Consider the following 144179-nt stretch of genomic DNA (forward strand, 5'->3'; position numbering starts at 1 on the left):
AAAAAGTGGTGAACAAGGATTCATCAAGAGGGAGCTAAAGACACGGTGTGTTTAAAATTAAACCCTGTTACAGTAAGACCAGGTGAAGGCTGAGAGGGACCCCTAGACACCTTTCTCACCTGATTGTAACAAGAGGCATAGAGTACAAGAGCAAGGAAGTTATGTTAAACTTGTATAAGACACTAGTTCGGCCTCAGCTTGAGTATTGCGTCCAGTTCTGTGCGCCACGCTTCAGGAAAGACATGAGGGGATTGGAGAGAGTACAGTAAAGATTCATGAGAATGGTGCCAGGGATGTGGAATTTCAGTTATGAAGATAGATTGGAGAAGTTAGGACAGTTTTCCTTGGAGAAGATAAGACTGAGAAGTGATTTGGTAGAGGTATTCAAAATCATGTGTGCGCTGGACAGAGTAGATAGAGAGAAACTGTTCCCACTCATGAAAGGATTGCGAACGAGAGGGCACAGACTTAAAGTATTTGGTAAAAGAAGCAAAAGTGACATGAGGAAAAACTTTTTCGGGCAGCGAGTGGTTAAGATCTGGAACGCGCTGCCTGAGAACGTGGTAGAGACAGGTTCAACTGAAGCTTTCAGAAAGGAATTAGACAGTTATATGAAAAGGAAGAATGTGCATGGTTATGGGGAGAAGGCAGGGGAATGGAACTGAGGGAATTGCTCTTTCAGAGAGCCGGTGCAGACATGATGGGCCGAATGGCCTCCTTCTGCACTGTAACGATTCTGTGATGATCGCATGTTTTATGCTTGACTGCCATACACAAAAACTGTAAGTCATGGGACCCTGATTTGCATTTAATCGTTGTCAAATCCAGCATAGTTAAAATTATAAATTGGCAAGCAAATGTTAACTGTTGTTTCTTTCTAGCTAATCAGGCAATTTAAATTTCCTACTTCGCTTCCTTTTTAATCTTCTAATTTTTCAAATTTGTCATGAAATCTTTGTATTTTGGACACTTTATATACCTTTAATAAAGGTATCCCACCAAAGCAAACTAACTACAAGTGATCAACCACAATGATCAATTCCAAGACATTGACCTTTTCAAGGACCCTTTCAAAGGATGGGTTTCCAATTAAGTGTTACACATATTTTTACTTAATTGTAAGCATCTGGTAATGTGAAGATGTAGGAGTACTTTGACAAGAATTTTTTCTGAATGAAAGAATTAACCCTTTTACATTTCCCAAAATCCCTATCCAGTTTTCTTAATAACATTACAGACTATTTAATGAGATGTAATTTTGTGATGATCAACTGCTCTCATACCCACCTGAGCTTAAAATATCCAATTTCAGACAATGAATATTTTAGAATATGTTCTTTGCCTATGTTATAGTTCATTTTAGTTGATTCTATTTTGTAATTTTGAGATCAGGAAATCAGTCTATCAAGGAATCTGTATTCTCAGTTGCTTATTCTTCTGCTGCAAACAATGGGAGTGCAAGTGCACATATGAATGTCAGACATGAAGCCTGTGGTGAGATGTGTTTGTCATGCACTCATTAACAATCAGAAAGTGCCCGAGGGCATTTAGTATAAATTGCAATACTTCCTCTCTCAGGCAGATACTAATTCATTTCTCCCTCAGCTACAAGAGGTTACTGCTTTGGAGCTATCTCTCAGAATGTTAGAGGAACCCCTAGGGCTTATCCATCGAGAAACCCAGGACAACCACAAACCTGCCTTGCTAACTATAAACCAGATTTCTCATCCCTTTGTGCCCAGTGAGTGACTGTGCTACCTGCACACAGGAACAGAATTTCAGGCCTAGGTTTTTTTTTATTCTGAGTCTCAAAGACATAATCACAGAGATGTTTCAATTTCAATTCAGAGAATGAATTTTTGAGATGGCCACTGTCAATTCTGATCCTCTATGTATTATGGCTAGATCTTATTGTTTTTCATACTCTAATTTAACTCTTAACCTTTGTTCAAATTCTTCCTTTTTATAAATATTAGGGCAGATTTTCCTGATTCGTCCATGCAGCACTGGACAGGAGCAGTGCAATAAAATGCATTTCTCCTGTCCATACATCGGGCTTCAGACATTCAAGCCTTCCCTGGGTCTCCTGTCGAACTCCAGTCGATGATTGTCAGCGAGCCATGTTTTCTGGGTGCCAAGCAAGCAATTGAGAAATAAGGCAAGAGATTTGGAAATGTTCCCACCCATCTCATTAATATACCTCTGATGGTCTGCTCCTACTTTAAGTATAGACCATGCTCTTTCCCCGTTACACCAAGGAAAGCACCAGAAATCCCAGGATAAATTGGCAATCCAGCTTCTTTCACCTCTAGCTGTCCTTTGCACCCATGGAACTGGACATTCTCCAAGAATCAGAATTTCTGCCTTAAATTGCCATAACAAACAAATAGTCAGGAAGCCAGTAGAATACCTGAACGATCGTAAGGGTGATGTGATGTCAAGTGATTAAGCAAAGGCAGATACCATAAACCAATTATTTATGTCATCTTTATAGAAATAACCACTGTATACCATTACAGTACAGATGTGGAATTTCCAAGAAGGGGTGAGAGAACTTTAGTAACATCAGAGGTTGCAAATAAAGAAATAATAGATGGGGCCGAGACCACAGAAGGAGCACAAGGCAGCCATGCTGAATGGACGGCACAATTGGATTTTAAAGCTAATGCCTGATTATGTTTATATATTGGAATGTGTTTTAGGGATTCATTCGGAATAAGAGCAGAGTCTGAGGACTGGAGAAGGGCATGTAATGCCAAGATATATAAAGTAGCATAACTGTAACACTGTGAACTAATGCCCATTGAACCTGGCATCTATAGAAGATCAATGGAGGACATTCAAAAGGATGAAATAATGAAGCACATGAAAACATGGACTTACAAAAGTAAACCTGAGTGGCCTTGTAGAAGGGTTGTCATATCTTTAAAATCTATTGGACTTGTTCAAGATGACAGACTTAATGGTTAAAGAGAACTCAGTGGCCTTTATGAGAGCAAGAAGCCATGGGGCTGGCATAGGCTGGCATATGGTATAAATGCTGGGATGTACCTGATTGAACTTTTCATCTTGACCCTGCCAAAGTACCCAGATCAGTGGGAGACTCCTCTGTTACACATATTTGGCAGGCATCCACACCATGATGGGTGCATCTTGGAATACCCAATAGTGAGATGTGGGGGGGGTAGGGGAATGGAATGTGGCACAAACATCGACTGCTGAAAGGCAAAGCTGCAGCACCACTCTCACAGGCTTTTATTTTGGGGCCAAGATGAATGTTCTCTCTAATTTCCCTTCTTTCTGCACATACGAACATACGAATTAGGAGCAGGAGTAGGCCCCTTGAGCCTGCTCTGCCATTCAACAAGATCATGGCTGATATGATTGTAACCTCAACTCTACATTCCCGCCTATCCCGATAACCTTTCACCCTCTTGCTTATCAAGAATCTATCTACCTCTGCCTTAAAAATATTCAAAGACTCTGCTTTCCCTGCCTTTTGAGGAAGAGAGTTCCAAAGACTCATGACCCTCCGATACAAAAAATTACTCCTCATCTCTGACTTAAATAGGCGACCCCTTATTTTTAAACTGTGATGCCCTACTTCTAGATTCTCCCACAAGAGGAAATATCCTTTCACATCCACCCTGTCAGGACCCCTCAGGATCTTATATGCTTCAACCAAGTCACCTCTTACTCTTCTAAACCCCACTGGATACAGGCCTAGCCTGTCCAATCTTTCCTCATAAGACAACCCACCCATTCCAGGTATTAGTCTAGTAAACCTTCTCTGGACTGCTTCCAATACATTTACATCCTTCCTTAAATAAGGAGAGCAATATTGTACACGGTACGCTAGGTGTGGTCTCGCCAATGCCCTGCAGAACTGTAGCATAACCTCCCTATTTTTGTATACAATTCCCCTCACGATAAACAATAACATTCTATTGGCTTTGCTAATTACTTACTTTACCTACACACTAACCTTTTGTGATTCGTGCACCAGGAAACCAAGACTCCTCTGCATCTCAGAGCTCTGCAATCTCTCGCCATTTAGATATACGCTTCTTTTTTATTCTTCCTGCCAAAATGGACAATTTCGCATTTTCCCACCTTCGACTCCATTTGCCAGATCTTTGCCCACTCAGCCCGTTTGTTGAATTGCACGGTCCCTTTAAAATTGCCAGGCAGCCACACCTGCACACATCTTAAAGGGACCACATCTTGTGCATATCCTGTGCACATACCCACGAGGTTTAGGGGAATTTTGGCCAAGACCAAGGCTTGGACTCTTAAGTGAGGTCCACTTCCGCCAGCTGAAAGATCAGTATGGTTGCTCTCAGCCAGTCTACTGGCCACATGGTGAAAGGAATGAAGATTTTCTCAGGCTGTGTCTTCTTTAATGTGGCTGCTAAAAGGCCATCAGTGTTCAGGAAGGGAACATCAGAAAGCTGAGGTTTCTACAGCCTGGACCTCAGTTGGGTCTCGATATAGCTCATCTCACTGGGTGTATTTCCCCAACCCCTGGTGAATATAGGGCTTACTTGGCCATGACCAATCCTTGAACAACTTAAAAGAATGACCTTTATTTAAATATTTAAAAGTAGCCTTCTTACAAAGGGAACCTTCTGATGGAATAATATAGTTGTATTGTGTAAGAGGTTCCATTCCCGTACCCCCTTACTACAGTTCTTGGACTTTGGGAATTACAAGAACAAAATTGCACACAACACAGGGTTAGGCTGAACCACAAATTTGTTTATTTAATAAAACACAAAAACCCTCCTAACACCCTGTTACAAAGACCTCTAAACTAATCTAAAGGACACCACACGAAACCTTGATTGGTTAGTCCGATTTAAATCCCTCCACGATTTAACCTCGGCGCTCACCCAAACACAAGTCACCACGACTTATAAAATAAATCTTTTCGAAAAAAAACACAGGCAAAACCCCACGTTTCTGCCCCAAATTCACTCAATTCAAAACCCAAAACCCTCCCAGGATTTGGTGGCTACACTTAAAATTGTTTTAAAACTCTCAGCCTCAGATACCCCTTGGATTTGGCTGATAACTTACAATCCTCCATGTGGTTGGTTCTTCCGGTGAGAATTTGTAGGTCCACGAGCCAGGTTGACCGTTCCTGACCCTCCTTCTCGACTGCAGCCCCCACAGTACAAACCCCTTCAAGATTTGACTGAAAAACTTACAATCACCCACATGATTGGTCATTACCAATGTTGATTGTAGGCCTGAACCTGAGATGGCCAGTCCCTGTCTTTCTTCACATGACTGCAGCACCAAACCCTTCGATCTTTTTACAATGATCCTTATCGAAATATCATGAACACATCTCCTGAAGCCATCCTGCTGGATGGTCAGCATTTAGCACCTTTCCTCTGTTATCTGCCTGGTCCAGACAGTTCCATTTAGTGCTGATGTCATTTCCCTGACTGAGAACAATTAACTCTACCCAAGGTGAGGTAATCCAGGCTCCGAAGAGGTTTCTCTCCTGTCTTGACAGGATTGAATGCTGTGCTCTGGGGACCAGTTAGTTGTAACAACGGCCTCCCCAATCACTTAACATGATGGCAGTCATGCTGTGTCACTGTTATGATAATGTCCCAAATTCCAGTCCTTTAACAATATCAGTTCTGTTGTGATGTTGGGATGTTTGAAAATTGACTCATCGGAATGCAGCCTGCTTCTGTGTGCTTTGTGTTGAGGTTTGGCTCTTATTCACAGTACTAGTGTCCGTGAGGGTTGGGGTTCCTTCCCCATACTCTTCAAAGTCCAGTTTCAAAGTCCAGGTGGGGGGGGGAGGGGGATGGAGGAATTCCGATGCCATAATTGGGGTGTTGATATTCTCATCACCAGCCCCCACTCTCCGAGCTGGCCACATGCACTGCTTTATGTGGCCTCTTCTGTTGTGGTACCCCTCAGATGTTCTCCCTCAACCCCAAGGCTTCAAAGGCCTGATTTTCCTAGCCCTACCCCTTAACTTCACCTGGTAAGCTGCAGGCAAAGGAATCCGGGCAAATACATTGTAAGTGCCCCAACATGTATTTTGGGGTCATAAGCTACAAAGAGAATCTCAGGAAGCTGAGAATGTTTACACTAGGAAAAAATAACTCAAGTGACACTTTATTGAAGTTTCCAAGGGGTATAAATAAATGGTACCCTAATAAATCATTGGACATTACCACAATTTTGAAACGAGGGGAGAGGTCTCAAGCTCAAGAAGATGAAAATACAGTTCTGTTTTATTTAACTACTGTGAAAACATATAGCCGGCAAGAAGATGAAAAAATGTTAATGCCCCAATGGGGTTTGTTGTGTAGGCTTAAAAACAGCCTGCTCCAAAATCTCAACACAAATTCACTGTATATCATCTGCGGGGTAAGATTTGTCATGCAGCAAATGTTATATGTGACTGCTGTATCTGCTCCAGTGTAATTTCACCCATTTAATTTTCAGCTTGCATCAGTTATTCTGAATCAGAGCTGATTAACTGGTGTAGGTCAAGTTGGCAATTTTTTAATATTTCAATTTTTTCATTAATTTTCTATAATTAAACTTGCTGAGCAAGCCAGTCCACGTGAGCCTCTTGGATGATTCCATCACGAGCTTTCCGCTTCCTGCATTTCGTGTTCCAGATTCACTCTTCTCAAAAATTCAGTCTCTAAAATCAGTACCATCACCTGTTTTTTTCCCATACTGCTTTCTTTCTCAAGACATCCCGTTGCCATCAGGTAAGCGTGCTAAATGTAATGCTAAACTTGATTATTTAATTGGCACATACATGCTGTGCTTAGGAGACCCACTTAGAAAAATAATTAAAATTCACATAAAAATAGATGAGCTGATAAACCATCCAATATAAATCCAGCAAAACATAATTAAATATCAGCATTCTGATATATACTGTTCCACAAATGTGGCATTCTCCTGAAATTAATTGCAAGAACTTTGTAAAGTTTTTATATCACTATATTGCTTGAAAGCAATGAACTGTAGACCAAATACAATTCAGCAGTGTGTAAACAATGAGCAACATTTGGATTTTGCTGATAGAATTGTACAAGTTCTTTTAATTTTCAATTTAAGTAGTCACATTAGTTAACACATTTGCTGTTATAGACTCAAATATGCCTATTTGTTATCCTCTCTGCTATCTTAGCCTGTTCCTTTGTTAATCTGTTTTTTATTAATTGTGTTTTCATATGTCAAACTATTAAATCTTTTCGCTTTTCCTCATCTTAATATTAAAGTATTTACTATACTACTATTTAGAATTTTCTTTTTGTTTTGTCCCTGGAAGGAAATGGCAGTCAAGTACTGCGATTTGTAACATGCATTTGTCGCAATGTTAGAGGGCCCAGGGAGCATGTGGCAGTTTACAACTGATATGTTATTGATGTCGACATGTCTGAAAAGGTGGAAGGATGGTAATAGAAAAAGCTAATACATTGGGCTTTGGAGAGACCTTAGGTCTCACCTCTTTGTTGTTCTATCTTTACAAAGAAAGACTTGCATTTATATAGCACCTTTCACAATTGCAGGACATTCCGAAACCAACAAAGTACTCTTGAAGTGTAGTCTCTGTGATAATGTCGGAAACTTTGTGACGGAACTGTGGAGATGACTGAATGGGATTTGATTATTTCCCCCCTAGCATCAGTTGATAAAAAGGGAAAAATAGAATATGAAAGTAAACCAGCCAGGAATGCAAAAGCAGATTGCAAGAGCCTACAGGAATATATAAAATGAAGGAGATTAGCTCAAGTAAATGTTGGTCCCTTAAAGGCAGAGACAGGATAAATGAACATGTAGAATGAGGAAATGGCAGAATACGTTGAACAAATATTTTGTGACTGTCTTCACAGTAGAAGACACAAATTACATACCAGAAATAGAGGGTAGCCAAGGGGCTAATAAGAGTGAGGAACTTAAACTAATTACTTTCAGCAAAGAAATAACATTGGAGAAACTTAAGGGATTAAAGGCCAAGAAATCATCAGGACCTGGTGGCCTACATCCTAGGGTTCTAAAAGAGGTAGCTGCAGAGATAGTGGATGCACTGAGTTATATATTGTTATACTATCTGTAAAGTGTTAGAAACTAATTAGCTGGGAACTAGTTGTTAAGTGTAAGTATTCCGTTGGGGTCCACATTTACGGCTGCACTGGGGATTCATGTTATATGTAACACAAGAACCAGTTGAACCAGGTTCCACAGCACAAAGCATTGTGCTGAATTAAACAAGACTGACTCCAGCCTTTTCCAAGTTTAACGTGTGATTCTTTCCAACATTTGGGAACCAGCAACAACATAAAGATGAAACATGATAGCAGCGAGTGTCTGTGAGTAAACCTACAACATTTTTAAAAGCATCAGATTGAGCAAAGTGATACAAATTAGTGCCAGAGAGAGAGAAAGAAAAACTGAGTGACTCATGTGAAAACTCTAAAAAAAGAGATCAAAATGTCAGCCGGGACAGGAAGGAATGCATTGCTACAGCCCACCATGAATTGGGGAGCTAATGATGTCGTAGAGGCATTTGAGAAGTATAAACAAAAGTGCAATTTGGCATTCAGTAGTTTCCTAAAAGGCATTAGTGAAGAGGAGAGGGTCAGCTATATCCTTCTGTGGGCTGGAGATAAAGGATAACATTTATATAACAGCTGGGACCTCAGCGAAGAGGACAGCAGAAACCCAGACAAAATATTTGAAAGATTCAGCACCCATCTCCAGCCAAAATCAAATCATTGGATATACTGATATGAACTTCAAGGCCTCAGACAGGAACTAGGTGAAACTATTGGCAATTTTGTAGCAAGATTGAAAAATGCAGCCATAAAATGTAAATTTGAGGACACAGATGAACGGCTGATAGAGCAGCACATCCTGAAGTACAGAAAGCTCTAATCGGACAGGACAAACTCACAATATCACAGGCTATAAACACTGTCAGAGCACACGAAGCCACGAGTAGACAGATGAAGAATCTGACCTCCGAAATGGCTGGCCTTCCGTTAAGCCAAGAGACAGACGGCAGGGTTGATGCAGTGAAACAACAACAAAAGAATGTACACGAAACAGAGAGAAAGATGTGGAGGAGCTGTGGATGATCACATGTATAGCCAGATAGAAGGAAATGTCCTATCTTTGGATCAATCTGCAGAGCTTGTGGAAAGACCAATCACTGGGAAAAGATGTGCAGAACAAGGTAAGAAGGTGGTAGATGAGACATCAGAGCCAGAGTAACAGGGCGAAGGAATAGTGAAAGAAACCAAAACATCCATACCCTGGAAGATGGCGATAGGTTTGAGAACATAATAGACATAGGAACCATAGAATTGCATGGATATGACAATTCCTAGAGAAAATAAATTCTCACAACCATTCAGATCAGGAAGCGGCTGAGAAATAAGCCCACAATGATAAATCTGCACAATTAGAAAGGTATATGGCATGTTGGCCTTTATTGCAAGGGGATTGGAGTACAAGAATAAGGAAGTCTTGCTTCACTTGTATAGGGAATTGGAGTATGTGAGCAGTTTTGGTCTCCATATCTAAGAAAGGATATACCTGCATTGCAGGCAGTACAGCAGATGTTCACGAGATTGGTTCCTGGGATGAGATGGCTGTCCTATGATGAGAGGCTGAATAAATTGGATCTACACTCTCTGGAGTTTAGAAGAATGAGAGGTAATCTCATTGAAACATACAAGATTCTGAAGGGGCTTGCTAAGAATGAACAAGAGGTTGTTTCCCTGGCTGCGAAATCTAGAACAAAGGGACACAGTCTCAGGATAAGATCATTTCAGTCTGAGATGAGGAGAAATTTCTTCACTCAGAGGGTTGTGAATCTTTGGAATTCTCTACCCCTGAGGGTTGTGGGTGCTGAGGGAGATAGATTTAAGGCTGAGCTAGATAGATTTTTGATCTCTCAGGGAATCAAGGGATATGGGGAGTGGTTGAGAAAGTCGAGTTGAAGCAGAAGATCAGCCGTGATCATATTGCATGGTGAAGCAGGCTGAAGTGGCCGCATAGTCTATTCCTGCTCCTTTTCTAATGGTCTTATGACTGATTTAATGGGCTAAATTTTCCCCACGGAGGTGGGAGACAGGAGTCGGGGCTGTTTTCCAGTTGCGAACCCGTCTCCTTTGGGAAACTGATTAAGGTCAAGATTTTCACTTGATTGAGCCTTTAATTGGCATGGAGACAGGTTTCTTGTCTAATTAAGGGCAGTGAGTGGGCTCTCAAAGCTGGAGGGCCAATCAGCCGCCATTCAGCTTCCGAGAAGCACCTGATTGCAGGACAAGGTAAGTAAGTGGGAGGGTGCTTCACCAAGAAGGTGCTGTCTCGGACACTTCTTAAAAACTTTTTAAAAAACGCAAAAAGCAGCCAAGCCACCACTGTTGGGGGAAGCCCCTCTACAAGGTGGCCTTGGGCTCTATCCACGGCAGGAAGGGAGAGCCTTCAGACCTGTTGCTAGCACAGTAGCCAGCTTCCTAATGTTTGGGCCTCATCTGTCTCCGTTCCCAACATCCGTGGGGCCCGAAAATTTAGCCCAATGCGTTTGCTGTTGGAACATCCAATTATAAAGGAAAGTGTTTTTTCCCCCTTCTCCAAGATTACATGCTTTCACAGTAGAAGTACGTAATCAAACAAATACCTAGGATGTGAGCCTATACTGAACCAATCAGGAAGTTCAGAGATGAGCCTATGGTGAGACAGTCACTGCAAACACAAAACAAAGTTTAGTAGATAAGTAAATCTTTCTAGTGATGTGCATCCACTGTATTTCATTTCCAAATTGTACACTTTTTAAAATTCATTTTTGAGATGTGGGTGTCACTGGCAAGGCCAACATTTATTGCCCATCTTTAATTTCCCTTGAGAAGGCTGTGTTGAGCTGCCTTCTTGAACCACTGCAGTCCATTTGGTGCAAGTACATTCTTTCTCTTGTCTTCAATGTTATTGAAGGTTTACTTTAAAATCCAAGGGAATGGCCTTGTACAAAGCAATTTCACTAACAAGCACTGCAGCACTTTTAGTGCTGGGACTCTGCATTGTCTGATATGAAGGTCTGTGAATTATTTGAGCGTGCTGCAATGTGAGCAGGAAGCCAACAGCTTACAAGGCTCATATTAAAGATAGAAGATTTTTTTTAAATTAGGGGCCCTCCTTATAATGAAACTGGATCACTTCAGCAGTGTTCTAAATGCTCAGTGTCGAAGGGGACATTATTTACAAACATTTTAACTCTTCTCCTTGGTAGTCTTCCCCTTGCAGAAGCTTCACCAAGTCTTCTTGTGTTTGAATTTCTTTAGCCTTCTGTGACAGATTCTTCAAATGAGTCTTTTTTAAAAAACTTTCATGGGATGTAAGGCCAACATTTGTTACCCATCCCCAATTGCCCTTGAGGAGGTGGTGGTGAACCGCCTTCTTGAACCACTGCAGTCCAAGTGATGTAGGCACACCCAGAGTGCTGTTCGGCAGGGATGTCCAGATTTTTGACCCAGCGATAGTGAAGGATTGCAAATATAGGTCCAAATCAGGATGGTGTGTGGCTTGGAGGGGAACTTCCATGTGTCTGCTGTCCTTGTCCTTTTAATTGGTCAAGGTCACAGGTTTGAAAGGTGCTGTCGAAGGAGGCTTGACGAGTTGTTGCAGTGCATTTTGTAGATGGTACACACTGCTGACATGTGCACCGGTGGTGAATGTTTAAAGTGTTAGATGGGGTGCCGATCAAGTAGGCTGCTTTGTCCTGGATGGTGTCGAGCTTCTTGAGTGTTGTTAGCTGCACTCATCCTGGCAAGTGGAGGGAACACTTCTAGCGATGCCCTGGGGATTAGATGCTTGGCCTCCAACCACCGCAACCATGTTCCTTTGTGTTAGGTATGACTCTAACCAGTGGAGAATTTTCTCCTTGCTTGCCATTGACTTCAATCTGGCTAGGGCTCCTTGATGCCACACTCAGTCAAATGTTGCCTTGATGACAAATGCAGTCACTCTCTCACCTCACCTCTTGAAATCAGTACTTTTGTCCATGTTTGGACCAAGGCTGTAATGAGGCTGGAGCCAAGTGGCCCTGATGGATCTCAAACTGAGCATCGGTGAACAGGTTTTGCTGTGTAACTGCCAATAATAGCACTGTCAACAACACCTTCCTTCACTTTGCTGATGACTGAGAGTAGACTGATTGGGTGGTAATTGGCCAGATTGGATTTGTCCTGTTTTATATGGATAGGACATACTCGGGCAATTTTCTACATTGTCGGGTAGATACCTGTATTGTAGCTATACTGGAACAGCTTGGCTAACGGCACAAGTCTTCAGTACTACTGCCGGGATGTTATCAAGGAACATAGCCTTGCAGTATCCACTGTCTTCAACCATTTCATGATATCACGTGGAGTGAATCGAATTGGCTGAAGACTGGCATCTGTGATGCTGGAGACCTCAGGAGGAGGCCCAGATGGATCATCGACTCAGCACTTCTGGCTGAAGATGGTTGCAAATGCTTCAGCCCTATCTGTTGCACTGATTGGATAGGCTAGGCTTGTTTTCCTTAGAACAGAGGAGGCTGAAGTATTTGAGGTAATTGAGGTATACAAAATTATGAGGGGCCTAGATAGAGTAGACGGGAAGGACCTGTTTCCCCTAGCAGAGAGGCCAATTACCAGGGGGCACAGATTTAAGGTGATTGGTAGAAGAATTAGAGGGGACATGAGGAAAAGCTTTTTCACCCAGAGGGTAGTGGGCGTCTGGAATTCACTGCCAGGAATGGTGGTGGAGGCAGAAGCCCTCAACTCATTTAAAAGGTACCTGGACATGCACCTGAAGTGCTGTAACCTGCAAGGCTCTGGACCAGGTGCTAGTAGGTGGGATTAGATTGGGCGGCTAGTTTTTTCAGCTTGCGCAGACATGATCGGCGAGGGTTGTTTTCCTTAGAACAGAGAAATGGTCTCTTTCTGTGCTGTAACTTTTCTATGATTCTATGTGCTGGTCTCCTCCATCATTGAGGATGGGGATATCTGTGGAGCCTTCTCCTCCTATTAGTTGTTCAATTGTCCATTGCCATTCACGACTGGAAGTGGCAGAACTACAGAGCTTTGATATAAAAGTATCTTTGATATAAAAATATTGTCTTTAACTTTTGATTTTTCATTATCATCCTCCCCGTTAAGTGCAGCTCCTTGTTTTGTTTCCTTAGATTCATCTGTTACCATGGATTCACTGGCCTCAGATGTGTTTTGTTTTTATATAGTTTTGATATAGAAATACTCAGCAGGTCTGGCAGTATCTGTGGATAGAGAAGCAGAGTTAACGTTTCAGGTCAGTGACCTTTTATCAGAACTGGCAAAAGTTAGAAATGTATCAGGTTTTAAGCAAATAAAGTGGGGATGGGGGAAAAGAGAACAATAGGGAAGGTGTTGATAGGACAGAGGGTCAGAGAGGTTAACTGACAAGGAGGTCATGGGGCAAAGGCAAAGAGTGTGCTAATGGTGTGGTGAAAGACAAAGCATGAGTGCAGAGAGGGTGCTAAATGACAGTATAATGAACAGCCCTACCCAATCTACAATCGTGAAAAAAACATTTCTAACCTTTGCCCGTTCTGATGAAAGGTCACTGACCTGAAATGTTAACTCTGCTTCTCTCTCCACAGATGCTGCCAGACCTGCTGAGTATTTCCAGCAGTTTTTGTTTTTATTTCAGATTTCCAGCATCTGCAGTATTTTGCTTTTATTACAGAGCTTTGATCTGATCTGTTGGTTGCGGGATCGTTTAGCTCTGTCTGTTGCCTGCTGTTTCTGCTTCTTAGCATATATGTAGTCCTGTGTTGTAGCTTTACCAGGTTGGCAACACATTTTTAGGTATGCAAATGAGTTAACCCTCTGTTGCTGTATGAGATTAACTCATTTGGATGCAGGAAATAGGATTACATGATCAGACCCAGCACTGTGATGTAGATTTTCATTTTCACTGAAATCATTGGAATTAAAATCAGATAGGTTTATTAAAGGACAAGCTATTGTTCTACAAGATTACTGGCCAGGTAGTGAAGACAAAAATCTAACTGTTGTGTGTCTAATATACAGACATAAACAAACTTACTTGTGCAGTAAAGTAATATGCTTTTGTGCATGTTATTTCTATTGGGTGAAGAGTGAAAGCAAATCTTGAGAGTATTGTTTCTGATAAACCTTACAGTTTTTAAAGGATTGGTTACTATGGAAACTGGAGCCTAAGCTAGGTTCCTATTCCTTTGGTTTAGAGGAGAAATTAATAGTGGGTTAGTGCTCCAATTGTTCACAATGGTTAGACCTCAAGTGAGTGTTAGGAGAGAGACCTAAAGGGCACAAAGTAGAAGTCAGCTGTAAAGGGAATTGAAGCTAGAATCAGAGAATGACACAATTACTTGTAATTTGGAAAAAGCAATCCAGAATGAGATGAAGCTGTTTTTAGCTGTTGAACTGTTGACATCTATCTGGTATGTAGTATTGATTCTACTGCAATATTTTTCCTGGAATAGACTTGCTTATATGCATGAACTTGAAAAGCCAAATAGCCTCCTTTTGTGCCATAATGACTCTATTTCTGTACATACATAAAGTATTGTAGGAGATAAATAGATTAATATAGGATTCTGCTTGAAGTACATGAACAACATTTTAAATAAGGCTTTTTAACACATAGGATATTTGAAAAATCTAATACCAGAAACAGAAAAAATGTTTTGGATAAATAAAGTAACAACATGGATACGGAATTGGCTGAGTGACAGGAAATAAAGAACAGTGGTTAATGGATGTTTTTCGGGCTGGAGGAAGGTTTGTAGAGGAGTTCCCTACAGGAGTCAGTGTTGGGACCGTTGCTTTTGCTGATATATATAATGACCGAGACCTTGGTGTACAGGGCACAATTTCAAAGTTTGCAGATGATAAGAAACTTGGAAGCATTGTGAACTGTGAGGAGGATAGTGTAGAACTTCAAAAGCACATAGCAAAGCTGGTGGAATGGGTAGACAGGTGGCAGATGATGTTCAATGCAGAGAAATGTGAAGTGATTCATTTTGGTAGGAGGAATATGGAGAGACAGTATAAAATAAAGGGGAAAGCCTTTTGCAGTTATAGGGAAGTACTGACACCTAAGTCACAGGATAAAGGTAGCTGGGTGACCGTCAGGGGAGGGAAAGGGAATAGGCGCACAGTGCAGGGATCCCCTGTGGCCGTTCCCCTCAATAATACGTATACCATTTTGGATACGGTTGGGGGGGGGGGGGGACCTACCAAAGGAAAGCCACAGTGGCCAGGTCTCTGGCACTGAGCCTGACTCAGTGGCTCAGAAGGGAAGGGGGGAGAATAGGAGAGCGATAGTGATAGGAGATTCAATGATTAGAGGAACAGACAGGAGATTCTGTGGTCGCCAACGAGACTCCCGGATGGTATGTTGCCTCCCGGGTGCCAGGGTCAGGGATGTCTCGGATTGAGTCTATAGGATTCTTAAGGGGGAGGGGGAGTAGCCAGAGGTCGTGGTACATATCGGTACCAACGACATAGCTAGGAAAAGGGATGAGGACCTGAAAAGCGAATATAGGGAGTTAGGTTGGAAGCTGAAAGGCAGGACGAGCAGAGTAGTAATCTCAGGATTGTTAGCGGTGCCACGTGCTAGTGAGGCTAGAAACAGGGAGCGAGTGCAGCTGAACACGTGGCTAAAGAACTGATGTAGGAGGGAGGGATTCAATGTGGATCATTGAGATACCTTCTGGGGAAGGTGGGACCTGTACAAGAAGGACGGGTTGCATCTGAACTGGAGGGGCACCAATATCCTGGGCGGGAGGTTTGCTAGAGCTCTTCGGGAGGGTTTAAACTAGTTTGGCAGGGGGATGGGAACCGGAGCCACGGATCAGTGGATGGGGTAGCTGTTTAACAGGCAATACAGAGTGCAGAGAGTCTGTGAGGAAGGTTAGACAGTTGACAGGGCAAAGTTGCAGCCAGTATGATGGGTTGAAGTGTGTCTATTTTAACACAACGTGTTCTAATGTGTCAGGAATAAGGGTGATGAACTTAGAGCATGGATCAGTACTTGGAGCTACAATGTTGTGGCCATTATGGAGACGTGGATATCTTAGGGGCAGGAATGGATGTTGGATGTTCCGGGGTTTAGATGTTTCAAAAGGAATAGGGAGGGAGGTAAAAGAGGTGGGGGAGTGGCACTGTTAATCAGGAATAGTATCACAGCTGCAGAAAGGGAGGTCGTTGAGGAGGGTTTGTCTACTGAGTTATTATGGGTGGAAGTCAGAAACAGGAAAGGAGCAGTCACTTTGTTGGGAGTATTCTATAGACCCCCCAATAGCAACAGAGACATGGAGGAACAGATTGGGAGGCAGATTTTGGAAAGGTGCAGAAGTAACAGAGTTGTTGTCATGGATGACTTCAACTTCCCTAATATTGATTGGAACCTCCTTAGTGCAAATAGTTTGGATGGAGCAGTTTATGTCAGGTGTGTCCAGGAAGGTTTCCTGACTCAATATGTAGATAGACCGACTAGAGGGGAGACTATGTTGGACTTGGTGCTTGGCAACGAACCAGGCCAGGTGGCAGATCTCTCGGTGGGAGAGCATTTCGGTGATAGTGATCACAACTCCCTGACCTTTACTATAGTCATGGAGAGGGACAAGAGCAGACGGGATGGGAAAATATTTAATTGGGGGAGGGGGAATTACAATGCTATTAGGCAGGAACTGGGGAGCATAAATTGGGAACAGATGTTCTCAGGGAAATGCACGACAGAAATGTGGAGGTTGTTTAGGGAGCACTTGTTGCAACTGCTGGATAGGTTTGTCCCGATGAGGCAGGGAAGGGATGGTAGGGTGAAGGAACCTTGGATGACAAGAGATGTGGAACAGCTAGTCAAGAGGAAGAAGGAAGCTTACTTAAGGTTGAGGAAGCAAGGATCAGACAGGGCTCTCGAGGGTTACAAGGTTGCCAGGAAGGAACTGAAGAATGGACTTAGGAGAGCTAGAAGGGGACATAAAAAAGTCTTGGCGGGTAGTTTATTTTAGTGATACAGCACTGAAACAGGCCCATCGGCCCACCGAGTCTGTGCCGACCATCAACCACCCATTTATACTAATCCTACACTAATCCCATATTCCTACCAAACATCCCCACCTGTCCCTATATTTCCCTACCACCTACCTATACTAGTGGCAATTTATAATGGCCAATTTACATACCAACCTGCAAGTCTTTTGGCTTGTGAGAGGAAACCGGAGCACCCGGAGAAAACCCACGCAGACACAGGGAGAACTTGCAAACTCCACACAGGCAGTACCCAGAATTGAACCTGGGTCGCTGGAGCTGTGAGGTTGCAGTGCTAACCACTGCGTCACTGATTAAGGAAAATCCCAAGGCGTTCTACACTTATGTGAGGAACAAGAGGATGGCCAGAGTGAGGGTAGGGCCGATCAAGGATAGTGGAGGGAACTTGTGCCTGGAGTCGGAGGAGGTAGGGGAGGTCCTAAATGAATACTTTGCTTCAGTATTCACTATTCAGAGGGTCATGGTCGTTTGTGAGGACAGCGTGGAACAGGCTGATATGCTCAAACAGGTTGAGGTTAAGAGGGAGGATGTGCTGGAAATTTTGAATGATATGAGGACAGATAAGTCCCCGGGGCCAGACGGGATATATCCAAGGATATTAAGGGAAGCGAGGGAAGAGATTGTTGCGCCTTTGGCGATGATCTTTGCGTCTTCACTGTCCACTGGAGTAGTATCAGATGATTGGAGGATGGCAAATGTTGTTCCCTTGTTCAAGAAAGGGAATAGGGATAACCCTGGGAATTATAGACCTGTCAGTCTTACGTCGGTAGTGGGCAAATTATTGGAGAGGATTCTAAGAGACAGGATTTATGATTATTTGGAAAAGCATAGTTTGATTAGAGACAGTCAGCATGGCTTTGTGAGGGGCAGGTCATGCCTCACAAGCCTTATTGAATTCTTTGAAGATGTGACAAAACACATTGATGAAGGAAGAGCAGTGGATGTGGTGTATATGGATTTTTGCAAGGCGTTTGATAAGGTTCCCCATGGTAGGCTCATTCAGAAAGTAAGGAGGCATGGGATTCAGGGAAAGCTGGCTGTCTGGATACAAAATTGGCTGGCCCATAGAAGTCAGAGGGTGGTAGTAGATGGAAAGTATTCAGCATGGAGCTTGGTGACCAGTGGTGTTCCACAAGGATCTGTTCTGGGACCTCTGCTCTTTGTGATTTTTATAAATGACTTGGATGAGGATGTGGAAGGCTGGGTTAGCAAGTTTGCCGATGACACGAAGGTTGCTGGAGTTGTGGATAGTGTGGAGGGCTGTTGTAGGTTGCAACGGGACATTGACAGGATGCAGAGCTGGGCTGAGAAGTGGCAGATGGAGTTCAACCTGGAAAAGTGTGAAGTGATTCATTTTGGAAGGTTGAATTTGAATGCAGAATACAGGCTTAAAGACAGGATTCTTGGTAGTGTGGAGGAACAGAGGGATCTTGGGGTCCATGTCCATAGATCGCTCAAAGTTGCCACCCAAGTTGATAGGGTTGTTAAGAAGGCGTATGGGGTGTTGGCTTTCATTAACAGGGGGATTGAGTTTAAGAGCCGCGAGGTTATGCTGCAGCTCGATAAAGCCCTGGTTAGACCACACTTGGAATATTGTGTTCAGTTCTGGTCGCCTCATTATAGGAAGGATGTGGAAGCTTTCGAGAGGGTGCAGAGGAGATTTACCAGGATGCTGCCTGGACTGGAGGGCATGTCCTACGAAGAAAGATTGAGGGAGCTAGGGCTTTTCTCATTGGAGCGAAGAAGGATGAGAGGTGACTTGATAGAGGGGTAGAAGATGATGAGAGGCATAGTTAGAGTGGATAGCCAGAGACTTTTTCCCAGGGTGGAAAGGGCTATCACCAGGGGGCATAATTTTAAGGTGATTGGAGGAAAGTTTCGGGGAGATGTCAGAGGTAGGTTCTTTACACAGAAAGTGGTGGGTGCGTGGAATGCGCTGCCAGCGGTGGTAGTAGAAGCAGATACATTAGGGGCATTTAAGCGACTCTTGGATAGGTACATGGATGATAGTAGAAGGGTAGGTAGTTAGCTTGATATTAGAGTAGGTTAAATGTTCGGCACAACATCGTGGGCCGAAGGGCCTGTACTGTGCTGTACTGTTCTATGTTCTATGGAAAATCCTAAACAGGGTGCAGGAGCAGAGGGACCTAGGTGTATCTGTGCATGTCATTGAAGGTGGCAGGACAGGTTGAGAGAGCGGTTAATAAAGCATACAGTATCCAATCCTGGGCTTGATTAATAGGGGCATAGAGTACAAGAGCAAGGAGGTTATGTTGAACTTGTATAAGACACTAGTTTGGCCTCAGCTGGAGTATTGTGTCCAGTTCTGGGTGCTGCACCTCAGGAGGGATGTGAAGGCTTTAAAGAGTGTGCAGGAAAGATTCACAAAAATTGTTCCAGGGATTAGGAACTTCAGTTATGAAGATAGATTGGAGATGTTGGGACTGCTTTCCATGGAGAAGAGAAGGTTGGGAGGAGATTTGATAGAGGTATTCAAAATCAGGAGGGTTCTGGACAGAGTAGATAGGGAGAAACTGTTCCCACTCATGAAAGTATTGGGAAGGAGAGCTTACAGATTTAAAATAATCATTGAAAGAAGCAAAAGTGACATGAGGAAAAACATTTTCAGGCAGCGAGTGGTTGAGGTCTGGAATATGCTGCCTGAGGGTGTGGTGGAGGCAGGTTCAATTAAGCATTCAAAAGGGAATTAAACTGTTAAATGAAAAGGAAGAATGTGCAGGGTTAAAGGGAGAAGGCGAGGGAGTGGCTCTAGGTGAATTGCTCATTTGGAGAGCCGTTACAGACATGATGGACCAAATGGCCTCCTCCTGTGCTGCACGAATTCTGTGATTCCGTGATTAAGCACAATACTAAAATAGCAAACAGATCTAAAGCTGAAACAAGTCATGCGTAGATCTGTAGTAGGAGACAGAAATTACCTCAGAGCTGAACAGTTCCACAGACGTTGAGCCTCTTCTTTCAATCGTGGTTTTCAAAAGAGAATTTGACAATTATCTGAGGCGAAAAAATTTTCAGGGCTACAGGGAAAAGACTGGGGTGGGACTAGGTGAGTTGGTCTTGCAGAGACCCAGCATAGACACAATGGGCCAAATGGCCTTCTTCTGTCCTATAACCATTCTATGATTCTATCTACTATATTAGTGTTGTCCAATAGAAAATAGTCATGGCTATGCAGACACCGTTTTTGACGCATGGACTAATTTCCAGGATTTTAATGTACAGACATGCTGGGGGAGCAAGTATCCGATGGTGTATGGGAAACTAGAAATATCTTAAATGCATCTACCAGTGGCTTTTTAATGCAGCCACTTCATTAGCATTTTATTTCTGAGATTCCCATCTAATTAGTGGCCACAGGCGTGATGACGACCCGCATCATGCAATCACAACTCTGTTATTTGAAGAGACAGTCCAAGGCTACAAGTTGAAAGAGTTGGAGTTGGGATAGCTGACATAGTCTTACTCATGGAATCATACCTTACAGACAATGTCCGTGACACTACCATCACCATCTGGCAGGACAGCCTCACCAGAAGTGGCGGCGCAGTGGTATACAGTCGGGAGGGAGTTGCCCTGGGAGTCCTCAACGTTGAATCTGGACCCCATGATGTCTCATGACATTAGGTCAAATATGGGCAAGGAAACCTCCTTCTGAGTACCACCTACCGCTCTCCACCCCACCCCCACCCCTCCCCCCGACTGATGAATCAGTGCTTCTCCATGTTGAACATCAGTTGTTCTATCCTCCTATTTCTATGCACACTTGCATGTGAAACGAATCCACGATTACTACTTTTGAGACTTTGCTTGACAGTTTCCTTCAAAGCTCCCTAAAATCTGCCTACAGGACCTCATTCCATCTATGTTATAGGTATCAATATGAACCCACAACCTCTGGCTGTTTACTCTTCCTCCTCAGAGTGCTCTGCAGCCACTCAGTGACACCCTTGACCCTTGCACCAGGGAGGCAACATACTATCCTGGATTCACATCTGCAGGCACAGAAACACCTGCCTGTTCCTCTAGCTATAGAATCTTCTATCACTATTGCTTTCCCAATCTTCCTCCTCCCCCCAGTTCAATTGAGCCAGCCATGGTGCTATGGATTTGGTTTTGCTGCATTCCCCAGATGAACCATCACTCTCACCAGTATTCAGAACTGAACACCGGTTGGAGAGCAAGATGCACTCAAGGACTCCTGAACTACCTGCCTGATCCTCCTTGACTGCCTGATGGTCACCCATTCCCTCTCTACCCGCACACCCTTAAGTTGCGGGGTGACCACAGTCAGAAATGGGCTAGCCATGAAACTCTCAGCCTTGTAGATGCACTGTAGTGACACCAGCTGCCACGCAAGCTCCCAAACCTGGAACCAAGCTACTCCAGCTAATGACACTTCCTGCACATGTGGTTGTTCAGAATTCGAGAAGCATCCTAGAATTCCCACATGTTACAGGTTGTGCGTTCCATAGGACCGAGAATCCTTGCCATGCCTCTATCTATTAGAGTAACTAAACTTAAGATAACTAAATTAAAGATTTATGAAAGACTTAAAATAAACTCAACAGTCAGCACCCACCCTTGCTTTTAGTTTTTTTTTACCCTGCTCCGTGATGCTCACTTTCACCTGACTCTGTCCCCCGGTCCACCATTCAATAAGATCATGGCTGATCTTCCACCTCAACTCCACCTTCCCACACTTTTCCTATATCCCTTAGCATCCAAAAATTAATTGGCCTCTGCCTTGAATGTACTTGATGACTGAACATCTACAGTACTCTTTTTTTCGCCCAAAAATATACTTTATTCATAAAAATCTGTAAAAAAATGCATTACAAAACAGTACAAAACAGCACCAAGTTGACATTCCAAAAAGTGCAAAGGAAGTCAATTTTCTTCAATACAGGAGAGAGTTGCCTCACAACCCTTCCATTCCATTTTACATGCCATGTACATTTTACAGCAAACACATATTTGGTGTATACAGCCCAAGGGGTTTCCCATGGGTCCAGCCCCTCAGTTCACTTTGGCGGAAGGAGCTTACACAATTGTCTTTCCCCATTGAGCCTTTGCTGCGGCTGCCCAAAGCTTTAGTGTGTCCCTCAGCACGTAGTCCTGGACCTTGGAATGCGCCAGTCTGCAACACTCGGTCGTGGACAACTCTTAGCGTTGGAAGACCTGCATGTTTAGGGCAGACCAAAGAGTGTCTTTCATCAAATTAATGGTCCTCCAGCAGCAGTTGGTGTTTATCTCAGAGTGCGTCCCTGGGAACAGCCCAGAGAGCACAGACTCCTGTGTTACAGAGCTGCTAGGGATGAACCTTGACAAAAACCACTGCATCTCTTTCCCAGCTGCTTTGCAAAGACATATTCCAGAAGGAGATGGGCAACTGTCTCTTTCCCAACACAGCCACCTCAAGGGCAGCGAGTGGAGACGGTGAGACTCCAGGCGTGTGGGAAGGATCTAACTGGGAGGGCCCTTCTCACCACCAGCCAAGCTACATTTTGGTGCTTGTTTGAAAGTTCTGGTGATGAAGCATTCTGCCAAATGACAGGAGAAACATTTCTTGGCATATTGCCTGTCAAGCCCTTTTAAGAATTGTAGATATTTCAATTAGATCACCTCTTATTCTTCTAAATTCAAGGGAATATCAGCCTAGTCTGCTTTATCTCTCTTCAGAGGACAGTCCCCCTCATCCCAGGAACCAGTCCAGTGAGACTTCATTGCACTCCCTCCACAGTGTAAACCGTGGTGCGGAGTCAACACCCCCTTGGTCCCTTTATTCCCTTCACCCACTTGATCCTGGCCGTCACGTGGGACTAAGTCCTCTTAATTCAGCCTCAGGCTAGGTGTTTGGGATATCGGGGTTACAGGAGAGCCACCCTCCACCTAATCCACCAGCTACGGTTAATGGCTTAGTACAAAGAGGAGGAAACTCAGTCCTCTCTTTAACTATCAATTTACTTTATTCACGTTGTTGTACAATGTAAGAATAAGGCTTATACACTTGGTTAGACGAAAGCATGCAACTCAAACTGGGTTATACAGTTAATAACAAAGCTAGCTAGAATCGATAAACACACCCACTAGGTTCCTCTGACCTTTCCCTGACCTAGTTACAGAAAACAAAGGATAATACCCGAAAAAGGGGAGCGCTGCCGCTGTCCAGGTGTTCCGTTCTCTCTCTCTATTACGTCGACACCACGTTGCTCATGCAGGGTCTTCCACTTCCGTGATGGTTGGTCTCCGGAGTTTCTCGCTGGCTCTATGCCTGAGATTCTCCATACTTATTCTCTTTCTTATCTCTTCGAATTGTGCTGTCTCTTTCCTGTTGGTTTAGGCCTGCTCACCTCATTCGTATCTTCTCCTTATTGGCCCAGGCCCAAAGACCCCGGTATCACTCCATGTCCAAATAAGGCTCTATTTCTGTGATCTCTCCCTTGTCTTTCACATAAATTAATTAGTTCAAACTGGTTTTTACCAGCACAGGCCAGTGTCTGAGCTCAGGTTACTTCAGTTCATGAGCTATGCAACAGTTTGTAACAGACTCTGTACTTCTTGCAGCCCCTGGCCAACAACAGCAAGTATGTCCTTCCTTAGGTAAGGAGACAAAAACTGCACACTGGACTCTAGGTGTGGCCTCACCAATGCCCTGTACAAATATAGTAAGACTTCTTTACTCTTATATTCCAATCCCTTTGTAGCAAAAGCTAACAGACATTGTGCCTTCCTAATTGCTTGCTGTACCTGCATGTTAACTTTCTGTGATTCATGAACAAGGATACCCAGGTCCCTCTGAATTCACACATTTAAAAAATATTCTGCTTTTTTTCCTGTTAAAGTGGATAATTTCACACTTCGCCACATTGTGTTCCATCTGCCATGTTCTTGCCCATTCACCCAACCTGTCTACATCTCTCTGCAGCCTCTTGGTGTCCTCCTCACTGCTTACTTTCCCACCTAACTTTGTATCATCAGCTAACTTGGACAGATTACACTTGGTCCCCTCATCTAAGTCATTAATATAGATTGCAAATAAGCCAAGTACTGATCCTTGCAGTACCCTGCTAGTTACAGCTTGCCAACCCAAAAATGTCCCATTAATTCCTACTCTGTTTTCTGTTCATTGACCAATCCTCAATCCATGTTAATATATTAACCCAATCCCACTGGTCTTAATTTTGCATAGTAACCTCTTATGAAATGCTTTAAAAAAATCAAAATGCACTACATTCACGGATTTTCTGTTATCCATCCTATCAATTACATCCTCAAAAAACTCTAGCAAATTTGTCAAACACGATTTCCCTTTCATAAATCCCTGTTGACTCTGTTTAATCATATTATGCTTTTCTAAGTGACCTGTTACCATGTCGCTAATAATAGTTTCTAGCATTTTGCCAGTTACTGATGTTAGGCTAACTGGTCTATAGTTCCCTGTTTTCTCTCTTCCTCCTTTCTTAAGTAGCAGGGCTATGTTTGCTACCTTCCAATTGTTGGGACCTGTTCTAGAATCTAAGGAAATTAGGAAAATCAAAAGCAATTCATTTACTATCTGCAGCTACTTCTTTTAAAACCCTAAGGTGCTGGTCGTCAGGTCCAGGAGATTTCAGGTCAGTTAAAAAGCCATTACATCACCTTCTCCATGGTTTTATATTGACCTACTACATCAGATCAGCATTATACTAAGTGGATTTCAAAACAAAAGCTTTTTTTACAAATACAGAAAGCTAAACATGTAGTCATATCACCCACCCCAACTTTCCCTGCCTCTGTACTTGCTTAAAACTTGTTCCATCTCTACCTTTGCCAGTTCTGATGAAAGGTCATCAACTTGAAACATTAACTCTGTTTTTCTCTCTCCATATATACTGCCTGAACTGCTGAGTATTTCCAGCATTTTCTGTTTTAGTTCAGATTTCCAGCATCGGTATTATTTTGCGTTTGTTTCAGATACAGATATAACTACTGGAATGTCAAAGCTATCTAAAACTATCTTGCACAATGACAGTTTCAGCCTGTTACAATAGATTTTGAAAAACTATCTCGTAACCACAGAATAATATCCTGAACACAAAATGAATTCTCTGATAAAACCTTCCTTAGAGTTTCTTACAGATTCCACACACCCCACCCTCCAACCCTCACTTGCAGTTCTGAAACTCTCAGATGCTCAAGTTTAAATTAGTATTGATATAGAATATGTTGTCACTCTTCTGAGTGCACATTCACCATTCAATGCAGTGGCGCTGTTAGCATGAGCATGTCTAAGACCCCTTTATTTGGTGCACCTTCATCATACATTCCACATTCTGGTGGCCTTGCCTGCAACAAAACACATCTGCATAGACAACGGCATCCCACATACTTGCTACATGAAATATCAGATACAAGCCATCCATGTCCTTTCTGGCTGTCTACCAAAAGATCTGTGGGTGGAAGGTCTGAATGTATTTGATTCGAATCTCCCCTACATAGTCCTAATATTTCTGGTAGTGGTGAGACTGCAAAATATATTCTCATTGTTAAGTACAGGCAAGGAGTATAGGCAAGGACACAATAATTTCCAAGCAAAAGATATTAATTAACTATTAAGCTATACTTTCCTAGCCTTTGCTACACTGTATATTGATTAATGTCTTTTGATGGGTCATGCCCTAGTAATTTATACTTCTTCTGGGTTTAGTTTAGAGATACAGCACTGAAACAGGCCCTTTGGCCCACTGAGTCTGTGCTGACCAACAACCACCCATTTACACTAATCCTACATTAATCCCATATTCCCTACCACATCCCCACCATTCTCCGACCACCTACCTACACTAGGGGCTATTAACAATAGCCAATTTACCTATCAACCTCCAAGTCTTTGGCTGTGGGAGGAAACTGGAGCACCTGGCAGAAACCCACACGGTCACAGGGAGAACTTGCAAACTCTACCCAGAACTGAACCTGGAGATGTGAGGCTGTGGTGCTAACCACTGCTCCACTGTGCTGCCCTGACAAGTTGTGTGCACCAACTCATCTTTTTCCTTGACCCCTTGGTTCTACGTTATCATAAAACTATCATTCATGATCATCTGGAGCACTCATTTATACCCAAACTAGTCATGCAATTTTCTTGAACTCAGTCACTCTGGTCCCAATAGTTACTCTTCTCTGGCTTTCTTGGTCCCAATATTTACTCAGGAATGTGAAGAGAGTGGGTGGATTGGGTGGGAACAATTTCTGGCTGGGAGACTCAGAAGTACTGGTTTCCGGAATACCCTGACGAAATGGGAATGGTAGGATGGTAGTTATATTACTGGGCTAATAAACCTAATGATGCAGAATTGTAAGTCCAAATCTCACCATGATAGCTGGGGAACTTAAATTCATTTAATTAAATAAATCTGGAATTAAAAAGCGAGTATCTTTAATGTTGACTATTAACCGATGATAAAAACACATCTGGTTCACTAATGCACTTTAGGGAATGAAATCTGTCACCCCGACTAGTCAGGCTTGTATGCAACTCCAGACCCACAGCAATGTGGTTGACCCTGAAATGGCCTAGCAAGCCACTCAGTTATACCAAACCACTACAAAGTATAATAAGAACAAAACAGGACAAACTACCCAGCATTGGCATTGGATGTGGACATGGCAAAAGCACATCCAGCCTTCTTTCCTGTAAAGTTCCCCTCAGTAACATTTGGAGACTTGGGTCAAAATTGGGAGTGCTGTTCCACAGACAAGTCAAACAATAACCTGACACAGTCGGACTCATAGAATCATCCATTTCAGCCAATACCCCTCTTTCACTATCCTCAGGTATGTCCTGTCCTAGTGGCAGGATAGACCCACCAGAAGTAGCAGCACAGTGGAGAAGAAGTGGCCCTGGAAGTCTTCACCATTGACTTCAGAAACCCTAAAGTCTCATGACATCAGGATCCAAGTTTGCTGATGATACAAAGTTAGGTAGGAATGTAATTTCTGAGGAGGACACAAAGAGGCTACAAAGAGCTATAGCCAAATTCAGTGAGTGGGAAACAGGCTGACAGCTGGACTGTAATGTTGGGAAGTGAGAAGTTATTCAATTTTGTATAAAGAATTGAAAAACAGAATATTTTTTAAGAACTGTGAAACTTTCAAATGTTGATGTTGAGAGAGAGTGATTGTAGTCTTCCATGGAACACAGAAAGTTAGCATGCAGGTACACCAAACAATTAGGAAGACAAATGGCATGTTGGTCTTTATTGGAAGAGGATTGGAGCCAACAATGAGGATTGGAATCAAGAATAAGGAACTCTTGTTAGAATTGTATCAGGCTTTGGTGACACCAGTTTTGGTCTCCATATTGAAGGAAGAAGAACTTGCTTTGGAGGTGGTAAAGGGAAGGTTCAATAGATTGGTTCCTAGGATGAGAGGGTTGTCCTACGATGAGCGGCAGGGTAATTTGGGTCTATTTTCTTTGGAGTTTAGAAGAATGAGAGGTAATCTCAATGAAACGTACAAGATTCTGAAGGGGCTTGACAGGGTAGATACTGAGAGGTTGTTTTCCCTGGCTAGGGAATCCATAACACAGGGGCACTGTCTTAGCATATTGGGTTGATCATTTAGGATTGAGATGAGGAGAAATGTTTTCACTCAGTGGGTTGTGAATCTTTGGAATTGTCTACCTCAGAGAATTGTGGATGCTCCATTGCTGAATATATTCAAGGCTGAGATAGGCAGATTTTTGATCTCTCAGGGAATCAAGGGATATGGGGAGTGAGTGGAAAGTGGTGTTGAGGCAGAAGATCAGCCATGATCATATTGAATGGTGAAGCAGGCTTGAGGGGCCATGTGATCTACTCCTGCTCCTATTTCTTATGTTCTTATGTTCTTATCAGCAGCAGCAGAATTGTATACCACCACAATCTTAACCTCATGGCCCAGCATATCCCTCACTCTACCATTACCACCATGCCAGGGGACCAATCCTGGTTCAATGAGGATTGAAAGAGAGCATGGCAATAGCAGCACCAGGTGTAGCTAAAAATGAGGTGTCAACCTGGTGAAGCTACAACACAGGACTACATGCAAAATGGTAAAAGCAGCATGCTAAATATGGCAGGGCAGCATGTAGATGAAAAAACAAGAGGGAGTCAAGGATAGATCCTTGAGGGGCACCAAAGGTAATGGTGTGGGAGTAGGAGGAGAAGTTATTGCACATGATTATCTGGCTACCATTAGATTGATAAGAATGGAAGCAGGTGAATGCCGTTCCACCCAGCTGGAAGATGGTGGAGAGGTATTGGAGGAGGATGGTGTGGTCATGTCAAAGGCCACTGACAGGTCGAGAAGGATGACGAGGGATAGTTTACCTTTGTTACTGTTGTGTGTATATAGCTTTAAGAGGTGTGGCTATAGGGTAGTGTAGAACTTCAAAAGGACAAAGACAAGTTGGTTGATTGGGCAGACAGGTGGCAGACAAATTTCAATGCAGAGAAATGTGAAGTGATTCATTTTGGTAGGAAGAGCGTGGAGAGACAATATCGAATAAAGGGTACAATTCTAAAGTGGGTGCAGGAGCAAAGGGACCTAGGTGTATATCTACAGAAGTCATTGAAAGTAACAGGAAAGGTTGAGAGAGCGGTTAATAAAGCATATAGTATCCTGGGCTTTATTAATAGGGACATAGAGTACAAGGGCAAGGAATTTATTTTGAACTTGCATAAGACACTAGTTCGGCCTCAGCTGGAGTATTGCATCCAGTTCTGAGCATTGCACTTTAGGAAAGACGTGAGGGCATTGGAGAGAGTACAGAAAAGATTGATGAGTATGGTTCCAGGGATGAGGAATTTCAACTCTGAAAATAGATTGGAGAAGTTAGGACTGTTTTCCTTGGAGAAGGGAAAGCTGAGAGGTGATTTGATAGGGGCATTTGAAATCATGAGGGGTCTGGACAGAGTAGATAAAGAGAAACTGTTCCCACTCGTGAATGATCAAGAACGAGAGAGCACAGATTTAAAGTATTTGGTGGGAGCAGCAAAAGTGACATGAGGAAAAACTTTTTCATGCAGCGAGTGGTTAAGGTCTGGAATGTGCTGCCTGAGAACGTGGTGGAAGCAAGTTCAATTGAGGCATTCAAAAGGGAATTAGACATTTATATGAAAAGGAAGAATATGCAGGGTTATGGGCAGAAGGTAGGGGAATAGAACTGAAGGAATTGCACTTTCGGAGAGCCGGTGCAGACACGATGGGCAGAATGGCCTCCTTCTGCACTGTAATGATTCTGTGATTCTGTGACTATCAAGGCGGTAGCTATGATGTAACACACCATGTGACCTCTGGGTTGGGAGGCAGTTTTAAGTAAGTACCTGTACACTGAAGACCAGTCTGTACTTACAGAAACATCCTTAAATAAAGAGTCCACGTTATTGCGTTACTGATCCCATCTTGAGTGGTCAGTGCTTTGTGTATAGTAGCAGCTAACACTGAGGTTAAGACAACACGCAACAGCCACATTTACATAGGGTGTCATTTGTGACTTTGATAAGAGCCTTCTTGGTGATGTGACAGGGCAGAAACTTGATTGGAATATTCAAACATGGCGGTCTGGGAAAGGAGGGCATGGATTTGGGAGGGGACAACACATTCAAGGACTTGGGAGGGAAAGAGAAATAGCAGATAGGGCAGTAGCTTGCAAGGACAGAGTGGTCAAGGATAGTTTTTTTGAGGAGAGTGATGATAATGGCACATTTGAAGGAGAAGGGCACAGTACCTGAAAACAGAAAAACATTAACAATATCAATTAACAAGGGAGCCATGAAGGAAATAGGGTTGAGGGAAGAGGAGTAGTGGGTCTCAAGAACAAGATGAACTCAGAGAGGGCATGGCGGGGAGATAGGAGAGAAATTGGAGAAAGATGCGAGTTCAGGACTAGAGAAGTGGGGATCCTTAGAGAAAGTTTGGCCCGGTTGGCTAGTGGAAGGAAGGGACACGGCAGAGGCAACTGATCAAATGGCCCCAATCTTAGTGACAAAATAGTTTTTGATGTTGGATGTGAAGATGGAGGAGACAGGAAAGAAGGGTTGAAGAAGACGATTTTCAGTAAAGAAGCTGGGGGTTATTGTTGCATTCCAAGATGATCGTATAATAGTGAACAGTTTTCACACACGAGAGCAGGATCCAATAGTGCATTACATGGTCCAGCCAGATTTGGCAGTGAATGACTAAACAGTTGTCTATCATACTCATTCAAGTCTGTGTCCCTTGGACTGAAAGGAGTGGAGAACAGGGGGAACAGGCAGGGTAGGAGAGAATAATACTAATACAAAAGCAAAATACCGCAGATGCTGGGCATCAGAAATAAAAACAGAATATGCTGGAAATGCTCAGCAGGTCTGGCAGACCCGTGTTGCAGATGAAACTCGCTGGTAATATGGGTTGGTGTCTGTCACAGACTTGAACTCTGTTTCTCTTTCCACAGATGCTGCCAGATCTGCTGAGTATTTCCAACATTTTCTGTTTTTATTGCATATGAGAGAGAGTAATTATTTTTTTATGGGGACTGTAGCAGTAAAGATGGAGATGAGGTTGCGTGTGAGCAGATCAGTAGCTGTTGAAATATTGTAGCCAATGAAGCTAGACAGTTGGGATTTTGAAAATGCAGTTGTAAGTGAATTGGGCAAGAGATTTTTCCGGGGCGGACACGGAAGGAAGTAGGGCTCTGAGGGGCAAGGGGAATGTGGATGGAGATTCATACAAGGAAGTGAACAGAGATGGTCTTATCTATGGTTGATACAATGGGAGTAATGAAGCCACTTGAGATAGCATGGTCAAGAGGGTGGCCATGAATGTGGGTTGGGGAGTAAGAAGTGAGAAACTGCTTGGGGAGAAGCACTATTACCCACACACTTGGCTCATGACTTCTCTCGTTGACCAAACTGAACTACCACCAGATCCTCAATTTGACTCACTGAGAAGATCATTGGAGTGCTCAAGAAATGGACAAGTCAAGTGGGCAAGTATGTCAGGAACATCATATGGAACCACCATTGGACAAGGACCTTCAAATGGATGATGAATAAAATACAAATGGTATTAAGGGTGGTACAGAAGCAGAAGGGCAACAACACCAGCCTGCAGCCAAAGCTCTTCGACAGCAGCTTATTGAACAATCCCCGTTCTTCTCTCATATACAATAAAAACAGAAAATGTTGGAAATACTCAGCAGATCTGGCAGCATCTGTGGAAAGAGGAACAGAGTTCAAGTCTGTGACAAACACCAACCCATATTACCAGCGAGTTTCATCTGCAACACGGATCTGCCAGACCTGCTGAGCATTTTCAGCAGTTATGTCCAACATCAACTTCCTATCAACTTCCTACCTTTGCTCTGATTGCATAGCTTTTTTCTGAGTGAAATTGGGACTTTGAGTTACACTACTGTGAAATAGCAAAATGTATTCTTTGTTAGTTTCTCCTTTTTGATTTGATCCAAATGCCTGAAGCAAGTAATATGGGCTGAAGGCTCTTCTTATCGGAGAAGAAACAATTTGTAAGCAAAAAAAAACGAAGCGTTCCCGAAAAATAGCTTCAGGCAATATGCTCCTACTCTTGGAGAAGAAGAGGAGACCTTAAACATGAAGGAGGAATATGCTTAAAAGCTGAATCCAGCCTATAGTGCGATCTTGTCCACTGGGTGTTTCTCTTTTGTGAAAGGTTTCTTGCATAATCAGCTCTCTTGACATTTCAGAAATATTGCAGGCTATGGTAGAGATGTTTAGTTAGGTCAATCTGTATCAGAGTCGTGAAGTTGTAGGTGTTACTGAACTGCAATATAACTGATTGTTGCCTGTCTTATGTCAAAACTTACTACCTTGAAATGTATACTTCATATCAGTGGCATATGAAACTCACTGGTAATGTGGGTTGGAGTTTGTGCCTTCCTAGATATGCTTCCTCCAATCTAAACATAGGACTCAATCTAAACATAGTAATAGCCACTTGTATCGGCAGACAGAATTATTGAGGGATGGCACTCTTAAAATATGATCACAGTGAGGCACAGCTAATCATCTTAGAATCTCATCATCACCAGTGCCAATCATAACTTTGTTTGGGGATGTCTATAAAGGGTTGAGTAAAGGAAACATATGGTGCGGGGTTTTCTTTTCTCATCCTTCTCTGCCATTTCTTCATCCTCATCCTGTTGTTTGAATGAATCCTGCCAAGTTCCACGTGATTCCTGCATTACCCTACACTGGACACTCGATAAACTCAACATGATTTCCCCCCGTGATCTTAGGGTGAGAGGACATGTCGGTTAGAGAAGTTGGTGGCGCCTTCTCTGTGAATATACATGCAGCAGGAACAGGATAAATGTTTTTGGCTCACGCACTACATCAATTTACATATCCTTGTTGATTGATGCATATGTGTGAGAAATGTGTATTAGATTTCGTCTTTAGTAATCAAAGACTAGCGGGAGCTTTGTTCCAAAATAAATGTTTGATTACAGTTATAAAAGAAAATATAATACAAGAAGAAAAGATGTTCAAAAACAAAGTGTACAATGATTATGTTGGAAATAAGATGCTTAAAATCAACATGGTGATTAAACTCAAGTTGCCTTGCAATCACCTGAGCTTCACTCCAAGAAAGATTCAAACATCAATGCTTTAAGTCCAGCTTTTTTACATTAATCACTCAATACATTGCAAAATCTTCAGTCTGTTTTGGGCCTGCACGTCAATTCAATTTCAATATTACCCAAGTCAAGCAGCCACCTGCCAATTCCTGCACATTCCACAATAAGCGGAAACAGGTTCACATACTATGATCCCATAAACATAAATCTTATGGAGACAATGAGAGGACATTTAACCCCCAAAATGAGTGTGTTTGGGTCAGATGGGATGCAGAAACATAAAGAATCTGAAAACCTATCCTCACCTGCCCCCAATCTATTTCAAGTTTTAACGGAGATGGACCAGTGGCTGGGCAACCCATTCGCAGGAGGGAGATTGGTCAGTTCCAGGCCTTGGGAAACCTGGTAGCAAAAGGGAGGTAAGTACCTTTCTGCTTGCCTGCTGAATCCAGTTTATCAGCTTCACCCATCCCCTGGAGATAAGATACTCCCACCAACCCTTACAACCTTCCCAACTCATCTAATCTCCCCACTTGAGACCTTTCCGATCTCCCCTCTGGCCTCTAATCTCTTCTCTGGCATCTGATCTCCCCTTTGTCATCCAAGCTCCTGTCTGGCATCCAAGATCCCCTCTGACCCTGACCTCTGATTCTCCCTCTGCTCTGCACCCTGACCTTCCACCAACTTGGGCCTCCAATCTTCTTCAGGCCTCCAATCTCTCCTCCCTGCCTTTGGCTTTTCCGATGCCTCTCTCTCTGCCTACTGCCTCGTATTGAAGTCCCATCTGCCTGACAGCCAGCCAACATCCTCTCAATCTGGCTGGCTGCGGCTGAGAAACAAAAATAAAGAAAGGTAATCAGTTCCTGCAGTTAAATTTGGCAGGACCTGAGGGAAACCTGTTCTTCCAGATTGCCTGGTCACATAATTGACCCTTCTCTCCAATCCCTCCCCACCTCTGAGATAAGATCAGGGCCCATGTGCCCTTCTGTGTGCTTTTATCAAGGATGAACCAACTAAACTAGGTTACACAATCTTTAGACAAGACCTGTTGATGCTTCTAACAATTTATACAGTAGTTTGCAGAAAATGCTTTTCTAACAATATGAATTATCGATCTGTATTCTGAATGTGTTACCACTATTTTTTTGTTTGATTTGTACTTATGTTCATTGTATTCTCGACCAGATTGATTACATTAATTAGTTTCAATTTAAGTATTCCAATCGAGTTCTCCTCTGAAGTTCTTCTCCCAATGTGCTAATGGAAAAACATAGCTTAATCATTGTGCATTTAATAGAACAAATTCTTACCTTTATTTTATTTTGCTTTATTAGATGTGTTTTTTTCCCCCAAAAAATTGACTTAGGAGAAAATAGATGACTTGAAAGCCTCTGTGCTGATTTCTCTCTTGGTGGTATCCATTGCATCTTCCTACACCGGAGAAAATGGGTAGGTTGATGATGGGTGAGATGTTAAAATTTTAAGGTTCTCAAAAGTGACCCCAATCCACCCTCTTCCAGGTTTAATAGAGATGGGACAAGGGACTCCCAGGAGATGGGTTGGCTATTTAAATATTATAATGAGGCTGGCAGCCTAAGATTGAACCTTTACCCCAGGCTGACTGGGTTACACAAGCCTTGGGAGGCGAGGACAGCTTGAAAAAGTGCCTTGCAGCACTGCAAGTGGGACAAGAGGAGCAGGAGTTCTTCCTTTCATCTCCCCCCAAGCTTACCCCCTTGCGTTGGATTGGACCTCCCTCTATCCAAAGAAACTCTGGGTTTTGGGATTGGACACCCTCAACTCCCGGATCAGACGCCCTTCTGTGGTCGGGGATGGGACCCCACCCACTGGATCGGACCCCCTGGGGTCAGGGATTGGACATCCTTGCCCCACCCCAGGTTGGATCCTTACCGATGTCGGGAGATAGGAGAAACCCCAACCTATGTTAGCAGTTACAGACTCCCTACCTGGGCTGCTCCGGGTTGGTCCTTGCCTAACTGGAAACCAAGCCTTTCAATCAGGTTGACTTTTGAACAGGGAGCCTGTTAAAGAAAGAGGTTGCATGCTGTGGGTTTCCCATCCAAAACTTCATCCCCCCTGCCTAAGAAACCTGTCCCTGTTAATACTGGAGCCTATTTTTCTGAAAACAACGTAGAGCTGTTATTATTGCAGTAAGTATGAACACAACCTGAAGGCAGAATGAGGCTAATTCATCCAACATTTTGTCAGGTTTTCTTAACCTGAGAACAAACCTTGTGGGAAAACTTTCAATTTGTGCCAAAAAAATGTGTAAAATAGACTTTGGTTGATTCGCTGGGAAGAGGTAGAATCAATATTGGTGTGTGTGCCTCATTTGATTAAGACTAGCGAGCTGCAAGTGCTACTAGTGTTGTTTATTCGCAGTTTGACAATTGGTGGGGGAGTATGAAATCAGTGACGCCAGTTAAAGGCAGGCTACACTTTTTAAAGGGGAGATGCACTTTGCCTTTATTTCTACTAAATCACTACTATACAGTGCAAATAGCAGGTAGAGCATGTATAGCAAGTATAGCAAGCATCCCCTTTGTGTCCCCATTAGAAAAGGCGACCATCAATATTATGGGAAGGGGGTGTTTCAGGACCATTGGGGTGCCACTTGCCTGGCTTAAGAAACCTTCCCATTGTGCGCAAAGCCAGAATTCTGGGGAAGGGGCCATTTGCAGAACTGAGGCATGTAGTTGGTGTTTGTCAAGATGCATCAGCAAAGGCTGCCTTTGTTTAAGTTGATCCACCCTTCTAAGGTGGAGTGTTGTCTTCCAAGGGCTCAAATGAGATGAAGACACTTAAAAAAAATCCTCAACTCTGACTGGAGCTATTCCAATTACAGAAGGTAATTTATTTCCTCTGGGATAGGTTTGTTTATTGTAGGAAAGCTTTGAAAAAAGCTTCAAAAGTACTTGCGCCAGGTGTGAACTGCTATGAGTTCCACTGAGGGCTTTCAAGGAGCAGAGAAAAGAATTGATGGGATGTCCAGGATGCCCACTGCTATGCCCCCCTCCCTTATATGGGCAGGACTGGGGTAAGATCCACCCAAGATTCCCCTTACTGAAACTTAAAGGTCTGATTCAAATGGGGCAGAATCTGGGTTGGTCCACTCCCCACCGACCCCGATCCTGAGTCTAAAAGCAACTCATGCCCTCTCTAGACTCAGAATTTTGGGGCCAATATTTGTAATCTTCTGCAAAATGAGCAAATTGATCAGATAGTGTGAAGAGTTGTATAGGAGTGAATTCCATTGTTCATGCCAAGAAGGTGATGCAATGAATCAATTAATTCACTAATTCTCAGAAGAAAATGAAAAAAAAGCAAACCACAAGTTCATTTCAGGAATAATCTTCAGCAAGTAGCATTCATCTATTGATAATTCTCTTTTGTACTAATTTCACATTTTAAATTCCAGTTACAAGTGAAAGAAATTGATAAATATCAAATATTAAAAATTTACATATGAATGCAAACACATTTCCAAAATATCTCATTGGAAAAGGGAAATGCTCACGTGTATTTAGTCCTTCAATCACAAAGAAATGGTGTACAATGGCAAGCATCAGACAGCATACAAATTTAGCAAGGCTTTGTAACAGTGGGAAGAATTTTTGATCGAATTTCCTTCGAAATCCATCGGCTCTGCAGTTTCCATGGCCTATTGCAGTTATAATTAATAATTACACATCTGATTTTATTTTTATTTTCAATGGAAATATTCTTATCTAAATCAGCAGCAGCAATATCTTGAAAAATATAAATCTGAGGTATTGTTATCCTTTTATTTGTGATATACCTTATTGGGCATTTGATCAGCAGTGGGCAGTTAGATTATATAAGAAAAAGTATTCTTTACTTTCAACTTTATACATTTTAGGTTTATGTAATTCCCCTTCAAAGACTTATTTTCAACTATTTCTCATCTATAGTCATAATAAGGCTGGAGCCAAAAGAGTGGGCAGAGTAATAGATCACACTATATCTGTAAAATAAATACATCCTCTGCAATTAGAATAGTAGGAGGCATGTGTCTTGTTGCAGATGTTCTTGGCTTCTGCTATCAATTATCCTTCCTGTTTGTCCAGAGCCCTGCCCCATCGTCAACTGCTGGACAGTTGTTACAATTCATCACTGATCTGGTGAACAAGTGAAGCTGAGACTTAGATCTCCAATAATGCACGTGAGCTGCCCGAAGCTTCTCTACCAGATTACTCGTACTGGTCCCTGAATCCATTTTTAAAAACAGCTCCAGTCAATGGTGTGGTGCCATTAGCAGTAAATTCACTAGTTAATCAGAGAAGTAAAAAAAAGAACTTGTATTTATAGAGCACCTTGTGACCAACGCCTTATGACATTCTGAAGAGCTACGCAGTCAGTCAGTGAAGCCACTGTTATAAAGGATGGAAACACAGTAGCCAGATTGCACAATATTGGGTCCTGCAAACAGTAATGAGATTAATGAGCAGTTCTTTTGTTTCAGTGATATTGGTTGAAGGATAGTTGTTGACCAGGACATTTGGAAAACTCTCTTGCTCTTCTCTGATTATACTTAAACATAATGTGTGTACCCATAAAATGAAAATAAAACAGAGGGACAGTGGAATGTCAGATTATCAGATCACGTGAAAGAAGGTTAAGATGACAATTAATGAAGACATTTCTTACACTAAAAAGTGAGGGACATAGGAGCAGGAGTAGGCCAGTCAGCCCATCGAGCCTGCCCCACCATTCAATATGGTCATGGCTGATCCTGCACTTCAATGCCGTTTTCCCACATAACCTCGTATCCCTTATGTCATTTGTATTTAGAAATTTGTCAATCTCTGTTTTAAATATACTCAATGATTGAGGTAGAGAATTCCAAACATCCACAACCCTCTGAGTAAAGAGATTTCTCCTCATCTCTGTCCTAAGTGGCTTCCCCCTTATTTTGAAATTGTGTTCCCTGGTTCTAGACTTCCCAACCAGGGGAAACATCTTACCTGCATCTACCCTGTCTATCCCTTTAAGTATTGTGTAGCTTCCAATGATATCAGCTCTCATTTTTTGAAACTCGAGAGAATACAGGCCCAGTTTCCCCAATCTCTCTTCATAGGACAGTCCCACTACCCTGGTAAGAAGTCTGGTGAACCTTCGTTGTACTCCCTCGATGGCAACAATATCCTTCCCAAGATAAGGGGACCAAAACTGCACTCAGTACTCGAGGCACAGTCGAACAAAGGTTCTATACAATTGAAGCAATACTTCACTACTCCTGTCGTCAAATCCTCTTGCGATAAAGGCTAACATACCATTAGCCTTCTTAATTGCTTGCTGCACCTGCATGTTAGCTTTCAGTGACTTATTGACAAGGACACCCAGGTCCCTTTGTACATCTACACTTTCTAATTTCTCACCATTTAAGAAATACTCTGCACATCTATTCCTCCTACCAAAGTGGCACATGATATTCCACCTGCCACGTTCTTGTCCACACACTAAGTCTGTCCAAATCCCCTTGAAGCCGTTGTGCATCTTCCTCACAACATACATTCCCACCTAGTTTTGTGTCATCTGCAAACTTGAAAATACTACATTTGGTCCCCAAATCCAATTATTGATATATATTGTGAACAGCTGGGGCCCAAGCACTGATCCCTGCGGTATCCCACTAGTCACAGCCTGCCAACGCGAGAATGACACTTTTATTCTGACTATCTGCTTTCTGCCTGTTAACCAATCCTTAATCCATGCCAGTATATTACCTCCTATCCCATGTGCTTTAATTTTGCTAACAAACCTCCTGTGGGGGACGTCATCAAAAGCCTTCTGAAAATCCAAGTATACCACGTCCACTGACTCCCATTTATCAATTCTGTTAGTAACATCCTCAAAAAACCCCAACAGATTTGTCAAACAAGATTTCCCATTCATAAATCCATGTAGACGATACCCAAACCGATTATTATTATCCAAGTGTCCATTTATCACATCCTTTAGATGGCCTCCTCCTGAAGTCCCCAGAATTACAGATGCCAGACTTTAGCCGATTTGATTCACTCCGCGTGATATCAAGAAATGACTGAAGGCACTGGATGCTGCAAAGGCTATGGGTCCTGACAACATTCCAGCAATAGCACTGAAGACCTGTGTTCCAGAATTTGCCGTGCCCCTAGCCAAACTGTTCCAGTACAGCTACAACACTGGCATCTACCCTGCAATGTGGAAAATTGCCCAGGTATGTCCTGTACACAAAACGCAGGAAAAGTCCAACCCAGCCAATTACTGCCCCATCAGTCGACTCTTAATCATCAGTAAAGTGATGGAAGGTGTCATCAACAGTGCCATCAAGCGGCACTTGCTTAGCAATAACCGGATCAGTGACGCTCAGTTTGGATTCTGCCAGGGCCACTCAGCTCCTGACCTCATTACAGCTTTGGTTCAAACATGGACAGAAGAGCTGAACTCAAGAGGTGAGGTGAGAGTGACTGCCCTTGACATTAAGGCAGCATTTGACCGAGTATGGCATCAAGGACCCCTAGCAGAACTGAAGTCAATGGGAATCGGGGGAAAATTCCCCGCTGGTTGGAGTCATACCTAACGCAAAGGAAGATGATTGTGGTTGTTGGAGGTCAATCATCTGAGCTCCAGAACATTACTGCAGGAGTTCCTCAGGGAAGTGTCCAAGGCCCAACCATCTTCAGCTGCTTCATCAATGACCTTCCTTCAATCATAAGGTCAGAAGTGGGAACTTAATACAATTAACGTAAGTAAAACATCAGTAACAAGGAAATTAATGGAACTAAAGAGTGAAAAATCCCCAGGACCTGACGGTTTCCATCCGAGGGTGTTAAAGGAAGTAGGGGAGCACATTGTAGATGCCCGACCTATAGTCTTTCAGAGTTCCCTGGATTCAGGAGTGGTCCCTCTGGATTGGAAAGTTGCACATGTCACTCCAGTTTTTAAGAAAGGTGAAAGGGGAACCAAGGAAATTACAGACCAGTTAGCCTGACATCTGTGGTGGGCAAGTTGCTGGAGTCTATAATCAAGGATAGGGTGACTGAACATCTAGAAAATTTTCAATTAATCAGGGACAGCCAGCATGGATTCATGACGGGAAGGTCATGACTGACAAATCTCATTGAATTTTTTGAAGAAGTGACTAAGGTAGTGGACAGGGGAATGTCTATGGATATTATTTATATGGACTTCCAGAAGGCATTTGATAAAGTCTCACATGAGAGACTGTTAACTGAGGTAGATGCCCATGGAGTTGAGGGCAAATTATTGACATGGTTAGGAAGTTGGTTGAGTGGTAGGCGACAGAGAGTGGGGATAATAGGTAAGTACTCCGATTGGCAGGATGTAACTAGTGGTGTGCCGCAGGGATCTGTGTTGGGGCCTCAATTATTCACATTATTCATTAATGACTTGGATGATGGCATAGTAAGTCATATATCCAAATTTGCTGATGATACAAAGTTAGGTGGCATTGTAGACAGTCTAGATGATAGCATACAATTGCAAAGAGATATTGACAGACCAGGTGAGTGGACAAAACTGTGGCAGATGGATTTCAATGTGGGCAAGTGTGAGATTATCCATTTTGGACCAAAAAAGGATAGAGCAGGGTACTTTCTAAATGGGAAGAGGTTAAGTACAGTGGATGTCCAAAGAGACTTGGGGGTTCCAGTGCACAGATCTTTACAATTCCATGAGCCAGTGCAGAAAATAATCAAAAAAGCTAATGGAATGCTAGCTTTTATATCCAGAAGATTGGATTATAAAGATACGGAGGTTATGCTGCAGCTGTACAAAACCCTGGTTAGACTCCACTTGGAGAACTGTGAGCAGTTCTGAGCATCACACGTTAGGAAGGATAAATTGGCCTTGGAGGGAGCGTAATGTAGGTTTACAAGAATGATACCTGGACTACAGGGGTTAAGATACGAGGAGAGATTACATAAATTAGGCCTATTTTTGCTCGAATTTAGAATGTTAAGTGGTGATCTGATCGAAGTCTTCAAGATATTAACAGGAAAAGACAGGCTATATAAAGATAAACTATTTCCACTGGTTGGAGATTCTAAAACTAGAGGCATAATCTAAAAATTAGGACCAGACCATTCAGGAGCGATGTTAGGAAGCACTTCTTCACACAAAGGGTGGTAGAGGTTTGGAACTCTCTCTCACAAACAGCAGTTGAAGCTAGAACAGTTGTTAATTTTAAAACTGAGATAGATAGATTTTTGTTAAGTAAAGATATTAAGGGATATGGGCCAAAGGCAGGTATATGGAGTTAGGCTGCGGATCAGCCATGATCTCATTGAATGGTGGGGACAGGCTCGAGGGGCTGAATGGCCTACTCCTGTTCCTATCTTCCTGTGTTACTATATTCACTGATGATTGCACAATGTTCAGCACCATTCGTGACTCCTCAGATACTGAAGCAGTCCGTGTAGAAATGCAGCAAGACCTGGACAATATCCAGGCTTGGGCTGATATGTGGCAAGTAACATTCACGCCACACAAGTGCCAGGCAATGACCATCTCCAACAAGAGAGAATCTAACCATCACCCCTTGATGTTCAATGGCATTACCATCGCTGAATCCGCCACTATCAACATTCTAGGGGCTACCATTGACCAGAAACTGAACTGGAGTAGTCATATGCGCAGTGGTTAGCACCGCAGCCTCACAGCTCCAGTGACCCGGGTTCAGTTCTGGGTACTGCCTGTACGGAGTTTGCAAGTTCTCCCTGTGACCACGTGGGTTTCCGCCGGGTGCTCCGGTTTCCTCCCACAGCCAAAGACTTGCAGTTTGATAGGTAAATTGGCCATTGTAAATTGCCCCTAGTGTAGGTAGGTGGTAGGAGAATGGTGGAGATGTAGTAGGGAATGTGGTGTTAATGTAGGATTAGTATAAAATGGGTTGTTGTTCGGCACAGACTCAGTGGGCCGAAGGGCCTGTTTCAGTGATGTATCTCTAAATAAAACAAAATATAAATAAATAAAAATATAAATACCGTGGCTACAAGAGCAGGTCAGAGACTAGGAATCCTGCGACGGGTAACTTATCTCTTGACTTCCCAAAGCCGTCCACCATCTACAAGGCATAAATCAGGAGTTTGATGGAATGCTCTCCACTTGCCTGGATGGGTGCAGCTCCAACAACACTCAAGAAGCTTGACACCATCCAGGACAAAGCAGCCCGCTTGATTGTCACCCCATCCACATACATTAACTCCCTCCACCAACAACGGACAGTGGCAACAGTGTGTAACATCTTCAAGATGCACTGCAGAAACACACCAAGGCTCCTTAGGCAGCATCTTCCAAACCCGTGACCTCTACCACTTGGAAGGACAAGGGCAGCAGATGCATGGGAACACCACCACCTGCAAGTTCCCCTCCAAGTCACAGAGCATCCTGACTTGGAACTATATCGCCGTTCCTTCACTGTCGCTGGGTCAAAATCCTGGAACTCCCTTCCGAACAGCACTGTGGGTGTACCTCCCTCATATGGACTGCAGCGATTCTAGAAGGCAGCTCACCACCACCTTCTCAAGGGCAATTAGGGATGGGCAATAAATGCTGGCCTAACCAGCAATGCCCACATCCAATGAATGAATCAAAAAAAAGATTCTAGTCTTTTCCCAACGACTGATGTATGACTAACAGGTCTCTAATTCCCAGTTTTCTCTCTCCCTCCCTTCTTACGTAGTGGGTTGACGTTTGTGTCCTTCCACTCTGCAGGAACCACTCCAGAATCTATAGTATTTTGAAAGATGATCACCAATGCCTTCCCTATCTCCATAGCTGCCTCTTTCAACACTCTGGGATGTAGAATATCAGGTCCTGGGGACTTATCAACCTTCAGCCCCATTAAGTTTTCCAATACAACGTTCTTACTAATACTAATTTCCTTTAATTGTTCATTCCCCCTAATCCCTTGGATCTCTGATTCTGGGGGAATTTCTTGTATCTTCCTCAGTGAAGACAGATACAAAGTAATCATTTAGCTTCTCTGCCATTTCTCTATTCCCTATTATAAATTCTCCTGACTGTTCCTGTAATGGACCCACATTTGTCTTAGCCAAACGCTTCCTTTTTACATCCCGATAGAAGCTTTTACAGTCTGTTTTTATATTTTTTGTTAGGTTACCTTCATATTCTATTCTCTTTTTCTTCATCAGTTCTTCATCCTCCTTTGCTGTATTCTAAAATCCACCCAGTCCTTAGGTTTACTATTATTTCTGGCAACTTTATGGTTGACTGCCTTTACTTTTGGGGTTTTCGTGCCTTGAAGGAATGTATAGTTGTTGTAATCTATGTAATATGTCTTTAAAAACTATTCATTGCCTATGTACTGTCATATCTTTTAATGTATTTTCCCAATCCACCTCAGCCAATTTGCCCCTCATACCTTCATAATTTCCTTTGGCACTGTCCAACTGAATGAAGCATTTCCTGGCAACATGGCCAGACCTATCTCTTGCAACACCGGGGACAGATGGAGCCTCAGCACATAGTAACAATTAATGTTTGTGTACTCAGGGTCTACACACAGCTTGTTGCAGCTGCACACAAAGGAGACCATCAGGATGAGGGCAAAGTTGTTTAAGGTTTTCCACCTTTTACCTGGTGTTACGATGAGGTGAGAAAGGTGTCTAGGGGTCCCTCTCAGCCTTCACCTGCTCTTACCGTAACAGGGTTTAATTTTAAATACACCGTGTTTTTAGTTCCCACTTGGTGAATCCTTGTTCACCACTTTCCATTTATTAGGCAAAGAGACCAACACAAACAAGCTTTCTTAGGTTTAAAGAAGAAAAGTTGAAATTTATTATATTTGAACTTAAACTCTAATTCAGTTGGTGGCTGCGGATATATGACACGCCCACGCTAGCATGCATACACGATACACACATGCAAATAGAGTCAGAAAAGAGCAGAAGAAAAATAAAGTGGAAAAGTTTGAGGCAATATCTGAAGAGCTTTTGTTACGGTTCTTTGAGCTCACTATAAAGTCCTTGGTTGTAGGTAGATCTTGCTTTTCACTGGGGCCCAGTATTCTTCTTAAACCTTGTTCGCTGCAGGAGACTTTTCTCTCTCTTGGGGTTCATGTGCCTTTAAGTGGATTCAGAGGCTTGCGAAAAAGTGATGGGAGCAGACAGGAGAAATTGTCTCCATCCAGGAACAAACAGACACTCTCTGAGTTCAAACGCTTTGTACAATTTAGAAAAACCCAGGATGCCAAGCAGGTTAGTCATGTGACTAACTAGTCTGACCATGTCTTGGATTGTATCACCTTAACAGTCTCTGGAATGTTCTTCTTACACACAATACCTGGTGATCAAGGTCCATTGTGGGTTGAATGTGTCAGGCTTGGTTCCTCATTGGGTGGGGAGCCCTCCAAAACAGGTAGGGAGCCTGTAGCTGTTAGTGGGAGAATGGGGTGGGGCAGAGTGGCAGGGGAAGCAGGTGCAGTCTTGGTCGGGGGAGGAGTCTTGGTTGGGGGAATGGGGTGATGTCAGGGTACCAGGTGTTACGACCGACCGCTCCTGTCAAAGCCCCCCAATCAAAATATACAATTCTAATTGTGGTGGGACCAACACACTGTTAATTCAATCCCATCGTTCCACAGATCGGCTAACATATCAGTTAAAAACTTTCCAAATTAAAGAAAGACCCACCAAATTGTACCATCTATTAACCCCTGAATGAGGCTAACCAAACCAGGGGTCTTTAAATCAACAAATTAACTCTTCAATGAAAAGAACTAAATTCTTAAACACTATGAACATTTAAAAATAGAAAAATTAGTGTCCTTGCAAATTTACAGTCCAATGCTTTTCGAAGTCCTCGCAGAATGTTGTTCGAAGTCCTTGCGGAATGTTGTTTTTAGTCCAGCGAATTTCAACAATTACCAACTTGCACACACTTTCAACAGAATCAATCTGACTTTAGAGTTTTTTGAGGGATAAAAGATTGTCACAGTCTAACTTCCCTTTCTTTAATTTAAATTACCAGAGATCTGTGTTTTGGCTTGACTTTTAGAATTTTTCGAGATAATAATAATCAGACTAAAATCCTATTCCTTCAGTTTAAATGGTAGAGACCTCTTTTTCAGGTGTGCTCATCACAGCTGTGTCTCTGTGTCCGTCTGTGTGTTAGGACAAACTGTCTTTAACTGCCAGTTCAAAACTGAATTGTAACAAATGTATTGCATCAGGCTCACTCTCAGTGGATGTTTCCATGGCATCGAGAATGCACCCTTCGAATCGCAGTCTACAAATGGCTGTTTCTAAGGCAACAAAAATGCACCTTCCTATAACTCCTAAGGCTTGCTGGCTCTTAAAGCAATACTTTTCCCTTGCAATCCTTAAAGGCAAACCGCATATTCCGAAAAAATCTACAGGACCATGACACAGGTTAGAGTGGGTTGGCTGGCGGAAGTATTCCTGCTCCTCCTGGGCCACAAGCAGTGCTGTAAAGGCACTTATCTTTTCCCTGAAGCTAAGCTCCCATGCCCTAAGCTGCTGAATTTGTCGAGGGCTGGGAAACCTGGCCAGCTGGGTGACAGGTTAAATGTGAGGCTCATAGCTTCATTATAATATTTAAATGGCCAATAGCCTCCAGGCCCCCTCTCCCACCTTCTTTAAAACCAGAAATGGGCAGGTGGGAGGCCATTGCAGTTGAGTTTGAGATATAAAAATATTTTTACTTCTCACCCAACACCAACTCACCTGTTTTTAGGGCTAGAATTGCCCCCAAGGAGAGACTTACACAAACAAAGAGAGTCATTAAAAAGTGGTATAGTGATTCAGTAATATTTAAATTCTGAGAAGCCTACCGAGCAAGAGATAGAGCGAGAGATCTAAAGGCAAATGGAAGGAGTAATATAGAAAGAATAAAAGAGTTGGAGACAAATAGAAAGGCAGTGATAGGAAAACAGAGACATTCAGTTTTATTTTTGTCCATGAGCAATTCCGCAGATGATGATCTATCACAGTTTAAATTATGCACAAAGTAAAACATCGTAACAACAACCACAGCAGCAGCTTGCATTTAGACCTTTAGCCTAGTAAAACATCACAATTTGCTTCACAGGAACATAATCAGATAAAAATTGACACTGAGCCAAAGAAGGAGACATTAGGGCAGAATAGAATCATAGAGTGATACAGCACAGAAACAGGCCCTTCGGCCCATCGTGTCCATGCCAGCCATCAAGCACCTAACTAGTCTAATCCTATTTTTCAGCACTTGGCCCATAGCCTTGTATGCTACGGCATTTCAAGTGCTCATCTAAATACTTCTTAAATCTTGTGAGGGTTCCTGCCTCTACTAACTCTTCAGGCAGTGCTTTCCAGATTCCAACCACCCTCTGGGTGAGAAGATCTTTCCTCAAATCCCATCTAACCCCCCTGCCCCTTACCTTAAATCTATGCCCCCTGGTTATTGACCCCTCCGCTAAGGGAAAAAGTTTCTTCCTATCTAACCTATCAATGCCTCTCATAATTCTCTTCACTGCTCTAAGGAAAACAACCCTAGCCTTTTCAGTCTCTCTTCATAGCTGAAATGCCCCAGTCCAGGCAACATCCTGGTGAATCTCCTCTGAACCCTCTCCAGTGCAATCACATTCTTCCTACAGTGTGGTGCCCAGAACTATACACAGAACCCCAGCTGTGGCCTAACTAGCATTTTATACAGCTCCATCATAACCTCCCTGCTCTTATATTCTGTGCCTCGGCTGATAAAGGCAAGTATCGCATATGCCTTCCTAACCACCTTATCTACCTGTGCTGCTGCCTTCAGTGATCTATGGACAAGTACACCAAGGTCCCTCTGACCTTCTGTACTTCCTGGGGTCCTACCATCCATTGTATATTCCCTTGCCTTGTTAGTCCTCCCAAAATGCATCACCTCACACTTCTCAGGATTAAATTCCATTTGCCACTGTTCTGCCCATCTTACCAGCCCATCTATATCGTCCTGTAATCTAAGGCTTTCCTCCTCACTATTTACAACACCACCAATTTTTGTGTCATCTGCAAACTTACTTATCATACCTCCTATATTCACGTCTAAATCATTAATGTACACTACAAACAGCAAGGGTCCCAGCACTGATCCCTGCGGTACACCACTGGTCACAGGCTTTCACTCGCAAAAACAACCCTCGACCATCACCCTCTGCCTCCTGCCATGAAGCCAATTTTGGATCTACTTTGCCAAATTGCCCTGGATCCCATGGGCTCTTACCATGCAGGACCTTATCAAAAGCCTTACTGAAGTCTGTGTAGACTGCATCAACTGCTTTACTCTCATCTACGCATCTAGTTACCGCCTCGAAATATTCAATCAAGTTAGTTAGACACGATCTCCCCCTGACAAAGCCAGGCTGACTATCCCTGATTAACCCCTGCCTCTCCAAGTGGAGATTAATCCTGTCCCTCAGAATTTTTTCCAATATTTTCCCAGCCACTGATGTTAGACTCACCAGCCTGTAATTACCTGGTTTATCCCTGCTACCCTTCTTGAATAATGGCACCACATTCGCTGTCCTCCACTCCTCTGGTTCCTCTCCTGTGGCCAGAGAGGATTTCTCAGTCAAAGAGGTAAATATTAAAGAGAATTTTAAAGGAGAAGAAGCAGGTGGAGGGACAGAGTGGTTTAGGGGAGATTCCTAAAGTCTAAGGCTTTACAGCTGAAGGCATACTCACCAATGGTGGAACAAAAGAAGTTGACGATGCACGAGAGACCATAGTTAAAGGATGGGGTTGTAGGGCTGGAGGAGGTTATAGTGATAGGGAGGTGCAAAATCATAGAGGGATTTGAACATGAGCAGAAGAATTTTAGCATTGAGGTGGTGGTGGACCAGGAGCCAGTGAATACAGGGGTGATGGGTGAACGGTTATTGGTGCAAGTATGGCCTGTAGAGTTTTGGATGAGCTCAGTTTTATGGAATGTGGAAGATGCAAGGCTGGCCTGGAGAGCTTTGGATTAAGCAAGCCTGGGGTATTGATGAGGGTTTCAGCAATAGATGACTTGAGGCAGGAGTGGAGATGTGCTCGTTGTAGAGGTGGACGTAGGTCGTCTTTGTGATGGAGAGCATATGGGGTTACAAGTTCAGGTCAGGTTCAAAGGGAATGCTGAGGATGCAAACAGCATAGTTTAGCCTCAGAGAGTTGCCATGGAAGGAGATGGAATCAGTGACTTAGGAATGGAGTATTGACAGGGGTCTCAGAAAATGGTTTTTGGCTTTCCGTTGCTTAACTGTAGAAAATTTCAGTACATCCAGAACAAGATGCCAGACAAGCAGTCTAACAACCTAGAAGCAGTGGAGGGGTTGAGAGAGGTGGTGCTGAGGTCGAGCTAGGTGTTGCCTTTGTCACCTTCTTGTATATCTTTCACTGCATTACTTAAAAAGAAAAATTGTTGGGAAATAAACATTTTATTTAACTTTAAAATGAAGAATTTCAACAGATTTATATTTGCCTTCTAAAATAATGACATTTCGGAGGGCAAAGTAATAATTTATGTATCAATGGTAGATGTAGTCACATCTATTACACGCTTCATCAGAGGTGGGAGGATAGGCAGAATGAAGTTGTCAAATACTCCATGGGACACAATGTGCTATTAGGCCTGTGCTATATCCATAGGAATGATTTAATCCCTAAAAAACATTGAATCTACCAATCACTTGCTGCCTCTGATTCTATTTCTAACCAAATATTCAGACAGCTTATTTTTGAAGGCATGAAATAACGGAGCTCTATTTTGTGTTCCATACATCCACTACTCTATGAAGAAAGAAGTCTTCCAATGTTTAATTTTGCTTGTACCTTGTTTTTAAACCTATGCCCTTTAGTTCTATTATTGCCAGTTTACTAAAACACTAATACTCTTGTAATGACATTCAGCCTCATCACTATTATTATGCAAATACAACACTGAGCATACCTTTGCAGAGCAATAGGATAAAAACATTTTATTTGTTGCACTAAAGTGCTAGTTTTCAAAGGTACATGAGACAACCTTTAGCAACACGTGTCTGGAATGTTGCAGAATCTTCTTTTCATTCCTCATTAGTTTAAAGTTAAAATTGAATGAGGATTACATCTCTCTTAAAGGCTAAAATATAATACCACTAAAGTTGGGTCAAGAGTGGAAATATGAGGTTAAATTCACTGATCCTGCCTTCTTAACAGGGAGTTGCCTTCAAAGGAATTATGGGTTGGAAAATCGGCAGTGCATTGTAACGAGTTGTGAATTCCTCCATAGATGATGCAAAACGACACATGTTGTATGGTGCACTCTCAAATGACACCATGAACTTCTGATGATCAACTATTAGACTTACCTAGGACGACAGTTCAAAATGAGCAATAGTGAATCGGCAGCCCCTTTTGCACTCTGACTGACTTTCTTTTCCATTGAAGTTTACCACTGCCCAAAACAGATTTGCCATCAGCTTAGGGAATGCCACCCACCTCACTTTTGTCCACTTCAACTATGCCTGGAATCTCTAAGACACCACTTATTGTAAGGAGTCAAAGATCATTCTGGTCTCCAGGGGCTGGAGCCAGGTATAAAAAATATCGATGGGTCAGACTGAACTCTGCTCCTTTTAGGGTGCTTGCAGCAAGTCAAGACTTTGTTCACACAGATACATAAAAAACAGCATCCAGCGAAAGTGGAAATCATTTTTTCAGCAGATGGAAGTAGCAGATGGAAGTACAACTCATCGAATGACAGAAGAGGCAGCAACCTCAGAAGTTTTAACAGCAGAACAGGCTCCCACACTGACAAATATATCCATAGATGTGTTGCTGGCTGAAGTCAGGACAAGAAGAGATTATCTGTTGGGAACAGAGAACAGCCAGCCCCAGAAAAAAGTTATTCAGGTTGTATTGAAGGAGACCGCAAAAGTAGTCAGTAAACTTCCACCATCCGAAGAACTGTCATACCCTATGCAGGAAGAGGTTCAATGACTTCACAAAGGTGATTAAGATATTGCTAGCCACATTCTGTACAGGCTTCACATACCTCCTTGCCTCTCATGCCGATTTGCCAGAATTATCTGGGTGTCAAGAAACTCACTCATACAAAGCACAATTTTTGCAAACACTCAGCAAAAGGGGCTGCCGATTCGTTATTGCTCATTTTGAACTGCTGTCCTAGATGAAGTCTGGTAGATGATCATCAGAAGTTCAGGCAGCACACAAACTTTGTGCTCCTAACTCATTTACATGATTGCAGCATGCAGCCAGTGCTAAGCATGCTGGTGAGTGTCTGCATGTCTGAGTAAGAGGGACAAAATTATGACAGGTAGCATGACATCAAGCTAGGCTGTGCCACTTCAAGCAAGCCTGCACTTCTTAAGGGAGAGGTGCATTTTAGCTGGAGTGGGTGCTGAAATTCATTGCACAAGTGACTTTGACCAGGGAAAGACACAGGAATGTCACAACATGGCAGAGAGCAGTCTCCAAGGTTCTCTGTCACAGTACTGGAGGCCTTGGTGAAGGAGATTGATAGATCCTTTAGAGATCCTTTATCCACAGGGGCCAGGAGACCCTCCAGACAACTCTAAGAAGGTGATGTGAGTATCTGCCAACAGTGTAGCTTCAAGGACCTGGAAGCAGTGCTGAAAGAAGTATCATGACCTCACATGAGTGGTCAAGTGAATGTATCTTCAAATGCCACATTCTACCATCCGCACCACTAGCCTCACACACTGCTCAATTCACCACCACCCCAATTCTCACCAATGATCTCCGCCATCACTTCCACAGTAGAAAGGATGGGGTCCCATCTCCATGCAAAGCCTTGTGCTAATTTGGAGCCAATCTCCTCCATCCTCCTTGACAATGACCTCAGGCTTTCTGGCAGGTCACCTAATGCAACAAGCATTTCTGTGTGCATACCCATCAGCCTTTTCCTGTATGCATCCCATTGAAGTTCTTGTCTGTGTCCTCTGCAACAGAACTTGTATGGGACCTCACCTTCCAGTGAACTGGCACCTGCACTACCCTTTCACCCTGTACCACCTGCAGGCCACTCATGCCCAATGACTCACCACGTACAGATCTCGCCTCTATGCTATTTTCTGAAGTACGTGCTGTGCTCGTACCTAAGCTGGTGGCTGTGAGTGTAAGATTGAGTGATGGTATTTCGTCGATAGCCTCTTCATCCTCTTCATCTTTATGCTCCTGTACCACTGCCTGGCCAGGTGGCAGTCCTTGAGTATTTGAAAAGAGAAAGGCACAAGGGTACAGTAGTGGTGAGAGGAGTGAGGTGGGGAGCGAAAGAATCCAAACAAATTGTGGAAGGAGGGGAAAGTGGGATGTGAGAAGGAAGATTAGGTATGAGCATACTGTCATCTTCTATCCTTTCAGTCCCACCGCTGGCCTCAGTCCTATGCTGGTGGATACCGTCTCCTCCATTAATGTGACAACATGCAGTTGTGCCTGTTCCCTGCCAATTAGATCCTGCTGCCTCATGTTCTGCACTACCTTGTCCTGCAAGAGGGAGGTAAGTGTGTTAGTGATTGTGGTGCAATGCATTTAGATGACCTGGCTGTCATGGTTGAATAGATGGCAGTACGGTCAAGGTGTGAGCTCTGGGTGTGAGGCTTTCAGCATTGTGAGGGTGAGATGATGCTGTGAATGTTAAGTATGAGTTGTTGATTGCTGCCATGCAAGCTCAGAATGCTGCCATCATGGTTGTGAATTCCAGTGCTCAAAGGGCCTTGCAGGGTTTTACAGCAGTCCAACAATCTGTGCTCCAGCAGATTACTCGGATTGCTGAGTCATATGTGTCCAGGGGTGTGGTAGTGCATGTTTGGAGCAGAAACTTGCTGTCCAATCTCAGGGTGACAACATTCATCCTCCCACCACTGCCCCTCTGCCAGTGTCCTTACGATTGCCTTTCAACTAGTCAGCCCAGACTCTTCCTCCCCATGCCAAGGTGCTACAGTCTGAAGCTGTCCCTTCTCAGGGTAGAGCTGCTCAAGATCATCCTGCAAAGCCATCTGCAGTCTCCCTGACTCAAACTCAGCAGCATTCTGCCAGCCATGCTGCAGCCACTGGGATCATGCTGTGTCGGAGCACTAGGACAGGCAAAGGCACATAGAAGACAGGCACTAAGGGAATGCACAAGGGTAAATAGTTGTCTTTTATGTGGAATATTGGATTGTTTATTTGATAAAGTTGCTTTGGAATTTTTGTTTTTTGGTGGCTTTTTTTTTTCAACATGGTTAAAAAGCTGTGATAGTAATAGAGTGAAGGTAAAGTGTGGGACTGTTGATAAATGGGGAATTGGGGTTGTGTTCTCTAGTAAGACAGTCAGATAACCTAATCATGGGTAGCCCAGCCAGAAGGGGATGTTTTGTTTGCCTCTTCCCTTCCACCTCCTCCTCCTCTTTCTACTCCTCCTCCTCTTCTTCCTCCTTTTCCTCCTCCTTGTCCACAGCAACTCAACATATACCTGGTGACAAGGTCTGTTCCCTCATGGTAGAGAGATTGTGCAGGATGCAGCTGAGCGCGATGAATCATGAAACAGGCTTTGGCGACTACTGCAAGACTCTTGCAGGGTGTGCAGGCACCACAATGGTCTGCTCGATGACATTTTGTGTGGTAGTATGGCTCTAATTATATGCATGTTGCTCACGTGTGTGTGGATTGTGCACTGGAGTCATGCGCCATGTGGTTAGCAGATAGCTCTGGTCACCCAGTAACCACCCTTTGGTTTGATATGGTGGCTCAAATACTGATGAAACAGTGGACTGGCACAGAATAAAGACATCATGACAGCAAGCAGGATTCTGGGTATTCACCAGCATGATGTGCTGAGCATGATCACACACCAACTGCACACTCAAGGATTGGAACCCTTTGTGATTGCAGTACATCTTTGCAGTTAGATGGGGTGCCCGCAAAGCAACTTATATGCAATCAATGATACCCTGCTCCATGGGGAAGCAGACTATCTTGACAAAGCCACGTGCTCGGTCCATCTGCTTCTTTCTGGAAAAAGATAATTTTTTTTATTATTTTATTATGGGAGTCACTGACTAGGGCAGCATTTATTGCCCATCCCGAATTGCTCTTGAGAAGGTGGTGGTGAGCTGTCTTCTTGAACCTCTGAAGTTCAAGGGGTGTAGGTATACCCACAGTGTTGATACAACTGAGTGGTCTGCTAGGCCATTTCAGACAGCATTTAAAAGTCAACCACATTTCTGTGGGCTTGGAGTCATATATAGGCCAGACCAAGTAAGGACAGCAGATTTCTTTCCCTAAAGGGCATTAGTGAACTAGATCAGTTTTTTTACAACAATCATACAATACCACTAGACTAGTTCTTTTTAAAACCAAGACTTATCGATTAAATTCAAATTTCACCATTTGTCATGGTGGGATTGGAATACATATCCTCAGAGCATTTGCCTAGGTCTCTGTATTACTAGTCCAGTGACATTACCACTACACCACCTAATGTGGTGCTTTCCCACTTCTGGCATAAAGAGCATCAGTGACCTCTTTTATACAGCAGTGGATGGTGAACTGTGAGGTATTAGAATGTTACCTGCTCCAGCCTGGAAGGATCTTAATTCAAATAACTTCATGACCATGGTCACCTTTACAGTTCCTGGCAGCATCTTCCTTTCCTGCTGTGAGGCTGCAGGATTGCCTGCAGCAGGTGACAGATTTCAGTGAGCACCTTCTTAGTATAACACAGACGTTGCACACACTGTTCCTCGCTAAGGCTGGAGTCAGAGAATTGCTCTCTAAAGACCCTGGGTGATCATTCGGGAGGGTTTAAACTAGTGTGGCAGGGGGGTGGGAACCAGAGCAGTAGGACAGCTAGTGAAATAAATGAGGAGGACATAGTAAATAAGGCCAGTAGGACTAAGAGGAAGATCAGGCAGGGAGATGTTGCTGAGCACAGCGGGACTGGTGGTCTGAAGTGCATTTGTTTCAATGCGAGAAGTATAACAGGTAAGGCAGATGAACTTAGAGCTTGGATTAGTACTTGGAAATATGATGTTGTTGCTATTACAGAGACTTGGTTGAGGGAAGGGCAGGATTGGCAACTAAATGTACCAGGCTTTAGAAGCTTCAGGCGGGATAGAGGGGGATGTAAAAGGGGTGGGGGAGTTGCATTACTTGTTAAGGAGAATATCACAGCTGTACTGCGGGAGGACACCTCAGAGGGGTCATGCAGCGAGGCAATATGGGTGGAGCTCAGGAATAGGAAGGGTGCAGTCACAATGTTGGGGGTTTACTACAGGCCTCCCAACAGCCAGCGGGAGGTAGAGGAGCAGATATGTAGACAGATTTTGGAAAGATGTAAAGGTAACACGGTTGTGGTGGTGGGTGATTTTAACTTCCCCTATATTGACTGGGACTCACTTAGTGCTAGGGGCTTGGATGGGGCAGAATTTGTGAGGAGCATCCAGGAGGGCTTCTTGAAACAGTATGTAGATAGTCCAACTAGGGATGGGGCCATTCTGGACTTGGTATTGGGGAATGAGCCCAGCCAGGTGGTCGAAGTTTCAGTGGGGAAGCATTTCGGGAGCAGTGACCATAATTCCATAAGTTTTAAGGTACCTGTGGATGAGGATAAGAGTAGTCCTCGGGTGAAGGTGCTAAATTAGGGGAAGGCTAATTATAACAATATTAGGCAGGAACTGAAAAATTTAGATTGGGGGCGGCTGTTTGAGGGTAAATCAACATCTGACATGTGGGAGTCTTTCAAACGTCAGCTGATTAGAATCCAGGACCAGCATGTTCCTGTGAGGAAGAAAGACAAGTTTGGCAAGTTTCGGGAACCTTGGATAACGCGGGATATTGTGAGCCAAGTCAAAAAGGAAAAGGAAGCATTTGTAAGGGCTGGAAGGCTAGGAACAGACGAAGCACTTGAGGAATATAAAGACAGTAGGAAGGAACTTATGCAAGGAGTTAGGAGTGCTAAAAGGGGTCATGAAAAGTCATTGGCAAACAGGATTAAGGAAAATCCCAAGGTTTTTTATACGTATATAAAGAGCAAGAGGGTAACCAGGGAAAGGGTTGGCCCACTGAAGGACAGAGATGGGAATCTATGTGTGGAGCCAGAGGAAATAGGCGAGGTGCTAAATGAGTACTTTGCATCAGTATTCACCAAAGAGAAGGACTTGGTGGATGATAAGCCTAGGGAAGGGAGTGCAGATAGTCATCTCATTATCAAAAAGGAGGTGGTGTTGGGTGTCTTGCAAAGCATTAAGGTAGATAAGTCCCCAGGGCCTGATGGGATCTACCCTAGAATACTGAGGGAGGCAAGGGAGGAAATTGCTGGGGCCTTGACAGAAATCTTTGTATCCTCATTGGCTACAGGTGAGGTCCCAGAGGACTGGAGAATAGCCAATGTTGTTCCTTTGTTTAAGAAAGGTGGCAAGGATAATCCAGGAAATTATAGGCCGGTGAGCCTTACGTCAGTGGTAGGGAAACTATTAGAGAGGATTATTCGGGACAGGAGTTACTCCCATTTGGAAACAAACTAACTTATTAGCGAGGGACTAATTTTGAAGGGGAGGTCGTGTCTTACTAATTTGATTGAGTTTTTTGAGGAAGTGACGAAGATGATTGATGAAGGAAGGGCAGTGGATGTTCTCTATATGGACTTTAGTAAAGCCTTTGACAAGGTCCCGCATGGCAGACTGGTACAAAAGGTGAAGTCACACGGGATCAGAGGTGAGCTGGCAAGATGGATACAGAACTGGCTCGGTCATAGAAGACAGAGGGTATCAGTGGAAGGGTGTTTTTCTGAATGGAGGGATGTGACTAGTGGTGTTCCGCAGGGATCAGTGCTGGGACCTTTGCTCTTTGTAGTATATATAAATGATTTGGAGGAAAATGTAGCTGGTCTGATTAGTAAGTTTGTGGACGACACAAAGGTTGGTGGAGTTGCGGACAGTGATGAGGATTGTCAGAGGATACAGCAGGATATAGATCGATTGGAGATTTGGGTGGAGAAATGGCAGATGGAGTTTAATCAGGACAAATGTGAGGTAATGCATTTTGGAAGGTCTAATGCAGGTGGGAGGTCTACAGTAAATGGCAGAACCCTTAGGAGTATTGACAGGCAGAGAGATCTGGGCGTACAGGTCCACAGGTCACTGAAAGTGGCAACGCAGGTGGATAAGGTAGTCAAGAAGGCATACGGCATGCTTGCCTTCATCGGTTGGGGCATAGAGTATAGAAATTGGCAAGTCATGTTGCAGCTGTACAGAAGCTTAGTTAGGCCATATTTAGAATATTGCGTGCAATTCTGGTCGCTACACTACCAGAAGGACTTGGCGGCTTTGGAGAGGGTACAGAGGAGGGTTACCAGGATGTTGCCTGGTCTGGAGGGCATTAGCTATGAGGAGAGGTTGGAAAAACTCAGATTGTTTTCACTGGAACGCTGGAGGTGGAGGGGCGACATGATAGAGACTTACAAAGTTATGAGCGGCATGGACAGAGTGGATAGTCAGAAGCTTTTTCCCAGGGTGGAAGATTCAGTTACTAGGGGACATAGGTTTAAGGTGCGAGGGGCAAAGTTTAGAGGGGATGTGCGAGGCAAGTTTTTTACACAGAGGGTGGTGAGTGCTTGGAACTTGCTGCCAGGGGAGGTGGTGGAAGCAGATACGATAGCAACGTTTAAGACACATCTTGACAAATACATGAATAGGAAGGGAATAGAGGGATATGGGCCCCGGAAGTGCAGAAGGTGTTAGTTTAGGCAGGCATCAAGATCGGTGCTGGCTTGGAGGGCCAAATGGCCTGTTCCTGTGCTGTACTGTTCTTTGTTCTTTGATATGGCCAACTGCTCAGAGCACTTATCTCCCTCTTCCTCCTCCCTCTGTGAGCAGCTTGTCCTTTTCTGTGTTGCGTCTGCTTAATCTCCTTGTCATGCTGCAGGCCAAAAGAGGATGGTAACTACAGCACTTATGAAGGAGAGCAAGAGGTCTCAGCAGAATCCATAAAGCAATGCTTTTACCAGATGCAATACCACACCTTGTAGACCTCATTGAACTTTGAATAACATTGCAACCCAGCACCCAGTCAAAATCAATCCACAACCAACCTGAAAGTAGTTGATGATTCCTTTAAATAGCACTGGTCGGGGTCCTTCCTGCTGCTGAGTGCCCGTTCAGCTGTGCAACGTTAAGAGAGGGCATTAGCTGGAGCGGTAATGTCGAAAATGACACTGCTACAGTCAAATCAGTGTTAAATACTGACATCATCATCTGCCTACTCGACATACTTTTGGTGTACCCCCCAACGCCTGCTTTAGCACCCTCACTCGCCAAAATGACGTCTGGCCTGGCCCACACCAGAAGTATGTTCATGTGGCGTGGATGCCATTTTTACCCAAAATGGCACCTGCAGCACCGTAAATATGGGTGCTACTGAGTCAGATTTTGCAGTCACTATCTCATATACTGCCATAGTGAGTTTTGTTAATCTTCAAGGACAGTTCTTATAAAAGGGCAATGTACTTGGACTTCTCATCATAGTAGTAGACAGCATTCATAAGGGGCAGAAACAAATCTCCTTGTCACTCATATTTCTTTCAACTTGGCTTCCCAACAATGTTCCTGCTAAGCTGCGTGGGTGTGCGCCCACACAAATAATTTGGAAGCACTGCATTGAAAAATTTGCCTGCGCACAACAATTAAATTTTAAAGGGAACATTGCTTCCCACCCTACAAAGGAAAATGTGATGTACAACCACTGACAGGGAGAACTACAACTGCAGGAGGACCTCTACTATTGAAAACCCAGAGCCCACACAAACAGTGTGCTCTGCAAATAATAGGCAGACAAACAGGAAATGTTGTGGGAGATGATGATGATGGTGAAGGCAAGGTGCCAGGAGATGCATCAGATTCAAAATCTCTTGCAAACTATTGCAATGTTCTTACACTCAAGGACTGTATTTTCACGAGCAAGCACCACTATGTGCACAGCTAAAAAAAAAAGTCTTCTGTTTTTGACATCATGGGAATGACTTGCAGGATGAGGCACTGAATTTTGATGGGCACAAAGGCACTTTGACAACTAATCTGCAACTTATGCTGCTTCATGAACAACTCCCATCATGACAATTTCCCTGCCACATCCCAGCACAGATGCCAACTTGGAAGCTAGTTATTGTGTCAGAAGGGTTTTCACATACTTAGAATGAGGGAAGGGGAAAAGACACAGAGTGAAATTCCGACACAGGAGGAAAAGAAATGACCGCCCTTGGTCAAGGAGCCTAGGAACCCAGAGCTCAGTGGCAATATCGCCAAAACAACTATGATTAGGGAGCATTGACATTATATAGAAGCAGTGGAGACAGTTTCCAAACAACAACAGCAAACAAGATATAGCATCTTTAACATAGAAAAGCTGTCTCATGGTAAAATGTGTACATCATTGCCCACTCCACCTTGTTGAGAAATTCAAGTTGAGACTTGTGGGGGCAGTAGATAATGAGGATTTTAAAAGAGCAGCAAGAAGAGTGAAAAACAGATGAGATGCTGAAAGGAGGAAATGTTGACAGAGGAGCAGCAAAAACTATTAAGGTGTGTCTCTGTAATAAGAGCCACATTGCCAACACAGCGGTTTGGGCAGGGTAGGTGGTGGGAAGTATAACCAGATAGAGTGGCCTCAGAAAGGGGCAAGGTGTTATCACCCGTGAGCCAGGATATGGTCAAAGTCATGGGCCAAGAAATACAATCACGCCCAAAAATGGGACCCACAGCTCAGAGTGCAGCTTCATCATGCCAGTTACTATCAATGCCAGCAAGTGGTTCCAGTGCCATTCTTTGGCTACACGCTTCTCTCCCCAACCTACATCACACCCAGAGGGTGGTGGGAGTCTGGAATTAACTGCCAGGAATGGTGGTGGAGGCAGAAACCCTCAACTCATTTAAAAGGTACCTAGACATACAGCTGAAGTGCTGTAATCTGTGAGGCTATGGACCAGGTGCTGGGAGGTGGGATTGAATTGGGCGGCTAGTTTTTTCGGCCGACATGGACACGATGGGCTGAATGGCCTCCTTCAGTGCTGTAATTTTTCTGTGGTTCTAAGAGACCAGGATGCTACTTAAAGTTAGCAAGCACCTCTTAAAGGGGATATATATTATGGCTACAGAGACTGTGGACAAGTTGAGCAAGAAATAGTTGCAGGCAGGATTGAGCAGGCTTCTCTGATGCTACATTGGAGGCCTTGGTCCAGGCAGTGGTGAGGAATAGGGACATTCTTCCTACTGTCCTGACCATTTATCATGGCTGTGCATTGGTTACTCTCTCCATCCCAGGTATTAATTAATGGAAGTGGTAGTTCAGAATCCAGGGTGGCAATGAAACAGCAGATCCTTAGTTCAAGTCTTGTACAAATCTGGGAATACAGGGAGGGGCTGTGATGCACTTTGGGTCTCGAATGGCTGTTTTTCTTTTCTGTCTGCCATAGGCTGGTGCATTCCTGGCCCACAGGCAAGTTTCTAATTAGCACACAATGTGCAGAGAAATCAAAAGGCTGGGAAATGGATTGTGGAATAATGGAACGTTAATCTGCAATGTAATTGGGGAGGTTTGTTGGAAAAGGAAGAGGTATGTGGTTGATAAATTGCATAGAAAGAAAAGAAGAAAAAATACATCTAAATTCTGCCTACCATGACCTTGGGATGTCCCAAACTGATTTACAACCAATTAAGTGCATTTGAATTGTAATCATTGTGCAATGTAAGAAACGCAGTAAACAATTTGCACACAGCAAGCTCTCACAAACAGCAATGTGATGATAACCATATCATCTGCTTTTTTAGTAATGTTGATTCAGGAGTAAATGTTATTCAGTGTACCAGAGTTAACTCCTCTGATCTTCAACATAGTGTCATCTTTCACATCCACCTGAGGAGAACAGACATTAGTTTAATATCCCATCCTAAAGAAAGCACCTCTAACTCTGACAGTACTCCCTCGGTGGACACTGGAGTGTCAGCCTTGATTATTGTGCTTATGTCTCTTGAACCGAAAACCCTCTGATTTAGAGGTGAGTGTTACCAACAGAACCACAGCTGACATTAGCTGCCACAAGTGTGAAGGTAAGGGATGGGAAAGCAATGGTTGCCAAGAGAATGTGGGAAAATGGTTGAGGATGAGGGAGAGAGACTGAAGAGGGGTTGGAGCGTGGTGTTGGAGCAAATAGTAAGAGGTGCAGGAGGTCTGGGCCAGGGTGTTTGAAGTTCCATTTATGATGAAGGTCTGTTGCTGTGAGGTTTCATGTGATGTCACTGCTGCTCTTGATCGCTTTTCAGCATTTCAAAAGCATGAGGGATTTTGATCAGGTAAGTTAGGAACAACTGGTTAGTGAATCAGAAACTCAAGAGCATCATAGTAAAAGCATCACCAAGAAAACAAGGGAAGAGATGAGCAGAAAATGCTGCTTACTGTTGGGGCATTTGCAGTGTCAAGCTACCCAGGTTCCACAAAATACAATAAGGGTGATTTTCTGCAAAATATCTCCTATGCATTCACCTTACGTTTGCAAATGAGCCATGGAAATCATGGTAAAACATCCATTTCCGTTAGATTACACTGGCCGAAATGTTACACCCATTTAAAAGCCTTATTTTTTTTAAAGGCTAGGAACCTGACTATTGTACACTAATGTAACCAGTAAATGGTTCTGCATAGCTTCTGGACACATATCCACTACATTATCAAGATTGCCTACTTAGGAACATAGGAACAGGAGTAGTCCATTTAACCCCTCAAGCCTGTTCTGCCATTCAATGAAATTATGGCTGATCCACAACCTAACTCTATACTTCCATATCCATAACATTGCTTGACTCCAACCCTGCCCGGGTTCATCTGCTACTGAAACCTTCATTGCTTGTTATCTCAAGCCTTAACTATTCCAATGCTCTCCGAGCTGGCCTCCCACTTTCCACCCGACTAAAACTTGTGCTCATCCAAATCCCGGCTACCTGTATCTTAATTTACACCAAGTCCATTTCACCAATCACCTCTGTGCTTGCTGACCAATACTAGCTCCTTGTTTGGCAATACCTCAATTTAAAAATTCTCATCCTTGTTTTCAAATCCCTCCAGGGCCTCACCCCTCCCTAGCTCTGTAATTTCCTCAAGCCTTTGAGATCTCGGCAATCCTCTAATTCTGGCATCTTGTGCATCCCTAATTTTAATTGCTCCACCATTGGTGGCTGTGCTTTCAGCAGCCTTGGCTCTAAGCTCTGGAATTCATTCCCTAAAACTCTGTGCCTCTCTACCTCTCTCTTCTTAGAAACAGCCTATTTGACTTTACAATATTATGGTCACTTGATCATTCATGTCTTCAGGATGCTATCATGCTTCCTTTGGGAAGAAGGGCCTGCACCAGTATACATTATATTTAAATCACTCTTTTTAGAGGCAGACATGTGGGTACTGGCAGATGGGTACAGAGCAACTGTCATGCAGATCAACCTGCCCAGTTACTCTTGTAGGTCTTTCATTTATGCCAGACACATCAGATAAGAAAATTCTCACTTACTAATTGTGCATTACTGATAGCGCTACCAGACCACCCATGACTGCAGTCAAAATGTTTATGAGGCAGCAAAAAACAGTGCAACACCAGAAAAATCTTCTTCTCAAAAGTCAAAATTAACTCACCAGTGTCAGAAAACAGGCCAAAAATACCCAGAACTTAACTAGCAGCCGAAAATGACAAACCAACAACTAATCAGTAAGTACTACACAATCCCATCGATTTAGGTGGGGTGTCTTCTCTTGATGCAACTTAGCAGATGGTTGTGAAGGCCAATCCTTGAGAGGTAGGTTCTGCCACAAGTGCCACAAATGAAGCTGCCAAGTGACACTGAGAGTTGTTGTTTTTGGCATTGGCGTTTGTTGTCAAGCTGGTGTAGCCACTGGTCATTGTGGTAGTGCACTCTGTGATGTTCCCGAGACTGGGGTGAGGTTTAGCTGAATTTAGTTATGGATATGAGCCAAAGACTAAGACAAATGCAACATGATGTCAAGCATAATGGAGTCTTCTTTATTCTGTTTTACTTTCACTTTCTCTTTTAGCTCCCTCTGCTGGCTCATGTGAACAATATGTACAATGGAATTCTCAAAATACTACATCCCTCCCCTTCTAAGTATATGTGAAACATAATGTCGTGAAAGGTGGTGACGAACCATTCAAACCATGCAAGCTTTGAACTCTGTCTGCTGACTGTGAGTACTGAGGCATATTCCCTGCTGCAAACTGTAGTTTTCAGTGCTTTTATTGATCTGTGTTTGATTGTGTTAGTCTGTTCACCGATCAATGCTCACTGTGCCTCCATATGGTAAGTGGCTGCCCGCTGCATAAACACGGTTAGCCAGCCGCACATGTGACACGCGACGACAGCACCCACTTCCGGGTCCATTGCCGAGGTCCACGATGGGGTCACTAAATTTAGCCCACTGAAGCCAAACATAAAACTCTCTTCAACTAGTCAGCAGTTGGAATATAATTAACTGTATGATAACTAATTCGTATATTATCCTATTCATGGATATTAATAAGTATTTCTTAGATTAATAGGCTATAATTTTTCATCCAAATAAAAATTCATTTTGTCTCTCACCTCTCTATTAAAACTTAACTTCAGTACCAAGCAATGCAATACAATAAAATGTATGAAAAGGGAGTTTGATGATATTTAAAAAGTTGATCACTGGGTAATGCTATAAAACTACATCTGAAAAAGTCTTAAATAATAGGAGCCTTATCTTCAAAGGAGGGTTGATAAACAGATAAAATGTACCTATATCATTAATCACATGCCAAGTTTCAGTGATAAATGAGGATAAATAATTTTATGTGCCACAAGCCATTCATAATCATTCATTTAATAATGGTTTTGAGATTCCTTATCGACCCACTTAACAATACTCTTGCCTATAAAAAATGAAAAGCTGCTATACTCAGTATACCCTCTGGTATACGAGAATGACTGAAGCCTGACGGGGGAGCTAGCGTGTAGAGAACTTTCTAAAAAGAACAGGGATTTCCCTCAAAAGGATTTAGTCACATTGCTGTCTCCCAGACAGCCACTGAATTAGCATCCAAATCTTCAAATCGGAAACCTCAGGACCATCAAAGGAAAGTCCTGCAACCACTGAATTCCGCCTCAAGCTAGTCGAGTTACCAACCTCCACAGACTGTATACCCCTTTTATTTCTCTGGACTCTAATTCCACCAAACTATCCTTCTCCACTCTGTAATAAAAGCAAAATACTGCGGATGCTGGAAATCTGAAATAAAAGCAAGAAATGCTGGAACCACTCAGCAGGTCTGGCAGCATCTGTGGAAAGAGAAGCAGAGTTAACGTTTCGGGTCAGTGACCCTTCATCGGAATTGACCCGAAACGTTAACTCTGCTTCTCTTTCCATAGATGCTGCCAGACCTGCTGAGTGGTTCCAGCATTTCTTGCTTTTACTTCTCCACTCTGTAACCTACTTGTGGGTGTTTGCGTGTGAAAGTTGGGGCACATTTTATTATTTCTACTTAAATCGGCTTAAATACAATAAAGTTAACCTCTTCCTTTGGTTAAGCTCTAGGAAACCTATCTGATTGGCTCTTTTTATGATCATGGTGCATAAACAAACAAACACTCAATGAATTGGCAAGTATATTAACTTATTAACTAAAAAAAATAAATCTGTTGTGATCAAACAAAGAGAGGGAAAAGAGGGGAGCCCTTTGACCCCTCCTCACCTGAACATAACAATAGCATGTTTCAATGGTTTACTTCCAAAAATGTAAACAATAAACTTAAACATAAAGAGTTCTCTCCGTAACATAGTGACTTAAGTATGGTGGACGTTTTCTGTTATGAATAGGATATCGTCTGACATTCGGTGCAGTCTCATTTGACTCATGTTCTTCATCTGAGATGTCGATGTTGGAATTGGATTCAGTGCTTATGAGTGGTGTTTTCAGTGCTTTAAGAATGACACGTTTCTTGTGATGATTTGTGAACCGTGCTTAGCAGTGATCATTGATCCTTTTGAGTTTGTCACAACAAATGATTGGATGTCACGAGGGGTGGTTTGTTTTCCAATATGACCATCATGTTTCACAAGTACTTTATCTCCTGGCTTAAGCGGTGTAGCTCTAAATGTCATGTTTTGCTCTGAATTTACTTTCATTTTTCCTTCTGTTCTTGATCACGTTCATGTACATGTTGATCATTCTCTCCACAGGGTAGCACAGGAAGATGTGTGCACTTAGGATGTACAAAGATGAGTGTAGTTGGAGGTTTTCCAGTAGTCGCGTGAGGAGTTGCTCTGTAATTACAAAGAAAGTGATATAGCTCTTGCTTCCATGACTTGCTCTCAGCTGTAGCTGTACGTGTCACTTTTTTCAAGATTTGCATAAATCTTGCGACTTCTCCATTAGCTCTTGGTCAATGGGATGTGATTTTCCAATGAGTGAACCCCCAGGTAGTTTGCTGAACCCATCATTATTGAATGGGGTCCATTGTCACTTCTTACCGTTTGAGGGATTCCAAACAAGGTGAAGATCTGTTCAAGCTTTGTGATGACTGCTTTCATTGATGTTGACATAACTAACTTCATGATTGGGAATTTGCTGGAGTTATCAGTGAGAAAAAGCAGGTGTTCACCTGTAGGGAAATCTGCAAAGTCAAAATTAACTTCTATCTATAGTCCCGGAGGTATTTTAGAGGTATCCTTGAGAGGATCATGAAGATTTCACATTGTGTGCTTGACACGACAAACACTGATTGATTTTATGCCCTGCCATATGGTCAATTCCTAAGAACCATACCTTTTCCGTAAGGAGTTGTGTGATCTTGACTATTCCCTGGTGTCCTTCATGTGCTATATTGACAACACATTCCCTCAATGAGTGTGGAATGACTGTACAGTTGTTGTATAATACAAGATCAGATGTGGTGGTAATGGTGAGCTCTTTTTGAACATTGTGAAGACCTTGTAGTATGCGAGCAATTTTGTTTGTCGATGCTTTCTCGATCATGTCTTTACAGTTTTGTGATTTCATAGCCTTGATTCCATAATTTCAAAGCCTCATCTTGTTTTGTTGCTGCTTTGATGTCGGCTAGCTTTAGCGACTTTGGCACTGCATTTACGCTTACGTAGTTATGATATTCAGCAACCTTTTCCTCATGACTAATAGGACCGACTGTCCGCAGTGGATGTTGTGAGAGGTAGTCTGGTGGGTTGAGTTTGCCTGGCTGATACTCAACATGGAACTTGTACTCTTGTAGTTTGAGTATCCAACATTCTATTTGAGAGGATGGTTTGCGATGTGGATTTTTGAACAAGCTCACTAGTGGTCTATGATCGGTTATCACTTTAAACTCGCTTCCATATAAGTAGAGCTGAAAGTGTAAAATATCCCATGTGACTGAGAGTGCTTCTCTCTCTGTTTGCGAATGACATTGCTTTACAGGCGTTAATGATCTGCTTGCCATCACAATGACTAATTGTTCTTTACAAGAACTGCACCTAAGCAAACTAGGTTTGCTTCCACGACTAGCTAGGTGGTTTTCTCAGGGTTGAAATAGATATTTTTGCAACTTTCTGACAAATGTAATTTGAGCTGGTGCAGCACCTGTTTGTGTGATTTAGTCCATTCCCAATTGGTGGACTCTTCTGTCAGATTGCACAGGGGGCAGATAGCGTAGTGAGGTCAGGAATGAAATGACTACAGGACATGATGAATCCTAGCCAATTCTGGACTTTTTGCACGTTTGTAGGATTTGCAAAGGCTTCAACTTTCCATGGATCATTTGATACTCCTTCACTGCTGAACACATGACCAAATAATTCAATTCTGCTTTCTTTGAACAAGCACTTGTCTATGTTCAAGATGAAGTTACTTCTCTGAGACACTGTAGGCATGTATATAGGCATGTCTCAAGCTCCCTTTCAGTGCGGCCATAGATAAAAATGTCTTCACTGATGTTCAGCCTGCCTTCAAGTCCTTGAAGTGCAGATTGAATCAAGTGCTGAAATACACCTCAGCTGCTGATTTGACTCCAAAGTTAGATGTCTTGTATCGGAAAAGACTGATGTGAGTAGAGAATACAGTAAGATATCTCAATTCTTTTGCAAGCTGAATTTGTTGGTAGCTTGTATAGAGGTCAAGTTTAGCAAAGTGTTTAGTATCATTCACTTTCTCAATGATGTCATCGATTGTTGATGTCAAGTGTCTTTCTTACTGTATGACTTTGATTGGCGGTTGCATATCAACACAGATTCTAATCTGGTTTTTACTTTTAGGTTTCTCGATGACTTGTATGGATGAGACCCAAGGGGTAGGTTCATCCCCAACTTTCTCAATCATGTCAAGATCAAGTAGGTGTTGAAGTTCCTTCTCTGTTTCTTTCCTGACATGAAATGGCATTTGTCGCCTTTGATGCACAACTGGGGGCACATTAGGGTCCACATGCAGCTTGCATGTAACACCTTTCAGATTGCGAATACCAGTGAAGTGATCAGCATACAGTTCGATAATGTTATTATGCAAAGGAATTGCATAGGTCGTGCTAGACCTCCACCTGCCAAGAATGAGGCACATTAATTTTGTCACGAACATTGATTTTAAATTGTTGCTGGAGCGAGAAAATGACTTGTTAAACAGATCAGCCGTGGCTAGAAAAAGACATTTGCATATTAACAAACGGTGATCGGAAAGACAAAGGACCATTCCCTGACACATTCAACGCACAAACGACCTTGATCACCGGGTATTGTGTGTAAGAGGAGTAGTCCAGAGACTAATGTGATACATTCCAGGACTGGTTAGACCAGCTGGTCACATGACTAACTGGCTGCTCCAGGGTCTTTTGAACTAGCCCCAGAGAGTTTGAACTCAGAAAGACTGTTTGCTCCTGGACTGAGAAGATCTCTCCTGTCTGCTTCCATCACTTTCTCACAAGCCTCTGAATCCACTGAAGACACGTGAACCCCAAGAGACAAACGTCTCCTGCCATGAACAAGGTTTAAGAAGAATACTCTTCAGATATTGCCTCAAACTTTTCCACTTTATTTTTCTTCTCTTTTCTGTCTCTATTTGCATGTGTATATCACATATGCATGCTAGCGTGGGCCCGTCGTCTATCCGTCGGCGTTAACCGAATTAGACTTTAAGTTCAAGTTTAATAAATTTCAGCTTTTCTTCTTTAAACCTAAGAAAACATGTCTGTGCTGGTTTCTTTGCCTTATAATTGGAAAGCAGTGAACAAGGATTGAACAAGAGGAAGCAAAAACATGGTGTTTTAAAAATTAAATCCTGTAGTGGTAAGACCAGGTGATGGCTGAGAGGGCCCCCTAGACACCTTCCTCACCGGGTCAGAACACGTATGTGAGTGCAATCATGTGCAGATCTGTTGCTGTGTGGAAACTGATAAGTGTGTCACATTCTCCAGATATGATGTAGAATACAGCCTTCGTTCTAGTGTCTTTGAATGAAACTGGCATTTCAAAAATCCCAATGATTTTTAGCAGCTTGTCACTGTTGTAAGGGAACATTTTTGCATTTCCTGGTTTGCAGAGAATGGGGTAGTCCTGAAGTTGATTGAATGTTTTGTCTCCCATGACAATGACAGAGGCTCCTGTATCCATGAGAGCATTTACATCCGAGCAGCCAATAATCACTGTCACATGTGGCTGTTTGATGTGTCTGACAGAATGAACAAAAGTATGTTCATGGTCATCTGCCTCTACATTAGCAACATTCTCTCGCCTTTTTGCTGTGGAATGCATACATGGTACCCTTCTGTTGGTATTGGTCTTAGTAGTTGAATTTAGATTAGATTAGATTAGAGATACAGCACTGAAACAGGCCCTTCGGCCCACCGAGTCCGCGCCGAACATCAACCACCCATTTATACTAATCCTACACTAATCCCACATTCCTACCAAACATCCCCACCTGTCCCTATATTTCCCTACCACCTACCTATACTAGTGACAATTTATACTGGCCAATTTACCTATCAACCTGCAAGTCTTTTGGCTTGTGGGAGGAAACCGGAGCACCCGGAGAAAACCCACGCAGACACAGGGAGAACTTGCAAACTCCACACAGGCAGTACCCGGAATCGAACCCGGGTCCCTGGAGCTGTGAGGCTGCAGTGCTAACCACTGCGCCACTGTGCCGCCCTTTGCTGATGAGCGACAAACACAAACAAAGTGCTTGGGTTTTCCACAGGCTTTACACTGTTTATCAGTAGCAGGACACTGTCCAGTGTGGATAAGCACCGCCACAGTGGAAACATTCTTTGGATAAGTCACAACTCTGTTTGTGAGATGACTTGTTGCTTTGCAGGTGGTTTCCTGGCACATGAGTGATGAACAGTGTTCACAGGAGTTGAGATTGGAGTGTGGTAGTTACTGTTAGCAGCCTCAATTTCAGTAGCTCTGGATTCTGAGAGTGATAATGATCTTGCAAACTCCAGCAACTCTGACAGCTTTCTGTCTTTCTCAAATGCTTTTCGGCATAGTTAACTGGAGAGACAGCCTTCGATTATTTGTGTTTTGATTTCCCGTTCAACACGTTCAACATCACCAAAGTCAGCTTTGGTTGCTAGTTGCCTCAACTGCATGCAATATTGGTAACTTGTCTCATTTGCTTCTTGCTTAGTGCATCAGAAAATAATAGTTTCATATATGGTGTTTTTCTTGGGTGTGAAGTAGGTTGTCAGTGCATTTTTGCTGAGGTGTGGTAATTTTGCTCAGGTGTAAGTGTCTCAAAGATATCTTCTAATTCTTCACCTCCATAGTGTAGAAGCAAGGCCTTTCTTGTTGTGTCATCTGTGATTGCAAAACCTGCCATCACGTCTTTGAAATGTTGCAGCCACTACTGCCAATGTGGGGATACGAGTGATAGCTCTGAATGCACATCAAAAGGTGGTAGATTGAGCATAAACAATGCCATACTGATCAGCAACGTAGTGATAAATGTGTGATCCAGAATCCAGGATCGAGTTCCTTTCAGAGGAATCATCTCTGCAATAATCAGAGATTAATGTTTTGTTGTTTGATTGGATGGCTATTTTGGAGAGATCAGTGTGTGTGTATACACTGTACAAGCTTCCTGTGTGTCACAGTCTCCAACTTAAAATACTGTCTTCAGAAAAGCAGACAAAAACCTTCCAAAATTTTCATACCCGACAGCCATGTTTCCTGTTTATCACCATCAATTTTCTGTTTGCCTCATCACCATTGTGATGTTCTCAGGACTGGAGTGAGTTTAAAATTAAAACAGAAAGTGCTGAAAATACTCAGCAGGTCAGGCAGCATCGGTGGAGAGAGAAACAGAGTTAACGTTTCAGGGCTGTGACATTTCATCAGAACAGGCAAAGGTTTTAAGCAAGTGAAGGGGTGGGAGTGGTGTGGTGGGAAAGAGAACAAAAGAGAAGGTGTCTGATCAGGCAGAGGGCAGGAGAGATTAAATGACAAAAATGTCATGGGACAAAGGCAAAGAGAGTGTGAATGATAGTGGTGAGAGACAAAGTATTAGTCCAGAGAGTGTTAATGCTGCTTCTCACTTTGCACCTAAATGAAGCATTGCATTAGGTTTAATAGGGCATAAGGCACACATTGTCAGAAAGGGAAGTATTATGGAAACAAACACGAGGGACTTACATATGAGCATACGAATTAAGAGCAGGAGTAGGCCCCTCAAGCCTGCTCCGCCATTCAATAATATCATGGTTGACCTGATTGCAACCTTGACTCCACATTCCCGCCCACCCCGATTAGCTTTCACCCCCTTGCTTATCAAGAATCTATTTACCTCTGCCTGAAATATATTTAAAGACTCTGCTTCCACTGCCTTTTGAGGAAGAGAGTTCCAAATACTCACGGCCCTTTTAAAGAAACAAATTCTCCTCATCCCTGTCTTAAATGAGTGACCCCTTATTTTTAAATAGTGACCCTGAGTTCTAGATTCTTCCACAAGGGGAAATATCCTTTCCACATCCACCCTGTGAAGACCCCTCAGGATCTTATATGTTTCAATCAAGTCGCCTCTTACTCTTCTAAACTCCAGCAAATACAAACCAAGCCTGCCCAAACATTCCTCATAAGACAACCTGCCCATTCGAGGTATTAGTCCATTAAACTTTCTCTGAATTGCTTCCAATGCATTTCTATCCTTTCTGAAATAAGTAGACCAGCAATATTGCACACAGGACTCCAGATGCGGTTTCACCAATGCCCTGTAAAACTGAAGCAAAGCCCCCCTTCTTTTGTATTCAATTCCCTTTGCAGTAAACAATAACATTCTATTAGCTTTCCTAATTACTTACTGTTTCTGCATACTAACCTTTTGCATTTCATGCACGAGGACACCCAGATCCATCTGCATCTCAGAGCTCTGCAAACTCACTATTTAGATAATATGTTGTTTGTTTATTTTTCCTGCCAAAATGGACAATTTCACATTTTCCCACATTATGCTCCATTTGTGAGATCTTTTCCCACTTAGTTAATCTATCTATATCACTTTGTAGCCTCCTTATGTCCTCTTCACAACTTGCTTTCCAACTATCTTTGTATCATTAGCAAATTTAGCAACCATACCTTCGGTCCCTTCTTCCAAGTCATTTATATACAGGCTGCGTTTGCTGATAACACTAGCACTAGGTAGTGCTGCAGTGGCACATGCGCGAATGCAGCATGTGCCACTAAAACGTCACAGTCTGCGACTTCAAGCAGCTGCCAGGACTAAAGATGGTGCTGCTCAAATAATCACATGAAGGCAACCATCTAAACACATGGCAGCACACAATGGCGGGAGGGAGAAAGTGAGCGAGCGGGCCGGGACGGTGGGGAGCGGAATGGAGTGGGCCAGTGACGGGAGGGAGCAGAGCGGAGTGGGCCAGGGACGGGAGGGAGCGGAGTGGAGCTGGCCGGGGACGGGGGTGTGGGGGACATTGGACCGCGCTGGGGACGGGGAAGCAGACCGGGCCGGGGACGGGGGGCTGGGGGGGGGAGCGGAGCAGGCCGGTGAAAGGTGGGGGGAGTGGAGTGGGCCAGGGAGGGGGCGAGCGAGCGGGCCAGGGACAGGGGGGGAGCAGAGCGGCCAGAAGAGCAGAGCGGCCAGAGAGAGCAGCGAGTGGGGGAGCAGAGCGGCTGGCGAGAGCAGCGAGGGGTGAAGCGGAGCGGCCGTCGAGAGCAGTGAGGGGGGGAGCGGAGCTTGACGCATGGGTGATAATGTTAGCGTTGCATTGCTGTACGCGTAAAGCGCATGTGCAGAGGCAGACCAGGCACGTTGCCCGAAGATGCACACGTTCCACGCTGACATCATCGGCGCATGTGCTAACCAGCCCTGGCAAGTCGGAACGCAGTGCACGTGCAGAGAGCAGGAGCCCGTCTGCGCAAGTGCACACCTTGGCGCAGCCTGATGATGTCAGTGGCCGGCTGCATTGTCAGGAATCACTTTATTATAAAAATTGTAAAAAGGTGAGGCCCCAGCATAGATCCCTGTGGCACACCACTCGTTACATCTTGCCAACCAGAAAATGACCTGTTTATGCTTACCCTGTTTCATGTGAGCTAGCCAATCTTCTATCCATGCCAATACGTTACCTCCAACACCCTGAGCTTTTATTTTCCACAACTTTTGCTGTGGCACCTTATCAATTTTTTTTAATTCATTCATGGGATGTGGGTGTCACTGGCTAGGCCAGCATTTATTGCCCATCCCTAATTGCCTTTGAGAAGTTGATGGTGAGCTGCCTTCTAGAACCGCTTCAGTCCTTGAGGTGTAGTGCTGTTAGGAAGGGAGTTCTTGGATTTTGGCCCAGTGACAGTGTAGGAATGGCGATTTAGTTCCATTCAGGATGGTGTGTGACTTGAAGGGCAACTTGCAGGTGGTGGTGTTCCCATGCAACTGCTGCCCTTGTCCTTCCAGGTGGTAGAGGTTGCGGGTTTGGAAGGTGCTGTCGAAGGAGCCTTGGTGAGTTGCTGCAGTGCATTTTGTGTATGTTACACACTGCTGCCACTGTGCGCTGGTGCTGGAGGGAGTGAATGTTGAAGGTGACGGATGGGGTGCCAATCCATGTGCTTTGTCCTGGATGGTGTCGAGCTTCTTGAGTGTTGTTGGAGCTGCATCCATCCAGGCAAGTGGACAGTATTCTACCACACTGCTGAATTGTGCCTTGCAGACGCTGGACAGGCATTGGCGAGTCAGGAGGTGAGTTACTCACCGCAGAATTCTCAGCCTCCGACCTGCTCTTGTAGTCACAGCATTTGTGTGGCTGGTCCAGTTCAGTTTCTGGTCAATGGTAACCCCCATTGCCATTGAATGTCAAGGGGAGATGGTTAGATTCTCTCCTGTTTGAGATGGTCATTGCCTGGCACTTGTGTGGCACGAATTTTACTTGTCAATTATCAGCCCAAGCCTGGATGTTGTCCAGGACTTGCTGCATCTCCACACGGGCTGCTTCAGTATCTGAGGAGTCGTGAATGGTGCTGAACCTTGTGCAATTGTCAGCGAACATCCTCACTTCTGACCTTATGATGGAGGGAAGGTTATTGATGAATCAGCTGAAGATGGTTGGGCCTAGGACACTACCCTGAGGAACTTCTGCAGTGATGTCCTGGAGCTGAGATGATTGACCTCCAACAGCCACAACCATCTTCCTTTGCACTAGGTATGACTCCAACCAGTGGAGAGTTTTCCTTCTGATTTCCATTGACTCCAGTTTTGCTCGGGCTCCTTGATGCCATACTCAGTCAAATGCTGCCTTGACATCAAGGGCAGTCACTCTCACTTCACCTCTTGAGTTCAGCTCCTTTGTCCATGTTTGGACCAAGGCTGTAATGAGGTCAGGAGCTGAGTGGCACTGGCGGAACCCAAACTGAGCTTCAGTGAGCAGGTTATTGCTGAGCAAGTGCCGCTTGATAGCGCTGTCGACGACCCCTTCCATCACTTTGCTGATGATTGAGAGTAGACTGATGGGGCGGTAATTGGCCGGGTTGGATTTGTCCTGCTTTGTGTGCATAGTACACACCTGGGCAATTTTCCACCTTGCTGGGTAGATGCCAGTGTTGTAGCTGTACTGGAACAGCTTGGCTAGGGGTGTGGCTAGTTCTGGAGCACAAGTCTTCAGTACTATTGCCAGAATGTTGTCAGGGCCCATAGCCTTTGCAATATCCAGTGCCTTCAACGATTGCTTGATCTCACGTGGAGTGAATTGGATTGGCTGAAGACTGGCATCTGTGATTCTGGGGACCTCAGTAGCTGATCAGATGGATCATCAACTCGACACTTCTGGCTGAAGATTGTTGCAAATGCTTCAGCCTTATCTTTCGCACTGATGTGCTGGGCTCCCCCATCATTGAGGATGGAGATATTTGTGGAGCCACCTCCTCCAGTTATTTGTTTAATTGTCCACCACCATTCACGGCTGGATGTGGTAGGACTGCAGAGCTAGGATCTGATCCGTTGGTTGTGAAATTGCTTAGCCCTGTCTATTGCCTGCTGCTTTTGCTATTTGGCATACACGTAGTCCTGATTTGTAGCAACCCCATCAGTAGTGGTGCTACCGAGCCACTCTTGGTGATGGACATTGAAGTCTCACACCCAGAGTACATTTTGTGCCCTTGCTACCCTCAGTGCTTCTTCCAATTGGTGTTCAACATGGAGAAGCACTGATTCATCAGCCGAGCCGGCGGCGGCAGGGGGGCGGGGGGGTGTAGTAGGTGGTAATCAGCAGAAGGTTTCCTTGCCCATGTTTGATCTGATGCCATGAGACTTCATGGGGTCCAGAGTCAATGTTGAAGACTCCCAGGGCAACTCCCTCCTGACTATATACCACTCTGCTGCCACCTCTGGTGGGACAGGACACACCCAGGGATGGTGATGGCGGTGCCTGGGACATTGTCTGTGAGGTATGATTCCATGAGTATGACTATGTCAGGCTGTTGCTTGACTAGTCTGTGGGACAGCTCTCCCAATTTTGGGACAAGCACCCAAATATTAGTAAGGAGGACTTTGCAGGGTCAACAGGGCTGGGTTTGCCGTTGTCATTTCCGATGCCTAGGCTGATACCGGGTGGTCTGTCCAGTTTGATTCCTTTTCTTAGACTTTGTAGCGGTTTGATATAACTGAATGGCTTGCTAAGCCATTTCAAAGAGCATTAAGTGTCAACCACATTACTGTGGGTCTGGAGTGGCATGTCGGCCAGACCAGGTAAGGACGACAGATATCCTTCCCTAAAGAACATTAGTGAACCAGATGGGTTTTTACAACAATTGACAATGTTTTCATGATCACCACTAGACTAGCTTTTTAATTGCAGATTTATTAATTGAATTCAAATTCCACCATCTGACGTGGTGACATTTGAACCCATGTCCCCAGAGCATTAACTTGGAGTTCTGGGTTACTAGTTTTGTGACATTATCACTACACTACCGCCTCCCCAAATGCCTTATGGAAATCTAAGTACAATACATCCCCTGGTTCCCTTTTATCCACAGCACATGTTACTCCTTCAAAGAACTCCAAAAAATTGGTTAACAATGATTTCCCTTTCACAAAACGATGTTGACTCTGCCTGATTACCTTGAATTTTTCGAAGTGCCCTGCTGGAATGTCTTTAATAATAGCTTCTAACATTTTCCCTAAGACAGATGTTAAGTTAACTAGCTTGTAGTTTTCTTCTTTATGTCTCCCTCCCTTTTTGAATAAAGTTATTTACAGTTACTATTTTCCAAACTAATGGAACCTTCCCCGAATCTAGAGAATTTTGGAAAATTAAAACCAACACATCAACTATCTCATTAGACTTGCACACGTGACACGGGTTTGATTTTAAGGATCTGGTTGTGTAAACGTTTTATGTTCAGTGAATGTTCTTTCTAAAGGTTTGCAAGCACATCTTTTAAATAGCAGGAATGGGAGATTAGTAAGTTTTCTGGAAGACACATGGCAAGATAGGTGCAGGCATATTTGTGGAATGCATGAGAAGGTGCAGGGAGCACATCATAGTTTTAATATAATGTGTCCTGTATGAGAATTTGATGGCTGTTTTTTTTCCAGCAGCATTGGGTTCTTCCTGGTCTGGAACTATCCGTGATAATGCCTTTTCCCAAAGCAATGCTTCGCAGAGTAGAGCATGCAATGGAAATCCTTGAAACCTTAGCCTGTCTGTAAGCAGGATGCCCTCATCTATTTGAAGTGCTGCTTTAATATGCCAATGGTATGCCTGATGATTTCTCAAGTTGTTACATGAGCCCTTTTATATCTGTATATTGCTGGTGACCTGGGATACTGCAGAAGTGTCATTAGCCAGGACTCCTGAGGGTAGTTTTATTCCCTTTGCAGATCAAATATCAAAGAGAGCTTGGACTGCCTTAAAATGAAGACAGTGTCACATCTGCCTTGAAGTAGCTGTTGACATGCATAATTGGGTGCTGATAGTTGCAAATGTCAGGAGTGAAATCTTTCACACCTATATAGGTAAATAGCTTTGCGTGATGGGGTAGGTAAGGGTGCAATCTATAACTTCCCATCCCTTTGATTAGATTGTAAAGCCTTTGTCATACTGCTCCCAGTTGTCCATAGGAAAGAAGATGGAACTGGTTACCTGAACAAACAAGGCATCCATCACTGATTCTGTAATTTTACTGAATGACAGGATTTCCTAAGGTCCAGGAAGTTATAGATTGCACCCATCAGGATTTACGTGCTCCACTTCACAAACAACATACTGTGGATTGACTAATATGGATGATGTCGCTCGTGGCACCTTGGAACGAACCAGAGGCATATAAGTTCAGCTCTTGTAACCTTCAGAACAGTTGGCAATGCTATGCCTGTGTTCTGCAGATCGTTTTGCAGCATGTAATACAGCTAATTCACAGCTTCCCTTTTGCAGAACAACCTGCACAAACACTGCTCTTCTGACAGTTGTAGGCATGTGCGACTTGATTTGAAAATGTAGGTTCTCTACACTGAATACACTGCATTTTGGAAGATCCAATTCAAGAGTGAACTATACAGTAAATGGAAAAGTCCTGGGGAAAATTGATGTCCAGAGAGATTTGGGTGTTCAGGTCCACTGTTCCCTGAAGGTGGCAATGCAGGTAAATAGAGTGGTCAAGAAGGCATACGGCATGCTTTCCTTCATCGGACGGGGCATTGAGTACAAGAGTTGGCAGGTCATGTTACAGTTGTATAGGACTTTGGTTCGGCCACATTTGGAATACTGCGTACAGTTCTGGTCGCCACATTATCAAAAGGATGTGGATGCTTTGGAGAGGGTGCAGAGGAGGTTCACCAGGATGTTGCCTGGTATGGAGGGCGCTAGCTATGAAGAGAGGTTGAGTAGATTAGGATTATTTTCATTAGAAAGACGGAGGTTGAGGGGGGACCTGATTGAGGTGTACAAAATCATGAGAGGTATAGACAGGGTGGATAGCAAGAGGCTTTTTCCCAGAGTGGGGGTTTCACTTACTAGAGGACACGAGTTCAAAGTGAAAGGGGAAAAGTTTAGGGGGGATATGCGTGGAAAGTTCTTTACGCAGAGGGTGGTGGGCACCTGGAACGCATTGCCAGCGGAGGTGGTAGATGCGGGCACGATGGAGTCTTTTAAGATGTATCTAGACAGATACATGAATGGGCAGGAAGAAAAGAGATACAGAACCTTAGAAAATAGGCGACATGTTTAGAGAGAGGATCTGGATCGGCGCAGGCTTGGAGGGCCGAAGGGCCTGTTCCTGTGCTGTAATTATCTTTGTTCTTTGTTCTTTGTAATACCTCTATGGGCTCTATTGCCCTTTCTCCAAAACACACAGACCTGGGGGGATTCCCATGGGGAAAACCTATTGTGTTATTGTATTGTATTGTAGCTGTGTCACAATGTAATACTCTTGACCATTTAAATGACAGCAGCATAAAAAAAACAAGAGTAATGCATGAGAAATGGACTAAAAATTGTACAAAGTATTTTCTTCATTGCTTTCCATATGGCACTAATTGCCAGCACCCTGGTGTCTATTTATGAAATGTGGGTGAATCAGTGTAAGTTATGCACAAATAGAGGAAATAAACTGATGTCTAAATGGTAACATCAGGACAGCATTAATATATTGAAATGAAGGGTGGACCAGTGTCTGATGAGATTTCTCTTTGTCTTTCAAAGCCCTCTCCAAAAATACACTGGAAACAATAAAGGAATAGAAATCCTAGACTGGATTTCCATCTTCTTGTTGGAATTGTGGCAGGACATGACTTCTGTAGCTGCACTGATCCTGCTGTAAACCTAATACCATTTTTTGAGTCAGAGCTGGTTATAGTTGCAGGGCAGGCTCGTGACAGGGTCTCCACCACCTGCCAAGCAAGCGAAATAAAGCTGTTCAGAGGAGATTCACCAGGGTGTTGCCTGGGCTGGAGCATTTCAGCTATGAAGAGAGACTGGATAGGCTAGGGTTGTTTTCCTTCGAGCAGAGAAGGGGGGACCTGATTGAGGTATCGAAATTATGAAGGGCATAGATAGGGTAGATAGGAAGAAACTTTTTCCCTTAGTGGAGGGGTCAATAACCAGGTGGCATAGATTTAAGGTAAGGGACAGGAGGTTTAGATGGGATTTGAAGAAAATTTTATTTGCCCAGAGGATGGTTGGAATCTGGAACACACTGCCTGAATGAATGGTAGAGGCAGGAACCCTCACAACATTTAAGAAGTATTTAGATGAGCACTTGAAACACCATAGCATGCAAAGTTACGGGCCAAGTGCTGGAAAATGGAATGAGAATAGATTGGAGCCTGATGGCCGGCATGGACACGATGGGCTGAAGGGCCTGTTTCTGTGCTGTATAACTCTATGACTCTATGTTCTGCAATTAGAGAACTGCTGCTGGATGCAAAGAAGCAGAGAATGCCATTTTTACTGAAGGTCGCAGACAGGATCAAAGCCTTCAGCAGGGAGAGGTGGCCACTAGTAGACTCTCTTTCTCCACTGATTAACCACTACGAGGGCCTTTTTCCTGGTGGCCCCTGAGGTAGCAGAAGCAGCAGTGGTCAGAAGAAAACTCAGCTGTAAATCTGAATGTTATCTGTCCGCTGATATTTATATTTGGTGGGTGGTGAAGGTAAATTGGCAGCCTTCTTGCGAGAGGCATGAGAGGGAAATTGAGGTCAGGACAGGAGTGCAGTGATAAGAAAGAAAAAAGAAAACACTTGCATGTACATCGTGCTTAGGACAGCCCACAATGATTTGCTGCCAATGAAATACTGTTTAACGGGAAAATTTGGATAAGGCCTGAGAAAGGGCACAGGGATCACAATGTGCAATTAACCTGTGTCCGTTCCTTCCGATGCAGGTAGCATATAGACTTCATGCTGCCTGCTATTTTAAATGGTAGTGGCATGCAGCCCAATGCATTGTTGAGTGGCTGCACACCTCAACAGGGAGCCCAAGTTCATCTGAGGCTTGCACCACTTAAAGTTAACCTGTACCTTTTAAAGGGGAGGTACATTCTGGCTGGAGCAGTTACTGGAACTGGTTGCAGAAGACATTCTGAGCAGGAAGAACACTAACTAATGCTGCAAAAGGGTAGAGAGTATGCTCCAAGGTTCTCAGACAAGCACTGATGGCTTGGTGCAAGAGGTGGGCAGGAGAAGCGAGGTCCTTTATCCACAGAGAATCAGGAGGCCCTTCAAGTAGACTCTGTGAAGACAGTGGGAGCAGGTAGCTTTGCAGTCAATGCCAACAGCCAGCAGTGCCAAAAGTAGTGCAGTGACCTCACACGAATGTTCAAAATTGGTAAATGCATCTTCAAATGCCATGTCCTGACAACTGAACCATTACTCTTATACAATGCTGAATTCACCACCTACCAATAATCTCTATCAATTACAGTTCATACTTCACATGCATAGCTTCACTTCACCCTCACACATCTAGGACTGCTGCAAGCCTCACATCCACATCATGCTGCAACTATGAAAGGCACATCACCCAAAAACATTGCACCACACTCACTGACAGACTTCCCTCTCTATTGCAGGACAAGGTGGCACAAAAGCAGCAGCAAGAGCTAACCAGCTGGAGACAGGTGCACATGCAAGTCCTGACCCCATGGTGAAGACAGTGGTGGCCATTATTGGGATGCCATTGTTGAGGGGGTGACTAGCAGAGAGGCTGGAGCCATCGAAGATGATGGTTTCCTCATGCCTAATGCGCCTTCTCAGGTCCCACTGCCTCCCCACTCCCCTCATCCCACACACTCTTCTGACTTACAAGATTCTCACCCCGAATACTCGCACCACAACCTTAACCTTGCTCATTTCAGATATCCAAGAGGTGCAACTTAGCCATGCGGTGAAGGAACAACAGTAAGACAGTGATGTTGAAGATACGCCCTCACTCGATTTCACTCTCGCAGCCACCAGCTCAGATGCTGATACTGCGCATTATTTAGAGGAAAGCATCGAGGTGGGATCTGCGTGTGGTGAGATACTGGGCACGAACGGCCTGCAGCCACAGCAGGGGGCAAGGATAGCATGGGTGTCAGCTTGTCAAGTGGTGAACTCACACATAGATTCTGCTACAGAGGACTTAGATGAACACTCTGGTTCTGCAGCCCACAGAAGGACACCCATGCGTATGTACAGCAAAATGCTTGGTGCATTGGGAAGCCTGTGAGAAAGCTTACAGTCAATGTCAAGGAGAATGGAGTTGTTCGGCACCAACTTGGCACAGGGCTTTGCTCAGAGCTTGAAGCCTGTCCTTTCTAGCATGGTAATGGTGGTCAACTACATCAGCACACTTGAGGACCCAGCCATGATGCCATGTCTGATAGCCGATGTCTCAGCTTCCATGGCAGCACAAGAAGCTTCTATCAGAGGTCTGAGTGCTGCATTGCAAGTTTAGACTGCTGCGATACAAGGTCAGCCTGCTGCTGTTCAAGCTCAGACTACTGCCATCATGTCCGTAGATTACAGTGTGCAAAGATGCTTCCATAGTGTCACAACAGTCCAGCAATCTGTCCTCCAACAGATCGCTAGAATTGTTGAGGTGCTGGCCTGTGGAAATGACAGTGGCTCCTTAGAGCATGAGCCTACTATCCTCTCTCAGGATGACAGCATTTGTTCTCCCACCACTGCCATACCACCAGAGTCCTTGCTGTTGCCTGTCAGCAGCCAGCCCAGACTGCTGCCACCCATGCTGAGATGGTGCATTCCAGAGCCAGGCCTTCGAGACCCAGAGCTGCTCAAGGTCTTAGAAACATAGAAGGTCGGAGCAGAAGTATGCCATTTTGCCCTTCGAGCCTGCTCCGCCATTCATTATGATCATGGCTGATCATCCAACTCAATAACCTGTTCCCACTTACCTCCCATATCCTTTGATCCCTTTAGACCCAAGAGCTATATCGAACTCCTTCTTGAAAATATACAATGTTTTGGCCTCAACTGCTTTCTGTGGTAGCGAATTCCACAGGCTCACCACTCTCTGGGTGAAGAAATTTCTCCTAATCTCAGTCCTGAAAGGTTTACCCCATATCCTTAGACTAAGACCCCTCCACCATTGGGAACATCCTTCCTGCATTTACCCTGTCAAATCCTGTTAGAATTTCATAGGTTTCTATGAGATCCCCCCTCACTCTTCTGAACTCCAGCGAATATAATCCTATCCGACTCTATCTCTCTTCATACGTCAGTCCCACCATCCCAGGAATCAGTCTGGTAAACCTTCGCTGAACTCCCTCTATAGCAAGAACATCCTTCCTCAGATAAGGAGACCAAAACTGCACATAATATTCCAGGTGTGGCCTCATCAAGGCCCTGTATAATTGCAGCAAGACATCCCTGCTCCTGTACTCAAATCCTCTCGTTACAAAGGCCAACATACCATTTGCCTTTTTTACCGTCTGTTGCACCTGCATGCTTACCTTCAGTAACAGGTGTATGAGAATACCCAGGTCCCCTCTCTCAGTTTATAGCTGTTCAGATGATAATCTGCCTTCCTGTTTTTCTACCAAAGTGGATAACCTCACATTTATCCACATTATACTGCATCTGCCATGCATTTGCCCACTCACTCAACTTGTCCAAATCACCCTGAAGCCTCTCTGCATCCTCCTCACAACTCACCCTCCCATCCAATTTTGTGTCATCTGCAAATTTGGAGATATTGCATTGAGTTCCCTCATCTAACTCATTAATATATATTGTGAATAGCTGGGGTCCTAGCACCGATCCCTGCGGTACCCCACTTGTCACTGCCTGCCATTCGGAAAAAGTCCCATTTATTCCTACTCTTTGTTTCCTGTCTGCCAACCAACTTTTTATCCATCGCAATACACTACCCCCAATCCCATGCACTTTACACGCTAATCTCTTATGTGGGACTTTGTCGAAAGCCTTCTGAAAGTCCAAATAAACCACATCCAAAGCCATCTGCAGTCTGCTCCAATGTGAGTCAGCAGCCTTCCACCAACCATGCTGCAGCCACTGGGGAAGCACAGCATAGGAGCACTAGCACAAGAAAAGGCACATGGAGAATAGGCATGAAGGGAATGCACAAGGGTAATTACTTGACATTTGAATGCACTATGGAATGATTTCATTTATAAACTTGGTTTGAAATGTTTATTTTGTGGTGGGTTTTATTTTTGCATTGTGGCCAAGTGGATGTAGTGATGGTCATTGACAGAGGGAAGGAATTGTGTGGGACCGTTAGTGAATGAGGAATTGGGTTGTGGTTACAGTTTCACATGTGGATGATTCCTTCATGGACAGCCTGTCCAGAAAGTGGCTGTCTAGGTTGTTTTCTCTTTTCCTCCTTCTCCAGATACAGCTCCTTCTCCTCATCTCCTGCTCCTCCTCCTCAGGCACTTGCTCCTGTGCTGCTCTCTGCATAGCTGATGACAATGTCCGACCCCTCATGATTGCGATGTTGTGCAGCAGGTAGCATACCATGGCAAAACTTGTCATCCACTTTAATGAGTACTGCAAGCCTCCTCTAGAGCGGACCAGGCAACAGAAGCATTGTTTCAGCACGCCAATGGCCTGCTCTATCACATTTTGTGTGGCAGCTTGGCTTTAATGGTATGCGTGCTATGTATGTATACATGGGTTGCATACTGGAATTATCAGCCATGGGCTCAGTGAATAGTCCTTTCTGCCCAATGTTCACCCTTTGTTTGGGGTGGTGGCTTAAATGCAGCTAGCACAGTGGACAGAAACAGAATGAATGTGTCATGACTGCTGCCAGCATACCAGGCATTGACCTGTGTGATACACTGTGTATGGTCGCACACTAGCTAGATATTGAGGGAGTGGAATTCCTATTGATTCGAGTATATGGCTGAGTTGATATGCAATACCCGCAGTGTGATGTACATGCAGTCAATAGCACCCTGCACCATGGGGAAGCCTGCAATCCCAGTGAAGCTGCATGCACGCTCCATCTGTTTCTCTTTGGCGAGAGAGCATGAAATGTGATATGTTGTCTTTGAGTACAGAGTCTCAATGACCTTCCTTATGCAATAGTGGGTGGCAAACTGTGAGGTGTTGCAATTATCTCCAGCTTCAGTCCGGAAGGAGTCAGATGCATAAAAATTCATCGCCACAGTCAACTTCACAGCTACTGACAAAGCAGTCCTTGCCCTGGTCTGAGGTTGCATTTGTGGCTGCAGCAGCTGGCAGGTTTCAGTGAGGCTGTCCTTACTGAAGCACAAAAGTCAAACACATTGTTCGTCGCTGAGGCTCAGAAGGAGAATTGCTCCTTGAGCATACTGGGCAGATATGGTCTCCTGCTGAGAGCCCTTCTCCACCTTCTTCCAACAGTTTACCCCGCTCTGCGTCGTGACCTCTGTTCATTCTCCAAGTCATGCTGTATTCCAAGGTGTTTTTTTTAAAATCATTCATGAGATGTAGGCATCACTGGCAAGGCCAGCATTTATTGCCCATCCCTAATTGCCCTTGAGAAGATGTGCCATCTTCTTGAACCACTGCTGTCCATGTGATGTAAGTATACCCACAGTGCTGTCAGGCAGGGGATTTCAGGATTTTGACCAACTAATGATGAAGGAACAGGGCTATATTTCCAAGTCAGGATGTTGTGTGACTTGGAGGGAAACCTGCATGTGGTGGTGTTCCTGTGTCCTTCTGCCTTGTTCTTCTAGGGGGTAGAGGTCATGGGTTTGGAGCCTTGACGAGTTGCTGCAGTGCATCTTGTAGATGGCACACATTCCAGACACAGTGCACCTATGGTGGAGGGAGTGAATCTTTAAGGTAGTGGATGGGGTGCCAATCAAGCAGGCTGCTTTTACCTGGATGGTCTCAAGCTTCTTGACTGTTGTTGGAGCTGCATTCATCCAGCCAAGTGTGGAGTATTCCATCACAATCCTGACTTATGTCTTGTAGATAATGAAAAGGCTGTAGGGAGTCAGCAGGTGAGTTACTTGCCACAGAATTCCCAGCCTCTGACCTGCTCTTGTAGCCATAGCGTTTATGTGGCTGGTCCAGTTTAGTTTCTTGTCAATGGTAACCCACAGGAGGTTCATGTAGGATTCAATAATGGTAATAATGTTGAATGTCAAGGGGTGGTGGTTAGATTCTCTCTTGTTGGAGATGGTCATTGCCTGGAACTTGTGTGGCACAAATGTTATTTGCCACTTATCAGCCCAAGCCTCAATGTTGTCCAAGTCTTGCTGTATGTGAGCACGGACTGTTTCATTATCTGAGGAGTTGCAAATGCAACTGAATACTATGCAATAATTAGCAAACATCCCAACTTCTGACCTACTACTCGTTTCCCATGTCTGGGAACAACTGGTTTGTATAGAGGCATTGCAGTCAGTAAAAATTATGTAAGCACTGTTTCTATGCTGTACGACTCAATGACTCTATGACTCTATGACCTGCCATACCACTTCCTGCAAACTTCTGCAAGTTTTGACAACTACTGGAATAACCAAACACTCGTACGTTCAAAGCAACAGTGAGAAGAAATCATCCAGCAACTAACTTGTAGGGGTCCTTCCTGCTACTCAATGCATGATCAGCTATGCAAGGTTAGGAGAGGGAATTAGTTGGAGCTTTGGCCTCCAAAATGGACTGCTGGTGTCAAATTAGCATTGCACACCGATTGCTGTCATGATCTGCTTGCACTGCATACTTCCAGCAGCTACACACACACTGACAACCTTACCAATGTGTTGCCAGTTTACCCCAAAAGTGTGCATGCGTGGACAGATACCATTTTGCTCCCCAAACGGCACCAGTAGAGCCCAAACAATGGGTGCTACCAATCCCAAATTCATGCCACCCATCTTTTATTATGAACTGTCTGCCCCTGCAAGCAGAATGGAAAAAATGATAAATTGCAATTGTGTTGATGATCTAAAGTGATACCCAAGCCTTCGTGTGCAACCCACAGTGAGCTTGACAAACTGTTCATGTAAAATACATAATAGATGTGTTCATTACTTTGGTCTGAGTGCATGCAAGGATTTGAATAAAGGAATTCTTTGATGGGTGAAGGCTGGTGGTGTTACATCCATGCTTCACTTAATGGTCATGTATGGTTGTTATTAGAAAATAATCTAATATAACGTCTTAAGTTGATCATACACTGAGTTAATGGCATGGGAATATATTCTTCTTACTGTAACATAATTCTTCCCAAATTCCTTCCATGTACCTGGTATGTTGCTCATGCCATCCCACTAATTGTCATTTCTTGTCATTCCTGTTTAGACTGATTGCCTGGGGGCCTGCGACATTTATTGTAGGAAGATAGCCCCTTCCCTGTGCTGCGTTTTCCTATCGGACTTTCTGTGGTCCCATTGGAGAAACTGGACATTCTATGTCATTTTAAAGTGCTTGGACATATATTTGCAAAGATAATGGTGCTGTCTTACAAATTGCGATGCCTGCCTTTTTGAACTACTACAGGCCTTTAAATCTTGCAGCAGTCTCTTCCCATTGGCGGTCATTTTCATGCTGAGACTTTAAAGGGATAGATTTTCAACTTCACCAGCTGGGCAGCCATCTGGTGGAGCAGTCCATCTGCTAATATGGGATCTGCCCAATTGCAGTTCCCCATGCTTTCAATGAAAATTAAAATGGGTTGGTTCTATAATGAGTGGGTAATCTGCTCTGCCAGTTTGTCACCCAACCCCTAAAGGTAAAAATTACCCCCTTGTCTCCGTTAAGCACATGGCGTTACTGCAACAGGAACAGAGTCAAAGCTCTACAGATGTTTATCTTGGACACTCCATTTTTGGTCAGGCTCATGCCTGATCAGAAAATTTAGTCTCACGTAGCAGCATCGAACATCTGAGCGTAGGACAGACCTGGTGCAGATTAAAGCTTCTTCTGCTCTGCCACAAAATGGATTAATTCCAGCATGCATCAATGTAACATTGTAGATTAATATAGCTTACATGACTAGGTCAGGCAAAGTCTGAGTAATTTTTACCTGTGAATGTCATATTCTGACAGCTAGTAAGGCTTAGTACAGAATATATAAGAGACTGATGGTTGAAATAATAGGAGTTTATTGAACACGTCTTGCATCTATGGTTTCCTCTACAACTCTGCACAGATGCACACATTGGGCTGCAGTTTAAGAGTCCACCGCCGCAATAGAACATGGCGGCTCATTTGCATGGCCACCGTGCCCACCCCACCCTCACCCGCAATTATGTGGAGGGGATGGGCAAGCCATTGGAGGCAATGGAGTCCAGTGCCAATGCGCTGGCGCCAGCACCATTTTTAGAGGGCTTACAGCCCTTAATGGAGATTTTAAAATTAAAAGGCCAGGTCAGTTCAATGATTAAAAAAAAGAACTAAATTACCATTATTTTCATTTTCACCCCCCCCAACCCCCCCACAACCCCGCCGCACCACCAAAGGCATTTCAAATCATTCCTTCCCTTTCCCCCGCACCCCCGGTATGTGTTTATTAAGAATTTGACCTTCCCCCCCACCAAAGTTCTGCACCTTTGCCCTTTACCTCTTCCCATCACCACCCCTGGGTGAAGATTACATTATTAATTATATTATTAATCACTAGGCTGATTCCTGGGATGAAGGAGTTGTCTTAACAAGAACGGCTAAACAGGTTAGGCCTTTATTCATTGGAGTTTAGAGGAATGAGAGGTGATCTAATTGAAACATATAAGATTCTAAGGGGCTTGACAAGGTAAATGTTGAGAATATGTTTCCACTGGTGGGGGAATCTCGAACTAGGGCACATAGTTGCAGAATAAGGGGACACACGTTTAAGACTGAGATGCGAAGGAATTTCTTCTCTCAGAGGGTGGTGAATCTCTGGAATTCTCTATCTCAGAGAGTACTGGAGGCTAGGTCACTAAATGTATTTAAGGAAAAGGTAGATAGATTTTTGAAATCTCGGGGAGTTGAGGGTTATGCAGAGCAGGCTCGAAAGGGGAGTTGAGGCCTGGGACAGATCAACCATGATCTTATTGAATGGCGAGGCAGGTTTGAGGGCATGAATGGCCTACTCCTGCTCCTATTTCTTATGTCCTTATGTCCTTTTCTTATCTTCACCCCCCACAAATCTGCAGCGTTGTCACCCCCCCACCGCACAGAAAACAAAACCTCATTCCTCCTCTCCACAGGTCTCGTGCCACGTTTCCCCGAACGGGGATTCGAAGGTGCGGCATCGTCGGCCGCCCGAATGAAGATTGGTGCAGTGATTAAGCAGGTGGCGGGACCCTCATTAAATCAGGTATGTAAATTAGTTTACATATTCAAATGGGGCCCCGAGCGGCGGGGCGGCCACCATGAGACCTTGCCGCCGCTGCTGAGATCGGCATGGGGCCTGTTGCCATCGAGGTCGGTGGCGGGCCTCTGCCGCACCAATCTTCATTGACCCCTCCCCCCCCCAATGTTCCCGATGGCGGAGGGGCTTTAAAATCCAGCCCAGTATATTCACACAATCTGCACAGAAAACGCAATGTCTATGATATTACATTACATAACATCTCCCACCAAGACTCCGACTTCTCTTTCAGATTGATCATCGCTGTGGCATTTTCACAAGTCTTCTATAAGAAGTTCTTCATTCTTTCAAAGGGGTTTGAGGTTTTTTTTTTAGATTAGATTAGAGATACAGCACTGAAACAGGCCCTTCGGCCCACCGAGTCTGTGCCGCCCATCAACCACCCATTTATACTAATCCTACACTAATCCCATATTCCTACCAGTTCCTCCTTCTGACTCTGCAGTGCTTGATTAGAACTATTGGCTGACCCAAGTTCTTCATTCAGGTTTTCCTCTGAGTTGATGGTTGATTTCAGCATCACTGATTCACAAACCTTTGAGATGATTGATTCTCCTGTATTTGCTGCTTCTTTGGTATCACCACCAATGACCTTCTGTTTCTTCTTATCATTCCTGCAATTTCTTTCGATATACCAGGCCACCATACTGAATGTCTTGCCCTGGCTCTACACTTTATAACAGCCAGATGTCCTTGGTGTAATCTCTCCAAAATATCTAACCTCAGTACTCTCGGGATAACTAATCTCTCATCGTAGATCAGTAAATTATCAACAATGTTTAAATGACCCCTCTGTTCATAAAACTGCCTTAGAACAGGACTATGTAGCATGTACGCTGGCCATCCATTCAAGCAATATTCCCTGATTTTTGTACATTCTTCATCTGTTATCTGTGCATTCCTGATCTCCCTCAGTTTCTGAGCAATAGCAGGTAAAGTTACTGTCATCGTCAAAGCAAAAATTTCTACTTCTTCAAGAAGCTAACGATCTCCTTTTTCTGGGTCCTGCTGCTGAAATACGTGGTAAAGCATCTGCTGTGATCTGCTGTTATCCTGGAACGTATTCAGTTTTCATATCAAAGCTCATCAATATTAATCTAAACCTCAGTACTCTTGGAGCTAATTTCGCCAGCTCTTTTCAGATTAATAGAGTTACCAATGATTTATTTTCAGTTTTGATTTTGAATTGAAGTCCGAGGATGTAATCTGAAAAATTTTCACATGCCCAAGTTGCTGCTAAAGCTTCCTTTTCTATTACTGCATATCTCTGCTTGGTTTCAGTTAATGAAAGAGAAGCAAAATATACAGATCTGCGTTTCCCATCTCTCTGCATTTGAAATAGGACTGCTCTCAATCCTGTAGATGATGCATCCGCAACTATGATGGTGAACAGCTCCAGTTCATAATGGGCTAACACCTCCGATGATATTAACATTCCATTGATTTTCTTGAATGATTCTTGCTGGGTTTCTTTTCAACACCAAACATTGTCATTTTTCAATAACTGTCGGAACGGCTCTTGATCGTGGCTAAATTGGTAGAAATAATCCTACTTGATTCACCATTCCCATAAACCTTTGAAGCACTGTCACATTTTTATGCTCTGGGAATTCTCTTAACACTTTTGTCTTTTTGTGGATCTGCTCTAATAGCCCATCCATTATATGTCCAAGAAATGTTTCCATTGGCTGCGATAAAGCACATTTTTCGTTCAGTGTGAGACCTGCTTCTTCCAATCTTTGTAGTACCGCTCTCACTCTAATAGAGTGTTCTTCTTGATTGTCCCCATGAATTAGGACATCATCCATATGGCACATAATTTGTCTAATCCTTCCAGAATCCTCCACATCGTTCTTTGCAAGATTTCAGGTGCTGATGTTATTCCAAATGTTAATTTTTAAAAACAGAATCTTCCAAATGGTGTTATAAATATTGTTAGAAGCTTAGATTCCTCATCTAAGGGTATTCGCCAAAATCTGCTGTTTATGTCCAATTTGGTAAAAATTGAGCTCCTCCCTAGTTTTGCCAAACTCTCATTTACTGCTGACATTAGATACATTTCCCTTTCCACTGCCTTATTCAGTTGTGTGGGGTCAACACAAATTCTTATTGAACTGTTAGGTTTCTTCACTGGAACCATACCTGAGCACCATTCTGTAGGCTTTGTGACAGGTGAAATGACTCCTTGTTTTGTCGTTAATTCAGTTTCCTTTTTTACATTTCCTAAAAGTAGATATGGGACTTTCCTAGGTGTATACAAACACACTGGCTCTGCTTCCTTCCTTAGAATGATATGGTATGCTGTTTTTAACCTCCCCAATCCTCTAAATAATTTTGGAAATTCAGCTCCAACATTTCTAGGCTGGTCTTCCTTTACATTTGAGCTCTTTCACTCTATGGCCGGAATTTTACGCCACCCCAGCGGGTCGGATGGTGGTGTGGGGGCGGCGTAAAATTGAGCAGCAGGCTCCGGGAGGCTTACCTGCCCTGATTCCACCTCCGGACAAGTTTACGGAGGTCAGGCGAGGGGGGCTGGGGGGGTGGCGGGGAAACAGCCCGTCCGCCCACAGCCAATCAAGACCCTTAAGTGGCCACTTGACGGCCACTTAAGGGCCCTCTCCCACCTCCACATGTATTTTACCCATGGCAAGCGGGTTTGCTGGGAATGTGAAAGGCCGCCCAGCGATAGCTGTCGGCCTTTCCGTGCCCTGGAGGGGGGGGAGGCATGGCAGTCAGGTACAGGGTGCCCGATTGAGGGCCGCCCCCGCCTCCCAACCCACCCCCGGGATCCAAGACGCTCCCCTCCCCCCAATCGACCACCCTAGCCTCACCAGGGCATGACTGATCCCCCTGGTGAGGCAACCCAAACTTACCCACTCTCTCAGGTCCATGGCGTTGGCTGGGCTGCACTCCCAGCAGTGGCTACCACTCCCGGTGGCGCTGCTGAGACTAAGAGCTGCCGGCCCGCTGATTGGCCAGCAGATCACTGAGGCGGGACCTCCTCCCTCAAGTGGGTAGAAGTCCCGCCTCAGGCCAATTAAAGCCTGGGGATCTGTAAAATACGGGACGGATCTCCAGGCTGGGCGGAAGCGGGTTCGTCACCAACATTTACGTCGGAGTCCGGCTCCTGTCCGCCCACAGTAAAATTCCGACCTATATATAAGTTGCAAGTCTATATAAGCCTTCCTATTTAGGAGTAATTAGTAATTACCTATAAGGTCTCAGAAATTAGTTTTTAATTCTCCTATTGCCTTCAACTCAATGCCTCCAGGCCTATATAATTTTTTACCTGTTAGTTTGAGAGTTTTCTCTTTCAGCCATGGTTCTGTGTCTGATTGTACTGAAACTACTGCTCATAGAACCTCTGATGAAATGTCACAGACCTGAAACTCTGCTTCTGTCTCCACAAATGCTATCTGACCTGCTGAGTATTTCCAGCAATTCCTGTTTTTCAGATTTCCAGCATCTGCAGCATTTTGCTTTTATTCCTCTAAGAATCTTGTAAATTTCAATGAGATCACCTCTCATTCTTCTAAACTGCAGAGAATACAGGCCCAGTTTACTCAGCCTCTCAACATAGGACAACCCTGTCATCCCATGGACCAATCTAGTGCACCTTCGCTGTACTGCCTCCAATACAAGTATATCTTTCCTCAAATATCGAGACCAAAACTGCACACAGTGGCCAGAATTTATTGTAACTGTTAAAAACAAGACAGGTGGAGTGGGGGGACGGAGAATTGCATTGGAACCGTCCGCTTGGAAATCTGACGTTGTGACGTCAGTTCCAGATTTGTCAGTGGCGGGAAAGCACCATGGTGGTTTTGATGCCCCGATTCAATGGCATGCTACTTTAAATTGCTGAGCGGCTCTCGCAAATGCATTTAAATATAATTATTTGCAATTTAATGATAGCCTCTTGTCATGCAGGCCCCCACCATCCAAGAATGAGGCATATTAATTTCTCCACATGGACATTAAATTTCAAATTGTTGCTGGAAGAAGAGAACGCCTGTTGCCAGGCCCCTGGCTGGAAAGACACTTTTGCATATTAACAGACAGTGCTTGTAGACAAAGGAGCTATTCCCTGCTCCAATTCAATCCACAAACAGATATGGTCAGACCGGTTAGTCACATGACTAACTGGCTATTGTACAGTTTTGAACTGAGTGTTTGAACTGGCGGAAAGCTCTTTGCTCCTGGATTGAAAATACCTCTCCCGTCTGGCTCACCACGGCCTCTCCTGTCTGCTCCCATCTCTTTCTCACATAACTTCAAAAACCGACTGAAGATACATGAACCCCAAGAAAGAAAAGTCTCCTACAGTGAACAAGGTTTCAGAAGAATACTGGGCCCCAAAGAAAACCAAGATCGACCTACAAACAAGGACTCTACAGTGAGCTCGAAGAACCGTAACAAAAACTCTTCAGATAGTGTCTCAAACCTTTCCCCTTTATTTTTCTTCTGCTCTATTCTTTCTCTATTTGCATGTGTGTATCGACTATACATGCTAGCATGGGTGCATTGTATATCCATAGGCGTCAAACGAATTAGAGTTTAAGTTTAAGTTTAATAAAATTTCACCTTCCTTCTTCAAACCTAAGAAAGCCTGTTTGTGCTGGTTTATTTGGCTTATAATTGGAAAACAGTGAACAAGAATTCGCCAAGGGGGAGCTAAAAACACAGTGTGTTTAAAAATCAAACCCTGTTACAGTAAGACCAGGTGAAGGTTGAAAGACCTCTCTCTCACCTGGTTGTAACACTCTTGATTGTATGAACAGCAGGTGGCACTCACGTGCCTTTGGGTTCATGTTCGTTAAAACCTGGTGGCAGTGAGGCAAAAGACCATATTTCCATGATAGGGAAGCAGTCCTGAGCATTGCTGGATAGTGGAAGAGGGGGGTTTGAAAGCCATTATCAGACTGTGTTACTGTGGGCTCTGTAAGGGTGTTCGGGGTCTCTGGGGCTTTGCAAGGGGGTTTGGGGTCTCGGAGGCTCTGCAAAGGTTCAGTGTGGATGTCGGGGCTGGGGCTCTACAAGGGTTCAGTGTGGGTATAGGGGAGCTCTGCAAGGGTTCGGTGTGTATATGGTGGGGGCTCTGCAAGGGTTCGGTGTGTATATGGTGGGGACTCTGCAAGGGTTCAGTGTGGGTGTGGAGGGAGGGCGTTGGATAACAAACAGTTTTGTAACTTGGTTGTTCAGTCAAACTGCTGGAACAGATGGTGGGCCATCAGCAAGTTGGGGCTCTGAGGTCCATGAGGGACTCCACTGAGAGAACTGTCAAAAGCTCAATCGCCAAGACAGGGTCGCTTTTGCATGAACAGCGATTTGCAGACCATAAGATCACCTTGCATAGGTCTCATACACCCTGTATTCTTGCACCCTCGTAGCGTGATGAGGCACCTCCAACAGAGGCAGGGCCAAGACGCAGCTGCACCTGTCCGTGAAGCTCCCCAACGAGAGCAAGAGCAGCCTGCCAGGCCAAGAAGAACCCAAGAAGACTAAGATCAGATACCTCCTAATATCCGAGCATCATCATGAACAAAGACTTTGGCTCTCCAGGAAGGCCGTCACCAATTTGTGCACCTTGCTGCAGGACAATGTGCAACCAATGGGATTCCAGTGACTCTGAAGATCACAGTGGCTCTAAACTTCTACGCATCTGGATCTTTCCAGAGATCCACTGGGGACATGTGTGGGGTCTCCCAGGCAGCAGTCCACCACCACATCAAGGAGATGACTAATGCCCTATTCAAGAGAGACAGTGACTATATGCACTCTGGACTGACCCTGACAGTCAGGCTGAGAGGGCCATCGGATTCAGGGCCAGCGCTGGATTTCCCCAGGTGCAAGGTGTGATAGATTGCATGCATGTGGCCATCAAGCCTCCCATGGATCAACTAGCAGCCTTCATCAAAGGGAAGGGCTTCCATTCAATCAACATACAACTGGTCTGTGATCACCAAAATCATTCCCAGCAAGTGTGTGCCTGCTTCCCAGGAAGCAGCCATGATACTTACATGCTTCAACAGTTACAGATGCTACAGGTTTTCAGGTCCCCAGCTTGCCTTCAGGGATGGATTGTTGGGGACAAGGGTTATTCATTGATGATGTGGCTTCTTACGCCTGTGAGGAACCCTCGCAATGCAGAGGAAGTGAGGTACAATAATTGACACAGCTCCACCCGAACAACCATCGAGCAGGCCATTGGGCTGCTGAAGATGAAGTTCCGCTGCCTCGATTGATCTGGTGGAGGTCTGCAGTATGCCCCAGTGAGGCTCTCGCATGTTATGATGTTCTACTGTTCTCTGCACAATCTAGCCCTGCAGAGGGGGGAGGCTGTACTTGATGATGAGATGCCTGAGCGGCACTCATCTACCAATGAGGAGGATGCAGAAGAGGGAGAGCGGCAAGCAGCAATGGTGATTGAAGACACGGCGCTGGAGTGCAGACAGTTTGAGAGTCGCGCAAAGGAGGCAAGAGTCAACCTCATAGTTAGCCATTTCCAGCCACCCTGATGTCTACTTACTGAGAATGTAATAAAGACTCACCTTCAGGCATGAATTTGGTCGCCTCCATTCCATTTACGGTCTCTGACCTGCGATCAGTTGCAATGCGTGCTAGTGCCCATGGAAGAACATGTGTTCATGAGGGTTCTTATCGCATTGGCATGTTAATGAGGGCTGTGGTCACATTGCACTAAGGGGGAAGGGGAAGGTCAACTGCTCACAACTCAGGCATACTGGAACATGGCTTTCAGATAATGAAGCCTAATGATTTGAACAAAAGATCTTTTGATTAGTTAGCATAAAACATATATGGTACAGCCGTGAGACGCTAAGTATGGCTATGTTCTCTTCTTAATACATTTGCGAGTGCTCCTACACAGTGTGATCTGGGTGGCAGCACCTAAGCTGGAAGCAGGCTGCTGATCAGTCTGCCCCCGGCCTGTGATGACTTTGGCAGGCATCATCAGTCTGCTGGAAGGCCCCGGCTGCCTGAGGGCTGCCCTGGACTAGTGCATGAGTCTCCTCAAGTATCATAGCTGCTGGAGCTGGGCTCACAGGCGGAGGGGTAGAGGAGCTGGTGGCCGCACTCGGAGCGTCCTGAGCAGATGGCAGCGTCTCCTCCTCCCTTTGAAGGCTGTCTTGAGCCTCACTGTTCACCACAAAAGGGCAAAGAGCTGCAGAAGCCTCCAGGCTCCTATTCCTTCTCTTGCCTTGCCACTGCTGCTTTGAGCTCCTGGCTAAGGCAATAGTGTGCAGGTCTGTGTGTATCTCCATGAGGATCGCCTGAGGCATGGCAGCGCTCATGGCAGCTCCTCCATCGTCCGCTCAAAGCTGCGCATGAGCTTTGACATCTCCACAAGATGTTAGCTTACCTCTCTCTGCAACTCCAGTCGACAACAGTGGCTTGACTTCATCCTGGAGCTCAGCTTGAGCCTGTCCACCCACAGTTCTCTGACTGTCCGAGCCCTCAACTGTCTCAGCCTCAGTCAGCTGCTTGGGTGTGTGTGGTGCTCTCACCAACTAGTGACCCTGATTGCAATGCCAAGCAGGTACCCACCAAGATGAATGTATCTGTGTTGATGGATGTGAAAGAGAGTCATGGGACAGTGCATCCTCTGAGTGGTCCTCCACCTCAGAGATGGATGAATGTCCTACTGTGGCTGAAGACCCTGCGCATGGCTACCTGCGTGAGGAAACAGAAAGATATGTGAGTTGGGCTGTGCCGATCTCCTGATTCCAACCATGCACGATGTGGATCTCCAACATTGATGCAAATGCCAACGGGAGTCAATCCTCACTCTCTCGCACAGGGACTCCAATCTCCCCGTCCGATATTGCGCGGCTGCCCTGGGTGCCCGCCAGCTTCACTGCCTCCTCCTCGGCAGAGGTGAGTGGACGTAGATCTGGGAGTTCTCCGTCAGTCTCCCTCCTATTATGGACCCTCTTGTCCTGCAAGAGGAAGGATGAATATAGTAGAGAATGGTAGAGAGATCAATATGATAGTTCTGCTCATGTCAGCTCCTCATCCCCTATTGGGGGAATCTAATGTCTTTCATGCTGACATTCGCTGTCTGGTGAGTTTAGGGAGTTGAGCTATGCAGGAAGATGGCCTGTGGCCAACAGGCAGCCATGCATCGGTCAGGAAGTGTTGAAACCCAAGCCACTCAGCTAACGCCGCAGCGCTGTTACCTTCCCATGTCGCGCAACCTCCCGTGTTGACACATGTAATGCTGAGAAAGGCGATTGGTTTGGAGCACTCACCTTGGCAGAACACAGGAGGTTATTGACCCTCTTGCTGCACTGGACTCAGTTGCGCTGGGTGCCTCCACGCCTGCTTACCTCTTCTGCGATCTCCACCCAAGCTTGCTTGGTCAGGCGGGAGGACCTCTTGTGATTGCGGGGGAAGAGAATGTCCTGCCTTTCCCTAGCAGCCTAAAGGAGAAACTACAGGGAGGCATCACTGAACCATGGGGCCACCATGTGTCTCGGCTCGGCCATCATCTTCTACCCTCCTTGGGTGGTGGGTGGAGATGCTAGGAACCAGTCAGACCGCGTTGTAGGCAGCACAAAGCTGAAAATGAATCCAAGGCAGGAGTGAATGCAGGGCTGGCAGGCCTTTAAATATGGAGCCAGCACCTGCTCTGGAGTCATCTGAGGCCGTAATCAATAGCTTGCCTCCACCTCCCACACGTGATTGGGGAGGACCCGCGCATCCCCTATGCAAAATGGTCATCCGCTGCGTACTCGTGGTGGGGCAGCTGCCCATATGATGAACATGAACAGCGTCTTTTTCCAGGCCCGCCACCGGGACCGGCAGAGGACTCATTAAATTCAGCCCAGTATTCCAGGTGCGGTCTCACCAAAGCCCTGTACATTTGGAGCAAGATTTATTTATTCTTGTACTTCAATCCCTTTGCAATAAAGGCCAACATGCCATTTACCTTCCTAATAGCTTGCTATACCTTCGTGCTAACTTTCTGTGTTCCTTGTAAGAGCACACCCAAGTCTCTCTGAACATCAAATATACAAGTTTCACATCTTTTAAGAAATATTCTGCTCTTCTATTCTAATGGCCAAAGTGAATAACCTCGCACATCCCCACATTATACTCTACCACCTTGTTGCTCACTCACTTAACCTGTTTATCTCTTTACAGCTTCTCTGTGTCCTCCTCACAACTTGCACTTCCACCTACCTTTTTATCAACAGCAAACTTACATACATTACCATTGATCTCTTCGTCTAAGTCCTTCATATCAATTGTAAAAAGCTGAGGCTCCAGCACTGATCCCTGTGGCACTCCATTAGTCACCGCCTGTCAACTTGAAAATGTCCCATTTATGCCTACTCTTTGCTTCCTGTCTGTTACCCAATCCTGTATCCATGCTAATATATTACCCCAACTCCATAAGCACTTATCTTGCATATTAGCCTTTAGTGTGGCACCTTATCAAATGCGTTTTGGAAATCCAGCTATACTACATCTACTGGTTCCCCTTTGCCTGCCCTCCTAGTTACATCCTCAAAAAACTAATAAATTTGTCAAGCATTATTTTCCTTTCATAAAACTATGTTGACTTAGTCTGATTGTACTATGTTTTTCTAGTATTGTTAAGACATCTTTAATAATAGATTCATGTGGGATTATTCCAACAATCACAGAGAAGAGATTTCTTTCTCTCACCTGATTGGTTTAGATTGAGGTTCCAAAGTTGAAAGGATAATGTGCAAACCAACTCTTTTGATCAACCTAGGGATTTGTTAAAAATCCAGGATCTTTTCAAGTTTATGGCCAATATACTGTTTTAATTGCATTATCCATCGATAATACCATTGTGCTGGTTGTTTTTATTGTATGTGTCAGCCATGGCTCAGTTGGTTGCACACTGAACTTTTAGTCACAAGATTTCAGGTTCAAGTCTAACTCCAAATGCAGTAATTGAGGTTGACACTCCAGTGCAGTATTGAAGGAGTGCTGTGCTGTCTTTTGGATGAGCCGTTAAATTGAGATCCTGTCTTAGCTCTCAAGTGGATGTAAAAGATCCCATGGCACTTATTTCGAAGAAGAGCAGGGTGACCCTAGAGTCCTGGCCAATATTTAGCCCTCAAACAATGTACAAAAAACTGATTGTCTGGTCATTATCCCGTTGCTGTTTGTGGGAGTTTGTTACGTGCAAATTGGCTGCCATGTTTCCTACATTACAACAGTGACTACACTTCAAAAGTACCTCATTGACTGTAAAGCACTTGGAATAAAGGAATCCTGTGAGATGTCTGGTAGTCATGAAAAGAGCTTTATAAATGCCATTTTTTTATATTGTGGTGGATCATTATCTCATCACATAGTGTCCAAAATTACCTTTTAATTAGGGACCTCTTGGTACGGGTTGGAGGTTAAATCAGGTAAACATCGAGAGCATTGGCAAGCTGGCTCCAACCTGTCAACTACTGCATTTCACTGTAGCATGTTAGGCTGTGTACATGCAACCCTCTTGAGAGAGACAGGTTGTCAATTGAAATATGGCAATGGTTCAATTAGAATGACATTGATATAGGTTTTGAATTTTTACTTTGGATCCATGGGTTTCCCGGTCTTCCTGGAACACTCCAGTGAAAGCAAATTACCGAATGTAATGGCAAATGATGAGGATAAATCTGTGGCAAGGAAATATGTCAATAAGTGCACAGTATTCACAGCTTGTTTCTTACCTGCTTATATGAATGGGTTTGTTCACAATACCTGTGCTGAGAGATTACACACTTTGGAAGTTTCTTTAATACTTTGGAGGTTTCTTCAAAACTTTGGAGATGTTATCTATACTTTGGAGCTTTGGAGATCTGATCTGCACTTTGGAGCTCTAATCTATCAGATCAGCATGGGTGCTGCTTATGATTTGACGTCATATGAGGACCAAGATGACTAACAGCAGCAGCAGGAGCTGCACTAGCAGCACCAAGAGAACAGGAGCAGGACCAGCAGCACCAGTAGCAGTATGAGCAACAGGATCAGCCATAGCAGCACCGCCAACAGCCTGATGCTCACAGACCTGGAGCTCCACAGAAGAGAAGGGATCAGCAGAGAGGTGCAGCTCACAAGAGGCCATACCCAGCACACCGGGTCTTCAGGCAGAGCATAAACTGCCTTGACATAATACACACGAGTATCTGAGGAGGTACAGGGTGGCACATCAGATGGGGCAGACATTTGCAGCATGCTGCCAACTGGACCTGGTGGTTTATCAGTGACTGTCAAAGTCACCAAGGGTCTCAAAATATTTCCTCTGGATCTTTCCAGGGCTCTGTTGGAGATATTTGCAGGATCCCACAGTCGGCAGAACAAAAATGCATAAGACAGATGACTAATGATGTCTTTGGCAATTATGCCAACTTTTCCTCCGATGATGCCAGTCAGAATGAGTGGACACTTGGGTTTGTGGCTCTGGTTGGCTTCCCATAGGTGCAGGGCATCATTGATTGCACACATGTGACAATTAAGGCACCCTCAGATCACTCAGGAATATTCATCAACTGCAAGGGCTCTCACTCATCATTGCACAGCTGGTGTACAACCACAAAATGAGACTTAAACAATTGTGTGCAAGATTCCCAGACAGCTACCATGATGCATTCATCCTGTGGTAGTGCACCCTCCCTGAGCTCATCACTTCTTGAAGCAGTGTTTTTTTCCTGTTGTTAGGATGTGGATGTCACTGGCAAGACCAGCATTTATTGTCCATCCCAAATTACCCTTGAGCCGGTGGCAATCGTGGCAATGGCAAGCCACCTCCAACTGAGTGGTTTGCTAAGCCATTTCAGGAGGCAGTTAAGAGTCAACCACATTGGTTCAGGTCTCGAGTCACATGGAGGCCAGACAGCAGATTTCCTCATTGTTTCAGCCTGTTCCTGCCCCACTGGACTTATTTCTTCCTATCTTGACTCTATCTTTTCTCTCCTGGTCCAGTCTCTTCCCACCTACATCTGTGACTCTTCTGACACCCTACGTCATTTTGACAACTTCCAGTTTCCTGGTCCGAACCACCTCCTCTTCACTATGGATGTCCAATCTCTCTACACCTCCATCCTCCACCAGGACGGTTTGAGGGCTCTCCGCTTCTTCCTTGAACAGACGTCCAACCAATCCCCATCCACCACTACCCTCCTCTACCTGGCGGAACCTGTTCTCACATTGAACAACTTCTCCTTCAAATCTACTCATTTCCTTCAAGTAAAAGGTGTTGCTATGGATACCCACATGGGTCCTAGTTATGCCTGTCTTTTTGTGGGATATGACGAACATTCCTTGTTGCAGTCCTACTCAGGACCCCTCCCCCAACTCTTTTTCTGGTACATTGATGACTCTATCAGTGCCGTTTCCTGCTCCTGCCCCGAACTAGAAAACTTTATCAACTTTGCTTCCAATTTCCACCCTTCTCTCACTTTTACATGGTCCATCTCTGACACTTCCCTTCCCTTCCTCGACTTCTCTGTCTCCATCTCTGGAGATAGGCTGTCTACCAAAATTCATGATAAGCCCACCGACTCCCACAGCTACCTCAACTACACTTCTTCACACCCTGCCTCCTGTAAGGACTCTATTTCATTCTCCCAGTTTCTCCGTCTCCGACACACCTGCTCTGATAATGCAACCATCCACGACAGTGCTTCTGATATGTCTTCCTTTTTCCTCAACTGAGGAATCCCCGCCCCCCCACTGTGGTTGCCAGGGGCCTCAACCGTGTCCAGCCCATTTCCCGTACCTCTACCCTCACCCCATCCCCTCCCTCCCAGAACCGCGACAGGGTTCCCCTTGTCCTCACTTTCCACTGCACCAGCCTCCACATCCAAAGGATCATTCTCCGCCATTTCCGGCACGTCCAGCCTGATGCCACTACCAAACGCATCTTCCCTTCCCCTCCCCTGTCAGCATTCTGAAAGGGTCGTTCCCTCCGCGACACCCTCCATTACCCCTGACACCTCAGCCCCTTCCCATGGCATCTTCCCATGCAATCACAGGAGGTGTAATACCTGCCCTTTTACCTCCTCTCTCCTCATTATCCAAGGTCCCTTGTATTTCTTCAATTTTGTATACTGTATTTGCTGCTCACAATGCGGTCTCTTCTACATTGGGGAGACCAAACGCAGATTGGGTGGCCGCTTTGCGGAACACCTTTGCTTAGTCCGCAAGCAGGACCCCGAGCTTCCTGTCGCTTGTCATTTCAAGACACTCCCCTGCTCACATGCCCACATATCTGTCCTGGGCTTGCTGCAGTATTCCAGTGAACATCAACGCAAGCTCGAGAAACAGCATCACACTTACCAATTAGGCACACAACAGCCTACTGGACTGAACATTGAGTTCAATAATTTCAGAGCATGACAGGCTCCCCTTTTTTATTTTCAGTTTTATTTTTTATTTTAATTTTATTTTAGTGTGTTTCATCATTCATTTTTTTTACCATATGCCTGCCCACTTTTTTTTCATGTTTGTGCTTTTGGCCAGGGCTGTTCACTATTCTGTCATTTAACACCCTCTTTGCACTCACGCTTTGTCTTTCACCACACCATCAACACACCCTTTGCCTTTGCCCCATGACCTTCTGGTCAGTTATTCTTTGTGACCCTCTGTCCTAGCAACACTTTTCCTTTTGTTATCGTTGGCCCCACCCCTGCTTTATTTGTTTAAAACCTATTACATTTCTAACCTTTGCCAGGTCTGATGAAAGGTCACTGACCTGAAACGTTAAGAACATGGAACATAGAACAGAGAACAGTACAGCACAGTACAGGCCCTTTGGCCCACGATGTTGTGCCGAACCTTTAACCTACTCTAAGATCAAACTACCTACATACCCTTCATTCTACTATCATCCATGTACCTATCCAAGAGTCGCTTAAATGTCCCGAATGTATCTGCTTCTACTACCACCGCTGGCAGTGCATTCCATGCACCCACCACTCTCTGTGTAAAGAACCTACCTCTGACATCTCCCCGAAACCTTCCTCCAATCACCTTAAAATTATGCCCCCTGGTGATAGCCCTTTCCACCCTGGGAAAAAGTCTCTGACTATCCACTCTATCAAGTCACCTCTCATCATCTTGTACCCCTCTATCAAGTCACCTCTCATCCTTCTTCGTTCCACTGAGAATAGCCCTAGCACCCTCAACCTTTCTTTGTAAGACATGCCCTCCAGTCCAGGCAGCATCCTGGTAAATCTCCTCTGCACCCTCTCGAAAGTTTCCACATCCTTCCTATAATGAGGCGACTAGAACTGATATTCCAAGTGTGGTCTAACCAGGGCTTTATAGAGCTGCAGCATAACCTCGCGGCTCTTAAACTCAATCCCCCTGTTAATGAAAGCCAACACCCCATACGCCTTCTTAACAACCCTATCAACTTGGGTGGCAATTTTGAGCGATCTATGGACATGGACTCCAAGATCCCTCTGTTCCTCCACACTACCAAGAATCCTGTCTTTAAGCCTGTATTCTGCATTCAAATTCGACCTTCCAAAATGAATCACTTCACACTTTTCCAGGTTGAACTCCATCTGCCACTTCTCAGCCCAGCTCTGCATCCTGTCAATGTCCTGTTGCAACCTACAACAGCCTTCCACACTATCCACAACTCCAGCAACCTTCGTGTCATCGGCAAACTTACTAACCCAGCCTTCCACTTCCTCATCCAAGTCATTTATAAAAATCACAAAGAGCAGAGTTCCCAGAACAGATCCCTGCGGAACACCACTGGTCACCGAGCTCCAGGGTGAATACTTTCCATCTACTACCACCCTCTGTCTTCTATGGGCCAGCCAATTCTGTATCCAGACAGCCAACTTTCCCTGTATCCCATGCCTCCTTACTTTCTGAATGAGTCTACCATGGGGAACCTTATCAAACGCTTTGCAAAATCCATATACACCACATCCACTGCTCTTCCTTCATCAATGTGCTTTGTCACATCTTCAAAGAATTCAATAAGGCTTGTGAGGCATGACCTGCCCCTCACAAAGCCATGCTGACTGTCTCTAATCAAACTATGCTTTTCCAAATAATCATAAATCCTGTCTCTCAGAATCCTCTCCAATAATTTGCCCACTACCGACGTAAGACTGACTGGTCTATAATTCCCAGGGTTATCCCTATTCCCTTTCATAAACAAGGGAATAACATTTGCCACCCTCCAATCATCTGGTACTACTCCAGTGGACAGTGAGGATGCAAAGATCATCGCCAAAGGCGCGGCAATCTCTTCCCTCGCTTCCCGTAATATCCTTGGGTATATCCCGTCTGGCCCCGGGGACTTATCTATCCTCATGTCTTTCAAAATTTCCAGCACATCCTCCCTCTTAACATCAACCTGTTCGAGCATATCAGCCTCTTTCACGCTGTCCTCACAAACAACCAGGTCCCTCTCACCAGTGAATACTGAAGCAAAGTATTCATTTAGGACTTCCCCTACCTCCTCCGACTCCAGGCACAAGTTCCCTCCACTATCCCTGATCGGCCCTACCCTCACTCTGGCCATCCTCTTGTTCCTCACATAAGTGTAGAAAGCCTTAGGATTTTCCTTAATCCTACCCGCCAAGACTTTTTCATGTCCCCTTCTAGCTCTCCTAAGTCCATTCTTCAGTTCCTTCCTGGCTACCTTGTAACCCTCTCGAGCCCTGTCTGATCCTTGCTTCCTCAGCCTTAAGTAAGCTTCCTTCTTCCTCTTGACTAGCTGTTCCACATCTCTTGTCATCCAAGGTTCCTTCACCCTACCATCCCTTCCCTGCCTCATCGGGACAAACCTATCCAGCAGTCGCAGCAAGTGCTCCCTAAACAACCTCCACATTTCTGTCGTGCATTTCCCTGAGAACATCTGTTCCCAATTTATGCTCCCCAGTTCCTGCCTAATAGCATTGTAATTCCCCCTCCCCCAATTAAATATTTTCCCATCCCGTCTGCTCCTGTCCCTCTCCATGACTATAGTAAAGGTCAGGGAGTTGTGATCACTATCACCGAAATGCTCTCCCACTGAGAGATCTGCCACCTGGCCTGGTTCGTTGCCAAGCACCAAATCCAACATAGCCTCCCCTCTAGTCGGCCTATCTACATATTGAGTCAGGAAACCTTCCTGGACACACCTGACAAAAACTGCTCCATCCAAACTATTTGCACTAAGGAGGTTCCAATCAATATTAGGGAAGTTGAAGTCACCCATGACAACAACCCTGTTATTTCTGCACCTTTCCAAAATCTGCCTCCCAATCTGTTCCTCCGTGTCTCTGTTGCTATTGGGGGGTCTATAGAAAATTCCCAATAAAGAGACTGCTCCTTTCCTGTTTCTGACTTCCACCCATAATGACTCAGTAGACAAACCCTCCTCGACGACCTCCCTTTCTGCAGCTGTGATACTATCCCTGATTAGCAATGCCACTCCCCCACCTCTTTTACCTCCCTCCCTATTCCTTTTGAAACATCTAAACCCGGAACATCCAACATCCATTCCTGCCCCTGTGATATCCAAGTCTCCGTAATGGCCACAACATCGTAGCTCCAAGTACTGATCCATGCTCTAAGTTCATCACCCTTATTCCTGACACTTCTTGCGTTAAAATAGACACACTTCAACCCATCATACTGGCTGCAACTTTGCCCTGTCAACTGTCTAACCTTCCTCACAGACTCTCTGCACTCTGTATCTGCCTGTTCAACAGCTACCCCATCCACTGATCCGTAGCTCCGGTTCCCATCCCTCTGCCAAACTAGTTTAAACCCTCCCGAAGAGCTCTAGTAAACCTCCCGCCCAGGATATTGGTTCCCCTCCAGTTCAGATGCAACCCGTCCTTCTTGTACAGGTCCCACCTTCCTCAGAAGGTATCCCAATGATCCACATAACTGAAGCTCTCCCTCCTACACCAGCTCTGTAGCCACGTGTTCAGCTGCACTCGCTCTCTGTTTCTATCCTCACTAGCACGTGGCACCGGTATCAATCCTGAGATTACTACTCTGCTCGTCCTGCCTTTTCGCTTCCAACCTAACTCCCTATATTCGCTTTTCAGGTCCTCATCCCTTTTCCTAGCTATGTCATTGGTACCGATGTGTACCACGACTTCTGGCTGCTCCCCCTCCCCCTTAAGAATCCTATAGACTCGATCTGAGACATCCCTGACCCTGGCACCCGGGAGGCAACATACCATCCGGGAGTCTCGTTCGCGACCACAGAATCTCCTGTCTGTTCCTCTAACCATTGAATCTCCTATCACTATCGCTCTCCTATTCTCCCCCCTTCCCTTCTGAGCCGCAGAGCTAGGCTCAGTGCCAGAGACCTGGCCGCTGTGGCTTTCCCCTGGTAGGTCGTTCCCCCCAACCGTATCCAAAACGGTATACTTATTATTGAGGGGAACGGCCACAGGGGATCCCTGCACTGTGCGCCTATTCCCTTTCCCTCCCCTGACGGTCACCCAGCTACCTTTATCCTGTGACTTAGGTGTCAGTACTTCCCTATAACTGCTCTCTAACACCCCTGCAGCATCCTGAATGATCCGAAGTTCATCCAGCTCCAGCTCCAGTTCCCTAATGCGGTCTGTGAGGAGCTGGAGTTGGGTGCACTTCTCACAGGTGAAGTCAGCAGGGACACAAGTGGTGACCCTTACCTCTCACATCCTGCAAGAGGAGCATGCAACTGCCCTAGCTTCCATCCCCTCTGCTCTAAATTGACAACAGAGAATAAAAACAAATAAAGGAAAACCTTACCTTACCAAACCCTCCACACAAGAGTCCTTTTTTATTGGTTACAGGAGGAGGATAGGTGGGAGACACTACACGTGTAGTGTTTCGGGTTTAGCCACTGCCCGAATATATAAGTTCACTTACCCAGCAGTCCCCGTGTCTGCGTCCGCCGAATCACGAGGTAAGTACTTTATAGTGAAACTTACCTTCCCGGCTGCTCCCCGGCTCGCGCTATCACCGCTACCGCTGATACCGCAGTTAACTCTGCTTCTCTCTCCACAGATGCTGCCAGACCTGCTGAGTATTTCCAGCACTTTTTGCTGTTATTACAGCAGATTTCCTCTATCTAGTAGTTAGCTATCTAGTAGTGTCATGATCATTATTAATGAGATTAGCATTTTATTCCAGACTTATTAATTAATTAAATATCTCCAGCTGCCATGAGAGGATTTGAGGTTATGGCCAGAATTTTATGTGCCCCCAAAGAGCAGGCTGGTGGTGAGGGTGGGTGGAGGGGGTGATTGCGGGGGGTGGTGGTTTGGCGTAAACTGGAGTGGGAGGCTCGGGGAGCCCTTCCCAACCCGCTCCTGCCTCTGCTGCCATTTTGCGCAGGGCGGCGGTGGCAATCCCCAGGCTAATCAAGGCCCTTAAGTGGCCAATTAACGGCTGTTTAAGGGCCTCTGCCCGCTGCCATAGGGATTTTATCGCCTAAGACCAATTAGCGGCCCAGCGACCATAAAATCTGGCCTGGATCCCTGATCCAATGAGCAAGAAGAAGAAGATAAGGAAGATGAGCGGCACAGTGGCGCAGTGGTTAGCACTGCAGCATCACAGCTCCAGCGACCTGGGTTTAGTTCTGGATACTGCTTGTGTGGAGTTTGCAAGTTCTCCCTGTGACCGCGTAGGTTTCTGCTGGGTGCTCCAGTTTCCTCCCACCGCCAAAGACTTGCAGGTTGATAGGTAAATTGGCCATTATAAATTGCCCCTAGAGTAGATAGAAGAATGGTAGGAAATATGGGATTAATGTAGGATTAGTATAAATGGGTGGTTGATGGTCGGCACAGACTTGGTGGGCCAAAGGGCCTGTTTCAGTGCTGTATCTCTCTATGACTCTATGAGGATGATGAGGCAGTAGGTAATGTGAAGACTGCTGGCTTTATTGTGCGGTTGACTTAGGTTGCACCAATCCACCCATCTAACAACCACATGCAAAAGCCACTTTTGTGTTTCCCCTCCACACCCTCCACCCCCACCATTATCACTGACACAAAGCAATCCTGCAAACAACTTTTCCTGTCCTGCTTAGGTCATAAAACCACTTTCTGCGTTGAATCTAGGAGTTGGAAATATGCTCCTATTGCAGACCTCCTGAGCAATCTCCAATCACACTTTCTTTGTGTCACCTGCAGGTTTCTGCCTCCCATTAAGAGGGAATAGTATTGCCCTCCAGGCCCTTACAGCCCCCAACAGCATCTTCTTCCTTCCCTGTCACTTCAGTGACACCTCCATGAAGGAGGAGGTAATTGAGATACTGGATGGGCTAAAAATTGATATAGAGGGGTTATTAGAAATGCTGGCTGTACTTAAAGTTGCTAAGTCACCAGAACCAGATGGACGCATCTGAGGATGCTGGTGGAATTAAGGCCAGAAATTGTGGAGGCACGAGCTATAATCTTCCAATTCTCCTTACATATGAGGGTAGTGCCAGAGAGCTGGAGAATTGCAAATTAGATTAGATTAGATTAGAGATACAGCACTGAAACAGGCCCTTCGGCCCACCGAGTCTGTGCCGAACATCAACCACCCATTTATACTAATCCTACACTAATCCCATATTCCTACCAAACATCCCCACCTGTCCCTATATTTCCCTACCACCTACCTATACTAGTGACAATTTATAATGGCCAATTTACCTATCAATCTGCAAGTCTTTTTGCTTGTGGGAGGAAACCGGAGCTCCCGGAGAAAACCCACGCAGACACAGGGAGAACTTGCAAACTCCACACAGGCAGTACCCAGAATCGAACCCGGGTCCCTGGAGCTGTGAGGCTGCAGTGCTAACCACTGCGCCACTGTGCCGCTCAATGCTACACCTTTGTTCAAAAAATGGTGTAAGTATAAACCAATCAACTATAACCTCAGTGGTGGGAAAGCTTTTAGAAATGATAATCTGGAACAAAATTAAGTCACTTGGATGAGGGTGGATTAATTAAGGAAAGCCAGCATGAATTTGTGAAAGGCAAATCATGCTTAACTAATGATTGAGTTTTTTGATTTGGTAACAGAGAGGGTTGTTGAGGCTAATGTGATTGATGTGATGATATGAACTTCCAAAATGTGTTTGATAAAGTGCTGCATAACAGACTTGTCAGCAAAGTTGAGGCCCTTTGAATAAAAGGGACAGTGACAGCATGAATATGAAGTTGGTTGAGTGACTGGAAACAGAGAGAGTAGTGGCAAATGGCAGTTTTTTGGAATGGAGGAAGGTATACAGTGATGTTCCTCAGGGGTTGATACTAGGATCACTGCTTTGCCTGATAGATATTAATGACTTAGACTTAGGTGTACAGGAAAAATTTCAAAATTTTCAGATGACACAAAACTTGGAAGTATTGTGAACTGTGATAAAGATAGTCATAGACTTCAAGAGGACATGGACAGTCTGATGGAATGGACGGACACGTAGCAGATGAAATTTTATGCAGAGAAGTGTGATGTGATACATTTTGGGAGGAAAAACAATGAGCGGCAATATAAAATGAAAGGTATAATTCTAAAGTGGGTGGAGGAACAGAGATACCTGGGGTATATGTGCACAAATCATTGAAGATGGCAGAGCAGATTGAGAAAGTGATTGAAAGGGCATATGGGATCCTGGGCTTTATAGATAAAGGCATAGAGTACAAAAGCAAGGAAGTTATGATGAATTTTTAGAAAGCACTGGTTTCGCCTGAACTGGAGTATTGTGTCCAATTCTGATTGCTGCACTTTAGAAAGAATGTGAAGACTTTAGAGCAAGTTTATTTCCTTCAAGTGCCCTTCCAATTTCCTTTTAAAATCATTGATTATTTCCCCTTCCACCACTCTTGTGGACAGTGAGTTCCAGGTCATTGCCAGTCGCTGCATAAAGAAGTTCTTCCTCATATTCTACCTGCATCTCTTGCCCAAAACCTTCAATCTGTGTCCCCTAGTCCTTGTACCATCAGTTAATGGGAAGAGTTTGTCCTTGTCTGACTTAGCTAAGTCTGTTATAATCTTGGACACACTATCAAATCTCCCCTCAGTCTCCTTTGCTCCAAAGAGAACAATCCCAGCTTTTTCAACCTAACCTTGTAAATAAAATCCCCCATCCCTGGAAACATTGTGTTAAATCCGCTCTGCACCATCTCAAGGATCCTCACATCCTTCCTAAAGTGTGGTGACCAGAAATAGACGCAATACTCTAGTTGGGGTCTAACTCGAGCTTTATAAAGGTTCATCATAACTTCCCTGCTATTGTACTCAATGTATCTATTTATGAAGCCCAAGAACCCATATGCTTTCCTAACCACTCTCTCAGTATGTCATGTCACCTTCAAAGATTGATGCACTCGCACCTCCCCCGCAACCCCCCCAACAACCGCACCCCACAACCTCCCCCCCAGGTCCTTCTGTTCCTGCACACTTTTTAGAATTGTGCCATTTAGTCTACATTGCTTCACGCTATCCGTTCTATTCTCCTTTGAGAAGAGAAGGCTGAGAGGAGATTTGATAGAGGTGGTCAAAATCGTGAGGGGCCTAGACAGAGTAGATAGGGAGAAACTGTTCCCTTTCACAGAGGAGTCGAGAACCAGAGGTCACAGATTTAAGGTGATTGGGAAAAGAGCCAAAGGCGACTTGAGAAACATTTCTTTATGCAGCGAGTGATCAGGATCTGGAACGCGCTGCCTGAGAGGGTGGTGGAGGCAGATTCAATTGTGGCTTCTAAAAGGGTATTGGGTAAAAAGATTAAAAAGCATGCACAGTTGTGGGGAAAAGATGGGGGAGTGGTACCAGCTGGATTGCTCTTGCAGAGAGCTGGCATGGACTCGATGGACCTCCTTCCATGATGTAACTATTCGATGATTCTATGGACGGAATTTAATGGGCTCCCGGGAAACGGGCTGGGAAGCAGGGGGCCATAGAATTGCAATGGAATTACACCAGCAATGGTGGTGGTGGGGGGTTTGCGGGCTGGCCTCTGCCACGCGGGGAGGTCTCCCAGTAAGACAAGGCGGTCTCCCTGCAAGCTTGGGAGGTGAGGCATACTCAGTGGGCAGTCTGTGGCCCAAGGAGGGCCCCTGGTGACAAAGGCCACCCCTCTACCTTGCAACCCCGCCAGACTTACCTGTAGTCTGGGGATCCAGCAATGGACCTGGTCCCAGGTGTAGGTTAATACCAGCAGTGGCCACTGCTCCAGGTGGCACTGCCAATACTACTAAGCTGCTAGCCCTTTGATTGGCTGGCAGCTCTGGGAGGGATGGAGACCCCAGTGCTACCAGTTAACTGCCCAAATGCCATGAATTGCATCGGTGGGGGGAACTCCAAAGGGCTGAGGGGGTTTCCTCTAATCTTTTTGGTCCATCGTCGGGACCCCCACTGGCTCCAGTAAATTCAGCCATATGATTCTTGTGGGGTTCAGCCTTTGCCCATCTTAACTGCTGTGTAGGAACGCCTAGAACCGGAGCGGAAACCTTCAGCACGAGGCTTGGGGCCTTCACTTGCCTTCCGGGAGTGGAGAGCAGTCCAGGCGTGCTGGAGTTTTGAAAAAGAAGAAAAAAAAAGTCAACAGTGACATCACTGGAAGGCTGCAAGGTGATTGGTTGGTGAGTAACTGCTGTTAGGGAATAACTCTAAATAACTGGGCAAGTGACCAAAGTTCTTTTTAAAGATAGTAGGTAGTGTTTTTTTTTAGGGAATCAAGGTCCCGTGTGTAAATAATCTAATTTTTGGGTAATTTAAAGGAGTAAATTAAGGGGAAGTCATGGTAGGGCAGCTCGGCAGCGTGGAGTGGTCCTCCTGTGCAATGTGTGAAGTCAGGGACACTTCCAGTGTCCAAGGAAAACACGTGTGCAGGAAGTGCCTCCAGCTGCAGCTACTCGAAATCCGCATTTCGGATCTGGAGCGCTGACTGGGGACACTGTGGAGCATCCGCGAGGCTGAGATAATCGTGGATAGCACATAAAGGGAGGTGGTCACGCTGCAGGTAATGATTGCTCAGGCACAAAAGGAATGGCTGACCGCCAGGCAGAGTAGAAGAGCTACAACAATAATATAAAAGCAAAATACTGCGGATGCTGGAAATCTGAAACAAAAACAAGAAATGCTGGAATCACTCAGCAGGTCTGGCAGCATCTGTGGAAAGAGAAGCAGAGTTAACGTTTCGGGTCAGTGACCCTTCTTCGGAACTGACAAATATTAGAAAAGTCACAGATTATAAACAAGTGAGGTGGGGGTTGGGCAAGAGATAACAAAGGAGAAGGTGCAGATTGGACCAGGCCACATAGCTGACCAAAAGGTCACGGAGCAAAGGCAAACAATATGTTAATGGTGTTTTGAAAGACAAAGCATTAGTACAGATTAGGTGTGAATATACTGAATATAGAACATCAGCAAGTGCAAACCTGAAGAAAAACAACCTGAAAAAAACAGTGGGTAAGCAAACTGAACAAACTAAGATGAAATGAAATAAATGCAAAAAATTTTAAAAAGGAATGCAAAAAAAAGGAAGAAAAAATAACTAAAAATGACTAAAAATGAAAGTAAAGTGGGGGGCTGTCATGCTCTGAAATTATTGAACTCAATGTTCAGTCCGGCAGGCTGTAGTGTGCGTAATCGGTAGATGAGATGCTGTTCCTCGAGCTTGCGTTGATGTTCACTGGAACACTGCAGCAATCCCAGGACAGAGATGTGAGCATGAGAGCAGGGGGGAGTGTTGAAATGGCAAGCAACCGGAAGCTCAGGGTCCTGCTTGCGGACTGAGCGGAGATGTTCCGCAAAGCGGTCACCCAGTCTGCGCTTGGTCTCCCCAATGTAGAGGAGACCACACTGTGAGCAGCGAATACAGTATACTACATTGAAAGAAGTACAAGTAAATCGCTGCTTCACCTGAAAGGAGTGTTTGGGGCCTGGGATAGTGAGGAGAGAGGAGGTAAATGGGCAGGTATTACACCTCCTGCGATTGCAAGGGAAGGTGCCCTGGGACGGGGACGAGGTGGTGGGGGTAATGGAGGAGTGGACCAGGGTGTCGCGGAGGGAACGATCCCTTCGGAATGCTGACAGGGGAAGGGAGGGGAAGATGCGACCGGTAGTGGCATCACGCTGGAGGTGGTGAAAATGGCGGAGGATGATCCTTTGGATATGGAGGCTGGTGGGATGAAAAGTGAGGACAAGGGGAACCCTGTCACGGTTCTGGGAGGGAGGGGAAGGGGTGAGGGTAGAGGTGCGGGGAATGGGTCGGACACGGTTGAGGGCCCTGTCAACCACAGTGGGGGGAAATCCTCGGTTGAGGAAAAAGGAGGTCATATCAGAAGCACCGTCATGGAAGGTAGCATCATCAGAGCAGATGCGTCGGAGACGGAGAAACTGGGAGAATGGAATGGAGTCCTTACAGGAGGTAGGGTGTGAAGAAGTGTAGTCGAGGTAGCTGTGGGAGTCAGTGGGCTTATAATGGATATTGGTAGACAACCTATCCCCAGAGATGGAGACAGAGAAGTCGAGGAAGGGAAGGGAAGTGTCAGAGATGGACCATGTAAAGGTGAGAGAAGGGTGGAAATTGGAAGCAAAGTTGATAAAGTTTTCGAGTTCGGGGTGGGAGCAGGAAACGGCACCGATACAGTCATCAATGTACCGGAAAAAGAGTTGGGGGAGGGGGCCTGAGTAGGACTGGAACAAAGAATGCTCGACATATCCCACAAAAAGACAGGCATAACTAGGACCCATGCGGGTACCCATAGCGACACCTTTTACTTGAAGGAAGTGCGTGGAGTTGAAGGAGAAGTTGTTCAATGTGAGAACAAGTTCAGCCAGGCGGAGGAGGGTGGTGGTGGATGGGGACTGGTTGGGCCTCTGTTCCAGGAAGAAGCGGAGAGCCCTCAAACCATCCTGGTGGGGGATGGAGGTGTAGAGCGATTGGACGTCCATAGTGAAGAGGAGGCGGTTGGGACCAGGAAACTGGAAATTGTCAAAATGACGTAGGGCGTCAGAAGAGTCACGGATGTAGGTGGGAAGAGACTGGACCAGCGGAGAAAAGATAGAGTCTAGATAGGAAGAAATAAGTTCAGTTGGGCAGGAGCAGGCTGACACAATGGGTCTGCCGGGACAGTCCCGTTTGTGGATTTTGGGAAGGAGATAGAAGCGGGCTGTCCGGGGTTGCGGGACTATGAGGTTGGAAGCTGTAGAGGGAAGATCTCCAGAGGAGATGAGGTCAGTGACAGTCCTTTGGACGGTGGCTTGATGTTCGGTGGTGGGGTCATGGTCCAGAGGGAGGTAGGAAGAGGTGTCTGTGAGTTGGCGTTGAGCTTCTGCAAGGTAGAGGTCGGTACGCCATACAACAACAGCACCACCCTTGTCTGCAGGTTTGATGACCATGTCGGGGTTAGACCTGAGAGAACGGAGTGCCTCAAGTTCAGAGGGGGACAGGTTAGAGTGAGTGAGGGGGGCAGAGAAATTGAGACGACCAATGTCTCGCCGACAGTTTTCAATGAAGAGATCAAGAGCGGGTAAGAGGCCAGGGTGAGGGGTCCAGGTAGAGGGAGAATGCTGGAGGCGGGTGAATGGGTCTGCTGGTCGGGGGGAGGACCCCTGGTCAAAGAAGTGAGCCCGGAGGCGGAGGCGACGGAAGAAGAGCTCAACGTCATGCCGAGCGCGAAATTCATTGAGGTGGGGGCGTAAGGGGATAAAACTGAGTCCTTTGCTGAGTACAGAACGCTCAGCATCAGAGAGGGGGAGGTCAGAGGGTATAGTGAATACACGGCAAGGGGTCAGATCAGAAGGGGTGGGATCAGAGGGAAGTGAAGCGGAAGGAGGATCTGGAGGGGCATTAGTCCCCATCAGCTGCTGGAGCTTGCGTTCCTTAACACCTGAAAGGAAGAAAAAAAGTTTTTTGTTAATGCGTCGGATGAGACGTAAGATGAGATGAAACTGCGGAGTAGAACAGATTTGAGATAAGGTGAGACGGTGCTGCTGGAGAGAGAGGTCCAGTGTGTGCATATGGCGGCGCATAGCACTGAGTGTAGATCTCAGGATGCGGCGAGAGTAGCAGTCCGAGGAACGTTGTATTTCTCGGAGATACCTGTGATCCTGGGTGGTTTCAAAGCATGATGGGTGAAACTGCAGTTGGAATCCACGTGGAATCAGTCGGAGCCGGAGACAGTCACTGAGGAAGGAGATGTGGCTGTGAAAACGAGTTTTGGTAGATACCTTATCAAACACCAGGAGGGAAATAGAAAGCAATGAAGGTGAACAAGGTAAAAGAGACAAACGAAAATCCCGTCGGAGAGAAGAGCAGAACTTCTTCAAGGTAGGCATTCCTGGAAGAGAAGTGGCAGTGAATTAAACACTAAAATAAAAGCAAAATACTGCGGATGCTGGAAATCTGAAACAAAAACAAGAAATGCTGGAATCACTCAGCAGGTCTGGCAGCATCTGTGGAAAGAGAAGCAGAGTTAACGTTTCGGGTCAGTGACCCTTCTTCGGAACTGACAAATATTAGAAAAGTCACAGATTATAAACAAGTGAGGTGGGGGTTGGGCAAGAGATAACAAAGGAGAAGGTGCAGATTGGACCAGGCCACATAGCTGACCAAAAGGTCACGGAGCAAAGGCAAACAATATGTTAATGGTGTTTTGAAAGACAAAGCATTAGTACAGATTAGGTGTGAATATACTGAATATAGAACATCAGCAAGTGCAAACCTGAAGAAAAACAACCTGAAAAAAACAGTGGGTAAGCAAACTGAACAAACTAAGATGAAATGAAATAAATGCAAAAAATTTTAAAAAGGAATGCAAAAAAAAAGGAAGAAAAAATAACTAAAAATGACTAAAAATGAAAGTAAATTGGGGGGCTGTCATGCTCTGAAATTATTGAACTCAATGTTCAGTCCGGCAGGCTGTAGTGTGCCTAATCGGTAGATGAGATGCTGTTCCTCGAGCTTGCGTTGATGTTCACTGGAACACTGCAGCAATCCCAGGACAGAGATGTGAGCATGAGAGCAGGGGGGAGTGTTGAAATGGCAAGCAACCGGAAGCTCAGGGTCCTGCTTGCGGACTGAGCGGAGATGTTCCGCAAAGCGGTCACCCAGTCTGCGCTTGGTCTCCCCAATGTAGAGGAGACCACACTGTGAGCAGCGAATACAGTATACTACATTGAAAGAAGTACAAGTACAAGAAGTACAAGAGTAGAAGAGCTAGGCAGGTAGTGCAGGAGTCCCCTGGGTCCATCTCCCTATCCAACAGATTTTCCGCTTTAGATACTGTTGGGGGAGATAGCTTCTCAGGGGAATGCAACAAGAGCCAGGTCTGTGGCACTATGGGTGACTCAACTGTACAGGAGGGAAGGAAAAAGAGTGGGAGAGCTAAAGTGATAGGAGATTCTATTGTAAGGGGTACAGATAGGCATTTCTGTGGCCACAAACATGACTCCAGGATCGTATGTTGCCTCCCTGGTGCTCGGGTCAAGGATGTTATGGAGCGGCTGCAGGACATTCTGAAGAGGGAGAGTGAACAGTCAGAGGTTATGGTTCACATTGGTACCAACTCCATTGGTAGAAAGAGGGATGAGGTCCTGCAACAAGAATTTAGGGAGCTCTGTAGCAGATTAAAAAGCAGGACATCAAAGGTATAATCTCTGGATAAATCCTGGTGCCACGTGCTAGTGAATATAGGAATAGAAGGATAGAGCAGATGAATGCCTGGCTGAGGAGATGGTATAGGAGGGAGGGATTTAGTTTCCTGGATCACTGGATCTGTTTCTGGCAAAGGTGAGACCTGTACAAGTTGGACGGGTTGCACTTGAACTAGAACGGAACAAACATTCTTGCTGGGAGGTTTGCTAGTGCTGTTGGGGTGGGGGGCGGGGTGGTGGTTTAAACTAATTTGGCAGGGGGATGGGATACAGAGTGGAGGTACAGTAGGGGGTGATGCACAGTCAAATATAGAAGAAAAACTGAGTCAGTCTGGAAGACAGAGCAAATATAGACCTGTTAAGGCACAAGCGAATAATGCAAGGCTGTATTGCATCTATTTTAATGCAAGGAGTCTTACAAGTAAGGCAGATGAATTGAGGGCATTGATTAACACATGGGAATATGATATTATTGCTATCACAGAGACACGGTTGAGAGAAGGGCAGGACTGGCAGCTCAATGTTCCAGGGTATAGAATCTTCAGGCGTGACAGGGGAGGGTGTAAAAGAGGAGGTGGCATTGCACTGTTAATCAAGGAGTCAATTACTGCAGTAAGGAGGGATGATATCTTAGAAGGTTCCTCAAATGAGACCATATGGGTAGAAGTTAAAAACAAAATGGGGGCAATCACTTGGCTGGGAGTGTACTCCAAACAGTCAGGGAGGGATAGAGGAGCAGATATGTAGGCAAATCTCAGAGAGGTGTAAAAATAATAGGGTAATAATAATAGGGGATTTCAATTTTCCCAATATCAACTGGGATAATCTTAGTGAAAAAGACTTAAAGGGGGCGGAATTCTTAAAGTGCATACAGGAGAGCTTTTTGAGCCAGCACGTAGAAAGTCCTACAAGAGAAGGGGCGGTACTGGACTGAATCCTAGGGAATGAAGCCGGAGAAGTGGTAGAAGTGTCAATGGGGGTATATTTCGGGAATAGTGACCATAACTCTCTAAGATTTAAGGTAGTGATGGAAAAGGACAAAGAGGGACCAGAAATAAAAATACTGAATTGGGGAAAGGCTGATTTCAATATGATAAAACAGGATCTGAATAAAGTGAACTGGGAGCAGCTACTTGTAGGAAAGTCGACATCAGACCAGTGGGAGTCATTCAAAAAGCAAATCATGAGAGTTCAGGGCCAACATGTTCCCGTAAAGGTGAAGGGGAGGACCAACAAGCCCAGGGAAGCTTGGATGTCAAGGGATATAGAGGATTGGATAAGAAAAAAAAGGAGGTGTATGGCAGATTCAGAGCGGAGGCCCTAGAGGAGTATAGAAAGTCTCGGTTGGTACTTTAAAAAGTAATTAGGATAGCGAAGAGGGGACGTGAAAAAACACTGGCAGGCAAGATAAAGGAAAATCCCAAGACATTTTATAAGCTTATTAAGGACAAGAGGATAACCAGGGAAAGAGTAGGGCCCATTAGGGACCAAAGTGGCGATCAATGTGTGGAGCCGGAGGACATAGGTGAGGTTTTAAGTGATTACTTTTCATCTGTGTTCACTATGGAGAGGGACGATGTAGGTGTGGAGATCAGAAAGGGGGATTGTGATATACTTGAACAAACTAACATTGAAGGGGAGGAAGTGTTAGCTGTTTTAGCGCGCTTAAAAGTGGATAAATCCCCAGGCCCAGATGAGATGTATCCCAGGCTGTTATGTGAGGCAAGGGATGAGATAGCAGGGGCTCTGACACAAATTTTCAAATCCTCTCTGGCCACAGGAGAGGTATCAGAGGACTGAAGGACAGCTAATGTGGTACCATTGTTCACGAAGGGTAGCAGGGATAAATCAGGTAATTATAGGCCAGTGAGTCTAACATCAGTAGTAGGCAAACTATTGGAAAAAATTCTGAGGGGCAATATTAATCTCCACTTGGAGAGGCAGGGAGTAATCAGGGATAGTCTGCATGACTTTGTCAGGGGGAGATCGTGTCTAACCACTGATTGAATTTTTTCGAGGAGCTGACGAGATGTGTAGATGAGGGTAAAGTAGTCTACATGGACTTCAGTAAGGCCTTTGATGAGGTCCCGCATGGGAGATTGGTTAAGAAGGTAAGCATCCATGGGATCCAGGGCAATTTGACAAAGTGGATCCAAAATTGGCTTAGTGGCAGGAGGCAGAGGGTAATGGTCGAGGGTTGTTATTGCGAGTGGAAGCTTGAGGCCCGTGGTGTACCACAGGGATTGGTGCTGGGGCCCTTGCTGTTTATAGTGTACATTAATGATTTAGACATGAATATAGGAGGTATGATCAGTAAATTTGCAGATGACACGAAAATTGGTGGTGTCGTAAATAGTGAGGAGGAAAGCCTTAGATTTCAGGATGATATAGATGGGCTGGTAAGATGGGCAGAGCAGTGGCAAATGGAATTTAATCCTGAGAAGTGTGAGGTGATGCATTTTGGGAGGACTAACAAGGTAAGTGGATATACAATGGAAGGTAGGACCCTAGGAAGTACAGAGGGTCAGAGGGACCTTGGTGTACTTGTCCATAGATCACTGAAGGCAGCAGCTCAGGTAGATAAGGTGGTTAGGAAGGCATATGGGATACTTGCCTTTATTAGCCGAGGCATAGAATATAAGAGCAGGGAGGTTATGATGGAGCTGTATAAAATGCTAGTTAGGCCGCAGCTGGAGTACTGTGCACAGTTCTGGTCACCACACTATTGGAAGGATGTGATTACACTGGAGAAGGTGCAGAGGTGATTCACCAGGATGTTGCCTGGGCTGGAGCATTTCAGCTATGAAGAGGGACTGGATAGACTGGGGTTGTTTTCCTTAGAGCAGAGAAGGCTGTCAGGGGTCCTCATTGAGGTATGCAAAATTATGAGGGGCATTGATAGGATAGATAGGAAGAAACTTTTTCCCTTAGCGGAGAGGATAATAACCAGGCGGCATAGATTTAAGATAAGTGCAGGAGGTTTAGATGGGATTTGAGGAAAAATTGGAATCTGGAACACACTGCCTGAAGGGGTGGTAGAGGCAGGAATCCTCACATTTAAGAAGTAATTAAATGAGCACTTGAAACGCCATAGCATACAAGGCTACGGGCCAAGTGCTGGTAAATGGTATTAGAATAGATAGGTGCTCGATGGCTGGCACAGGCATGACGGGCTGAAGGGCCTATTTCTGTGCTATATAACTCTATGACTCTAACTACATCCCAGCAGATCGGCAGCTTTCCATCCCAACTCCAAATTACCTCAACTTGGATTTATTTATATTTTCACCCAGAGGGTAGTGGGTGTCTGGAATTCGCTGCCCAGGTCGGTGGTGAAGGTTGAAACTCTCAACTCATTTAAAAGGTACCTGGACCTGGACCTGAAGTGCTGTAACCTGCAAGGTTTCGGACCAGGTGCTGGAAGGTGGGATTCGAATGGGCGGCTAGCTTTTTCAGCTGGCGCAGACACGATTGGCAGAATGACCTCTCTCTGTGCTATAATTTTTCTATGGTTCTATGTTTCTATGGATGTTTGGAGTGTTCCTTTAAATACTGGAGTTGAAATCGCATCATGTTCATCATCAGCACACCTGCTGATATAAATTGGATGTGAAACCTGGAAGGACAATGATAATGAGGTGGCTGAAATAAAAAGCCACTGACAAAAGCACTGTATATATGTCTGGGTTTCTCACGTGCTTTCGGTCCTCCCACCACCACTCCCAGCAGGCCTGCAGATTAAAATTCAGCCCTATGTGTTTGTCTTTCAATTAGCAGTAGTTAATGGAAATAGTCACTCGAAAGGTTGCTATCCCTCCACAATGAAAGGCTTGTAGACAATCCATCCTGAACATGCTTGTGACAGATTATGTTGTAACATTAAAAAAGGTGCTGTTCAATGACATAGCAACATGTTATAAATTATTATAAGATGGTTGGTACCTTTCCGAAACATTGAGGTCTAATTTCCTTGTTTGAGCTACATTTTGCAAGACTATATAGCAGATCTTTTTAAGCAACTGTTGGTATAGATGATTGCTGAATTAACTGTTTAGATCATGTGGTACTTAGAGTGAGAAGTGAACTCATACATTGTTGCAATAAAATCAGCTAATGATCAGATGATGATTTACCATGAATAGACTCTTATCTCAAAACAAGATTTGTCAATATACGGGAAGTTTTCCTGAGTCTACGCCCAGATGCAACTTTGTTCTTGTTTGCAATGATATCAGCCATTTGAGAGGGTTGGAGCACACACCTATAAAGGAACCCAGTCCTTACAGATTATGGATACATAAGCCTGGAAATTACCGTTGGCATTATGTTGAATGCTTGTATTATGTGTTCGTATACTGAGTATTTGCAGAAAGCCAAATAGTCCATACTTTGTGTACATTCCTGTGAGAAGAAGTGGTTTCTTCACCATTGTCGTGCTGAATACATGAGTCAGCTTTATTAAGATAATTATTACTGCCATAATAGCTCCATAATTCACACAATTTTCATAACTTATGCTTTGTTAGCGCAAAGAAGTTTCTTCTGAATTTTCTATTTGATTCCTTGGTGACTATTTTATATCGATGGCCTCTAGTTTTGCTATTCCCCATAAGTGGAGACATACCCTCCGTGTGTGAAACTGGAATTATTTGTCCCCATTGTTTGGGCACTCCGAGTGTCCTTGGACCTTCAATATGGCGTCCGTGGTGCCTACGCATGCTTTCTGGGTGAGTCGTACCGGATTCCATATTTGTGAGGGTGTTAGTGCGTGTATAATGAATGGCCGCTGGATGTATACGGGGCAGGCACATCATGATGTCAGGCTGCGTGCAATGCTAATTGACACTAGTAGTTTCATTTTGGAGCCCAAAGCTCCAGCTAATGCTCTCTGTTAACCTTGCAGAACTGAACATGCATTCCTATGGAGGAAGGACCCCCACCCCACCAAAACCAGCATTACTTGAAGGGCTCAGCAACTGTTTAGAGGTTGGTTGCTAGTTGATTTCTTCTGGTTGTTGCTCTAATTCTGCAAGTGTTTGGTGCTTTCTATAGTTGGTCAAAATTGCAAAGTCTCCAGCAAGCAGTGTGGCAGCTGCTAAAGGAGTTTTTGGGGATTTCAAGGCTTCTGCACAAACCAGTTGCTCCCAGACATGTATGCACTTGTAGCCATTCTCCTTGGAATACAACATCTTTTGGAGAATGAACAGAGGCCATGCACAGCAGGACAACCTGCTGGAAAAGAGAGGAGGGAAAGGTGGGAGAAGGGGTCTCAGCAGGAGAGTGTTCAGGGAGCAATTCTCCTACCTGAACCAAAGCATGGAACAACATGTGTAACATATGCGTTTCTGTAAGTATGTCCTAACTGAAATATGCCACCTTCTACAGGGCAAGAACCACATTACCAGTGGATGTGAAGGTGGCCATGGAGATGAACCTTTATGCATTTGGTTCCTTCCAGGCTGGAGCTGACAATATTTGGAATATCCCACAGTTTGCCACCCACTACTGCGTCAGGGAGGTCACTGATACACTCTATTCATTGAGAGCTAACATTTAATTCTCTCTTGCCAGAGAGAAGCAGGCAGAGTGAGCATACAACTTCACTAAGATTGCAGTATTCTCTCCAGTCCAGGGTGCCATGACTGTATGTGCCTTGCTTTGTGGGTGCCGCATGCCAACTCTGCCCTATACTGCAACCGAAAGGGACTCCTTCATCGCCCAGCTGATGCATAACCATAGGCAGAGAATCATGCAGTTTAATGCTGAGTACCCTGGTAGTGATCAACCAAATACCCTTATGCATTCACTTAGTGCTGTCTTTCATTTGCCTTTGCCTGTCTTTGTGCTCTTACGCAGTGCTACTCCAGTAGCTGAAGCTTGGCTGGTAGAAGGCTGCTGATCTTCAATTGAGGAGACTGCAGATAGCCTTAGAGGATGACCTGAAGTAGTTCTGGACCAGAGTTTGATTAGTTTGTTTAATATTTCTCTTCTGTTTTAAATGTGATTATTGTAATATTCTGATAACTATTAAGGCTCAGTGCAGAATATATAAGAGTCTGACGGTTAAAGTAACAGGGGTTTATTTACACACAGTCTTACATCTAAGGCTTCCACTACAACTCTCCATGAGGTTCTGTACAGATTACATCACTTCCTGTGATGATGCTCACAGTCTATTTACATATTTGACCCAGTAACAACCCTATGTCATATAACACTGGTGTTGTTCTCAGCATTTTTCTTGGATAAGTCTGGCAACAAAGACCATGCCAGAGGTTCTTCTGGAAGATCTAAAGCCACACTGTGTGTCTGGGAGGATTTCCTCAGCCACAAGAAATAGGTGATTCAGGAGAATATCTGTCAGAATTTTCCCTGCTATGGACAAGAGGGAAATGCCTTGATAGTTTCTACAGAATGATTTATCTCCCTTCTTGAAGATAGTTACAATTGTCGCATTCCTGAAGTTGGGAAGGAGTTCTTTTTGCTCCCAAATCCGAAGGATGAGTGCATGGAGTCTTGATGTGAGCAAAAGCCCAGCAGCTTTGAAGACCTCAGCTGGGATACCATTGGGGCGCAGGCTTTGTTGTTTTTCAGCCATTTGATTGTTTATGATTGCTTTTGAGAGAGGTGGCTGCCAAAGTATGGAAAGTGCCCAACATATTCCTAAGTCTCTCCTTCAACATATATGGAAGGTGAATCAGAAAAATGTCGAGAACAATACCAGGAATTCTTCATTGCATTCATCAACCTGACTAAAGCATTTTACTCAGTAAATCGTGAAGTTCTGTGGATTGTGCTTCAAAGATTTGGATGTCCAAGATATTTTATCACAATCCTGCAGTTGCTCCATGATGATATGACTGCAACTGTCTTGAGTGGGAGATCTGAAACAGACATCTTCAAAATCTGGACTGGGGTCAAGCAAGGCTGTGTGATAGCCTCCATACTATTCACAATCTACCTGACAGTGGCTGTTCATCTCATCAAAGATCAACTGCCCTCTGGTGTGAGTATTAAATACCATCCAGAAGGAAAACTCTTTGACCTCAGTCGTCTCTGCGCTAAAACTAAACTGACCACCATAGACATATATGATCTACAGTTTGCAGATGACTGCAGTGTCATTGCTCACTCTGGACCAGATTTGCAAGCCACTTTTTATCTCTTCAATTCTGCATAAAAGAGATGAAAATAAGAAATGCTGGAACCACTCAGCAGGTCTGGCAGCATCTGTGGAAAGAGAAGCAGAATTAACGTTTCAGGTCAGTGACCCTTCTTCGGGACTGACCCGAAACGTTAACTCTGCTTCTCTTTCCACAGATGCTGCCAGACCTGCTGAGTGGTTCCAGCATTTCTTGTTTTCATTTCAGATTTCCAGCATCCGCAGTATTTTGCTTTTATTTTACTGCATAAAAGAGACTCGCCCTGTCCTTGAATGTTGCCAAAACAAAACTCATGTATCAACCCACACCTGGTCAGTCAAATATTACACCTCCCATATATGTTGAAGGAAACACTTTGGAATATGTTGAGCACTTCTCATACTTTGGCAGCCAGCTCTCTCAAAAGGTAACCATTGACGAGGAGATTCAACACCAGATCAGCTGTGTCAGGTCAGCCTTCTACAAATTACAGCAGTGAGTGAGTGACAACAAAGACCTCTGCAAGTCAACAAAAGTCTTAGTGTACAGAGCAGTTGTTGTCATCACACTCCTACACTGCAGTGAAACCTGTACTCTGTATCAGCGCCACATAAGAACACTATAGAAATTCCATCAGCACTGCCTCCGCCACATCCTCCGGATTTAATGGGAGGACCATCATACAAATGCTAGTGTCCTTCTTGAAGCCAGCTCCACAAGCATCCAGGCAAAACTCTTGCAAAACCAACTTTGATGGACTGAACACTGAGTCCAGATGCCCAAAAACCATCTCCTCCACCAGAACCTGTTTTCTCAACTCTCAAATGGTCAGCATTCCGGGGAGGACAACGACACTCTGAAGCACTCTTTGAAGCGCAACAGCATTGACATTGATGACTGAGAGGAACTTGCTACCAATCATTCAACATAGTGACAACTAGTCCAACAAGCTACAACATGCTTTGAGTCCAAATGCCTTAATGATGAGGCAGATCAGTGGCAGAGAAGGAAAGAAAAGGAAGCAGATCCTGCATAACTCGTGGGATGTCCTGCCACATGTACCCAAAGCACTTCGGGTTGAGAATTGGCCTATTCAGTCACATGAAGACCCATGGCAGAAACTCACAACCTTGAGTAGGCATATCCTTGAATTGAGGGACAGCCAATGACTACATTATACGAGAACGCCCCAAGTCTCTGACTTCTCTTTTCAAATTGATAACCGCTGTGGCATTTTTACAATTCTGCCATAACAGTTCTTATTTCTTTCGAAGGGATTTGATGTTTTGAGTCTTCTAGTTCCTCCTTCTGACTCTGCTGCACTTGAGTAGAACTGTTAGATGACCCAAGTTCTTCGTTCGGGTTGTCCTCTGGGTTGAAGGCTGATTGCAGCATCACTGGTTCATGAAATCTTTGAGATGATTTTTCCTCTTGTATTTGCTGCTTCTTTGGTATCACCACAAATGACCTTTTGTTTCTTCTTATCACCCTTTGGTCAGTTTGGACAATATAGGAACATGGATATGGTGATTGTTCTATCACTTATCCATACCGATTTTGGTCTCTAACCCAAATTGATTCCCCAGGTTGGATGTCTGATAAGTTTCTGGTTCTGTGGCGCCGGTCATAATTTCCTGATTGATCTGACTGCTCTCTATCCTCTCCTTCACTTTTTCCAAGTCTTCTGCATTTACTTGTGGCTTGAGTGTTCTTGGGAGTGTAAGAAGTGGGTCTTCAACCTTCTTCCCATTAACAATTCACATGGGGCTAAACCATTCAAAAGTAGTGCCAATCGATAACGTAGAAGTGCTAATTGGAGATCTTCATTCTTTTTTAACAATGCTTTCACAATCTATACACCTCTCTTTGCTTCACCTTTAGCCTTAGGGTACCTCGGTGAATTTGTGACATGGACAAAGCCATATACTTCTGTAAGCTCTCTATCGCATTCATTTGCAAATTGTGGCCCACAGTCATATAACAACATCTGGAATTCCATGCGAGGCAAAAATTTCTCTCAAGGATATGAATACAGCTTCAACACCTTCAACACCTTGTAGTTGTTTAACTTCAATCCACCTTGAATAATAATCGACTGCTATTAGGAACATTTTACGTCTATGCAAGTATCTCCGTCAACAATGTAATTACTGCTTCAGAAGTGTGACCCTGTAGTTGCATGACCTCTATCCATCTGAAGTAGTCGTCTACTACGATGAAGAACATCTTACCTCTGTGTTCAAAGAGGTCCATCCCAAGACAGTCCCATGGCTGTGATGGGAAGGGAGATGATATCAACAGTTCTCTTGTCTCCTGGGAATGAATAGCACAAGTAATACAGCTTTTTATCATCTTTTCCAGAGACTTTGAGAGACCTTGCCACCAAATAGAATATCTTGCTCTGGCTCGACATTTTGTGATGCCCAAATAGCCTTGGTGTAATCATTGTAATATGTCAAGGCTCAGAACTCTCGGAATGACCACTCTCTCATCATAGATGAGTAAATCATCAACTACACTGAGATGTCCTCTCTGTTTATTTGTACTGTCTGAGAATGGGATTGTGTGGCATGTGTGCTGACCATCCTTTGACGCAGTACTCTCTGGCCACACCACGTTCTTCATCAGATTTCTGTGCATCTCTGATTTTGTTCAGTTGCTGAGTTGTTGCTGGTAGAGTTGTGGTTGTTGTTGATGCAAAGGTTTCTACCTCTTTGACAAGGGCTACAGCCTTGTTCGGGACTTGCCACTGGGATGCAGAACAAAACATCTGCTGTAATCTGCTGCTTTCCCTGAATATATGCGGTCTTACATCAAACCTCATCATCCTCAGTCTGAATCGTACTCGTGGAGGCATTTTTGCTGACTCCTTCAAATTTAAGAGAGTCACCAAGGGCTTGTGGTCTGTCTTTATCTCCAAGTGGAGATCAAGAACATAATCTGCAGACTTCTCGCAATCCCACATAGCCGCTAGTGTTTCTTTCTCTATCACTGCATATCTCTGTTCAGTCTCTGTCAGCGAGCAGGATGCATAGTAAACTGGTCTGTGCTTTCCATCCTTCTGTATCTGAAAGATTACAGCTCCCAGTCCTGTAGAAGATACATCTGCAGAAATGGTGGAGGGTAGCTCAGGGTTATATTAAGCTAACAGATCAAGTGATATCAACATCTCTTTGATTTTTTCAAAAGACCTTTGTTGTGCTTCCTTCCAGGACCATGTATTGTCCTGTCGCAACTGCTGACATAGTGGCTCACTGACTACAGCTAGGTTGGGTAGGAGCTTTCGATTTGGTTTACCATACCCATGAATCTCTGGAGCTCAGTCACGTTTCAAGGAGCTGGAAACTCCTTGATTGCTCTTGCCTTCTGTGGATCAGCTCTGACACTAGACACATCCACAATATGTCCAAGGAACTTGACAGTTGGCTGCGAGAATTCACATTTGTTATTGACTGTAAGTCCTGCTTCCTGTAGGCATCACAGCACTGCTTGTACTCCAGTGTCATGTTCTAACTGAGTGGATCCATGGATCAGATCATCATCCATGTGACATGTAACTCCATCCAGTCCTCTGTAAGATTTCTGGTGCTGATGTTATGCCAAAGGGTAGTCTGTTGAAACAAAACCTCCCAAATGAAGTAATGACGATTATGAGCAACTTAGACTCTTTATCAAGGGGTAGTTGCCAAAAACCACAATTTGTAGTTAACTTCGTGAAGATTGAACTCTTTCCCAATTTTGCTAAGCTCTCGTCCACAGACGTCAGGATGAACTTTGTGTTCAACTGCTTTGTTCAGCTGTCTAAGATTGATGCAAGTTCTAATAGATCCATTGGGCTTTGGCACCGAGAACATCCCTGAGCACCCGGCTTGTTGGTTCTGTCACAGGGGAAATAACCCCTTGCTTCAACATAGAGTTGATTTTCTTCTTTACTTCTAGCAAGAGTGGATGAGGAACCTTTCTGGGTGTTGTTGCGACCGAGGTGGAAGGAGTGCACTGTCTTTACTAGTTCCACTTCTCCACAGGTCACAGCATATATTTAAATGTTTATCCAGTTACCGATACAGTCAAAAATAGACTACTCTTTATCCCAGAATAAAATAGACCAACCAGATTTCTTTAATAAACAACAAAACTATCAATTCATTATCAAACAAGACTTACTCAGTAACAAAGCAAAGCATGAACACACAGATTGAAATATGGACGTTCCCTTTTTAAATACCACCCCCCGCACACACACTCACACACACAATAGTTAAAGAGGAAGAAAAAAAGACATTTTCTCTGCAGAGCTTTTTTACAAAAAACAGACTAAAATACTTTGGCCAAATGCTTGTTAATTCTTGAAGAAAACAGATGAGATAACTTGTGCCCCAAAATGACTTACAGTCTGGTGTCCAAGAACACGTAGATGGGTCACTGGGTTCTTTTTTGGGGCAGTTCCTTTCAGGCAGTGTCGAGAAGTAATCTGGCAGCTTTTTCCAGCCCTCAGGAGAAAGGTAGCATCGGGGGTTTCAGCTCCCACACACTGGATCTTTGCAGGGGTTCACAGAGACAGAAGGACAGAGATGAGCTGGGTGTTTCTCTCTTGGTAGGTTGATCTCCAACGAACTCAAAACAGTCCACACCTAACTGAACCAAAACAACATCGCAGAAGCGAAACCAACTCCTGACCCTCATAAATCATGACATGTCACTTCTCTGTAAACATCTGCCCCAAAACACCAATGTTTCTGTTTGTTTATTGCCCATGATTTTAAAATACAAATGCTAAAAAAAATATTAAAAAGAAGAAGCACTTTCATAATGTTGTTAACAGGCACACAGGCTTCTTTTCTGGATGTAGAGTTACGCGGTATGCTGTCTTCAGCTTTCCTAGACCTGCAAACAGCTGTGGGAATTCAGCTCTGAATTTTTTGGCTGATCTTCTCAGCTTTCCAGTTCCCCATCTCTACAAATCAGATGTCTGTCGGTACAGGCATTCCTACTCAAAAGTGAGCAATTCTGGTTTTGGATCACATGCAATGTTTCCCTGATGTCTTTCTCTTGATATTTGAGGGTTGCTTTCAGTTCTCCTATGACTTTCAGTTCGATCCCTCCTGGCCCGTATAGTTTTTTTGCATGATGGCTGAAAAGAGCTTCTCTCTGACCACAGTTCAGCATCAGAAAGAACTGAAACTGCTGCACTGATGTCCAACTTAAAGTGCATTTTGGTTCCCTCTACTAGAATCTCAGCACTCCAGCCACTTCTGCTTCGTTCCTGGACCTCTCCAAGGAGAGGCACCTTGATATCATGGGTTTCCTCTACTTCATGCATCTTGCCACCTTTCAAAGGCTTCCCTTTGTGCGTATTCTGTGGAGGCTTCTTGCTATGGCAAACCAACTTGAAGTGGCCCATCTTTCTGCATAAATGGCATTCGGTCTCTTTGGCAGGGCAGTTTTCCTGCCTGTGTTTTTCTGTACCAAGCCAATTACGGTTAGCTTGGGCTGTTGATGGATGCTCTTCCTGTCTCTCCAGCTTTTTTATGACAACTTCCCCTTTTTCATATTTGACTTACTCTGTTGAGTCCACTGCATTTGAGATGGGGCTCCTGACCTCAGCTTGTCTGCTCAGTTGGATTGCCTTTGCTCAGGTTAGATCATCTTTTGACTGCAAGTGGTCAGACAAAGCATCATCCAACATTCCCACAATGATTCTGTTTCTGATCTGATCATCTTTCAGGCTGCCATAATCACAGTCAACTGCAAGTTTATACAAGTTGTTTATAAAAGCATCAGCACTTTCCCCTTTATGTTGTGTACATTTGTTAAATTGGGCATGCTCAACAATGGTATTCTTTCTCAAATTAAAGTATGTATCAAGTGCTTTGATCATTTCATTGTATGTGGCTTTCTCTTCATTTATACCCTGCGTGACAAGGATATCATCCGCACAGTCACCCATTGCATATAACAGCGTACTGACCAGCAACAGCTCGCCTTCACAGTGAGGCCTGACATGATATCTGGCAAATCTCCGACACCATTTTCCCCTCTGTTTCTGCTTGATTGAGGCCTGCCACTTTCTCAAAGCTTTCTGGCAAAAATAAAGACTTCCCCATTGCTCTTTTTCTTTTACTCAATGCCACCATGTAATATTTTTCATATTGTTAGAGTCGTACAGAATACTCAATGAGTCTACTGAGGTAAATGAAAATTGAGAAGGAGATAAGCATGACAAAGCCCAAGGTAACAGACTAGAGAAAACCTGATCTTGAGGGACTGAAATAGATCGATGGAAAATAAAAATGGACAAACAAATGGATAAAAATTGGCAAAAAATTATATAGAACACCAATGGGAAACATTTAAAAAGTTATTTAATGGAGCCCATGAAAATTATATTTCACAAAAAAACAAGAACAAACTAAACACTCATGTGACACCATGTATGAGTAAAGACATAAGGAAGAAATTGAGGATAAGGAAATGGACATGTATTAAGTACATGGACAATAAAGGAGAGCAAGATTAGAAAGAATACAAAGTGTTACGATCAGGTGAGGAGGGATCACAAGGTTTCCCTCTTGTTGTTCCTCTTATTTGATTGCAACAGGGTTTATTCCTTTTTAAACGGTGGATGGGCTTACCACTTCAGTGAGTGTTTTACCTTTTACCTTTGTTGTGATCATAGCAAACAAATCGGATAGGTTTTCTTGAGGTTAAACAAGAAAGAGGTGAGTTTATTATGCTTAAAAATTTAAACCCAATCGAAATAAAAATAATAAAATTACGCTACACTTTCATGCACACGCACACATGAGAATCACACACACACAAATAGATTACAGAATGCTGAGGAATAGCTTTGTGTTGGATTAGAGTCCAGAACAAATAAAAATAATGTACAGTCTTGTGTTGTCTGGTGACTTTAGTGGTCTTCCAGTTGAATACATGGTCCTAAAGTTCTGCATTGATAGTTGTTCTTGGAGAGAGTTGAGCAGAAGACTTCCCTCTTTGTCTTGGATCTAGCAGTCAGTAGCTAGGCTTCCCGTGCCACACCAGGCCTTCCGGAGAGACAGAGAGAGAGACAGCCCTTCTGGCATCTGCACAGATTGAGTTACTGGCTTGTCTCCTTGTCCAAAGGAAACACCCAGCTTTCACAGAAATTGACAGATGGTCACTAGTCTGTCTTAGTGTATTCTCTGGTACCTTCTAATAAGATTCAAGTTTAGGAATTCCATCTATCAACCCTCGTGGTGTCAATGTGTTCCCTTGAAGGGATTTGGCCTTTCAATGTTAACATCCCAGGATGGCTTTGAATGTCTTGCTAATGAAAGCAATCTCAGGTAGCTCAACCCATAGAGCAAGCCATTTTTTTTGGGTACAGGCTAATCAGACATGTGTCTCCACTTTTGATGCCTTGAAATGTACAAGATTTTCAAATGCAAATGGTGGCAGCTATTTTTAGCTGTGGCAATGTCTTTGTAAAGGATGTTTGTAATATTCCAACTTTCTTTCTTTTTAAGTTTGATGTAAATTTCCAACCAATGAGTTAAAATTCCTCAGTCAGCATAGCATGTTTTCTTGACAAATGAGATTAGGAGAGCAGTCAAAAAAGGAACAGGAGTCAAAATAGTAAAATATTCTACAGGCACACAAATAAATAAAGGAATGTCAGGATGGGAATAGGGCCATTCAGGGATAGACAGGATAAAATCACAGACAGTAATAGCAAAATGATAACAACGTTAAATAATTATTTTGCTTCATTACTTATCAATTCTTTAGTGCAGACAAATCAGGTGGACATGAATTCAGAAGATGATATTAGAAATGATGTAACTGTAGTATAATGTAATATAGGGTTGTTTCTGGGCAGAATATGTAAATACATTGTGAGCATCATCACAGAAAGTGATGTAACGTAATCTATATAGAACCTCATGGAGAGCTGTAGTGGAAGCCTTAGATGCAAGACGTGTGTAAATAAGCTCCTGTTACATTAACCGTCAGACTCATATATTCTGTACTAAGCTTTAATAGTTATCAGAATATTATATGTTGGCAACGGTAAACTAAAAAAGAAGATGGAGAAATCTTTGCCCTTACCAGAGAACTTCAAAAAAGTAGCTGGACTGAACCAAGCCAAGGAGTCTCAAAATGTGTCTGGAGATTTGCAAGGTATCATACTGCATTGAATCTCGTGCAGAAGCCAGACAAGAAGCAGGTCAGTACACAATTGTATGCTATGGTGGAGTGTACAGATGACATCCTCATTACTCAAGGCATAGATGAAGAGAAGGCTACATATGAAGGAGTTACTCAGGCACTCGAGACTGACTTTAATGTAAGGAAAAATGTCATCATGGACCACACCAAATTTAATAAGCGCACCCAATAGAAAAGGGAGAGCATTGCTTAATTTATCAATGATTTATATAAACTAGCTGAAGATTGCAAACACAGCAGCTTATGGGAAGAGCTGATTAGAGGTAGGATTGTTGTCGGTGTATTAGATGATGTCCTTTCGGATCATCTACAGTCAAAGAAGGATCTCACGTTAACAGAAGCAATTCAGTTGAGCAGAGGTTAGAAAGTTTAACCAAGTTGTTGTTCGAGGGGACAGGGAGAGGCTGATCTCGAGAGTAGCAGACTCCATTGAATACGTTAATAAAATGAAAGGGAAAAATAGCAGTAAAAGACAAGAAATGCGGTAAGAGCATCTAGAGGTAGCAGCAACCAATTGCAGTAGGTGTGGCCGAGAGAGGCATAAGTGGGAAAACTGCCCAGCCGGAGAAGTGGAGTGTTTTTCATGGAAAAGAGGGGACACTTTCAGTCAGTGTGTCACAGTAAAAAAGACAGCGCTACATATAATTAAAGGGCAATCCCGCAAGAACAAAAAAGTTAATGATGTACAAAGAGTGGGAAATACATTTTTCAGGGGAAATTCAAGGAACAAGTGAGAATTCCTGGACAGCAGAAACTCTTATGGAAGGCAACAAGACTAATTTTAAACTGGATAGAGTATTATCGGACACAGAACCGTGGCTGAAAAAGAAAGCTCGCAATTACATCAGAACTGGAGATCTTTCAAAGGATGATGTTGAGGATCCTAGAAGGATTAGTTGGGATCATTTGCCATATGGGTGATGTCTTAATTCATAGAGCCAATCAGAAGTAACAAGATACAAGAGTGAGAGCAGTACTGCAGAGATTGGAAGTAGTATGTCTCACATTGAATGAGAAATGAGTTTTTTCACGGCCATCGGTAAGATTTCTTGGGCATATAATAGATGGGTCTGGTATTAGAGCAGATAAACAAAAGACAACAGTGATAACGGGCTTCCCAGAGCCTAAAAATGTGACAAAGCTTCAAAGGTTTATGGGAATAGTGAATCAAGATGGAAAATTTCTGCTGAATTTAGCCATGATCAATGAACCATTACGGCAGTTGTTGCAAAATGACAATGTTTGGTGTTGGACAACAAGAATCCTTTGAGAAAATCAAGAAAATGCTAGTATCATCGGAAATGTTAGCATATTATGACCCGGAGCTATCCATGATTATAGCTGCGGATATGTTATCTATAGGATTGGAAGCAGTCCTATTAAAAGTGCAGGGAGATGGGAGACACAGACCTGTACATTTTGCTTCTTGTTCGTTAACAGAAACCAAGCAGAGATACGCAGTAACAGAAAAGAAATGCTGGCAGCAACTTGGGCATGTAAAAAATTTTCAGACTACGTCCTAGGACTTCAATTCAAAATCGAAACACATCATAAACCGTTGGTTACTCAATTAAACTCAAAGGAATTTGTGAAATTACCTCCAAGGGTTCAGAGGTTTAGCTTAAGATTGATGATATTTGACATGAAAACTGAATACATTCAAGGAAAACAGCAGATCACAGCAGACTCTTTATCACATATTTCAGCAGCAGAAGAAGTAGAAGTTTTTGCTTTAACGAAAACAACAACTTTATCGGCTACAGCTCAGAAACTGAATGAGATCAAGAATGCACAGAAAACAGATAAAGTATGTGCAAAAATCAAGGAATATTTCTTGAATGAATGGCTACAGTACATGCCATGCAACCCTGTTCTCAAACAGTATTATGAACAGAGGCGTCCTGTAAGCATTGTTGATGATTTACTGAGCTACGACGAGAGATTAGTTATCCCTAGAGTACTGCGATTAGGTATCTTGGAGAGATTACACCAAGGACATTTGGTAATTACAAAGAGTAGAGCAAGACATTCAGTATGCTGGCCTGGTATATTGAAAGAAATTGAAGAGATGATATCGAGATGTATCACGTGTGCTATCAATTGTTATGAGAAAGAACCACTCATGTCATCTTCATTTCCTTCTCGACCATGGGAGCATCTAAGAATAAATCTGCTAGAAGAACAAATACAAAACACCATGGCAACACCCACGGTCCAAACACTGGCACCTGAACGATTACATCATCATCCGTGCCTGTAATCACAAAGATGTTCACACCACCAGAGCAATGACAGAAGCTGATGACTGCTGTGCCGATCACTGACTTATTCGTTCAATCATGTCCATCAAACTGGCTCCCAGATGATGGATGCAACAGAAGAGATCGTCACAAAAGTTCAACGTCGAAGCTCTGAAGGATCCAATTAAAGAAACAGATTCCAACAATGAAAAACTTACAAACGTCAATCAAGAACAGAAGAAGAGTGTTCACAGCGCTTGAGATGTCCTTAAGTCCAATATCATCAATGTTTGCAAAGATACACTTGGATTTTCTGTCAGGAAACATCAGCACAGGTTTGATGAAAATGATCAGGATATCAACGAACTGATTGATCGCAAGCACAAGACTGCCACAAAGACCATTTATGGCACAAGTAGTCAAGGACCAGCTCCTTTAAGGCCGAACAATGGGGGAGATATGATCACGGAAAGGGAAGTGGTCAACGCCCATTGGAGGGAGCATTTGAAGACCTTTTCAATCAAGAATCCATTGTTGATAAGAGTGTTTCCAACTCCATCCCACAACATCCAGTTAGAAATGAGCTCGGAACTCCACCAACGCCGACAGAGGTGATGAAAGCCGTCACACAAATGAAGAACAACAAAGTGGCAAGAGGTGATGAAATCCCCGCTGAGCTCTTTGAGAGGAACTAACGTTACAGTTCTATGCCCTCATCTTACAGATCTGGAATGAAGAGGAAGTCCCGAACGATTTCAAGGATGCTATGATTGTGACAATCTTCAAGAAAGGGGACAAGTCCAACAGTGCAAATTACAGAGGCATCTCCCTGCTCTCAATTACAAGAACCCTTCTGAACCAACTCATTACACTTGCTGAAGAGCTACTCCCCGAATCACAATGTGGGTTTAGGCCATCAAGAGACAGTGCTGACATGATTTTCACAGCTTACCAACTACAAGAAAAATGTTGCGAACAACATCAACCTCGCTACATAGCATTTTTTGACTTGACAAAGGCCGTTGACTCTGTAAATTATGAGGCACTCTGTAAGATTCTGTTGAAGAATAGAAGTCCTCCAAAATTCATCACCATCCTTAGCTTGCTCCATGTTGATATGCAAGCAGTGATCCTGAGCAACGGATCCATTACAGACCCCTTTAAGGTTAAAACAGGAGTTAAACAAGATTATGTCATCGCGTCAACTCTTTTTTTGATCTTCCTAGCAGCCATGCTCCATCTGACTAGAGGCAAGCTCCCTGCTGGAGTGCAGCTTATTTATCCAATAGATGGTAAACTATTTAATCTCAGGCGACTCCATTCAAAACCTAAGACAAGCCCGACTTCAGTCATTGAGCTCCAATACACTGATGACTCTGCAGTAAATGTTATGTGTGAAACAGATCTTCAGAGAATCATGGTCATATAGTTCGGATGTCAGATACCAAGCTCCTAAAGCAGATCCTCTCCCAGCTCAATTAGGGCAAACGCACCAGAAGAGGACAAAAGGATGTGCTGAAAGCCAACATGAAGAAATGCAACAGTGACATTAACTCCTGGGACACCGTCACCCTGGACTAAACCAGATGGAGGCAGAGTCTGTGGGAAGGATCCCAGCATTTTGAGACCCAACGAAGCCAGAATGAAGAGGAAAAGTGGGAGCAGCGGAAAGAACAAGCCATGACCTGAATTAATAGTACACGACCAGACATCCCACATGACTATGTGCCATAAGGTCTGTACATCCTGAAATGGCCTCATCAGCCATCTTTGGACTCAGGGAAACAATCATTCTTGCCTGTGAGGGATAGCCAATAATAATATAGTGACATGAGGAAAAATGTTTTCATGCAGCAAGTGATTAAGGTCTGGAATGCCCTGCCTGAGAAGGTGGTGGAGGCAGGTTTAATTGAAGCATTCAAATTGGAATTAGACAGTTATATGAAAAGGAAGAATGTGCAGGGTTAGGGGAGAAGGCAGGGCAATAGAACTGAGGGAATTACTGTTTCAGTGCAGACGCGATGAGTCGAATGGCCTCCTTCTACACTGCAATAATTCTGTGTTAGACCGCCCCCCCATAGTGACATTAGTGTGAGACCCCTCATTGTGACAGCTGTGAAATACCCCATACTGACAGCTGTGTGAGATCCCCCCTATAATGACAGCTGTGTGAGACCCACCCATAGTGACTGATGTGTGAGACCCCCTACAGTGACATCAGTATGTGAACCCCCATCTATAGTGGCATCAGTGTGGGATCCCACTGTAATGACATCAGTGTGAGATACCCATAGTGACAGCTGTGTTTATACTTTTATTCTTTCATGGGATGTGAGTGTCACTGGCAAGGCAGTCATTTGTTGTCCATCCCTATTTAACCTTGGGCAGGTGGTGGTGAATCCCCTTTTTGAAGCACTGCAGTCCATATGGTGTATGTACACCCACAGTGCTTATAGGAAAAAGATTCCAGGGTTTTGACCCCGCAACAGTGAAGCAACGGTGATACAGATCCAAATCAGGATGATATGTAACTTGGAGGGGAACTTGCAGGTGGTGGTGTTCCCATGCATCCTCTGCTTTTGTCCTTCTATGTGGTAGAGGTCGTTGGTGTGGAAGGTCCTGTCAAAGGAGCCTTGGCGAAGTGCTGCAGTGCGTCTTGTATATAGTACCCACTGCTGCCACTGTGCATTGCTGGCGTGATATCAAGAAACGACTGAAGGCACTGGATACTGCAAAGGCTAAAGGCACTGTCAATATTCTGGCAGTAGTACTGAAGACCTGCACGTCAGAACTTGCTGCGCCTCTAGCCAAGCAATTCCAATGCAGCTACAACACTGGCATCTACCCGGCAATGTGGAAAATTGCCCTGGTATGTCCTGTATACAAAAAGCAGTACAAGTCCAACCTGGCCAATTACCGCCCCATCAGTCTACTCTCAATCATCAGTAAAATGATGGAAGGTGTCATCAACAGTGCTATCAAGCAGCACTTGCTTAACAATAGCCTGCTCAGTGATGCTCAGTTTTGGTTCCGCCAAGGCCACTTAGCTCCTGACCTCAAACATGGACAAAAGAGCTGAACTCAAGAGGTGAAGTGAGAGTAACTGCCCTTGACATAAAGGCAGCATTTGACCGAGTAAGTCAACAGCAATCAGGGGAAAATTCTCTGCTGGTTGGAATCATACCTAGCGCAAAGGAAGATGGCTGTGGTTGTTGGAGGTCAATCATCTCAGCTCCAGGCCATCACTGCAGGAATTCCTCAGGGTAATGTCCTCGGCCCAACCAACTTTAGCTGCTTCATCAATGACCTTCGTTCAATCATAAGGTCAGAAGTGGGGACATTCTCTGGTGACTGCACAATGTTCAACACCATTTGCAACTCCTGAGATACTGAAGCAGTCCATGTAGAAATGCAACAAAGCCTGCTCAGCATCCAGGCTTGGGCTGATAAGTGGCAAGTAACATTTGCACCACACAAGTGCCAGGCAATGACCATCTCCAACAAAATAAAATCTAACCATCTCTCCTTGACATTCAATGGCATTACAATTGCTGAATCCCCCAATATCAACATCCTAGGGGTTACCACTGACCAGAAACTGAACTGGAGTAGCCGTATAAATCCCATGGCTACAAGAGCAGGTCAGAGGCTATGAATCCTGCGGCAAATATCTCACCTCCTGACTCCCCAAAGCCTGTCCACCATCTACAAGGCACAAGTCAGGAGTGTGATGGAATACTCTCCACTTGCCTGGATGGGTGCAGTTCCAACAGCACTCAAGAAGCTCGACACCATCCCAGCTTTCTATGTTTCTATGTATGGGGAGAAATTGGGCACAGGATACTGAGCTGGATGATCAGCCATGATCATAATGAATGGCGGAGCAGGCTCGAAGGGCCATATGGCCTACTCCTGCTCCTATTTTCTATGCTTCTAAGACAAAGCAGCCCGCTTGATTGGCATTCCATCCACAAACATTCATTCCCTCCACTATCAACACAGAGTGGCAGCAGTGTGTACCATCTACAAGATGCACTGCAGCAACTCACCAAGTCTCTTTAGACATCACCTTCCAAACCCGCGACCTTTACCACCTAGAAGGACAAGGGCAGCAAATGCTGCATGGGAACACCGCCACCTGCGAGTTCTCCTCCAAGTCACACACCATTCTGACTTGGTACTATATCGCCGTTCCTTCACTGTCACTGGGTCAATGTCCTGGAACTCCCTTCCTAACAACACTTTGGGTTTACCTACACCACATGAACTGCAGAGGTTAAGAAGGCAGCTCACCACCATCTTCTCAAGGGCAATTAGGGATGGACAATAAATGCTGGCCGAGCCAACAACGCCCACATTCCACGAATGAATTTAAAAAAGTAAATGTTTACGGTGGTGGATGGGGTACCAATCAAGCAGGCTGCCTTGTTCTGGATGGTGTCGAGCTTCTTGAGTGTTGTTGGAGTTGCATTCATCGAGACAAGTGGAGAATATTCCATCACACTCCTGACTTGTGCCTTGTAGATGTGGCACAGGCTTTTGGGAATCAGGAGGTGAGTTACTCGCTGCAGGATTCCCAGCCTCTGACCTGCTCTTGTAGCCATACTATTTATATGGCTGGTCCTGTTGCGTTTCTGGTCAATAGCAAGCCCCCAGGATGTTGATGGTTGGGTATTCAGCAACAATATGCTGTTGAAATGTCGAGGAGATGGTTAGATTCTCTTTTGTTGGAAATGGTAATTTCCTGGCACTTATTTGGCACAAATGTTACTTGCCACTTATCAGCCCAAGGCTGAATATTGTCCAGGTCTTGCTTCACGTGGACACAAATGGCTTTAGTATCTGAGGAGTTGCTATTGGCACTGAACACAGTTCAATCATCAGCAAACATCACCACTTCTGACCTTATGATGGAGGAAAGGTCATTGATGAAATTGGTGAAGATGGTTGGGCCGAGGACAATGTGACATCAGTGTGAGACCCTCGATAGTGACATCAGTGTGAGATTCCCCCATAGTGATATCACTGTGAGACCGCCTATGTGATATCAGTGTGAGACTCTCTATAGTGACATCAGTGTGATACCCCCCCCATAGTGACATCAGTGTGAGACCCCCTATAGTGACATCAGTGTGAGACCCCCCATAGTGACATCAGTGTGAGACCCTCTACAGTGACATCAGTGAGAGATCCCCTCATAGTGACGTCAGTGTGAGATCCCCTATAGTGACATCAGTGTGAGACCCCCCATAGTGACATCAGTGTGAAACCCCTCCCATAGTGACATCAGTGTGAGACCCTCTATAATTACATCAGTGTGAGCCCCCCCCCATAGTGACATCAGTGTGAGACCCCCTATAGTGACATCAGTGTGAGACCCCCCATAGTGACATCAGTGTGAAACCCCTCGCATAGTGACATCAGTGTGAGACCCTCTACAGTGACATCAGTGTGAGACCCCCTCATAGTGACGTCAGTGTAAGATCCCCTATAGTGACATCAGTGTGAGACCCCCCATAGTGACGTCAGTGTGAAACCCCTCGCATAGTGACATCAGTGTGAGACCCTCTATAGTGACATCAGTGTGACCCCCCCCATAGTGACATCAGTGTGACACCCCTATAGTGACATCAGTGTGAGACCCTCGACAGTGACATCAGTGTGAGACCCCCCCCCATAGTGACATCAGTGTGAGACCCCCGATAGTGACATCAGTGTGAGACCCCCCCATAGTGACATCAGTGTGAAACCCTCCCCATAGTGGCATCAGTGTGAGACCCTCTATAGTGACATCAGTGTGAGACCCCCCATAGTGACATCAGTGTGAGACCCTCTATAGTGACATCAGTGTGAGACCCCCCCCATAGTGACATCAGTGTGAGACCCCCGATAGTCACATCAGTGTGAGACCCCCCATAGTGACATCAGTGTGAGACCCTCTATAGTGACATCAGTGTGAGCGCCCCCCCATAGTGACATCAGTGTGAGACCCCCCCCATAGTGACATCAGTGTGAACACCCCCACTAAGTGGTATCAGTGAGACCCTCTATAGTGACATTTGTGTTAAGCCCCCTCCATAGTGACATCAGTGAGACACCCAGAGTGACATCAGCTTGTGGCCCCCCCCTATAGTGACAGCTGTGTGCGGCCCCCTATAGTGACATCAATTTGAGGCCCCCTATGTTGACAGATGTGGGACACCCACTGTAATCACAGCTGTGTGAGGCCCACTACAGTGACATTAGTGTGCGACCCCCCTCCAACAGTGACAACCAAGTGAGATCCGCCTACAATAATAGATTTTGAGACTCCTTTAGTGACACCAGTGTGAGACTCCACTGTAGTAACAGCTATGTGAGACCACCCCCCCCCCCCCCCCACCCCCACCATAGTGCGTGCAGTGTGAAATGCACCCCTGGGGCTGAATTTTCTGCTCCTGACTAAGATGTGCTCGGTGGTGTGGGGGGGACGGAGAATTGCAGCGGAGTCGTCCTCTCCGAAACCCGGCGCCATGCCGCAGTATTCCGATGCTATCAAGGAAGTACTGGTACTGATGCCCTGACGTGACGGCATCGTAATTTTAAATGCCTGAAATGCTGTTTGGTATTATTTTGAATCTAATTATCTGTGATCCAACAAACCTCCCGCAATTTTGTGTGTGACGTGTGGCAATCACGTGGCAGTTTTGCAACCCTGAAAAGTTGGCGGCACCGAGTCAAAAGGTCTCGGTGCCACGAAAGGGAAGCTAACCTGACCATAGTAACATAGGGGAAGGGGGTGGTGGTGGGGGACGTGTACTATCACCATTGCCACTTTGCTAACAGTCCCCTTGGCATGTAGAGGCGCCTCCAATGGAGGCAGGCCCAAGAGGCAGCTGCGGTTCAGCCTGAAGCTCCAAGATGCAAACAGCAGCAGCCAGCAAAGCTCAGAAGGACCCAAGTACGCCAGAGCGTCTGCAGGACTCGCATCACCTACCTGCAGATGTCCGAGCGACACTGTCAGCAAAAGCTATGGCTGTCCAGGGAGGCCGTCACAGACCAATGCGGCCTTCTATAGGATGATTTGCAACCAATGGGATTTGGTGGTCACCCTATGCCTGTGGCCCTAAAGATAACCATGGCGCTCAACTTTTATGCATCGGGATCTTTCCAGGGATCCATGGAGACATGTATGGGATCTCTCAGGCTGCAGTGCACTGCTGCATCAAGGAGGTGACCAATGCCCTGTTCAAGAGGCTGGCAACTATGTGCACTACCAGAGCAACCATGACAGTTAGGCTGAGAGGGCCATCGGATTTGAGGCAATAGCTGGATTCCCACAGGTGCAAGGTGTAATTGATTGTGCGCATGTAAAGTAAGGTAATGTTTTAGAAACAATAATCAGGGAAAATATCAACGGACACTTAGAGAGGTTTGAGTTAATTAAGGATAGCCAGTATGGATTTGTAAAAGGTAGATCATGCTATTTTTTGATGAAGTAACAGAGAAGGTTGACAAACGGAATACGGTGGATGCTCTTTATATGGATTGGACGAAAGCATTTGATAAGGCACCATACAAAAGGCAGGTTAAGAAAATTGAGGCTTGGAATAGGGGGGTTAGTGTCTAATTGGATAAAAAAAATTTTGGTGAAGGACAGAAAATAGCAAATTGTACGAATTGGTTGCTTTCCAGACTGGAGGTTGGTAGATAGTGGTGTTCCCCAAGGGTCAGTGCTGGGACCACTGCTTTTTTTGCTTGAGATACATTACCTGGATTTTGGAATAAAGAGTAGAATCCCCAAATTTGCTGACAGCACCAAATTTGGAGGTGCGGCAAACAGTGAGGATGATATGAACAACCTGTAACAGGATAGGCTAGCAGAATGGGCATAGAGGTGGCAGATGGGATTTAATAGTGACAAGTGTGAGGTGGTTTATTTTGGCAGAAGGGATAGCGAGAGGCAATATATACTTAATGATAAAAGCAAAATACTGCGGATGCTGGAAATCTGAAACAAAAACAAGAAATGCTGGAATCACTCAGCAGGTCTGGCAGCATCTGTGGAAAGAGAAGCAGAGTTAACGTTTCGGGTCAGTGACCCTTCTTCCGAAGAAGGGTCACTGACCCGAAACGTTAACATATACTTAATGATACCGTTCTAAAGAGTGTGAAGGAACAAAGAGATTTGGGGATGTATGTGCATCAATCTTTGAAGGTAGCAGGACATATTGAGAGAGGGGTTAGTAAAGTATATGGGATCTTGGGCTGCATAAATTGAGTACAAAAGCACAGAAGTTATGTTGAACCTTTATAATTCTCTGGTTAGACCCCAAATGGAGTATTGCATCCAATTCTGGTCACCACCTTTCATGAAGGATGTGAGGGTCCTTGAGAGGGTGCAGAGGAGATTTACCAGAATGATTCCAGGGATGGAGGATTTTAGCTACAAGGTTGGATTGGAAAAGCTGGGTTTGTACTCCTTAGAACAAAGGAGATTAAAGGGAGATTTAATAGTAGTATATAAGATTATGACAGGCTCAGATAAATTAGACAAGGAAAAGCTGTTCCCAATAACAAATAGGACAAGGACTAGGGGACACAGATTGAAAGTTTTGGGCAAAAGATGCCAGGTGAATATGAGGAAGCACCTTTTTACGCAGCGGGTGATAATGACCTGGAACTCGCTGCCCACAAGTGTGGTGGAAGCGCAGACAATCAATGACTTCAAGAGGAAATTGGATGGCCATCTGATAGAAATAGACTTACAGGGCTACAGGGATCGAGCCGGGGAGTCGGATTGACTGCAAAATCTGTGGAGAGCTGGCATGGACTCGATGGGCTGAATGGCCTTTTTCTGTGTTGTAAATGACTCTATGACGTTAACAGCACTGTGGATGTCCTGCGCCAGATGGACTGCAGCAGTTCAAGAAGGTGACTCACCATTACCTTCTCAAGGGCAATTAGGGATGGGCAACAAATGATGGCCTTGCCAGTGATGCTCACATCCCATGAAAGAATTTAAAAAAAACTTCTTGTAAGACATGTGGGGAGTACTTCTGCTCCTCCTGGGCCACAAAGTGTCCTACCACAGATCTGCCAGGCTGTAGACAATGCAGGACTTTCCTTGAACTCAAGTTAATATTACATTGCAGTATTAATGACATCAGCAGACCACCAATATTGGGTATTAAGTAGGTCCTCAGCTGCCTTTAACGGGAGCTCATTGATTGCATGATTCAGTATCATAGAAATTATGGCTGGGATGGGATCCTGGCAAGTTGGAACAGGAAGGTAGAATTTTCAAATTTTAATCCTTTCCTCACACCCAGGTGGGGTTAGAATCTTGGTCATTAACTGTATAATGTGTGACACCTTCTTTCCATAAATATGACAAAATATTTTGAACAGATCATGCGAAAGTATTTTATTCTAGATACATAATATGGAAATCAATGTTTGTATGGCTTAAGTATAATAAATAAACCATTAATTATAAAAATAGAATCAAGTAGCATGCAATATTTAGCCACAATGTTAAATAGACTATCAGAATACATTAATAATAACATTAAAAATATACATCCATACGGCTAATTAATTTACCTCCTCTTTCACCATGCCCTGTGCAGCATCTCTCCCCTGGTAAACACAGATGCAAAGTATTTATTTAATACTTCAGCCATGCCACCTAACTCCATGTGTAAATCCCCTTTTTGGTCATTAATTGGTCCCACTCCTCTTTTCCTCACACTTTTACGATTATTATGCCTAAAGAAGACTTTTGGATTCCCTTTTGTATTAGCTGCCAGTCTCTTTTCATACTCTGTCTTTGCTTCTCTTATTTGCTTTTTCACTTCCCCTGTGAACCTTCTATATTCCGCCTGGTTCTTGGTTGTGTTATCTACCTGACATCTGTTATGGGCACATTTTTTCTTCACCTTAATCGCTATCTCTCTCGTCATTCAGGCAGCTCTGGATTTATTTGCCCTACCTTTCCCCTTCATGGGAATATACCTTGACTGTGCCCGAACTATCTCTTCTTTAAAGGCAGCCCATTGTTCAGTTACTGCTTTGCCTGCCAACCTTTGATTCCAATTTATCTGCGTCAGATCCATTCTAACCCCCTTGTGTTAGAGGAGAGCTTGCTGGACTTCAGTAACACCCTGCAAGATCCTTTGAACACTGGTATTCACAGCCATGATGGCAGCAGTCTGAGCATGCAAGACATTGATCTGAACTTCAACTGCCGAACTCTAACTGTTGGAAGTTGTTGCTTGTGCTGCATTGGAAGCTGAGGCATCAGCCATCTTTTTTTATTATTCACTCATGGGACGTGAGCATCACTGGCTAGTCCAGCATTTATTGCCCATCCCTAGAGAAGGTGGTGGCGAATTGTCTTCTTGAACCGCTGCAGTCCATGTGCTGTAGGTACACCCACAGTTCTGTTAGGGAGCAAGTTCCAGGATTTTGAGCCAGCAACAGTGAAAGGACGGCAATATAGTTCCAGTTCAGGATGGTGAGTGATTTGGAGGGGACCTTGCAGGTGGTGGTGTTCCCATGCATCTGCTGCTTTTGTCCTTCAAGGTGGTAGAGGCTGTGGGTTTAGAAGGTGCTGTTGAAGAAGCGGTGGTGCATTGCTGCAGTGTATCTTTTAGATGGTATATACTGCTGCCACTGTGTGCTGGTAGTGAAGGGAGTGCATATTTAAGATTGTGGAAGGGGTGTCAATAAAGCAGTCTGCTTTGTCCTAGATGGTAATGCAGTTGAATGCCAAGGGAAGATGGTATGATTCTCTCTTGTTCGAGATGATTATTGCCTGGCACTCAGGTGGAGCGAATGTAATTTGCCACATAACAGCCCAAGCCTAAAAGTTGTCAAGGTCTTGCCAGTGACCCTTCTTCAGAACTGACAAATATTAGAAAAGTCACAGGTTATAAGCAAGTGAGGCGGGGGTGGGGCAAGAGATAATGAAGGAGAAGGTGTAGATTAGACAAGGCCACATAGCTGACCAAAAGGTCATGGAACAAAGGCAAAAGTATGTTAATGGTGTGTTGAAAGACAAAGCGGTGATTCGGTGAGTATGACTATGATGGACTGCCACTTGACTAGTTTGACTAGGATTCCAATTTTGGCACAAGTCACCAGATATTAGTGAGGGTGACTTTGCAGGATCGACTGGACAGGGGGTTACTTTGTCATTTCTGGTGCCTAGGTCGATGCTGAGTGGTCCGTTCAGTATTATTCTTTTTTGGCTTTTCTGCAGTAGTTTGATACAACTGAGTGGCTTGCTAGGCCATTTCAGAGGGTAATTAAGAGTCAACTGCATTGCTGTGGGTCTGAAGTCACATGTAGGCCAGACTAGGTAAGGATGATGGATTTTCTCCCCTGAAGGGCATTAGTGAACCAGATGAGTTATTGTGACAATCCTGTAGTTTCATGATTATTATTAATGAGACTAGCATTTTTTTTTTATTTCAGATTTTTCATTAATTGAATTTAAATTCATCTAGCTGACATGGTGGGATTTTAACTCATGTCTCTGGAGAATTCATCCAGATCTTTGGATTACTAATCCAGTAGCATCACCATAATGCTACCCTCCCCTTATTATGGAAAGACCAAAGCCATTGTCTTGTGTCCCCACCTCAAACTCCATTCCTTAGTCACAAGTCCAAACCCTCTCTGACTATCGTTTTAGGATGAAGCAAACTGTTTGCAACCTTAGTGTCTTTTTTGACCTTGAACTCAGCTTCCACTCTCTGCTACCAAGATTACCTTTTCCAGCTGTGCCTCAACCCAATTTGCTGTTGAAACCCTCTTAGATGTCCTTGTTTCCTCCAGATATGACTATTCCAAGACACCCCTGGCCAGTCTCCCACTTTTCACCCTCCATAAATTTGAGTTCATGCAAATTCCAGCTTCCTGTATCCTAAATTGCATCAAGTCCCATTCACCCATCACTCCTGTGCTCGATGACCTACATTGGTTCTTGGTCCACTAGCACCCCGAGTTTAAAATGTTCATCTTCCTGTTCAAAATCTTCCATGGCCTTGCCCCTCCATATTTCTGTAATCTCCTGCAACCCTACGACCCTCCCAGTACTCTGTGTTCCTCCAACTCAGGGCTGTTACATATATTAATGCCCTTCGTCTCACCATTGTTGGCATGCTTTCAGCTGCCTGGTTCTAAACTCTGGAATTCCCATCTTAAATCTCTCCACATCTCTGCCTCTATCTCATCCCTTCAGGCACTTCTTTAAATCTACCCCTTTGAATTGTGCTACTGTCTCTTTATGTGGCTTGATCTCAAATATTGTCTGATAACACTCCTATGTCATGCCCTGGGACTTTTTACTATGCTAATGGCATGATATAAATGAAAGTTGTTGCTGTTATTGTTGTCTATGAATGC

The sequence above is a fragment of the Heterodontus francisci genome, chromosome 6, assembly GCF_036365525.1.
Source record: "Heterodontus francisci isolate sHetFra1 chromosome 6, sHetFra1.hap1, whole genome shotgun sequence".
NCBI classification, from domain to species: domain Eukaryota; kingdom Metazoa; phylum Chordata; class Chondrichthyes; order Heterodontiformes; family Heterodontidae; genus Heterodontus; species Heterodontus francisci.